The 103,689-nt window shown below is 38.3% G+C and overlaps 5 protein-coding genes, 1 long non-coding RNA gene and 8 other non-coding genes across 16 annotated transcripts; 12 read left to right on the top strand and 2 right to left on the bottom strand.

Annotated features, from left to right (window-relative positions):
• The first annotated feature begins 8,692 nt into the window (after window positions 1–8,692).
• Window positions 8,693–26,584, top strand: sun2 (Sad1 and UNC84 domain containing 2). 3 transcript variants are annotated; one of them, XM_053335319.1, is made up of 17 exons: window positions 8,693–8,990; window positions 19,944–20,078; window positions 20,263–20,371; window positions 20,493–20,596; window positions 21,250–21,633; window positions 21,759–21,818; window positions 22,013–22,087; window positions 22,274–22,413; window positions 23,192–23,242; window positions 23,436–23,474; window positions 24,245–24,439; window positions 24,604–24,732; window positions 24,914–25,007; window positions 25,256–25,371; window positions 25,740–25,913; window positions 26,085–26,177; window positions 26,445–26,584. In XM_053335319.1, the coding sequence occupies exons 2-17, from the start codon at window positions 20,018–20,020 to the stop codon at window positions 26,559–26,561; spliced, it is 1,941 nt and encodes a 646-aa protein (XP_053191294.1). In that variant the 5' UTR covers window positions 8,693–8,990; window positions 19,944–20,017; the 3' UTR covers window positions 26,562–26,584. The 3 variants fall into 3 exon arrangements, with proteins under 3 accessions (XP_053191294.1, XP_053191310.1, XP_053191302.1); XM_053335335.1 differs by lacking the exon at window positions 19,944–20,078; XM_053335327.1 differs by lacking the exon at window positions 8,693–8,990 and having other exon boundaries at window positions 19,843–20,078.
• Window positions 26,585–31,118: 4,534 nt separating this feature from the next.
• On the top strand, window positions 31,119–37,813 carry LOC128365102 (G-protein coupled receptor 4). Its single transcript, XM_053325740.1, has 2 exons — window positions 31,119–31,499; window positions 37,283–37,813. Exons 1-2 carry the CDS (start codon window positions 31,119–31,121, stop codon window positions 37,811–37,813), a joined length of 912 nt encoding a protein of 303 aa, XP_053181715.1.
• trnac-gca (transfer RNA cysteine (anticodon GCA)) lies at window positions 33,949–34,020 on the top strand. The gene has a single exon. It is a non-coding gene; the product is annotated as a tRNA-Cys (tRNA).
• On the top strand, window positions 34,452–34,523 carry trnac-gca (transfer RNA cysteine (anticodon GCA)). Its single transcript has one exon. It is a non-coding gene; the product is annotated as a tRNA-Cys (tRNA).
• On the top strand, window positions 34,854–34,925 carry trnac-gca (transfer RNA cysteine (anticodon GCA)). The gene has a single exon. It is a non-coding gene; the product is annotated as a tRNA-Cys (tRNA).
• trnac-gca (transfer RNA cysteine (anticodon GCA)) lies at window positions 35,301–35,372 on the top strand. Its single transcript has one exon. It is a non-coding gene; the product is annotated as a tRNA-Cys (tRNA).
• On the top strand, window positions 35,728–35,799 carry trnac-gca (transfer RNA cysteine (anticodon GCA)). Its single transcript has one exon. It is a non-coding gene; the product is annotated as a tRNA-Cys (tRNA).
• Window positions 36,251–36,322, top strand: trnac-gca (transfer RNA cysteine (anticodon GCA)). Its single transcript has one exon. It is a non-coding gene; the product is annotated as a tRNA-Cys (tRNA).
• On the top strand, window positions 36,668–36,739 carry trnac-gca (transfer RNA cysteine (anticodon GCA)). The gene has a single exon. It is a non-coding gene; the product is annotated as a tRNA-Cys (tRNA).
• trnac-gca (transfer RNA cysteine (anticodon GCA)) lies at window positions 36,995–37,066 on the top strand. The gene has a single exon. It is a non-coding gene; the product is annotated as a tRNA-Cys (tRNA).
• Window positions 37,814–39,648: 1,835 nt separating the features above from the next.
• LOC128375141 (uncharacterized) lies at window positions 39,649–43,523 on the bottom strand. Its single transcript, XM_053335418.1, has 3 exons — window positions 43,498–43,523; window positions 41,681–41,945; window positions 39,649–40,769 (listed from the first exon to the last, which is right to left on the bottom strand). The coding sequence occupies exons 2-3, from the start codon at window positions 41,942–41,944 to the stop codon at window positions 40,107–40,109; spliced, it is 927 nt and encodes a 308-aa protein (XP_053191393.1). The 5' UTR covers window position 41,945; window positions 43,498–43,523; the 3' UTR covers window positions 39,649–40,106.
• Window positions 43,524–48,607: 5,084 nt separating this feature from the next.
• LOC128375225 (uncharacterized) lies at window positions 48,608–49,590 on the top strand. The gene is made up of 4 exons (XR_008323074.1): window positions 48,608–48,680; window positions 48,774–48,828; window positions 49,153–49,322; window positions 49,579–49,590. It is a non-coding gene; the product is annotated as an uncharacterized LOC128375225 (long non-coding RNA).
• A 6,634-nt stretch (window positions 49,591–56,224) lies between these two features.
• Window positions 56,225–79,665, top strand: LOC128365093 (sialoadhesin-like). The gene is made up of 4 exons (XM_053325728.1): window positions 56,225–56,538; window positions 78,734–79,121; window positions 79,215–79,272; window positions 79,471–79,665. The coding sequence occupies exons 1-4, from the start codon at window positions 56,391–56,393 to the stop codon at window positions 79,663–79,665; spliced, it is 789 nt and encodes a 262-aa protein (XP_053181703.1). The 5' UTR covers window positions 56,225–56,390.
• A 12,048-nt stretch (window positions 79,666–91,713) lies between these two features.
• atf4a (activating transcription factor 4a) lies at window positions 91,714–97,156 on the bottom strand. Its single transcript, XM_053335381.1, has 4 exons — window positions 97,018–97,156; window positions 94,952–95,137; window positions 94,548–94,862; window positions 91,714–93,683 (listed from the first exon to the last, which is right to left on the bottom strand). Exons 2-4 carry the CDS (start codon window positions 94,998–95,000, stop codon window positions 92,635–92,637), a joined length of 1,413 nt encoding a protein of 470 aa, XP_053191356.1. The 5' UTR covers window positions 95,001–95,137; window positions 97,018–97,156; the 3' UTR covers window positions 91,714–92,634.
• Between the last annotated feature and the right edge of the window lie 6,533 nt (window positions 97,157–103,689).

The following is a 103,689-nucleotide window of genomic DNA, read 5'->3' as shown; positions in this document are numbered from 1 at the left end:
CTTTTAATGTTTACAAGGAAGTGATTTGAGTGCCCAAACATAACCTTAGAAAGGTTTGTCATGCACTAATTGCTGCAGGGTTATAAAGAAGACACAATGTCAGATTGAGATAATAATCCAGCCCTCCAAAAAGCCATATCTGTCTGTAAATAATGACCTACTGGAGTTGCATGTCACCTCAGTTTAAAAATAAGAAAATCAGGAAGCTCCACAGTTCAAATCAGATTAAAAATTTTGGTGAGTTAAATGTCAGGTTTGCAGTTTTCCAGGTCTGTCCTAGAACAATAAGCAGGTGCCCAAACAAACATTGACAAATCTAATCACTTGTTCTGTTTATACTCACAAGATCCCCACATAATGCACTTTCAATGTAAGTAACAGGAGACAAAGTCCACAGTCCTCCTGCTGTACAAAAATGCTTGTCAAAGTTTATTTAAAGCTAATATGAGACTTCAGAAGACTAAATTATTCAAATCAATTCAATAGCTTACAAAGTTACTTTTTAGTCTTTTTAGTGTCAAATTCCCTCTTTCCTCAACAGGAAAACACTGACCGTTAAAACACAAAGAGGAATTTTGTTAGTAAAAAGAATGTATATCTATGGAGGGGATCATCTAATGGTCAGTAAGAACAGGAGGAATGATTACTGTGATCAAAAACGTATGATTGTATTACTATTACTATGTTTGGTAAAACTTGACATTGACACTGATGCTAAAATGAATGTAATGATTAAGCTGTTCTATTCCTGACAGTGTAGACTGAGGATGTGGTGGCCGCTAAAAGAAGACTAAGACTTGACACCCACTCACTTGATTGAAGAATAACACTCATGCATATGTGGTTAATTACTCTCACAGTCAATGGCTGTGGAATAACAATGCAATAACCTGCCCTAGACTACCGGCCAACTCATCCTCAAGACAATCTAAGGAAGTGGAGATGATGTTGTTTGACGGTGGTGGACCGAAACGAAAAACAACACAGCTCTCCTTTTAAGGAGTCTTTCCGCTGGCTGCCTGAAACTGTCTGTGGACCACCTGTGATGTCACTGATAAAGAATTCGCCACAGGCGAGACTGCAGGGAAGCTTTGGTTAATAAGTGACAATATGTGACAGCAACTTACTGGCCTTACTGCAGCACACATACAAACGCACATACACACACTGTCTCCTTTTGTATATCAGTCTGTCTGTGAGACATAAAACCACATAACTATGTGTAATGTCTGATATTTTATGTCAGAATCTGTCTGTACCTCTGCCCACACATACGCTCACTTAGGAGAATGTTAAATACACTTAAATGTATTCCCTGCAGCCTTACACTTACCTAATCTTAAACAATAAAGCTAGTGATATCCTAGATTTTTTTCTTGCTAATGAATCTCACATAACAGTAATGTGTTATTCTATCTCTCAGTGCTTTCTGACTTTCCCACCTTAAATGTGGCTACAAGCCTGAAGCCAGGTGGTTCCTACTGAAGATACAAATCTTTAAAAACAGACCACAGACGTAGAGTTTCATTTTTAAGAAATAGTTAATGATTTCCTATAACTGGTGTGTATTATAGTTTTGGGCAATGTGCTTTTTGACTATTTTCAGGACTTGTTGCACTAGCAAGTAATTGCCACAGCAGGATGGTGTATGATTGATTTGAAGTAAACTATAGTGCCCGTGATCATGGTAATGAAAGAACATGTAAGTGTGAGTCACTGATGTGTTTTTCAGTAGTTTAGACAACAATAGAGGTTCATGACACAGTGGAATCATTTATAAGAGGCTTTGGTTCCACAGAAAATAGCCGTCATTATTAGTCATAGTTGCTTTTGGTCTTTGGTGACCATTTAAACCTAATAGTTGGTGAGTCCCTCAACGAATTTATGTTTCCACAGGAAGACAACAAAGGTATGCGGCTCCGTGGCAATGCAGCTTGCCACAGGTGCACGTCTCCTTCGAACCGCAGCCCTCACTCTTACAGACATCTGTGACTCACCTTGATGACATCACTGCAATGAGCTCAGTGTCCTGCTGGACTGAGAGAGGATTAAACCTGTGGTATGCTGCTGTCACACTGGTCTCAGGGTAGCTTAAGATTGACCCCACGGGGCCACACTGTGTGGCTCAACAGATTAAAATGTGTGCTGTGCTGTTGGTGATGTCATAAAGTTGAGTTGTACTTGTGACCTATATTGTGCATCATCTTACTTTCTTTGCTTTTCACCTACATTTTCTTCTCAGTAAACTATACATCTTTGATATGAATAGATTTGGGATGAAGAGAGGGTTGTAAAAAATGAAAAATCGCTCTTTTATACAATTACAGCAACGTCCCAATCTAGAAATAATGAACCAAATGTTGCCAACACTTTTAATGGGGACTATCTCTTTATTCGAGAGTAAAAGCAGGGACATAAATAGTCATTAAATGTAGTGAGAAAATGATTTATTTTATGTAATTTAGGCGACCCAACCTTTTAAGTACACTGTCTTGTATAAATGCGTGTTGGCTGCTACGGAGGAAAATCCATCCTGTTTATGCACATTCCAAAAACTACAAAGGTCATACGTTGTCATCTTCCTCTCAGGAAAACAGATTTGAGGCTGGAAATGCCCTTAAAGCTTTCTCATGAAAGTCTGGACAGTTCTTTAGAAAATAAAACAAAGACACCGGTTACCATGGCAACTTTATCAACAATTAATTGTCAGTTTCTTCATTGCCTTCATTAGGGGAACTCCAATGACGCTTTACAGTCAGTTTAAAATCATAAAAGCTCTCATCATAGGAAATGTATGTTGTTTTTTTTAAGAGGCACAAGGTGAACAGGAAAGAAAATACTGCTATGATATCAGTTTATCGTCTTTTTCTGTTTTTGTTCCCATAGATTTATATTTCTTGTCAAAGTACTGACTTATCTTCAACCTCTTGACGTTCTCTGATAATAACCAAATAAGGGAAAATGATTGTTAGGCACGACTTTGCATGTGGAGCCTCTGATGGGGGTTAGTGTTGGCCTCTTAATGTGACAAAAAGTTAAAAAAAAAAAAAAGTTGACTAATTCTCAACTCTCATTCTTATCTCCTGGTAGATTCATCATAAAGTGAGAGTGGGCTCAGTTGTGGCTTCTTGCTCACAAACATTTCAGCAGGACAGCATGATTGTTACACCATAAACACTCAGGTGGTAACCGTAGATGTCTGGACCCCATCCCAGATTTAACCAGCTAAATTTAAGCTTCTCACCAGACTTGCACCATAAAATATTTAGTGAATGTGACCTAGAATAAATGAAGCGAAGCCAGATCAGGCAGACAGTGAGGTTGAGTGCTTCACTTACACGACATACTCTATGCAGTGCAACATATCCAACGCACACCTTTGCAATAAGTCTGTCTAAGAGGTCACTGCTTTGCTCTTTTGTGCTACTACACTACTGCAAATATTTACAGCTACCACTGCCGGTGCTCATAAAGCATTTTTAAAGTCCCACTTCCTCCTTTCAATCACCTTTAGGTTATGTTCCTGTTTCAATACATTCCTTACTACACACAGGTTTTGGACAAGCGGTTTTTAAAGTGAGTTACATTCCAATGAGGTGACTCAAAAAGTTAGCACTAAAGTTCATTTGAGTATGCTGCTTTCCCACACTGTAATGTATAAAGGAAATAGAGGAGCTTCCTGCAAAAACATTAATTCAAAATAGATCCAAGAAAGTCATGTGAAGCCAAAAAAACAAGTGTTCAATCTTCTGGAAACACTTTTTGGTTTCTCTTTGTGAGGTTTAATTGGCAAGAAAGGATTACATTGACGCACACATTGCATCACTTCCCAGTAGTACTAAGTGGGTAAACTGGTTTAAGCTATAAATGCTGAATGTGGCATTATTTGATGCTTTGATGTCTCTGTACAAATCAGCATGAAATAAATGTTAAATATTTCTTGTATACTTAATAATAATATAGTTTCACAATGAGTATATACTGTACATACTATTAGTGTGTAGTATGGAAAAGGGAAAGGCCTTCAGTTCCCCTCAAGGTAAACTATATTTTATCATTTATCATCATAGATAGATAGATAGATAGATAGATAGATAGATAGATAGATAGATAGATAGATAGATAGAGAAAGAGAGAGAGAGAGAGAGAGAGAGAGAGATAGATAGATAGATAGATAGATACAGAGAGAGAGAAAGAGAGCGATCGATAGATACATAGATAGAGAGAGGGAGAAAGAGAGAGAGAGAGATAGAGAGAGAGAGAAAGAGAGAGAGAGATCGATAAATAGATAGATAGATAGATAGATAGATAGATAGATAGATAGATAGATAGATAGATAGATAGATAGATAGATAAAAAGTGCTTATAAAAGATAGTATAACTATATATGTAGTTGAGTGACACACACATGAGCTGGCTGAATGAATGTCCCTGTTCAGCAACAAAACCTATAAATCCAGGTATCAGACTTTTAAAAAGAAAAAACAAAGTTGTGTAAATAATTGAACATTGCATAATGTGAAGTGTATGTACACACCTGCAGTACAGTGAATGCATACAGTGGCTGGTTTAGAGCTGTCTACTAGGCTTTGATAATAGCTGGTGACTAAGAGAGAGTGTGTTTATGTGTACGTCTGTGAGTGTGGACAGTGTGTGTCACCGTCTGTGGGTATAACCATGTCTGTTTAAAGAGTTCACTCTCTCTTGCCCTCCTTCTCCCTCCATTCTCCCTCCTTTTTTCTGTGTGTTACTCTCCTCGACTGAATAACAAACAGCCCCCCACGTACACACACATTTCACTCTCACTCTATTTTTGATCACATTCCAACTCGGTGACTTCAGGCCAGAAATGGGAAAGCCTTTGTGTGTGTGTGTATGTGTGTGTGTGTGTGTGTGTGTGTGTGCGCGTGCCCATGACGTCAGCTGTTTGTTTGTGTACTGTGGTTGTGTCTGGGGCACCAGCTTGGTAGATAAGCAGGGTGGGAGTCTGTGTGTGTGTGTGTGTGTCAGTGTGTGTGTTGCGGGTGTTAAACTGAAAAACTGAAGAGAGGAGGGAAATGCCAGACATGAAAGAGTGCAAAAAAAAATTCTGTTGAAAGTCATGGAATTGGCCTCAGGAGTGATGCGCTTGTCAACTTTATAGACTCCTCATTGTTGAGCAACTGATGATTGAGTGTATTCCTATTTCTCTGTCCCCTTCTCCCTCACCCCAACCGGAGGAAACTGCTGCATAATGATAACAGACTCGGAGACAATGGGTTCAACAGGCGTAAATACACACACATACATGCACAATACATACACACACATTATGCCGGTGAGGCTCGGAGGTCAGGGGTTCTGCCTGTGCTGCTGATAGTCTCCAGACCTTCTGAAATTATTTATCAAATATGGAAGAATCCGGACATACCAGCTGCATTTCTGAGCTCTTTTTTTTCCCCTAAAATGACCCATTGGAAAAAAAAGAATTATCCGTCTCCCTCCCTCCCCCCCTTGCCTGGACCTTGTCTGCCCAGTGATAAGGTCAGATTGGGTTTATTTTGGGCTGCTTGCAATCCCACAAAGAGTAAGTCTTGAGGGTTTCTTTTAAAAGCATTTTGTTGTGTTTTGGGGGGGTTGATCCCTCACATGTGGTGAACAGACTGAGACAACACTTCTAAAACCTGCCTTCTTTGTATGAGAGCTTTACCTGTATATATATATATGTGTGTGTGTGTGTGTGTGTGTGTGTGTGTGTGTGTGTGTGTACATATACATATACGTATGTATAAACAAACCTGTACTTTTCCTCGTAGTTACTTTGCAATTAGTATTACTCATCAACTTGTGGACCTCTACCAACCTATATATTTCAACTATATAAATGACATGGCTAATTTTCCAGATTTTCTTCCACAGATTTTCCAGAAGTCATACATCCAGCAGACACACAGCAAACCTTACAGCTACTTGCTAGACGCTGATATATGCTTATGAGTCGTAACCATATATCAGCGTGGTTATGGAGTTATGTTAAGCTATAGCTATAATCATAAGTCATGATCATAGCTATACAGTAGATGTCAGACAAGACAGGTAAATAATGTGCACTGATGCAAGGATATAAGGTTTAATATGAAAGGCAGTCATGGATCATGATGAATAAGCAGTACGGAGGTTTTCATCCCAAAAAGTCGCATGTCCATTTTCTCCTCATGCTCATCTGCCATTTTAAACATAATCTAAAAGGTCAAATCAATAACTGAGGCAGTAAGTTATTTATTATCATTGTATTATTCCTGTTCTCATTGTTATTTATAATGATTTGTTATTGAAGTGAATGAAGGGTCTGGGCACAATACATACAACCTTTCAACATAGTTATCATTCCATCTAGAAATTAAATTATATGAATTGAATCTTGCTTAAATTGCCCATCCACAAAGTTATGTACAATCACATTCAGTTGTTATCACAGATATTACATTATCCTCCTCACCCAACAAACACTTTATACAGGCTCCTCAACTCTTAGATACAGACACACACACACACACACACACAAACACACGCACACACGCAAACACAGACACTCCAAAGCAGACATTTTATCTGGCATGAAATTATGAGATGAGATATTTCACATGCTCAATACAAAAATATGAAAGAGCTTAGTACACAAAGTTAATATCACCACATCACTGCTATATTAATATTGTTTGTATCCATTCTTCATCGACCTTTATCTGTGTTTGTGTCCATATTTGTTTTGTTTGTTTGTTTTTTGGTAGAAGCCCAATTTCTCTGACCTCCAGGCATCACCATCATTTAATGGCTTGGAGGGTTTTTCTCTCTGAAATGAACCAATTCTGTGATGTCCAAGAGTTTTTATGACTCTGGATATAATAAAAACCCTGCTGAATCTTTGGAGAGCAACATCATTTTAAAAAAAAATCCTGGGTGTCTGAGCAGCTTTAGCGTTGCAGGCAATCCTGCAGGATTTGCTAACTTGGTTGAGAGTTTTGGGTTAAGCGTGTCATCCATTTATTCACCTCTCATCCTGTAATTTGGATAATAATAGAATTTCAAGTTATGATTTTACTTTGGCCTTAGAAGTTAAATTGCCAATTAAAAGGTGCTTTAGGATCTTTAAACTGTGTGATAGGCCTTTTCAGCTGTTCAGTTTGTTATTCATGTTCAGGTGGCTCCACCTAGTGTCAGCAGGCAGGAACAGCAGCTGAGGGGAATAACTCTAAATGTTCACCACTTGGGGCGCACCGTGTTTCACCGTGGAACGAAACCGGAAACAGTTTAAAAGTGTCCAACATCACATCTGTGATCGTGTACAAAAAACAACTATTTCCTGGTTTTAAAAAAATGTTCATCCTAAAAAAAATAATATTTAAAAAAATTAAACTAGAGAGGCATACTACTACTACGTCTACATTGTCTTCCTGTTGTAATAATAGGCTAATAATAATAATAATAATAACAATAATTTAGATGTATGTGCACCTATTGTGTACTTTATGTATGATTGAATTGAAGAGAGAGAGTGTGTGGGTCAGTGTGTTAATCATTGTGTGTAGCCTATGCAATTTTGTATGTGTGTTGTAAACTAATAATATTCTCAAAATGTTATTGTTTGGGATTATAAAAAAAAATACTCATCATAATCATCAATGAATGAGAACAACATTAATAAAAAGAGTCAGAATGAATAAGAATAAGATACCACCTAAACCAGTAAAAACAATTAATAAGAAAAAAGGGGGGAAAACTACTTTCTGTCCAACAGCAACACTTGCTGGTGTTACGCCGTATTTTGTGACCCATCAGAATGTGTGACCTGCAATGCTGAAAGAAGTGTCAGTACCATAATGTAAAAATACCTCATTACAAGTAAAAAAGGGTAAAAATTGCATTTACAATCATACTTAAGTAAAGTATTACCAGCTAAAATGACTTAAAGAGCTACAGTAGGTTATAAGTAGCCTACTAATTGTGCAGAAAATCAGGCTGTATCTGCTTATGTGTTGACTCATCAGTAGGCCTATTAATGATGTACTTTAATTTTATTTAAACTATCAGATGACTTTTACTTAAATAAAGGATGTGGCTACTTCCAACACTGCAGATCACAGAATCTCCATATATAGGCCTAGTAACACCGGCATTGGTACTAAACTAAGTTCGGCATTGCTGTTGGGCAGGACGTAGTTTTTATTATTATTTATTGTTTTTTTTTAAATTGTATATAGGGTATCTATCTCTAGTAGCTATCTTATTTTTTTCATACTCCTTCAAAGACTGGGGGAACTAGACCCCACCCAACCTAACCCCTCATTTTTCAAAATCCCATTTGTGTCCCCCTACTGTTTTTTCATCTATTCTTGAGTGGTCTAAAGTCATCTACATATGAAAAAAAAACAAAAAACAAAACTGTGAAATCTGCCTTTATTTAATTTTTACAAATAGAATAAAGCTCTTTTGTCACAATTCTGAAACTTTGACCCCTTGTTTTTTGTTGTAACACCCTTTGATGTAGGGAGTAGCCTTATCTTATTCTCCTTCCAACGATGCAGGTCACAGAATCTAACGGATCACCAAATGTACCGTAACACCGGAAGTCCTCACCACGTATGTGACGCTAGCTTGACGTTGCTACTGCTGTCAGCGTCTCTGTAACGACGGAGCTGTCACAACCAAGCGTCGCTCTGTCTCGCTTCCTCAGCTCCACACAGCGATGCCTCCCACCACCAGCACCAGCTGCTGCATACTTTTTACTTAAGGTGGAAACACATAAATTGTTTTTTTTAGTCGTTGTGAACCGGTGAGAGTTTTTGAAAGAGCTGAACATAGCGTGGAGATGTTTGTTTAAAGTGTGTAGGAGGAGGATCTGCTATCATTGACGGAGTTTGACAGATAACCCTCCCCGGCTGCAGCTCGGTCGGACCGCTGTGTTGTTTTGTTTTTGCTCGGTGTCGAAAGACCTCACACTAAATACCGAGGTAAGTGGAAAGACTCATGAATGCACCTTTTTTATGTGCTTTTTGGTAACTTTTAGCCGCTGTTTTGTGTGTGTTTGTGTCGCCACCGTTAACTATTTGCTTAAAGTAACGTTATCTTACATTTTAAAACAGTGCACACATGCTGAAGTTAGTATAAGCTGCTAAAATAAAGCATATTAGACTGCTTTTACTAACTTAATATAGGCTTTAGTGTATTTTAGTATTTTGTTAAGCTGCTACTTTATACATATTGTATTACCTATGTGTTTAAAGTAACATTATCTTACATTTTAAAACAGTACACACATAGTTAAGTTAGTAGGCTGCTAAAATAAAGCATGTTACACTGCTTATATAACCTTAATATATGCTTTAACATGAGAGTATTGAGTGCATTTTACTATATGTTTGCAAAGCTGCTTTAGCTGCAGCTACTTTATACATATTTTATTAAAGTATCCCTAAAGTTGTTAAGGAACAAAGATGCAGGTATTGACTATTAGGATCAGTATTCAACAAGTTTATGGTGGAATATGTTTTATTTTTGCTGTATTTTAACGCTAATGCTAACTCAACATGCTGTGTCATTATGCTTCACTATCAGGTGTGACTGCCTCTTAGCCAACTGTTTCATGCTATCACTTCTTTAAAAATAGGTTAAACCGAACAAAGGACAGTTTTCTGTGCACATTTTGATAATCTAGGTCATTTAGGGGAGCATTATGTGACAACCAAGGACCACCTGTGGGTTATTGAGGGGCCTCTCTGATAAAAGAAGTGAAGCTAAAGATGAGGTTAACTATTTCAATTTTCAGGCTCCCCACTGTTGCATTGACATGTTGTTGTAAGTTATTTCACAACAGTAGTGTTTATGCTTGCCTTGTCAGATGTAATGGGTGTTGGTGGCATGGAGATTGTTATTCATAAGGCTTTGTGATGATGTAGTGTTGTTTATTGTGTTTTTAATATTGAGCCATATCATAATGAGAGGAGTTGATCTGAGTTGACTTTACTGGTGAGTTTATAGTGGAACTGGACAACAGTCAATACAGCACACACTAATAAAAACTACCATATGAATTACACAGTAAAATATACAAAATCATTTTAACAAATACTCAAACAACTTATAAAGTTAGGGAGGCCATAAGCTAACAAGACTGAGTCTACAGCCATGCTAACAGCTAGGGCTGGGCAATAAATCAACATTATATCAATACTGTGATATTTTATAGATACCGTCTTAGATTTTGAATATTGTTCTATAGTGATTTGAGATAAGTGTCTTTTCCTGCTTTTAAAGGCTGAACTACAGTCAAAATATAATTTTCTAAGCTCAACAGACTGTTCTATTATCTGCTTTTATCCACTTAGTCATTATATCCACATTACTGATTATTATTTATCAAAAATCACATTGTGTTAATATTTTGTAAAAGCTACGATAGTCAACCCTACAATATGGTCAAAATATCGATATTGAGGTATTTGGTCAAAAGTATTGTGATATTTGATTCTGCCCATATCGCCCAGCTGATGTGCAGTGATGATTAGAGCTAATTGCTAAGTTCAGCGTGCTAATATACTCAAAATGACAATGCTAATATGGCAAATGTAATGTTTACCATGTTGACTATCTTAGTGTAGCATGTTAATAGAGCTGCAACATTTAGACTGTGTGCAAAATTGCGCCGTTATTCACTCGTTCACTCCTTCCTTACTTATAGTTCTCTCAATGGTGAGCAGCAAGTCAAGATTTCAGACAATCGTCATTTTGTGTCGTCACCATCAGCTGTAGAGTCACATGACGGTCTTTTAAAATGTGGAGGCATGGTGGGATTGTTAGCAGAAAGTAGTAAACATGACATGGATGGACGCTACTTTTATAGTTTTATTGTGGAACATGTGAGAGCTCTAATGTTATGTAGTGGACATATTAACACACTCAACATTCAGACACTCAATCAAAATGTCAGAGGGTGAATGTAGAAGCACTATAAAGTAGGCAGGGAGTGATTTCGGACACAGAATCAGTTCATGTATCGATTAGTTGACTCAGAAAATGAATTGACAGCTACTTTGATTTTTTATGAAACGTGCCAAAATGCTCTGGTTTCAGATTCTTAAATGTGAATATTTCATGGTGCATTTAGTCCTCTATAGGGCTGGGTATCATTTACAAAACACAGATACTAGTACCAATCCAAGTACCCTTGAAATGATACTGATGCCAACTGAGTGCTTCATTGGATACCCATCATGCCACCACTCCTCCACATCTAAATGATTAGGTTTCTACACAAATGCATTTTGAAAGTCTTCAGATTATTAATATTTATTAATTGAAGAACGCTTGTGTTGATTGGCTGTGAGCAAGTTCTGTACAAATAGTCATATTTTCTAGCTCTGGGTGCAAAAAGGATCAATTACAGGTATTGTTTGACGGGAGCCGTTTCGATACTACTTGGTACGAATACCTTAAAAATACCCAACCCTAAATGCTAGCAGTGTTATCTGCCACTGTTACCACATGTGTTGTTACCTCAGGTATTGTATCACCTACTGCTGCTGCTACTGTTAAGATAACGTAAGATATTCCTTTATTAGTCCCACGATGGGGAAATTTACAGTGTTACAGCAGCAAGTGGATAAAAATAGAAAAAGCATCAATAAAAGGAGTAAAGAACTATAAATAGTAAGTAAATACACAAGCAATAAAACAATAGTGGTAAAAAATAATGAATGTCTGATATTAATGATAGTAAAAGTTGCAGCCTTACATGTTAGGATACTAAAATGTTTTACGAAAGTTGATTAGAATATGATGAACCTGATTATAGTGCTAGATAGGGCTGGGTAACGATACCAAGTAGTATCACAACGTCTCCCGTCCAACAATACCTGCAATCGATCCTTTTTGCACCCAGAGCTAGAAAATATGACTATTCATATGGACTTACTCACAATCAATCAATGCCTGTTACACCGGATAAAAGCAAGTGCACAAAATGTGTAATGGGTATTGAATTAAGTGCTCAAATGGTATTGGTATCACTTTAAGGGTACTTGGATTGGTACTGGTATCATAATGTTTTAATGTTACCCAGCCCTAGTGCTAGAAGTCAGTAGGATTCATACAGTGGAAACAATAAATCACTGTAGGAAATGTCATGTCAATCTACACTGCCATCTCTAGAGCCACACCAAAAGCAACATGATTTAACCCTTACATAATGTTCATGTTCTGACTCATAATTAGCCCCATACATCAATTCATACTCATAAATTCCCCCTCAGTCATTCATAAATGTCTGATTAATCCTTAATGAAGCTGTAAGAGAGCAAACACAGTGTTTATCTATGGAAAGAAGACACTCACTATCACTGGTATATTGTCCAGGAGAACATTTTATAGAATATGAAGAATACAACGTGTTTGAATGGTGATGCAAACAGGTTAAATGAGGACATTCACATATACAGAAATTTGAATCAGCTGCACAAAAATAAAAATGTGATCCTTTTTTTGGTATATTCAGGGTCAAATTAGGAAAAGTCCCCCCTAAAAGAAATGTATTAGGGTGTTTTTACAGCTCTCAAATATAAAAATGGGTTATATTTGACCCTGAACAGTATGTAATGGTTAAGACGACGGCTATAAAAGAGGGCAGTGACTCAGAGTTTTTGTTAGCCTGAGGCCTCGTAGCTGTGGAGCTCTTTGCCCGAGGATATGCCGACATCTGCAGCTGTACTGTACATCAATCAGACAGAGAAAGAGGAAGAAAGAGAGAGTGAAAGCATCTGGTTCACATTGGTATAAACAGGCCTTATTAGGTAGCTAAATGTCTGTATAGTAACTGTTTCATCCTCTACTTTATAAGAGCTCGAGGGTTATTTGTTTTAAACTAATCCAACCACTCATGATTCATCCGCTCTGTATGCCTGAGTCACATTTCACCCTCCTAAAGTTAGCCACAGCGCCATACTTTTTGGTTTGATGGAGACTAATTTTCTGCATTCCTCTTCTTTGCCCACTCTTGTTTTATTTCCTCTCTCCCTCTCTCTGCTCTGATCATTCCTGCACTTTTCTTTTTTTCTCGCTTTTCCACACATTTAGAAACCGAAACTTAAATTCCCTCGTTTTGCTTTTAGAGAAAACACACACATTCCCCCCCTCCCTGTATCATCTGTCGTCCTCTCTTTTGTCCGTCCTCTCTTTTGTACACCGTTCTTTCTTTCATCCTTTCACCTTTTCTCTCTACCCTTCCACTGCTTTTGTCCCAATCTGCTCTAGCCCTTTCTCCCCTTTTTTCTTTCACACATTACCTCACTGCTCTTATGCTTTGTCTTTGTCCTGTTAGAGTCAGTGGTCACCGTACTGGACTAGTAGCAGCAGTCGCCCCCTCCCCACCCCTCCCCGCCCCTCCCTGCCCCTCCCTGCCCCACTATGGGTAAACACCAACATCACATCCAGATCTCTGCTCGCTCTTATCCAAATTATCCAAATATCACCACAGTGGCTCCATCCTACTTTAAACAGTACTTCACTTTAAACATTCACTTGGATTTGTTTATGCGTTCATTTTTTACCGCCCCCAAAAAAATCCTGTAAGGCAGGGGTGTGAAACATATGGCTCGTGGGCTCAGAACCGGCCCGCTAGATAACTTTGCAAAGTGTGAAAATTACCTTTACCATGAATACATTTATCTGGAGAGAAAACAACAATGAATACATGTTGTGGTCACATTTAAAACATCATATATTGAACATCAATCAAAATAATCTGGAAAAAATAACAAAAACAAAAATCCAGAGACGTAATATAGTTGAAATTGCGCTCATTTTTCTTATGACATCTAAGGCTGTTATAGTTATTATACATATATCAGTGTTTCCCACAGAGACTATGGTGGTTGGACCTCAGTCTGACCCTCTAGGGGCGGATCTGGCCCCCCTGGAAGTACATTTTATATATTTTTAAGTCCATTGCATCATTCTGGTGCACTCTGAATTAAGAGGTTAGATAATTCTGTAAAAATTAAATAGATAAAAAAAAATTGTGCTCTAAACAATTTAGAGTTTAAGTCATTTAAATGCTGGTTGTATAGGTATGAATGGCCACGACCCACCGACAAAACATGGGGAAGAATTTTTAATGATTAATTCAAGTTCAGCCAGTTCATTATTGACGAACAAATAAAAACCTGTTAGATTTTGACATTTTACAGTAAATATCATTTTCTACGTTGAAGAGGAACATGTAAAAAAACTCCCAAACTGTTAGATCTTTGTCTACGTTGTTCCATGTTCCCGTTGTGTTTCCTCAAATAACTAAACTAAAAATTAGCAGCAAAAATTAGACTATTGTTGGCCGCCACAATCTATATAATTAATGGGAAATGCTGTATTATGTTACCTGAGATCAAATAGGGCCCTTGAACTAAAATGAGTTTGAATCTCCTGCTGTAAGGATGTGAAATACATGACTGAGATGAGTCACAGCTGTTCAGGAGACAGTTTCACTCAAGTATTGCTTCTTATTCCACTTCCTGTTGGGCAAAACGGTGACAATACCTGACACGCACAGTAGATATTCTTAAATCAGTCCTTTTTTAGTCAGATAAAGGTTGCTAAGATATGTGTATTTCTGTAGCTGTACTGTCACATGGTTTAAATGTGATTTTTAAAAGGATCAGTGCACCTTTTGTCTCCTGCTGCACATGATTCCCACAGGAATATTTAAAGTTAGGTTTTCCCTCTTTATACTGGGAGGAGAGGGGGATGTTCCTGTCTTGCTCTGATTAGCTTAGTCATGACTTTACAGATGACACACGTGGAGGTTTCATAGCTGAAGGACATTTAAGGTAAAGCACAAAGGAGCGATGTAAAACAGGCTTTCTATACAGCCCCTTAGTGTTAAAATAAGGCTCTTAAATCTTGCACAACATTTAAAAATCTGGACTAAATTCTGCTAAATGAAAGAGCGATTGTGTGATGTAATTTGGCTTCAGAGCGAGTGAATAGGATGAGTAGGAAGAGACAAAAGAGGAAGTGGGATGCATATAAACATTTCTACAGTATTTCAGTGGGATTAATTGACCAGGAAAGAAAAAAAAGGATGAGGAATAGCTTTGTGCAGGGGGTGCCCTCAGCTCCAATAAGGAGGGGGTTGGTATGTTCGCTGAGGAGGAAGAGGGGGTGAAAAAAAAGAGCTGAGCTAGGCTGAACCAAGGCGGCATTTAAAGTATGAAGGGAGGATTTGAGGGAATTATTGTGCAAACTGCTCCCTTCTCTGTGCTCTCGGCTAAAGCCTCCGGATACATGACAAAGACAAAAATAAATAATTAAATAAAGGCTAATTGTGTGAAAGAGCGACAGCTACAGATGGAGGAGGCCGGCGTTGCTATGGTGTCAAAATATTTGTGACCCTTTGCTTGTTTTTGTGTTTATGATAGGAACAGAAAAATGGGGTTTTTTTTAAAGCTTGTTGTAATTTTAGAAAAAACACATTTTTGTTCAGAGGTTTTAAAAAGCTAAATTTGAGATGTGAGGTTTAATGAAAAAATAATAATAATAAATAATACATTTTATTTCTAACACACTTGACATTTTAAACAAATCTCAAAGTGCTACAAGGTAAAAGCATCAATATTATGTCCTTTATTTATTCAGGGGAAATCCACTGAGAGCAATGCTCACTTTTCCAGGATCGCCCTGATCACATTCACACCTGGAAGCTGCCCAGTACAACCAGTAAAACCCAGATCCACTGGAGCAGGTGGGGGTTAAGGGCCTTTCTCAAGGGCAACTCAGTGGTGGTAATGGGGGAGGGAGAAGTGCTGCCTCTTCACTTTTCCCGGGGGTCAAAAGCTTGCTTCTCTAATCTTAACACCACCACTGCCCCTAAATATATAATATAAAAGACACATTCAAAGAAATTTAACCTAAAACATCATAAAAATAAGAGCATAAAAGCAGCAACCAGCGAGATTCATCGTCTTCTTTGTCTCTGATAGAAGTTTTAAATATGTTATTCGCCACATTCCTGCAGCCTCGTCTTATTTTAAGCTTTATTTAATCAAACAAACTAAGAAATCAAATTTTAAAAAGTGAATTAGTTAAATGTGTAGTGAATTAACTCTTCAATGTTAGCTTTTAGCAATGCTACTGATTGAGTCATTTGAGCTAATGCTATCACTTCCTGTATTAAAAACCTCACTGGAGTTTCAGAGGATGATATACAAAAAGAAAAAAGACAAGATCTAATTTACATAAAACAGACACAAGGCTTTACATAAATACACGTTCACACATCACTGTATGTTTTTTTCTTCCTTATTTACAGTAAACAGATCAGGCCTGTCTCCGTGGTAACCATAGCAACGTGCTGCTATTAGGCGTAGTCATGTGTGATGCTGTTTTTGCCTGTTTACCGTCCCCACCGACACAGCTCGGTGATATTTTATTTAATCTTGTTTTCTCATTTTAGTCCATCAACTAAACAAAATCTCCTCACTTAGTTTATTCAGTTATGTTTCACATGTTTACCGATGAAGGCCTGAACGCCACTTATTACATTAATGCAGTTTTTAAAAGACTCAACGCCCTTTTCTGAGGTCTGGACGTCTCTCTCTCTCTCTCTCTCTCTCTCTCTGTGTGTGTGTCTGTGTTCTTTCAAACTGACTTCCTGTCTCTATCTTTTCGGTACGCGCGGCCGCAGCTTCCTATTCTGTCACCTTTCTGCTGCGACTTCAGACGACGCTACAAGCTAGTTCCTGCTCCTCTGATCACCCTACTGTTAGATATCAGAGGGCGTATTCTGACATTTACAAGGTTATTTCCCTGCAAAACTGAACACAGTAGTTTGCAGAAGCTACTTTTAAAAGCTTGAAACCTGGATACCGGAGCAGAATCTAAAGGTTGGTGGATTTTCTGATGATGACGATGAGTAGAGACTAAAGCAGAGGTGGTAAAACACACCCAGTACAACAGACAGACTTATGATGTTGGCTTTTAATAGTTTATTCTAACTCTTCCAATGAGTGATGAGTTTATGCATTGTGGATCAAACTGCTATAAAAGCAAAAAGCACAATGGACCAAAAGTTGAAATAGCTTAAACAACAAGTGCAACACATTTCACCGCATAGAGTAAAGAAACAGCTGTTGACTGTCAGTTTTACCACAGAGTCGGAAAGTGTCTGGCTCACTTTGACATAAACTAGAAAAGCAGTTTCAGTGTGACCGTCCAGTAAAATCATTCAGGAGTTGACTTGTAATAGTTTAAGATGTTAATGTGACGTTAAGGAAAATGAGTCTAATCAGTGGCATTCAACAGGAAGGAAACCCTCGGATCCTCTGCTTACAGCTCTGTTGGTACAGTAATATGGATATAGGGATAAAATATGGATGTGTAGTTTTATTTTCCATTATAAGAATATATGATGTTGACTTTTAATAGTTTAACATGTTAAAAGTGTTTCTAACTCTTCCATTGAGTGATGAGTTCAGGTGTTTTCCCTGATTTCACAACTTTCCAGCCAAAACGTTAAGCTCAAGTGCATCAAACTACTATTAAAAAATCAGCTGTTTCCTTCACATGGAGGTCAGATATAAAGGAAAACTACAGAGCTGCATCTCTGGAGCAGTCATATGTTCTGATTAGTGGCATTTAAGGGAGAAAGTACAGTAGACAGACTATTTTGCAAAAGGTGAAACCTGCATGTTCTTCAGACTCGTTGATGTGGTGAAAGCAGCTCACACACTCAGACACCACAGCATGCAGTAAAAGCCTGCGAGCTGCGGTTTATGCTAATCATCTGCACTGTTAAGATCACATTCGTTGACCAATTAGACGCACAGCTCAAGCCTAGTTACATAATCGTTGTCATGGAAGTGGCTTGGCGGGTACTTTCTAACAAAACTAGTACTACTTAGATGTAGCACGCCTCTCTGGTCTCGACTTTTTCATCGCTTACTGTTAAAATGTGATGCTCGATTTAATATTTTTCTTCAATTTAAGTGTGCTGGGTGAGTTCAGGTATGTGTCATATATGTGTTTTTAGTCATTCGTAGTATACTTACTGTATATGCTATGAATGTGCTGCTCTGCTCTGCTCTTTAAGCTTCTTTAGTTTAAATATATTTGCTTGTGTTTCTTCAGTTTCTTTAACACATGACCTGTTAAATGTGTGTAGTGTTTCAGCAGCAGGACGGACAGATTAGCCGGATTATAGACGGCCAAGATTAACCGTGAGAGCATCTGTCAAGAGATTTACAGCTCGTAAATTATCACCACCTTCACTACATCAGCTCCCACCACCGCCGCCGCAGCTATTACTGCTAATTTACTGGTTTTCTACATTACAAGTGCTGCTGCATCTGCTGCTACTGCTGTGACAACTGTGACCTACTACAACTATTACAACTGCTGCTATTAATAAATACTACAGCAGTAACTTCTTCATCTGTTACTGCAGCTGCTACTTTAACTATTTGGGATATTAAAGGTGCAGCTTTGACTAAACTTTTAGTCGTAAGTGCTGCTAGTAACGTTATCTACCACTTTTACTACATGTATTGTGACCTCATTACCTACTGCTGCTGCTACTAAGATGAGATAAGATAAGATAATCCTTTATGAGTCTCACAATGGGGAAATTTGAATTGTTACAGCAGCAAGTGGATAAAAATAGAAAGAACATCAATAAAAAGAGATGAGATGAGATGCATCTTTATTGATCCCCCCCCTTGGAGAAATTCAAATTGAAACAGCAGTACAGTAGAAGAAAAAGAGCAGCAGCACAAGAGTGAAAGTGCACTAAAATGGAATCAACAATAAATAAGACAAAAATAGGATAAAAAAAATAAATACTTTATACAGTAAACTGGATCTTTGTATAAATAAATCTGCAATATATAAATGTGCAATGTGCAGAAGATTTACAGAGTAAGTTAAGTAAATACACTCATACTCTACTGTACATAAGTAAAGAACAATAAATGGTAAGTAAGTACACAAGTGGTAAAAACAATAGTGGTAAAAATTTTACACACCTATGGGTTATTTAGAGCAACCAGTTAACCTAAGCTGCATGTTTTTGGTCATTACAGTACATTAAAGAGTGCGGTTTGTCGGTCCAAATCAGGACTGTGTGAGATTAACTTGGATTACTATAATTTTCAATCTGTTGATTATTTTCTCGGTCAAATTATCAATTAGTTTGTCCATAAAATGTCAGACAATGGTGAAAAATACCCTCAAATGTTTTGTTTTGTCCGTCAATATTCCCAAATCCCCAAATATGTACAGTATATATCATCGTGTGTGACACAAAGAGCGTATTTCAGAAGCTGCAACTGACAAGTTTTTGGCTTTTTTTTTTTTTGTTATTAAAATTTTCCAATATTCGATTATCAAAATCGCCTAATCGTTGTAGTTCTAATTATTACTTTAACTATACACTATAACTTACTATAACTGCTGCTAACGTAAGCTGCTAAATGCTGTGCTACTATTACAAGCGCTGTGTTGAAATCTGCTGCTCTATAATTATATTAAGTAAGAAAAGTTGAGGTTATAGCATAAAGTATAAGATATTAACAATAAGTGTGTGTATGAGTAGGGAAAGAAACCTGAATATACAACTATTAAACTTTAAGTATGGTTTAAAGGACCAGTATGTAATATATTTACTGTACTAACTCATAAAATGACCATGATATGTTATCAGATTTTAAGGAAACGTGCTAAGTATAGCTTCTGCGGCTATTAGTCATACTGTATGAATTACTTTGAAATTTCCACTGAACGTTTTTTTGTGTGGTTTTGCTTCCGCTGCCCATTCGATTTGATCATGATGCTGGCGCTTAATTTTAACACATTACGTTCCACCATCCCTGCGTAATGTGATATTAAGAGGTTGTGGTCATTTCACGTATTTCTGAGATCAGGTTGACGCCCATTTTCACATCCTGGGTTGCCAGATATGAAACTTTGACACTCAAACACAGAGCGTGCTGCAGCCATGGAAGCAAACAAACAAACTGGATCCACTGAGACAGATTTCGTCCGACCTAAAAACCCGCGTGAGTTTTGAGTGTGTGGGACGAGGGGACGGGGGGGAGAGACAAAGTGTCAGTTTGACTTGTACTGTACACTTGGGGCCGTACTGACCACCTCTGGCTGTCACGTACTGGTCCGAGGGATTATTTTACGTCTTTACTTTGAGTATTGATGAACACAGTCTCAGTAATTGTCTCTGTCTCTCAGCCATGTCTCGTCGGAGTTCTCGCCTGGTTTCCGGTGGCTACTACAACTCAGACGAAGAATCGGACTCCAGTAGCGTGACCAACATATCGTACCGCGAAAACCCCGTCAAGTACGTAACTCTGTGTGTGTGTCTGTGTCTCATTGACTTGAAAAATCAGTAACTTTTCTGTATCCTTCGCCTTTTTTATCACCCTGTTTTATCTCTTTCTCTTGTTTTTGTTTTTCTTTAGGGTTTTCAAGAAGAAGGCAGGAACCCGAAAGTCCGGCTCCCGTACCTCCAGTAGAGCCAACAGTAATGACAGCTCACCCAGCACGGAGTCGCCTGTCACTGCAGGTCAGCATGATGCTAAAAAAATAAAATACAACATCCTGTCAGGAGGTTATAATAATAGCACCAATGAAACAATGTTAGCCGAAGCTGCTGGCGGCTCCACCCGTCAACAGATGCTTCAGCTGGGTTTAAAAGGAGCGCTAACATTTCAGGCTCGCCCAAAAAACTCCTAAAAAAGAGTTTAACGCTGTAATTCCACAAATGATTAGTAAATATTTCTTTTCATGTGTTTTTTTTTTTTTATATTTGAAAAAAAAAATCTAATTTTCCTGAACTTGGACTTCATTGCTTAGTTGATAGATCATTAATTTTTTATCAGGGCCTTGATGAAGCAAAACAGCCTTTCCCACCTTCTCAGATATAAGAACCTGCAGTATTTTATGTTATTTATTGTTGTAAATGGAATAGATATGGGTTTTAGTCTTTTGGTTAAAGAAAACAAACTATTTGAAGGTGTTGCCTTCGGCTACAGGAAATTGTGACGGCCATTTCAACAATCAATTGGAAAGAGATATTAAGGGTTTCATTGGTAATACAAATAATCCACAGGTGTAAAACTATTTCAGCCTCTTGATTGGGATCAGGAATTTTGAGTTCACAAAAATGAATTAAAGTAAATGTAAATTGGATCTGCTCTTCACGTTTCTACCTCTCAGCTCCGGGTCCTTCTCCCTTGGCCACCCAGACGCAGTCGACCCCGCGGACCGTATCCTACGTCTCTCCAGTGGTCACCCCTCGCCCCGCCGTGACCCCATCATCATCCCGGAGTCAGACACCCACTCACTGCCCGTCGGTACCTCCAGAGAAGAGCCACTACGCTGGGCTCTGCAGCTCCTCCAGCAGGCACGGATTACACCTCAGACCCAACCACAAGGAGCTGAATCAGAACAGCATAGACAGCTCGGGGTACTCGTCCTCTGAGGGCAATTACAAGAAGCCCACCACCCCCACCAGTACTGCCACTAAGATCAGCAGTAACAGTGCAGCTCCCAGTGATGGATACAAAACCAGAATCAGAAGTGCCTTCCTTAGTCTGATGGGTGAGTGCTGAACTGTGTGTGTGTGTGTGTGTGTGTGTGTGTGTGTGTGTGTGTGTGTGTGTGTGTGTGTGTGTGTGTGTGTGTGTGACTTTACATGAATCTAATGTTTCCTATGTTTTATGCAGACTCAACCTCACTGATGGTCGCTGCAGCACAGTCAAAAATAACAAATCTGACAGCTTCAGGTATGAACATTTGCACTTAAATGAACTCGCCTGTGCTTGTTTTACTAGCATTGTTAAGTATATGTCCACATTTCCACGTGTGCTTGTACGGCTCTCACATACCAGTAGATTTGTGTTCTCACGGTCGTTGCATGTGATTCGGCTTCAGCTTACCAAAATCCCTGCAAATTAACTTTTCTTCTCTTTTCCTGCAGCTAATAATCCGTCGTTCAGCAAGCACGTGAAGAAGGCTTGTGGCCTTTTACTCCTCCTCCTCCTCATAATTCTCTGTAAGTGACACAAACATTTCGTTAACTGAAGTTTGCACGTCCCCTGACAAATGTTTCAGACACATTTTAGAGACACCTTATCATTTCATGGTCAGGCTACACTTTAAGTGGTTGTTTTCCCAAATGTCAGTGTCACTATAATCAAAGTGTTTTTCTAAAAGCACCATTCCTCCTCTTCTCCTCCAGGTGTTTGGTTCCTCCTTCCATTGTTGACCTCTTTCATCTCCCGCATGGCTGTCACAAAGAGCCAATCACAGACAAAACCTGTTGCCCCTGCCATTGTCCCTCCTCCTCGACCCAACATCGTACCTCCTACACCTGTGCTGGTAGGGCTCAACTACACACAATCTGCATCGCACTAGCTGTTTACCTGCAGGATGTAGTTTTCATGATCTAATTCACATTTGGGACTTCAATGCAGACTTTAAAAAATGATCTCTCACACTGAAAACACCGCAGAATAAGTAACAAACAGAACTAAATTAAATCAAACTAAAAGTAGAAAGTGTTCATCCACTTATTTTGGAATAGGTTTCAGTCCAAGTGGACACTCCTGTAGCAGGTCATGTGAAGGATTTTAGAGAGCCACAAATACATATCAAATGTAATAACGTCCCTCATAATTAGGCATGGGGCGGTATGAGATTTTGGCGGTATGATAACCATAAGCAAAAATATCACGGTTTCACGGTATTGCGGTATTGCGGTGTTACGATTTAACCTGAATCTGTAATGACAGTGTGTGGGGTCGTGATACTCTACGCTGCAGCTGCACCACCTGAGGGATTTCTGACCAGCACTTTCCGTCTTTGACCAGACAAAAAACAGCTCATACCTTAGGAACGGTATGACTGAAAATTTGGCGGTTTCGGTTATCGTGACTTTTCATATCGTGGTATACCTTGAACACGGTTATCATCCCATGCCTACTCATAATATTCTGAGGCTTTCTCAGTACACATACTGTAAGCATCATGACAGATTGTAAATGAGAGACTACAATAGGTGATATAGAAATAAAACAGAAGCACTCCCTTAAGTCTAATACCAATTTACTTTGAGGTTTGCTGACATTAACATTTTGGGTCTTATTTGTCCCTCCAGGATCCAGCTGTTGTGTCTGCTACTGTGGAAGCAAAGATGCAGCATATTCTGGTAAGAGGCAAATTAGTTTATCTGCAATTTAGTAGAAAATATGAGAAAATCCTGTGATCTGTTGTTTTAGCTCGATCACTTTACTGACAAAAATAAGCAAGCAAGGAAGTGATGAAAGTAACTGGCTTGAATAGCACAAGTTGATCTACATTAACATATTTAACTATAACTACAGTGTGTGTGTTTTTTGTAGGAGGAGCTGCAGCTGAAGCAGGAACGCCTTCTCTCCCAGGTGAGAAACTATCTGTATTTTTCTTTATATGATGTTATTTTTGTCTCCTCTCGTTGCTTTCCATTCCTAATTAACAAATGATCTCTGTGGGTGGTAAGAGCATAGAGTATAGTGAGATCAGGATGGATAGAGTGGAAGATGGCTGAAAGATAAAAGCTGCCCTATAGTAACACCTAGTGGTGGAAATGGGGAACTGCAATAAAACAAAGGATGATATTTTGATTCTTTATTATTTTGTTCTGTGTAACTTTTTAATTTGCCAATGATGAAATACAGAAGCAGGTTTAACTAGGAGTATGTAGGAAGTGTAAATCATTGCCAACTTGTTGTCACAGCCAAAGGCACTTTAACCTTAATGATTTTCACGGTCTTGTTAATCATTGGATTTTTTCTGGAACATCACCAAAATATTACAATAGGTCCTTGGTTCATGATAAAACTGTTCTTGTAATTCAATAGGAATCCATATATAGGATTTTTTTTCAGATTGACACACCAATATTAGACCTACTTTTATTTCTTGTGCACTTACTTATTATTTATTGGTCTTTATTCTTTTTATTGATGCTCTTTCTATTTTTGATATCCACTTTCTGTTGTAACACTAAATTTCCCCACTGTGGGACTAATAAAAGAATATCATATCTTGAGTTCTTGATGATAAAATGGCAGTGTAACGTCAAGGGAGGAATAACTTCTTTTTTTTTGTCAAATATTTGTTCAAAACTATTCCCTCTAACTTTTAACCTCACCATTTCTTCCTTTCTCAGATGAAGCAGGGCATAGAGGTGGACATGCAGGGTATGAAAGCCAAGCTCGAGGCCGTGGGTTCGGACAGTCGGCTGCGTCTGAACGAGGAGGTTGCTGGGCTACAGAGGCAGATAGCTGCTTACCAGACAGAAAGCCACTCCTCTGCCAGCAGTCTCAGGCTCAAGATCCAAGCTTTAGAGGCCCAAAACGCCAAGGTAAGAGTTAACACAGATATACCCAACTGACGGATTCAAGATTTTTTTAAACTACATTTTAATGCAAGACAGAGACAATCGTTAATCCTGTGTCTTAACTTCCAACCAGAGCTTTTTTCTAGAGATTGTATGATTTTTAACATGCCCTACCTATTTTTTTGTAGCTGTCTCAGGAGTTATCATCCATCCAGCTGGTGCCTCCTCCTGCCCCCTGTCCTGAACCCAGCACAGCCCCCGTCCTCACCCCAGAGCTCCAACTGGCCATGGAGAAGTGGCTCACTGACTATATCAAGGTAGGTGGAGACATATATACTACAGATAGCCTCTAAAACCCCAAATCATAGTACAGTAGTATCCATTAGTTGTGGATTAGACACCTGGAAAATGTGGTTAATGATCTAATTTTATTGTTGACACATTACTTGGTGCATGCATCAGTTCTCACCATTTGTCCTGTATGTGAATATGAATCAGGAACAAGATGCAATCAGGCTCGGTGCAAGTGGCTGCACAGACTGCGGACGCCCCATGGCCGACAAAATGCCCGACTTCGCCCTGGAGACTCAAGGTTGGTAACATCTGTCACTGTTACTCTGCTTTAGTTTTACCAGGATTTGGAGTATGGGTTTAATTCTCACTGGGGTAACCCTTGCCAAAAAAAAAAAAAGTATCGTTCAGGTTTTACTTTAAATATATGGACATTTTTTTGTGGCTGTGAAAAAACTATTTGTCCGTTGTTTATCTTGTTTCAAGATGGATGAAAGGCCATTGACACTATTTTACATTGTGTGTGTGTGTGTGTGTGTGTGTGTGCAGGTGCGAGTGTGATCAGCACCAGGTGTTCTGAGACGTATCGTATTCGTTCAGCGTGTGTGACCCTGTTTGGATTCCCTCTGTGGTACCCGTCTGAAAGCCCACGCACTGTCATTCAGGTACAATGAACCACTCTCTCTCTCTGTATTTTCTGCCTATCTTCTCTCTAAAGCCATCTGTCTTTTCTATAAATGGTCTATACTGATACTTTTCTAGTCTTTCGACCATTCAAACCACTTTTAGACTATATGCCACATTCACCCACTGATGGGTGCCAACTGCAGAAGGAAAATAACATTCACAGGAGCAATTTTGGATAGATTGACAGAGGGGAGTTGAACCGCTGATCTTCCGATTAGTGGACGAATGCTCTACCTCCTGAGCCACAGCCGTCCCTGTCCCTCTATCTCTTTCTTCTCCTCAGAGTTTTCAAATCATAATCAACTTTGTAATTGAACCACAACTACTTCCCCTCCCTCCCCTCCAGGGTTACCCGGTGATGCTTCCAGGGAAATGTTGGGCGTTTCATGGGGTCCAGGGGACTCTTGTCATCTCCCTGTCTCACCCCATCCGGATAAGTCATGTGACTCTGGATCACCTGCCGCGCTATAACTCCCCAACCGGCCGCATCGACTCCGCACCCAAAGACTTTGAGGTCTATGTAAGTGGTCCCAAACTACAGCACATTGCTTTCAAATATATTGCTGTCAAAGCTGTCATGATGATTCTGGCTTGAAATTGCAGATCTTCCAGTTTTATTGGTTATAAGATTAAAACCTCAGAGAAAAAACTGATGTTCATCTAACTGATATAACTGTAATCTCTTTCTCAGGGGATGAAAAAAGAAGACGAAGAAGAAGGAGCACTGCTGGGGACGTTCACTTACAACGAGCATGGAGAGTCAACCCAGACATTTAAGCTTCTTGTAAGTTGAAACTGACGACTATGAATAGATGTTTACAGTATTAAATGACAGGATGTGACCTATTACTCTCTGTCCTATATAAAAAGTGTGAGGTTAATGTCAGATCTGGTCTTTATCTTGAATGTTATGATGCACACAGTCGGACATCTGTTTATTCACTTCTTTCTTTCTCTCTCTCTCTCTCTCTCTCTCTCTCACTCTCACTCTCACTCTCACTCTCTCCCTCTCCCTCCCCTTCCTTCCCTCCCTTCTCCTTCCTCCTTGCAGAACCCCAGTGACGAGGTGTATCGATTTGTGGAGCTGCGTGTCCTCTCTAATTGGGGTCATGTCGAATATACGTGCGTTTACCGCTTCCGTGTGCATGGAGCGATCGCCTCCACATGAGACTCACCGACAGCGACGTGACAGCTCATTCCCACATATCATAAAGTGCATTTGCATTGTGTATATATGTATTTTTTTTTAAAGTAAAATGCAGTTTGATAGTCTGAGGTGAGTTCAGACTACTAATGCTACTGAAAGAAAATGACAAAGACAAACGTTACAACTGTGTGTCAGCTTTTTATGGGATCAATTTCATGGTTTTGCTGTGTTTTTCAAGTGCTCGTTGTTGAAGTGACAAAACTAATGAGTGGTATTTGTGCACAATTTAAAGTGCACACAGAATGAAGTGTTGAATTTGTTTCTAAAAAAACCAAAAAACTACCTAGTAAAACCATCTGAGAGCGTAAGGTTCTGGAAACTATATGCTCTCATAAATGTGCCACAAAATAGTGTTTAACTTTTGTTAATTATTATTAATATTTATTAGATGTTTCCTGCTTCATGTTTTCACAGCGTACAATCCCAGTATAACAACATATCGTTACATTTTGCCTCTGGGCAGCTGCAGTGGAGGAGTTAGACGTTAGGTACCTTACTCGAGGGTACTTTAACCCTCCTGTCGTCCTCCCGAGTTGTTCCTTCCTTCCTTCCTTCCTTCCTTCCTTCCTTCAATTTTTCCTTCATTCTTCCCTTCCTTCCATACTTCTTTCCTCACTTCCTTCCTTCCTTTCTTGCTTCTTTCCTTCCTTCCTTCCTTCCTCCCTCCTTTCCTTCCTCCCTCCCTCCTTACTCCTTTCCTTCCTTCCGTCCTTCCTTCCTCCTTTCCTTCCTTCCTTCCTCCTTACTCCTTTCCTGCCTTCCTTCCTTCCTTCCTTTCTCCCTCCCTCCTTCCTCCTTACTTCTTTCCTTCCTTCCTTCCTCTCTCCCTTCTCTCCTTCCTTCCTTCCTTCCTCCCTCCCTCCTTACTCCTTTCCTTCCTTACTTCCTTCCCTGCTTCCTTCCTTGACCTGAGGACAACAGGAGGGTTAATATGTTACCACTTTTTGGGTGGTAACAATTGCTTACAAACTTGTATGTGTAATCAAAATCTAGAGGTTATAAAGTGTCATTAATAAAATTCAAAAGCTTAGTCTGACATGTTGTTAGCAAGTCTGACATGCTAACATTTATTTTTGGTGAAAAAGCTCCAGCAACACTTTTAATATAGAAGAATTAACTTAATTATTAGACCAACATGTTTAAACTTTCAAAACGTGTTGGTCTATTAGTAAAGTTCCCGTCTCCATGCATCTTTGGAAGTAGGTGAAGTTGTGTCAGAAACCTTCAATCTGTTTCTACAACATCCATTTTTGGGCAATAAAATCAAAACATTCCAGTATTTCATCTTTAAAATAAAGATTTTATTCGCCAATCAGGACAGGACACTGAGAGGATTTATTCAGAGGGCAGCAGTGAATGTTCTTAAATCGGTATCATTTACTAAATTTGATTTGATATTCTTTACAAAAAGAAAAAATATATGCAGCTTTGTATTATGTATTATGTTTCTTCTTTTAGAGAGTCGTCAGTTTTGAGTTTATGAGTTTATGACCGCTACTTGAATACTTGAAACTTTTTTTTTTTTTGTTCAAAGCTGTTTTTTTGAAAGCGTCGTGTTGATTTCATGACGTTTGTGTTTCTACTTCTTTGTACATAACACTTCAATTTTTGTACGAATTACAAAGTCAGGAAAGAAAATATGTTATTTATTTGGTAAAAATGAGAATATTAATGTAGTGATTTAATGTGTTATGTGTCAATGTTGTAGGATTGTTTTGTTCATATTTGTTTGATTACTTTTCCAAAATGTTAAGACACATGCAAAATTATTCAAAGTTTACCATTTACTCTCTCTAAAATGTTGATTACCTCTTCTATTTGAGTGTCACTACACGACTAAAGTAACTAAATATCCTCGGAAAATTGTTTTTTTTTTCAAAAGTTCCCTAAAAAATAACTCCTGTCTTTTACTTTTAAGAGGAGATCAGAACTTTGAAAGTGTCAAAAATGTACTTTTTATTCTTTGTTTGTTGTTCAGTACATTTTGTTCTCATTATTATAAAGTGCACTAAAGGCAAATGCAGGTAAAATCAATCGTTTGTTGCTGATTTCCTTTATTAAATATTGTATTCTAGTCTTAAAGAAGAGGCAAATGATATAAAGAAGGATTTATTTGTTCTAGATCATGAACAAAAGGTCAATAGCAGCCAAAAATCTGCAACTATATTTGTGTTTGGTTTGTGAGAAATGAAAGTGGATGTTTGAGTCTCTGCCACTTTCTTTCTTTTGGGTGATCACAGTTTCATTTACATGCATTTTTTAAAATGAGTGTTGCCAAATTAAAGATAATTTTGGGAAACATTTGTATTTATTTTCTGTTTTATAAAACATACATTAGTAAGAATGAAATCCTTCTTTTTAGTTTTTCTTTTTTTTTCCAAAAGTGGAAGAACTTTGTCTAATTTGTGCAGGTTGCATGAATTCATTAGTGCATTTAATTTTTTTTTTAAATTTAAGCTAATGATTATAGTTTATACAATGATGCTGGTACAGTCCTACCATTTTTAATTTATAATATTATTCATAAAACATCTTTGTTATGTTGTATTACCGTTTCTTTTGATTTGCAGCTTTTACGTAAATGCATTGAATAAAAACTGGCTTTTGAGATGAGATTGTGTATTATTATACGCAGCACAGTGTATCTCCATCTCATCCACTTAATAAATGTAGAGGGTAAATGCTGTTGGGGCAATGTAAAAGTATCACATGTCAGATTGCCCAAGACGTTCTCAAGAGTATTTGACTGTCAATGTCTGATTAAATAAAGGAAGAAATTGAGACATTGTGTGTTTTTGTGTCTAATGTGCTAATATATTGGCCACAACTTTATTACAGAGCATATTCACATTCATGAGGATGATATACAGGAAGTCGAACTACATTTTTAGCCCTACTGTTGTCCTCAGGGGTCAACATGGACCCAAAGACAATAGACCTTAACTCAAAAATAAGGTATACTTTCATTTAAATGAGGCGTATTGACCATCATTTCCAAAATGATGTATGAAACCTGTGATAATAAGTTGGCTTGAAGTTGGCGAGATGGATGGATGGATGGATGGATAGATGGATAGATAGATAGATAGATAGATAGATAGATAGATAGATAGATAGATAGATAGATAGATAGATACCTTATGCTTTATAAACAATCAAACCAAACTGGGTACATTTTGACCCAGGAGGAAAAACGTTTCATGGTCGATGGGAAAACAACAGGAGGGTTAAGTAAAATTCCAGGTGCGTTTTTTTGGGGCCCAGCTGTGTTTAAGTGTCATGTTTTATATAAAAGCTACTTGTTAGATCATCAGTGTTATTTAACAGCTTTTTTTTAAATGTCTGAACTTTTAAAATCAGCTGCACACATATAACACATATCACACATCCAGTTGCTTTTGTTGTTCATGCATGTGCTCATTATGTAACAATATTAGAAACACATCATGCAACCACATCAACCTCTACATTAAACTGACTTGTGAGTGATGTAAAATGTTACGAAACACTCGGCATCATTTATGTAAGTGGATGTTTGTCATTACTTTGTGAGCTTGTATTCCCAGCAGGGATTTACTAAACACTTTACTCAGTCTGGGCACGTTAGTAACACCTTGCATTAGATTTCTCATTTATGCATACCTTGCATCACCTGTTTACTGAACATTGTACAGTTGCATCAGTTAGATAAAAAAGACGCCAAGGCACAAACCTGAGATCTGCTTACTGTTTATTCCCTAATTTAAAGCCATAAATGAGAAAAATTAAAAAGTTACAGCAGGGGAGCAGCTTGGGGGGAAAAATAAAATAAAAAGTGATAAATGGGAACTTTAATTTGACCCGCACTACATTTATGCTATTTTCTTCAGACAGGTGTAAATCTGTACATGTCTCTAACTCTACATCTAAAACACGATCCCATTGCCAACCACATCCATCTCACACTTAACACGCCCCCTTTACACGTACCCAAACTGTCCAATTGCTGAAGACCTCTCTGAAGGTCTATTTTGCATCGATGATACTACGTTGAGCTTGAATTGCCATCGTCCCACAAACTAGCCCAATCCTAAAATTGCATTAGTCCCTGTAGAGGAGTAGGGGTGGGGAAGGGGGCGTTTGGGGGTATTTAAGATGCCCCTGGACACAATGATCTGCAGCTACATGCAAGAAAGTTTGGGTTTCTGCAGTTAGTGGAGACAGCCGAGGACCACAGGACGCTCTGTTAAGGTAAGATGGCTTGATGTGATGTCTGGTTCTACTGCATAAGGTGTATTTTATGAAACTTTTATGTATGATTAAATTAAATATATATATATAGTTTGGGCTTTAAACTTGAGAAATTATTTTTAGATCAGGCATAAAAGCATACACATTGCTATGATGGATTTTTACAACCTTTTGGCTGGTGACAAGCACTTTTTAGGGGGTCAAAATGAGCAAAAATGAATTGTGAATAATCAGAATTAACCTTTCATGCCTCCTTTCTTCATCCAGTATCGACACTTCTTCCCCAAAATGTTCAACACCACTCTGAGTCCATCCACCACCCTCTACATGAACTCTACCACCCCCAGTGACCCCAGTGGACCTCCACCATGGTACCAGTTCGCAGTGTGTGCCGTGGCCCCTTATGGCTTCATTTTCTACTTTGGGGTCAAGGTGTTCAACCTGGCCGTGGGGACGCCCTGTAACGTCCTGGTCATCTGGCAGATCGCCAGCAATAAGAGTGACGCAGCAACGTCGGACATCTTCATCTTCAGTCTAGCCATCCTGGACGCCTACTTCTGCCTGATGACGCCCATAGAGATGGTCAACCGGTTGCTGCTGGGTGACAGTCGCATCTGGTACTTCCAAAGGTTCGCATATGGCCTCAAGGATGTAGCACCACTCTTCTTGGTGAGTTTTTGTATTTTATATTTAACGCCAGAGTAAAAAACAATGTGACTTTAATTCATAATAAACTGATTAAAGTGATACAGTGATAGCTCTCTACCTCCTTAAAGAAAGAACAAAGTCTTTGCCACGGTGTTTTTGATGTTGAGGACTTCTTTGAACCTTTGACTGAGTGGAAATGACAAACAGACTTTTCTTAATCGATAACCTGTGGAAATGTCATGAAGGTTTGAATGTGAATGCGGAACAGTCAGAGATGAAGTTCAACTTTTGTAGCTCTACTTTGGGTGTAATAATGCTCATACTTCTGTCAGAAATACATTAGATTAACTGGCAACTATTTTGATAATCAATTATTTCAGTCTCTTTTCAAACAAAAGTGCCAAAAGTTTGCAGGTATCAGCTTTTTAAATGTACTGTTGGTTAGTGAACAGTTTAACCACTTAACGCACGCTGTTCCGTCTACGGAACGGGACGGATGTTAGGAGGTAGCCACACGTTCTTCTGGATGTTTTAAACACCAACCCTTAAACATGTATATTCATGCCGTACATCGTTGGAAAGCTTAGATTGTCCTGATTCATTCAAGACCACTCACGACTTATATGGTTGCTCACAGCCGTAATAGTATTAGCGATTAGCTCGGCTAGCCCCTGAGCTAAGTAAAAACAGCTATAATGCTACATACCTTCAAAGTCTTCCCTTTATCCACAACGATCATCTTATGACTCAGGACTTTCTGTACAGCTCGCCAAGTATCCATTCTTGTGAAATATGAAATCCGTTTCCATAAAACCGAAATACTTTCCTCAATATGTCAACATGTATTTAGTCCAACACGTAACGTAATAACACAAATAACAAACCATATACGGCCGTTTACGTCATTTCCTGACCTGCGCGTCCATCTCAGAGTACACGTGACTAGATGTTTACGACCGTGAGCCTCCTCTGCTTCTGACGACACCACACACAAGCCAATCGGTGTTTAGGATTAGGCAGTACATGTCTCCAAAGCCAATGAGGACATGTGACCGACAACAATGACGACATGGCTTTGATTGACTGCTGTTCTAACCTATGGAAATATTAGGTGAAATGAAGTTGATAACCTTGTAGCCAATAGTCAGAGGTTTCCACAACGGTGTATGACACTAAGCTATTAAGTTTGGCTGTCCATAAACAAACTGCAAGCGTAACCGGCGTGCGCCCTGTGCGTAAAAGAGTTGAACCATATATCATTACGCACTCGGCATTTTGGTACACGGTTGGTTCTTCTTCGACTTAACATATGACTTATACCAAAATAAACAGATAGATAGATAGATAGATAGATAGATATGGCCAAACAAAAAATTATGGTTATATGTAATAATAATGATAATAATAATATTATTAATAATAATAATATGGCGTCAGCTTTTATTAGAGACCAAGATTTTGATTGTAGGCAAAGGGGTTGTGAAGTTATAGGTGTTTGATTGCGGTTATACAGCTTTGGTAACCAAGTGTCCATTTGGAGTCTCCAAAAAGGACCTGAGGAAAACGCATGGACATACCTGTTGAAAAATAATTCTGAAAAATTCATCTTTTGGTCTTTTGACTCCAAATTTGGACTGCATGAAGCCAAGACATGTGGCTGTGGCCTCATTGTGTCTATATCCTGCTGAGAGGTCCCTGAATGTCTGTACACATGTCATTGTAAAGGCAAACCTATGGGCGAGTAAACAACCCCATCATTGTAACCTCTGCCACTCTTTGTCAGTAAGTCACAGAATCACACAGACACTTTTACAAGAATCCTGAGAGTGTTTCCTTTCCAATGATACCAGACACATCTCTGAGTCTCAAACTATGTGGGATCTGTGCTGCTCACAACTTGGGCATGTCGTTTAGGCTAACAACATAAAAAACAGGGGCGTGTGTTAAGTGGTTAAATGTGTCACTTTAACCTCTAGGAAACTGTGATGGGCATTTTTTGTACTATTTTTTTGACATTTTACAGATAAAATGAGTAGTGGAATTGTAGTAGTTGTCTTAATCATATTTTAGACTCAGTGAAATCCCATGAAGACATTATAACAACTTCCTGCTGCGTTCAAACATATTGTCACTAACGCTGCCAGTGAGGGAGTTTATCTCCATGTGTTGCTCAGTTGAAGAGGAAAACAGTCAAGCTTAGTTCATTTCAGATTTAGATTTTCTTATATAAAAGACATATAAAACAGGTCAGAGGGCTTATCTTTATTTTATATATTTGTGTGGTATATGTGAGGGTTCATCTTTAATCAAATTGTGGCCATCTCTCCATGAACTGCATTTTCACTAAACATCAATGAACAGAGTAATCATTAATGTGAGAATTAAAACTTACTTACATTCTGTAACGGTTGTTTTGATGTTCAATAACACTTTGTTGTGCATTAATGGCCATTATGACCACCTTGATTGAGGGGGTATAGCTCAGTGGTAGAGCATTTGACTGCAGATCAAGAGGTCCCCAGTTCAAATCTGGGTGCCCCCTTCAGTTGGTGATGTTTTACAAGCAACAGTGTCTCGACATGTGCGTGTGTGTTGACTGTAAAGGGAAAATGGTAATTGTCACATGCTGATGCTTTTATGAGAGCCATTATTGAGCCTTTCACTTCAGATCAAAAGCCCCCCTGTTCAAATCTGGGTGCCTCTTAAATATGTCAGTGAAATGTCTCTCCTTATTTGAAATTGTCATGAATTCAACCTGCCAACAACTTCTGTCAAGCTACAGATGTGTGTTTGAACAACAGATGGCATTTATTGTACAAACATACTCAACTGAGAGCCAAGATAAGACCAATGCTTGTCATTTGCGGATGCGTTTGACAGAAAAGAGGCACGCTTTGATATATTAATTCCTAGTAAAATGGGTAATGAAGCATTTTGCCAGCATGATTGATCAATTCAATACAGCTACACACAGGGGGTATAGCTCAGTGGTAGAGCATTTGACTGCAGATCAAGAGGTCCCCAGTTCAACTCTGGGTGCCCCCTCAACTGTTGGTGTGTCAGGTAACAAGTTACTTTAACAAGATAATATAGCTGCTTCTAGTACATGTGAAATTGTCATGAATGCCACCTGCCAAAACTACAAACACAGCCACCTGAATCCTGACACCTATAGGTCAGTTTTTCACCTCAGATCATGAGATCCTCTGTTCAAATCTTAGTGTCCCTTGGCCTTGAAAGGTAGCTTGATTTACACATAGAGAACAGGGAACACCTTTATGTTATTGTGTTAACCATCACTCAAAAACATGAACGACACATCCTGTAACTGATGTTTTGATGTTCAATAATGACCATTATGGTGTACTTGTTATAGGGGGTATAGCTCAGTGGTAGAGCATTTGACTGCAGATCAAGAGGTCCCCAGTTCAACTCTGGGTGCCCCCTCAACTGGTGGTGTGTCTGGTAACACAGTTACTTTAACAAGTTGGTATAGCTACTTCTAGCACATATGGAGTGTCAGTGAAATTGTCATGAATGCAACCTGCCAAACTACAAACACAGACACCGGAATCACATATGATTAGGGACCATAATTGTGGGTTGACTTAACTGCCATCTATGTATCATGTCCGTTAATTAGTGTTATGCTGATCAGTAAATGTTCAGACAATCTGAAAAGAGAGGATATAGGTCAGTGGTCGAGAGACTAGGGAACACCTTTATATTATTGTGTTAACCATCACTCAAAGACATGAACGACACATCCCTGTAACTGATCTTTGAATGTTCAATAAAGGGCATTATGGTGCACTTGTTATAGGGGGTATAGCTCAGTGGTAGAGCATTTGACTGCAGATCAAGAGGTCCCCAGTTCAACTCTGGGTGCCCCCTCTGTTGGTGTTGTCCTGTAAGCAACAGTGTTTCTACAAGTGTGTGTCTGTTGTCTGTAAAGGGAAAATAGTAACTGTCATGTGTTCATGCTTTTATGAGAGGCATTACTGAGCCTTTCATTTCAGATCAAGAGGCCTTCTGTTCAAATCTGTCTCTTAAATGTGTCAGTGAAATTTTTCTCCTTATTTGAAATTGTCATGAATTCAACCTGCCAACAACTTCTGTCAAACTACAAATGCAGCCACATTGCAGTCCTGAATCAGATTTTAAAAGGGTCCTAAATTATGGGTTAAATTAACAGCCATCTATTTATTATTCAGTCCTTTTGTTAGTGATCAATACTCATACAGCTACAGGGGGTATAGCTCAGTGGTAGAGCATTTGACTGCAGATCAAGAGGTCCCCAGTTCAACTCTGGGTGCCCCCTCAACTGGTGATGGTTTGGTAACACAGTCACTTTAACAAGTTGTTATACCTCCTTCTAGCACATATGAAGTGCCAATGAAATTGTTATGAATGCAATCTGCCAAAACTACAAACACAGACATCTGAATCATAACTTGACTGTCATCTATGTATCATTCAGTGCTTTCATTAGTGTTATGCTCATTAGTAATTGTTCAGACAATCTGAAAAGAGGGTCTATAGGTCAGTGGTCGAGTGTCATTGAGTGTTTCACCTCAGATCACGAGACCATCTGTTCAAATCTTTCAAATCTTTCAAATCCCTTGGCCTTGAAAGGTACTTTGATTTACCCACATAGAGAACAGGGAACACCTTTATGTTATTGTGTTAACCATCACTCAAAAACATGAACGACACATCCTGTAACTGATATTTGAATGTTCAATAATGGCCATTATGGTGCACTTGTTATAGGGGGTATAGCTCAGTGGTAGAGCATTTGACTGCAGATCAAGAGGTCCCCAGTTCAACTCTGGGTGCCCCCTTACGAGTTGTTGTACAAGAACAGGATTTCAACAACAGAGTTTGAATTGGCTCTTCATGTTTCTCAAATAATGCAGTACTTATAATGATTTAACCAGATGTGATATGGTTGACACTCTCATATGATACAGTACAGAGCATTACACTTCACATCACAACTCCCCTCCATTCAAATCTGGATGCCTCTTAAATATGTGATGTGTTGGTATACTTTTTCCCCTCATTTGAAATTGTCACGAATGCATCCTGCCCACAACTTCTGTTAAAACTACAAATGCAGACCTGAAGCAGACATGAAAAGCAACCTTTGTTATGGGTCAAAATTGAACACTTCAGCCTCAGCAACAGGGGGTATAGCTCAGTGGTAGAGCATTTGACTGCAGATCAAGAGGTCCCCAGTTCAAATCTGGGTGCCCCCTTCAATTTCCCTGGTGCCATAACAAATCACATGGTTGTTGTTAAAGGAAAGCATCAGTTCTGAGTGTTTCACTTCAGAGCAAGGGTTATCTTAAATATGTGATGTGGATTTGTAACCTGTCAAACTACAAATGCAGCCACTTTCCACACTTCAATCAGATTTAGAAAGAACCTTTAAATTAACAGCCACCCATTTATCATTCAGTCCAATCATTAGTGTTATGGTGATCAGTAGTTGTGATAATAGACTAAACAGAGGGGGTGTAGCTCAGTGGTAGAGCATTTGACTGCAGATCAAGAGGTCCCCAGTTCAATTCTGGGTGCCCCCTTCAACCAGTCAATCAGCTGGTTCAGTGTCTGAAGGAAGTTTAATCAAAGCCACAGCCTTTGAATTGATAAAAGGTCTCACCAGGACTTTTTCAGTCAAGTTCATTTCCAAACTTTTAGTCAACGTGATTCAATTTGTTAAGACATTCAAATAGATTTTCTACCACTAAAATAATTAAAGCAAACTCTAACCTGATCTTCTCTCCCTGCTGCTGCAGGTGTGCATCTGCCTTGACCGGTACGTAGCCGTGGTTCACCCCATACTGTTCACCGGTATCCGAGACAACAAGATCCGCATCGGTATCTCTGTGGTGGTCTGGGGGCTCATCCTGGCTTACGGCCTCACCAAGAGCATCCTGGGAGTCATGAGTGTCAACGAGGTCTTCAGCGGCGTCATCCTCTTTTCCTTCGCAGTCATGGTCTTCTGCAACATCTCCATCATCTGGGTGCTCCGTCGCTCCGTGGTGGGAAAGGAGGAGATGCACCCGGTGAAGAAAAAGGCCTTCAAGATGGTGCTGATCATCCTGGCCATCATCGTGGCGAACTACCTGCCCCCCGTTGCGCTCATGCCCTTCGTGCCATACTACACGTTTGTGCAGTTCCGCTGCCAGATCAGCATCAGCGTCTTCTCCATCATGGACCTGAGCTGCAGCATCGAGCCTCTCCTCTACATCACCAAGATGGAGCGCGTGGACGGCAAGTGCTGCGGACGGAGCTTTGCTAAGAAGGCAGAAGACGTCAAGGTGTGATGACGAGGGAGAAACCTGCATGAACCACATTCTGTTGTTTCATGTAATGTTTTTAAGGATGTTTACATTTTGACAACAGATAACAAGACAAATGGACAAAATCTGACATTAAATCAAGAGAATTCAGTGAAACTACCTGAACAGAATCTCTAAAGATCAGGTTTTAGTACCGTCTATCAAAATCAGAGGTATAAGAGCTTCTTTGTCAACTCACTATTTCACATCTTTATGTCAGAAATCAAAAGAAAAGGCTGAAAATGTTTTAAAGTTCATCTCCAAAAGTAGCTTCGGTACATCAGAATTGAAGTTGAGTCAGAGAACAACTCACTTTTTTCTTGTCCTCTAAATTCTCTCTCCTGCTTTCACCTCACCACAGTTTCTACTCCATCTTTCTAACACCTGTAACCAGTGTCTTAAATCAAGCAGGTTTGTGGAAGCTTCTTGGAGGCGTTGTGGGAAACAGAAAACCATTGACAACAACAGAAGTCGATGAGGCAGAAGTAAAACTTTTCATCCACTCTAATGACCGCCTGGAGCGATGCCTGGTTTACACATAACCGCTGAAGCACTTAACCAGTCATTAATTAACCCTCCTAATCAGAAACACACTGTGGGACCAATTAGCAGCAGTGTAATGAGTAAGCACACAGATTATGTAAGTGGTTACCAAACAAAATGAAACCAACTAATTAATTATTAACAAACACCAATATAAAGAGTTATGACTGTAAAAATGTTATTTAAACTCTCAAAACGATAAATGACAACAGCCAGAAACCATTTATATCAGAAAATATCTAATTTAACTGATGTATGAGGTTGAATCTGTTTAAAAAAATATCTCTCAAAGACATTTTCTTTCTAACAAATCTAACATTTTAAATCTCAATATCTGAAATGTAAATACCATGTGAGGAATGAAATGTTTATTTTGATCAAAAATTTATAAATTAACAGTATGTGTGAAAGGATTTGCATAATGAAAACTGAATTTTGCAGATTTATTTTACATTTATATTAAATTTAAAGGAACATGTATAATGTGTACACAATAATTTATTTGTGATGATATTGACGATTGATTATAATAATGTTATCTTGTATTCTGAGCTAGAGAACATGCTAATCTATCTTTTTCCTAATAAAACATCAGCTGTAAATAACACATCACCAATTAATTCCAGTTTCAACATGTATTTTATTCTGTGTCCTTCTTAATTGATGAGACAAATTAGAAAGTATGAGTCATTAATTGATTTCTTAATCAGATCTCCGACCATAGCGGAAACAAAGCACTTGGCATCACTTTACTCACCAGGTTAAACACTAGAGCTGGTACTAAATCACATCTTTGCCCTGCGATGATTAACCAACGATGAGACAGGTTTACAAAAATGATTCTGTATTGGAAAGAAAAAAGTATAGGCAACAATCTTAGAGGAATGTGAATTAATGGAACATTTTTGAGTTTTGTTAACATTGTGTCAATCTTTGAATCACATACAACTAGGCATGGGATGATAACCGTGTTCAAGGTATACCGCGATTTGAAAAGCCACGATAACCGAAACCACCAAATTTTCTGTCATACTGTTCCTAAGTTATGAGCTGTTTTTAGTCTGGTCAAAGACAGAAAGTGCTGGTCAGAAATCCCTCACACTGTCATTACAGTGAATATTCAGGTTAAATGAACATGTCTGTCTTTATTTTTCTTCCTTTTAGCAACATTTCAGAGCTGTAATCTGCAATACCGCCATACCGTGAAACCCTGATATTTTTGCTTATGGTTATCATACCGCCAGAATCTCATACCGGCCCATGCCTACATACAGCGTATTAATAAAGACAAATAATTGCAAAACACAATATTGGCAACAAAAATGCCAATTTCTACCTAATCAATATTGTATTAAGTGACAAAAACCTCATTTGGAAAAATCATATAACATTTGTTTTCAACAAGAAAGCTAAAAATATTGGAATCATCAGATTATGAGTTTTATTGGCTCCTCCTGCACATTTCTCTTTTGGTAGTTATCGTTTTATTTTGCTAATCTAAAAAATGCTGCATGGATTTTGTTCTTGTATAATTATTTTTTTCTTTTATGTGCAATCATTTATATTATTTTAAAGTGCTCTCCCTGAACGATGACTCTTCCCATTTGCATCAGGCCTTTATTATTTCTCACACCGTTATTAGTCATGAAAGTCTGAGAGGGACTCAAACTGTCAGTGGTCATGCTGAGACTTTAGAGAGTTTAACACATGAGTAGGAACTCAATCAGTAACAGCTTTAAGTCATTTTGGCGTGTATCTCCTTCAGACTTTCCGGGCTGGCTTCAAAACCGTCTTCTGAGGTCACATATCCAGGATAAGTGGGGTAGAACTGAGGTGGTGATTTAGTTTTATCGTCTCCTTCCCCTGAAGATGAGGGTGAGAGCAGCGGTATCAACTTGGCGTGAGCGTAGTCAATCTCAAAACCCTCAAAAATAAGCCCCACCCCCCAGGCGTTCAACGCCTCCTCGAGAAGCCTCGACACCTTCCGGGTCGCCAGCACCAGCTGCTCATAATCATCCTTTTGTAGTCTGAATATATCTGAGGTCAAAGGTCGGCGTGGTACCAGCACGGTAAATCCAGGGGAATTTGGGAAAGGAGTGAGAAAGGCCACGTGACCCTCGTCGTCCCACACCCGCCACTGCTGCTCCTCCCCACGAACGATGCGCGAGAACAGACCGGGGTGAGCCGGATCGTCCCCGAGGAACGTCAGATTGTGCGGGGCATCGGGGACCGGCAGCTTGGCACGAATCTTGGTCTGGATATCACTCAGGCTGGAGTCACTCCATCGGGGAGCGGTCCTGGAGGTGCAGTATCCCGGGTCGTGGGCGTTGTGCTCCTCGTCTCCCGCCAGGTGAGGGCGCCACTCTGCATCCAGGCCGTGCAGTGGGAGGACTCGGATCTGTGATCACCAGGATCAGAGTCAATTTATGCACAGTAGGGCTGAGTAATAGATCAATATCATATCGATATAATGAAATGAGACCAGATGTCGTCTTAGAGTTTGGATATTAGAATATTGTGATATGTCTTCTTCTGCTTTTAAAGGCTGCATTACAGTAAATTGATATAAACTTTATTAATTTAACACACTGTTAAAGTTCTATTATCTGCCTTCATCCATTTACTCATTATATCCACATTACTGATGATTATTGATCAAAAATCTCATTGTGTAATTATTTTGTGAAAGCACCAAAAGTTATCCCTACAATATCGATATCGTGGCATATCGTCAAAATATTGATTTTGTCCACACGACCAGCTCTTTAATTTATAGTAACAAAAAGCTGATCAGTTATAGCCTACTGGTACCTTTAAGAATTTAACACTCAACTTCATGTCTAATTACATTTTTGACTTCTCTTAAAAAATGGTAAACATTTAAAAAACAGGTTCAATTTACTGTTGCTGATTTATTATTTTATGTAAAAGAAAGTCAGAAAATTAAGCATTACATTGATATCTATCCATCTGCTATCTCCTTTTTATTCCTAAATTCCTCTTCAATTAAATTATTATTAATGGTCAAATCTTCTATAACAAATAGTTGATCAGTCTACAAACACAGAATTAATCTGCAACTTGAGAAAAACCTCCATATGTTGTTTCAGAGGTTTTTCCATGACAGGAGTATAATTTTAAGCTAAGGTTTTATCACTCAACGTCAAAAACATATAACATAACATTTAGCCGGCAAAGCTGAATTGTCAAGAAATAGCTTTAATCCCAAAATATCACTTCCCACCTTCAATTTACCTCCTCTGGCTGCACTGTACAGTAAACCAGTCTACTAATCATAGAAATCCTCACCTGGGCGGGTCTGTCTCGGTGGGGTCTGGACACCAAAGCACACCTGCGAACCCCGAGCCTGTCGCACAGCAGCTCTGAGACGGTTCTCGCTCCTAACAGCCAGGATAAGTATTCGGGCTCCTCCAGGTGGAAGATGCTGCCTCCCAGCCTGCCAGGAGTGCTGCGCTCCAGGATAACAGAGCCTGGGGTCCAGGGCCGGGGATGAAGGTAGGCCACCAGCCCCTCTGACTCCCAGATGACGTGACGGGGAAGGCTGGAGGACATTCTGCAGAGACAAGAGGGACGAGGGCAGGATGGAGGATGTGGAAGAGACAAAAGATTTATTTATTTTCATTAAGATCCACTGAGAAGACTTTGAAAGACTTTCTGGTCTTGATTTTGTTGTATTTGATATGAAACTATGTTGTAGTGTTAAAATATGCATTTAAATTTACACTTAAGTGCATATCCAGTCTTTTATTTTCAAAAATAGCTGCAGTTCATCTGGAAAAAAGGGAGATAATATGTTCTTTGGTATCTTTGTAACAGTGTTTTTTGCAAAAAGCCAAAAAAGAATGAAACTACAAAAACATTATTGAGTTATTTGACTTTTTAAAGATGATTGGGATTGCCAAAAAAGCAAAAACACTATTTTAAGTTTTAATGTTTATTTTTACAACTAATGTTTATTTTTACACTTCCTGACTATTAGGTTTAATCAATGTTAACAAAACCATCTGTAAGTACATTTATTGAGGTCATAGCAGGTAGTGGTGGTGTATTGGTGTACATTTTATTGACTGGTGTTCTTAATATTTTGGCTACTTCAAGTATAACAGACAGAGTGGACAAAATATTAGGAATACCCTTCATTAAAATGCACTCCAGTTCACCACTACACACACGCACAATAATCACCTTTATGATAATGTCAACAAAAACTGTATAAATTTCATAAATATAGAATTTATGGCAGAGCTGTTGTATTGGATTGAGTTAGATAACACAGGTGTACCTAATGAAGAGACGAGTGAATATATATTTTACAAAACAAATCACCCACGTGATGTTTGTGGCTGAGGTTTATGGTGAGAACAAAATGCAAAATGAAATTTAATATTTGTTATACTGTACTCTAAAACATGAAGGTTCACTTTTTTTTTCCACTTTCAATGAATGACAAATGGTTTCTTTTTGTTAATCTTAAACCAACAAAGTCCAACATTTGTTTGTTTCATCTATTAATTCTTGTAAATAACATCTTGGATGATCGCATCATTAAAAAAAAAAAAAAGACACAGAAAGGGTGAAGTCTTATGTTTACACACATTTTTTACATTTTTTACATTTTTGGTTTAAAAAAAAGAGTTAGTGAAATAATGCCTGGATAGAAAGAGGAACCACTGAGTCAGGGTCATAAGATAGGTTTATAATTAAATTAATTTCATGTTAACGATGCATGTTGATGGTTAATGTTTTTAAAGATTAAAAAAATTAAATAAAAATTGCATCATCTTGCACTTCTACACCAGACCATCAGCTCAGATTAATCTGTGGAAAACGAAACCGAAAGTAGCCTAATGCTTGATGTTCACTAATATTAGGCCTACTTAATTCTTTACTTAATACAAACAACTACATGCCGATTAAAAATATGGATGCAGCTGATTCACAGAAAGGTTTGAGTGACTCTGTAGCTTCAAGTTTTACACTTAAAAAGTATTTCTGGTATAAACATGTACTTTTTTAATGGAGTTCATTATAACAGCTTGGCCACGTGAGCACGGTTTCTCTTAATGATACCATTAATTAATATAAACGCGACTGTCCTATCTTACCTTCTGATTAAACACCTCGTAAACAGCATTAAAGTAGAAAGTTGGACTCAAACCGACCTGTCTTCTTTTCCTTTGTCTTCGTGGAGAAAAGTGAAATAATAATGAGCACAAACAGCGATACACACGGTGATAAATGCTCCGCTTCGCCACATAAAAGCAGCGCTAAATGAACAGAAACTGATGTAACATTGCATTAAATCAACCACTGGCTCTAAACTCTGTCAACTCCAGCATTTCTCCTGTGGATTCAAAACCAGCTCAAAAATGATTTACCACCACCTGCTGGGCTGGAGTGTGAGTGTAGATTACTTTCTATCTTTTTAATTTATATTTTTTGCTGTTTTGCTTTATTTCATTTGATTTTATGTATGTAATATTAATTAGGTTAAGTTAATTATATTCATGTTTATTTTGTGTTATTGTGTTTTATCTCTAATAGAAGAGGTTTTAAGATAATCCCATAATGAGTTACCTCTACCTCACCTGCACGTGTTTTACTTTTATTTTATTATTATTATTTTTCTCTAAATTGTATTTTACAAATGTTCAAATAAGCCGTTGAACCGATATGCATCTTGTATTATATTATTATATATTATACCGAGCACGTCGCCCTGGGCAAAGCAAAGTCATACACCCACAATGTCACCTGCAATGTCCCTTAGGGCTCGGTGCTCTGGGCCCCACCCTTTTCACCCTCTACCTGTTCCCCCTGGGCAAAGTTATTAGCATGCATGGGATATCCTACCCATCCACCATCACCAGTATCACCTTCTCTGGCCAAAACATCCCCCTTTCCTTACTCCCTGGCACTCCCTCGGCCATTAAAACATTTAGGACAATTAAGAACAACTAAATTTCACCACAAGATGGAGATATAGTCTTGTGCACTGCTGATGTAACAGAGTTTCTGTTGTTTGTTGATTCCACTTGCCTCCAATCACATTTTAGTTTGTACCTGTATTATGAATTCCCATTTGGTTTGCAGGCCTCTCCTCAGTCCATACATTCTGGCTGTGATGTCGGCACAGTGCCAGTATGAGAGGGTTGAGCTCATGAGCTGTGCCTTAACATTGCTGTGCCGTGACTGACCAGTGGATTTTCATGCTGTATTCAGGCAATAAATGGTCAAAAGTCGAAGAGTGTCGGTCCATACTTCACACAACACAACGCAGACTGAAGGAGACTGAACAACAGTTACACTGAGATAACTGTTAACAATGTATGTGTCTCACATCTTTCTGCTCTTCACTTGCAATGAAAATATAAAGTAGTTAAACACTACGATGTCCTGCATGAAGATCCAATACACAATAAAAGCAGAAATTAGCAACAATAATTGTGGTGAGACAAAGAGTAAGAAAACATGATGACACCCTCAAGCTAAACTCAAAGATTTCCTGTTATATAACGTCATATAACTACCATTAGATTCTGTATTTGAAGTTTCGTTGGGTTCAAATCAGGAAGGAAGTGAATTTGACAGAGCTGCATGCTTGGCGTCTGCCACCGCTCTCACAGTGACCAACAGTCTATTCTGTCGTCTTAAGCCTTTACTCGGTAAGAGGACTGCTGTTGATTTTGACTACTTATTTATGATTTTAATATTTCCTTAGCTTTCATACATATAGCACGAGGTAAGGCCATTAAAATCTATTTAATCAACTTTCTGTTAAGAAGTGGAGAGACTACAGCAGCCATGTTGTTGGCAGAAGCTGGCTGTGTGTTTATGGGTTTCATTCTGTGGATCTCAGGTATGAATTATTGTTTATTCTCTTCTTGTTTAATGACTGTGAAAATTATTTATATGAGATTATTAATTGTAATCTGTGAAAAATAGTGTTTTACTTGATTATAGGAGTTAGCAACTGTCCGTAATTTACAATTAATGTACGATTTACATTTTTCAATATTCAGTTATTATTAGTAGAAGAATATTAAGATTATGAATTGATCCAGATGTTTGTTTCTGTTAAAGTGGTTCAGGGACAAACAAACAGCATCTGTGCCTTTAAAGGTTCATCAGTGGATCTGCCCTGCTCAGCTCAACATCACACTTCAACCATGAAATGGTTCATTGTTCACTGGGATGGATCCAATCATGTTCTCAAAGAGCTCTCTGCAGATGGAAATCATGTAAAGTACAACATGTCTGAAGAGACTCATCCAACTCTAACAATCAAAGATCTGACAGAGAGTGATGCAAAGGTTTACTGCTGTTCCGAGAGTGCAGCATACACACACAATTGCTGGAAAAGTGAAGTCGTTCTCCATGTTGCAGGTACAGTGTTTGTCACTAATGTGTTACTTTAAGAATGAAATCAGTCTATGAACTCTCACGTTATTCACCATCATCTCAGACCTGCAGGTGAAGGTGATTCCTGCCACAGAGGGACAGACAGTATCACTGATTTGCAACACCAGCTGTCCTCTGACTGAAAACCCTGCAGCCTACATCTGGTACAAGAACAGAGCGTTTCTCTATCAGGACTGGTCTCCCTGGTACCAACAGCTGGTCAGCAGTGAGGAAGCAGTCAGATACTCCTGTGCTGTCAAAGGCTACGAGCATCTCAGAGCTCCTGAAGTCTCAGTGGGTGAGTGACAACATTTGGCTCCTCATCATGTTACAAAACCTTTAGTTAAACACTATTTTAACATTTTTACTATAAGCTTTGATTTACATTATGAAGTCTATGAAATATAACTAAGTGTTCACCAAATTATTAAATACCATGTTTTTGTTCAGATTCTGTCACATCAACCTGCTTTACTGTGACCTACACTAAAGGAAGAATGTGCTCTGAAAAGCAGACATCAGTGGATGAGTCCTGCTTCATCACATATCCCAGAGGTTCACTTTCTCTAAACATACACAAACATTTACACAAATGACACTAATTGACCAATCATTTATTTCCTTATCAATATTTTCATGTCTGATCTTTGTTTTCTCATCATTATTATTATTATTATTATTATTATGTTGCATTCATGCATAATGCAGTTTTATACAATCTTCTTTTCTGCACTAACAACACTTACATAACGTTGTAATAAATATGTTATTTTTATTTAATTCAACATAGCATGAATAACTGTTTATAACGTGTTTAATTTTATTTGTACTCTCCCAACAGAAGTAGGCCTTCAAATGACTCCTGCAGATGTGTACTATGTCAGACTGACCTGTAACACCAGCTGTCCACTGGCTGACAACCAAACTGCCTACAGGTGGTACAGTACCAGATACTCCATGACGAATGAGAAGAAACAACAGCTTTTAGTGTCCCTCCCCTCTCTTGATATCTTCTCCTGTGCTGTCAGAGATCAGGAGGATCTGCACTCTGCTGAAGTCTGTGAGTATAAACCAACTTACAGTCTGTTATAACTTACACTAACATGACAGTTTACATGATTAATGGGCAATATGAAATATGATGACTTTAATAATGTCTGAACATCAAACACCAAAATAACAGAAACCTAATTTTCATTTTTAGGCTGTACTTTATAGTGTTAATAATCTATTATCTCAATCATGATTTAGTCAGTGATGGAGGTGATCAGCTGGTAACCAGTGAGCCTTATTAAAGGTGACACAAGCTGCTGAAACAAATTAATTAATTGATATGACTGTGAAGCTGTAAATCACAGTCTGTATTAATAGTAACAATAATTACAAATTAATTGCACACTGACATTTTAAAAATACTTAACAATGATTTCAATTTTAGAGATTTTTCCATGAAGTAAACATGAATTCAGCTTTCAGTATAAATCCAAACAATGATTAACATGTTTTGCCTAGAGTCATATAAAGTATTTAAACAGCTGTTTTCACACTGATATTTCCTGATGAAGAATTTGCAGAAAACGTGATTTATAGTAAAAAGAAAAAAACCCTGACGTTCTGTTATAGATTTATTTAAGTATTAGAGAAGACTACTTTAGCAGTTATTTAGGGAGACCCTACTTTATGTATTTAATCTATATTTCAGGTATTAATGATGAGAGCTGCTGGAGTGTAAATTATATCAGAAGGAGAATCTGCGCCCTGGAAGGCTCTTCAGTGGACATTTCAACTCAATATTTGTATCCTGACAACAAGAAGCCCAGCTCTAAAGTTTGGTATAAAATAAAGAGAAGTGGTAAAGAGGAAGCTGTCAAGCCGACTGAGGATGCAGGCCGCGTGCAGTATGTTGACAACATGAACAACCAGCACATCCTGAGAATCAACAACCTGAAGAAGAATGACTCAGCAGAATACACATTTGGATTCAAAATAGATGATAAAGGATGGACAAGTAATCGACTTGGAGTGACTCTGATTGTCTCAGGTAATTTCTGTCTGTGTACTTTTCAATAGAGACTTTTCAACAGCTGCAAAAGACTAGACAGTCAGAATAATGTAACTGTAGTTTAATTAAGGACACACAATAATCTGTATGCAGGATCAGGCAACAGTGATTTCTTAGATGTTACACAATAAATCATGCACAGGGAAAATCTTGATTCCATGTCCAATTATTATCCATTAAAAGAACTTAAACAGATACATCTTTATCTTTTCTTCTCATGGTCTAATTACAACATCATCAAGTGTCAGAGAGCTGAGCACGATGCAACTTTTAAAAAAAGTACTCTAGTTTTAGTTGGCTAAACATCTGTGTACCTTAAACATATGAGATTGTACCTGATCAGTCATCTGGGTTGATTGAGTCTGTCCTTTCAGTATGAGGACTTTTGAGATGATTTGTCTCTTTTACATTTACTGTCCAATCTAATCATCTTTCAGGTTTGGAGGTTACGTTTCATCCTGCTGTGGTGACAGAGGGCCAGAGAGTCACACTGACCTGCAGTACCAGCTGTCCTCTGACTGACAACACAAACTACATTTGGTACCTGAACAGTCGACGTCTGACGGAGCCAGAGAGCCAAAACAAACACCTGCTTCTAGACCCAGTCACCATTCAACATGCAGGAAGCTACTCCTGTGCTGTCAAAACCCACCAAAACATCATCTCTGGTGAAAAGACTCTAACTGTCCAAACCCCCAAAAACATCATCTCTGGTGAAAAGACTCTAACTGTCCAAAGTGTTACAGGAACATCAGCAGCAGCAGCTGCAGGAGTTGTTGCTGCTCTCCTGGTTATAATGCCACTCGCTGTCTTCTTCTGGATTAGGTGAGAAACACTGAGCTTTGTTTCAGAGTCATGATATTTACACACTAACCTGACATCATCTATTTGTTTTTATATTTTCATTTCACTAAACAGGAGAAAGAGGTCCTCCAGACATTCTCCTAGACCTGAAACATCAGACAATATGGAGGTAAATAAAATACTTTAAACAATTCTGCTACATTACATAACATCATTGCACACAACTCTTAAAATGCTTTTCTCACAGGTTATTTCTTTGCTAAACCATTTTACTATTGTTATTATCGTAACTATATTCATCAATTTATTACTATTTTCAGTGTTGATAATTCTATTGGAGGAACTTTGAATGTGGAAAAGTATTTTTATTGTTATTAATTTACTCTATAATGAAACTGGAATGTATACCAAATATCTATTGTTACACTCACTTAATATAACTTTAAATACAACATATTGTATACTGATATTATTTATTTTGTTTCTTTATCAGCTAAACCCTGGTTCTGTGTATGAAAACATCTCAACTCAAGGCACAGAGCAGACTGATCATCACTATGGCAGACTTGACTTCTCTAACACCCAGAAAGATCTCTACTCCACCATCAGCCCCGAGAACAGGAGCAAGACCCCCGTTCTGCTGTCAACTTAAGATCCAACACAGTAAGCATCTCTTCATTATTATATTTGAATGAAATAAGAGTTATGTAGCTTAATGAAGCATTGCGTTTTGATTGAATCACCTCATCAGTCACACACCAATCACAGCCATTCTCACAACAAGGCGGCTCTTTAAAATATGAATCCCACCTACACTGATCTTACTCCACCTTTGCTGGTTCAAGGTATGACAGCTAAAAACTTCTACTGTGTTATTTCATTGCTTACCATCTCTGCGCTCGTCATGTCACTTCTTGAGCTGGATGATGGATCTTTGAAACCCAAAGATGAGAAGGACCCTTGCTGTCCATCGCAGCTCCCGTCTAGCAAGAGAAATCCCTCCTTTGATTTAAAACAGGTGGCGTAATGTAATGTCTCTGCTCCTTTGATGGGCTGCTATGAAGAGCTTTTTCAATTTTCGTTGTAAACCTCCAGGACCAGTATGCTCTTCCTGCTACTTCCTACATTCCCAAAAAACTGCACTTAAAAGAAGAAGAACTGCCCTCACACTACTGTAAATATTAGGGTAGGGCAAATACACCTGCCTCCACTCCTGCTAGAGTTATTATCACCCGGCTAAAAGGACGAGACTCAGACCAAACACAGATCATCAGATGAGACTCTGCTCTGCATCCAGTCCTCCCTACATGAGGTGGATGTCCACCTCCAAGTTCAAAAATCCCGCTCCAGCTGTCTTCAACTTCAGCTCGACCGCTGGATCCAGCTGCGACCACTGACATCAGCGCGCTCCCGATTGACGTCACGCCGCACAGAACCCTGGGAACTGTAGTCCACTGCAGCCTTAATGTGTAGCAACTTCATGCTAGCATCTTTTCCCTCCAAAACTGGCTTGCATTCAGGAAGCAATACAGGCGTGTTAGACGCAGTATCTATTACTAAATGTGACTTGATTTGATTGTGCTTCTAAAGTAAATTTCTTAGTTTTAGAGAAAAACAAAGAATCCCTTTTTACTTTTAAATGTAAACCATAAACTTAATTTCACATCTAATAACTTTATAAAAAAGTATCTCAACACATATTAACTCTTTTCTCCATGTGTATCTCAGTGACAGTCGAGTCTCTCCGCATGTCTGTTTTTTTATACAGTCTAAGGTCTGAACGGATTTGAGGAGATTGGCTGATTAGCGTCAGGTGAGAAGATTGGCTATATGCCATATCTTCTATGAGTGAGTTTCTGAGGGCAGCTCCACTTTTACCATAATAGCTGGAGAAGCTACACCCGTTAAAATAGAAGTAAATATAAGTGACCTCTGCTTTAGATGAAAGCCGTAAATCTAATCTACAGCATATCTTTTCCATAACACCATGTAGAAATGTCTCACTCTTACAAAGTTTACAGATGCGGCTCCTTCCAGTGGTTTTTGGGGTTCAACAATGATCTATGGTTTGCTGATGTTTGGCCTATAATTTGAGTTTTTATTGTGCTGCTGCTTCAAATCCCATGAAATGCAACCCTCTTCCATCAAAACATTGTAGCAGAAATGTTCAGTTTCATTTAAGATGTGCAGATCCTTCAGCACGTAGCCTGCTTGGAAATCCTCATTACCTCTAGTACACAAACTGGTGTCGGTGTTTTGGTTCTTGTGTAGATTTTATTTAAAGCATTTTTCTCACTGCATTTTATGGTTTCCTCAGGTGTGACGAATATACAATGAGCTATGTCAAGGTCTCTCCATCTCCTCTGCAAACAATGTGGCCTCCCCTCTGAACTGAATACCTCTCACTCCTTCCGCATTGGTGCAACTATCTCTGCAGTTGCCTGGGTTCCCGCATCCACTCTTAAATCCAGGGGCCGCTGGTCTTCAGGCACCTAGGAACATTAAGTTGCCTGGGAGTAAATGAAATCACTGAAGCTCAACAGGCAAAGACTGATTTTAAATTCTGCATTTAAAATGGTTGGCTGGAGTTAATAGCTAATATGACCTCTCCTGGGTTGCATGCTTGCATCCCTCTCACTTCGTGCAGCTGAAGTCTGCAGCATGCTTACTGCTACACACTGATAATTAACACAACAGTTGGAGGACATCTTCAGGACGCATGTTGTGTCCTAATTCGTCAATGAATTTCGGAGGCCTGCAGTAGCTTGCTGCTACCCTTTGTTGCCAATTAGCAGTAATTAGCATTAGAGTTCATATTTTGTTCTTCAGTTTTTTGTTGTTGTGCTTTTTCTAAATGTATTTTTTAGTTAAGGGCAGTTAAAGCTATACATTTTTTGGACCTAAATTGAATTGAATTGAAATGATCACATTGACTGAATAGTAATGTTAGTGTCTTAGGATGTTTTTTTCTGGAGGCAAAATTGTAATGTAAGAAATGTATCAGAAAAAAAGGGTTAGTTTCTGATACAACTTGCCATGTTTTCAGTAAGGTACCATTGTATGTAGGTACATCTGTATGAAAAGGACATTGGACTAACAATGAAATGGTTAATAATAATTAATAATTACAGGTTTAATTTACAACATTTTGTTTTACTTTATTTTTTCTGTACAAAGCTTTAAAGTATATTTAAAACTTTTAAGTGGTTTCTGTCTGTAATCATTTTCTTAAACAGCCTTTTTTGCATTGTGGTGGATTGTACCTTAAAAGTCCTTTTACAAAAAAGGGATGTTAAAGTTTTATCACAACTAATTTGAAACTTGTCACGCAACACTATTGCTCTAACACGTTAGAGATAATAGACCAACTATTAATACTATGTATGCCCACTTGACAAACACAAACACAAGCAAAGTAGATTGATATACATATCAGGCTGTAACAATGTGGCTCACTAGTTGAGCTTAAACCTTGCATGCATGTGTTATACTATCTATGATGTTATAGAGCTGCAGTAATGTCCAGTTTAAGCCAGGAACACTTCTGCTTTCAGATGTCAGTAACATAAAAAGCTGACGTGCAGCAGCGTCACGGTCAGCTGACCTGTGGTAGATGGTGTCGATCATTTCACACCAGGATCTCGTTCTGTCAACTGCACAGCCATCAGAATCTGTACACTGTCCAGTCAGAGAGAGAAGAAATGTCAGAAATAGAGACACTTCCTGTTATTTTATGTCTGGTTATCATGTCCAAATAAACAGGAATATTAAAAGGTGGATGAATTAATGTACAAAAACATATAGTTTCAGCTATGGATGATGAGCATCTAGCATCATTGATATAACCAAGGAACAAAGTCAGTTTACAAGCACTGTACTCACACAGTCCACCAGCATCTTGCCCAACTCTTTGGCTCCTACAAAGCTCTTGGCCAGCTCCAGAGGAGACACACAGGGGCACAGATACTGTACAGCTGGAGGAGCAGCAGGAGTTTCTAAATGTACTTATTGACAATTAGCTGTGTAAATGTGTATTGTCTAGCAAGGTACAAACACAGTAGGCCATGAAATGTTGAGCAGACTTTTACAAAAGGTCAAATAAAAATACTTCAATACGCAGAAAAAAACCTTCAACAAAGTACAGTAAAACATAATCAGAGGTGATAAGGCCACAGATTTATGTTCATCATTAACTGTTTCACTGCTGAATCAGAGTGTTTGAAAGCTCCAGTAGAGGCAGATGAAGCAGCATCTCAAGTGATGACTGAACAGACTGATCTAACTGTACACCATTCTTATATGTCTCAAGTAGATTGAGCAGTGACATTGTCAGAACACAATGCAATGTGAAGTAAACCTATTGAAGCACTTTGTCTTTTTTTCTGGAAATTACTTTCTGGTTGATTTGCAGCTGTAACTGTAAAAAAAAGCTTTTGTAAAACTTGTTTTCAGAAACATGTTCGACTCTGCATGTTCTTCAGTGTTTGATATACTTCCTCTTCACAAGTTGTTTATTTGTTTTTCTCACTGTGAACCACAGCAACTTTATCACCTTTTTGATGCAGTTTAACTCTGCTGCATGTTGCATGATAAGCCAATGTGTGCGTAAAATGAGAAACAATGACACCTTAAAGTAAATATAAAGGTTTTCTATGTTAAAATATGACATGAAATAACTAAACAACTGCTGCACTACATCAATTGTTTATCTGTGGTTTCATTTTACTGAGAATTATAATAAGGAAGGTTCATTTTAGTATCAGAACTACATGCAGCATGTCTGCCAGCCGTCCTCACACTGACCAACAGTTCATTCTGGCTTCGGTCATTTTGTACAAATTGTACATTTCCAGTTTTTGTTGACACTGTCAGAGAAGTTATAATTCTCACTTTATGTTCATTATTGAGGTTGAAGTGGGTAGTGGTGGTGTAGCCTACTGTGAAACTGTGACATCAAATAACTACTGATAGATTCTGTATTTGAAGTTTCGTTGGGTGACAATCAGGAAGGAAGTGAATTTGTCAGAGCCGCATGATGTTTGTCCGCCCACCATCCTCACCAACAGTCTATTCTGTCCTCTTATGCCTTTACTCTGTGAGAGGACTGCTGTTTATTTTGACTACTTATTTATTGTTAATATTTTAGCAGCTTTCATAGCAGGTGTGGTAAGGCCATTAAAATCTATTTCATCAACTTTCTGTTTCAAAGTGGAGAGACTACAGCAGCCATGTTGTTGGCAGAAGCTGGCTGTGTGTTTATGGGTTTCATTCTGTGGATCTCAGGTAAGAATTATTGTTTTTCTCTTCTTATTTAATGACTGTAAAAATGATTTATATGAGATTATCAACTGTAATCTGTGGAAAATAGTGTTTTACTTGATTATAGGAGTTAGCAACTGTCCATAATTTACAATTAATATACAATTTACATTATATCAATATTCAGTTATTATTAGTAGAAGAATATTATGATTATGAATCGATCCAGATGTTTGTTTCTGTTAAAGGAGTTCAGGGACAAGCAAAAAGCATCTGTGCCTTAAAAGGTTCATCAGTGGATCTGCCCTGCTCAGCTCAACATCACACTTCAAGCATGAAATGGTTCACTAAGTACTGGGATGGCTACAAGACTGTTTTCAATCAGCTCTCTGCAGATGGAAATCATGTTAAGTTCAACATGTCTGAAGAGACTCATCCAACTCTAACAATCAAAGATCTGACAGACAGTGATGCAAAGGTTTACTGCTGTTCCGAGAGTGCATCATACACACACAATTGCTGGAAAAGTGAAGTCACCCTTCATATTGCAGGTACAGTGTTTGTCACTAATGTGTTACTTTAACAATGAAATCAGTCTATGAACTCTCACGTTATTCACCATCATCTCAGACCTGCAGGTGAAGGTGACTCCTGCCACAGAGGGACAGACAGTATCACTGATTTGTAGCTCCAGCTGTACTCTGACTGAAAACCCTGCAGCCTACATCTGGTACAAGAACAGAGAGTTTCTCTATCAGGACTGGTCTCCCTGGTACCAACAGCTGGTCAGCAGTGAGGAAGCAGTCAGATACTCCTGTGCTGTCAAAGGCTACGAGCATCTCAGAGTTCCTGAAGTCTCAGTGGGTGAGTGACAACATTTGGCTCCTCATCATGTTACAAAATCTCTAGTTGAAATACTATAACTAAGTGTTCATCAGTTAAATTATGAAATACCATTTGTTTTTATTCAGATTCTGTCACATCGACCTGCTTTACTGTGACCTACGCTAAAGGAAGAACGTGCTCTGAAAAGCAGACATCAGTGGATGAGTCCTGCTCCATCACATATCCCAGAGGTTAACTTTCTCTAAATATCCACAAACATTTACACAAATACCACTCCCACCACCCACAATTATAATACCTTTAAAATAATATTTTAATTACAGACATCTAATTGATCTTTTTTTTCATATCAATAAACACATTCTTCTTTTCTGCACTAACAACACTTACATAACTTTGTAATAAATATGTTATTTTTTATTTAATTCAACATAGCATGAATAACTGTTTATAATGTGTTTAATTTTATTTGTATTCTCCCAACAGAAGTAGGCCTTCAAAGGACTCCTGCATATGTGAACTACGTTACACTGACCTGTAACACCAGCTGTCCACTGACTGACAGACAAACTGCCTACAGGTGGTACAAGAACAGAGACTTAATGATGGATGAGAAGAAACAGCAGCTTTCAGTTTACCGCTCCTCTCCTCATACCTTCTCCTGTGCTGTCAAAGATCATGAGGATCTGCACTCTGCTGAAGTCTGTGAGTATAAACCAACTTACAGTCTGTTATAACTTACACTAACATGACAGTTTACATGATTAATGGGCAATATGAAATATGATGACTTGAATAATGTCTGAACATCAAACACCAAAGTAACAGAAATTCATTATAAAATTACACATTTTTCCTTTTGTTTTAAGTAATAAACATCAGCATTGGAAGTCTTTGATGTTTACTTTTCTTTATACTGTCAGAGGTTTTGATTTAACCTAATTTTCATTTTTAGGCTGTACTTTATAGTGTTAATAATCTATTATCTCAATCATGATTTAGTCAGTGATGGAGGTGATCAGCTGGTAACCAATGTGTCTTATTAAAGGTGACACAAGCTGCTGAAACAAATTAATTAATTGATATGACTGTGAAGCTGTAAATCACAGTCTGTATTAATAGTAACAATAATTACAAATTAATTGCACACTGACATTTTAAAAATACTTAACAATGATTTCAATTTTAGAGATTTTTCCATGAAGTAAACATGAATTCAGCTTTCAGTATAAATCCAAACAATGATTAACATGTTTTGCCTAGAGTCATATAAAGTATTTAAACAGCTGTTTTCATAAATTTCCTGATGAAGAATTTGAAGAAAATTTGATTTATATTATTTAAGTTCTGTTATAGATTCATTTAAGTATTAGAGAAGATTACTTTAGTAGTTATTTAGGGAGACCCTACTTTATGTGTTTAATTTATATTTCAGGTATTAATGATAAGAGCTGCTGGAGTGTAAATTATATCAGAAGGAGAATCTGCGCCCTGGAAGGCTCTTCAGTGGACATTTCAAGTCAATATTTGTATCCTGACAACAAGAAGCCCAGATCTAAATTTTGGTATAAAATAAAGAGAAGTGGTAAAGAGGAAGCTGTCAAGCCGTCTAAGGATGAAGGCCGCATGCAGTATATTGACAACACGAACAACCAGCACATCCTGAGAATCAACAACCTGAAGAAGACTGACTCAGCAGAATACACATTCAGACTCCAAAAAGATGATGGAGGATGGAAGAGTAATCGACTTGGAGTGACTCTGAGTGTCTCAGGTAATTTCTGTCTGTGTACTTTTCAATAGAGACTTTGCTGCTTCCTCACCATGTACTAACAGCAGTCAGCAGACTTTACTCATTAATGACAAGAGATCAAAGGCTGGTTCATGTTTAATATGATAACAGCTGCAAAAGAGTAGACAGTCAGAATAATGTAACTGTAGTTTAATTAAGGACACACAATAAACTGTATGCAGGACCATGCAACACCTGAAATGCATAACAATACAGTGTAAAAATGTATCTGTGTTTTGTCAAAATCAGACCAGTGATTTCTTAAATGTCTCACAATAAATCATGGATGGTGGAATTTCACAAATGTGTCTAAATTCGGAGCGTCCATTCTTTCCGTGGTCTAAATAAAACATGATGCATACTTAAAATATGTCAAATAATTGTGGTCGTCGTATCTCTGATAACATGTGAGCAAAGAGAGCTCAACATAGTGCAACTTAAAAAAAACTTCTAAGTGTACAAAAAAACAAGAAAATGAAGAAAACATGCTCACCACTCTGACACACAGCATAAAGAAATGTACTTTCTTTATGTCAGATAAGTGATGCAGATCTTCATCTGTTTGTGTTTTCATAACTTGCATTGAGCTCTCTCAGCCACCATAGTTAGAGAGGAGGTCAGAATGGATGGATGGACGTACAAAGGCTGTGACTCTGACTCAGGAGTCTGTAGTTCATGTCCCATCTTCTAAAAAAACACTGTTTTAGCATGAATTTTAAGCAGTAGTTTAAACCTGTCTGTACATTTAACACTCATATGAATCTTCTTAACCTTTAGCAGTCATCTGAGTTGTGACAAACCCAGTCATTTCAGTATGAGGACTTTTGAGATAATCTCTTTGCATTTACTGTCCAATCTAATCATCTTTCAGGTTTGGAGGTTACGTTTCATCCTGCTGTGGTGACAGAGGGCCAGAGAGTCACACTGACCTGCAGTACCAGCTGTCCTCTGACTGACAACACAAACTACATTTGGTACCTGAACAGTCGACGTCTGACGGAGCCAGAGAGCCAAAACAAACACCTGGTTCTAGACCCAGTCACCATTCAACATGCAGGAAACTACTCCTGTGCTGTCAAAACCCACCAAAACATCATCTCTGGTGAAAAGACTCTAACTGTCCAAACCCATCAAAACATCAGCTCTGGTGAAAAGACTCTAACTGTCCAAAGTATTACAGGAACATCAACAGCAGCAGCTGCAGGAGTTGTTGCTGCTCTCCTGGTTATAATGCCACTCGCTGTCTTCTTCTGGATTAGGTGAGAAACACTGAACTTTGTTTCAGAGTTATGATATTTACACACTAACCTGACATCACCTACTCTAAACACTGGTGTGTAAGACGCGGTCTATTTGGGGGGGGGGGGGGGCTTGTCATGCTGGGAAAAATGCTTTCTTACTAAAGACTGGTTTATTTGAATGCATTAGTAGCTAACACATTACTTACTTTTATTTGAAATGCTTACTTTATTTTAAACAGTAGCCTATATTATCTCATACCAGGTTTGGGTTAGGCTACGAGATTCAATTAAACCTTTTAAAAGAACACAGTAACTTTACATAGCCTATTTGATACAGTGTGAGCTGTATGCTTACTCCAGTCACAAAAACTCTTCATCAGAGCTATCACTGTGCGGAAATATTGTGCCAGAGTCGCTGTTAGTCTCACCAAGCTCACTGTCGTCAGACTCTGCGTCTGTCCCAGAGTCAAACAAAGAGTCATCCTCTGATCCATCTAGTGGAAAAACAAGTTAGGCTTTCAGGCTTCAGATCTGCACTCATACTGTGTGTCTCTGTCACAGCTCAATAAAACCTGCTCATCTGTGCGACTTTGCATATCGGCCTTCAACATCTAGGCTACTGCTGTTTTGAACTAGCGTCCCAAAAAACTTCTGATCAACAGACTGAATCAATCAGCACCCGCCTGTTTTATTTTTTATTTTTCTGTACAACATACAACAGTAACAGGTCTATTAGGTCTATTTTCATTAGCTGCAACACAGCTGGAGTGCGCAGCGCGTGCTTGTCACCGCTACTTATAGGACATTAGTTCGTAAGTGTGGACGCTAACATCATTATGTTTAAAGTTATAGTAGTGCCGATAGTGTGGATGGCCTTTTACATACCTATGATCATATCCAGATCCATCAACTCTCTGTATTTTACTGGTGTATAGGACACACCGGTGTATAAGACACTCCCCACTATTAAATGAAAAAAAACACGTTAAATGTGCTTCTTATACACCGGTTTTTACGGTATTTGTTTTTATATTCTCATTTCACTAAACAGGAGAAAGAGGTCCTCCAGACATTCTCCTAGACCTGAAACATCAGACAATATGGAGCAGGTAAATAAAATAATTTAAATGATTACATAACAGTATTACACATAATGCTTTTAAATGCTTTTCTTTTACTTTATCTTGAAACTGGAATGTAAAGATACCAAATATCTGCCGTACTCACTTAATATAACTTCAAAAACTATTGTGTTCTATCTTGAATCATTTCATATTGCTTTTCTTTGGAGCATCAAAAATCAAAAATACAACATATTATAAATTAATATTTATTCTTCATCAGCTAAACCCTGGTCCTGTGTATGAAGACATCTCAGCTCAAGTAACAGAGCAGGATGACATTCACTAAAGCAGAGTTCTCTAAGAACCAGACAGATCCTCTCTACTCCACCGTCGAGCCACATCAGCCTGGAGAACAGCAGCATGTCCTCTATTCTGTTGTCAATTTAAGATCCAGTACAACTCCTGAGTAAGTATCTCTTCATTACAATTACTTATATGTGATGGAAATAAGAACCATGTAGCTTATTACACGTTGGGCTATATGATATCTCAGAACTTAATTGATAATCATTGAACACACCACTGATTAGATTTCTGTGAAACTTGCTTACAAGGTTACCAGAGTGTAGTTAAAGATTGTGAGCTGTATGATGAAACTGCAACACTGCTTCTCTCCACATTATACTCATACATCACATTCTTTACTTTTTTCAGGTATAATGGCCAGGTGGTTGATCCCTAAAGTTCAAACAACACAGCAAACAGAGGCTAGAAGAGAGTGATAGTAACCTTCCTTTGATGAACACAGGAATATGTTTCTGTTTTTTAGCCCTTGCATTTACACTTAGGTGATTCAGTTGATAACCTTGGCCCAATCCCAAACCAGTCATTATCCCCTAATCCCTATCCACTCCCCCTTCATATGCACATTCTTGAAAGGGTCACCATATTAAGGGCCGTCCCAATCAAATTAGCGCAGAGAGTAAAGTGGATTAAATTAAATAGACATCTCATTCTCACACATCTCATTCTCATGGTTTTAGATGTTATGTGTTAGAGGGGATCGTGGAAAAGACAAGGTACCTCATAAGGCTCCGTAAAGTGTGAAATAATATAACAGCTGTGAAGCATGGCGTCTGTCCGTCGCCATGGCGATGGCTGCCACCTTGTAGAGCACCAAGGTCAGCCCATAATTTGACTATCCATTCCTTCATTAGAAGTGCTTTCCACAGCTGTGAGTGTTACTTGATTTGGAGGGACACTTGGTGGTTAAGTGGTAGTGTGTAGGGACTGGTTTGGGATTGGGCCCTTCTCTACAGCTCCTTACTGTGAATGAGGGAGCACTTCGAGCCACATTGGCAGTGGTGGACATCCACTGTCTGCTTTGAGAAGAGAAACAAGGACCTTTTATATCTATCCTGTCTAATTCATAGAGCAGCCCATAATGTTAAACCATTTAACTGTACACAATACTTATATGTCTCAAGTAAACTGAGCAGTGACATCGTCAGACCACAATACAATGCCAAGTAAGCTTATTGAAGAATTTAGTATTTTTGTTCTTTTTTCTGGTGAGCTTCATGTTGTATTACTTTCTGGTTGATTTGCAGCTGTAACTGTAAAAAAGCTTTTAAAAACTTTGCTCTCAGAAACATGTTCCACTCTGCATATGATTATAAAAACTATGTGTGCAACTTCCTCTTCACAAGTGCTTTATTGATTCCTCACTGTGACGCACACCCAGCCTTACATCTCTCTGTCCTACGCTAGCAACTTTATCACATTTTTATGTAGTTTACCTCTGCTGCATGTTGCATGATAAGCCAATGCATTAGAAACAATGACACCTTAAAGTAAATATAAAGGTTTTCTATGTTAAAATATGACATCAAATAAGTAAACAACTGCTGCACTACATTGATTGTTTATCTGTGGTTTCATTTTACTGAGAATTATAATGAGGAAGGAGGTTCATTTTTGGTATCAGAGCTACATGCAGCATATCTGCCAGCCACCAAAAAGGCTCTCAAGATTTTTACTTCATCTGCCTGAATGAGCTCTTCAGATGTTTATTAAGTTACCATAAACCTCTCAAGTTTCAAACACGGCTTCACACCTCTTTATTCACACCTAAGCCACTCATACAACGTTTGTGAGGGCGTATGAGTGCTGGGTATATAAATATGGTGTCTGTTTCCTGTTTTGTACACTGGCATAGTATGACTCAGTTACTGTATCTGGTGAACTGGTATTAGTCACCTTTTTTACTTTGTTCTTTATTTTCCCTTTCTCGTTGATGATTATGTTGTTGTCAATTGCTTTTCTATGCTTTGTAACTCCAGCATAATTTTGTTATATAATTTCTTAATATGTAAATAAAGAAAAACAAAATCAATACGTTTTTTAAATTACCTTTTGACTGATCCCTTTGACTCTCCAACAAGAAACAATAATGTGACTTCAAACTGAGACTCTGGCTTGGTGTCCCCCTGATTCCTTAATATGAGTCACACAATAATTGTCTGTATTTATTTATTCATTTATTTATCTGTTTTTTAAAAAAAATATAGAAAGTCACTGGTTATGGAAAATAAATATTTGTTTGCGGTATGAAGTCAGGACACCAGAGGGCACCCGTGAGCTGCAGACAATGGACAATGGGAGTGAATTGCACACCTGTAGGTTAAACGTGACTCTGCCATGAATTCTACATTTAAGAAAGTTGTACATTTTCAGTTTTTGTTGACATTGTCAGAGAAGTTATAATTCTTACTTTATGTTTATTATTGAGGTTGAAGTGGGTGGTGGTGGTGTAGCCTACTAGAGATCACAGTGTTACATCATTCCTACTGAAACTCTGGTGTGCAGCTTTTTGTGTTAGCCGTAAAAAGATAGAAACCTGCACGTGTGAAGCAGGGGGGTCTGACGAAACATACAGCTGCAGTTTAGGCTTTGGTGTTGCTGATTTGGAGTAAGATCAATAATAAACCAACCATGCTTGTTCCAGCTCCTCTTGAGAGATCCAGAGGTATTATTCCCAGTCGAGATTGAATATAATATCTCTCCAGTGTGTAACTCCCTGACTCTGTTTACTGAGACATTGTCCCGGATATTCGCCCACATCACTCCGGGATGCGAGTGTTACAACAGTATGGTGTGGAATAAATTAACTTTTTTATTGGTCACGGTAAGACTGGCAAAACCTAAAGGACAAGCTGTTGATGCTCCGTCTAACAATTAAAAAAACATCCTCTTCTGCTGCTGCTACATAGCTGGCAGTACTCTATCACAGACAGTTTCACACTGCCCCCTGCTGTCGGGTACAATTATAGACTTACCAAAAATAACTGAATATTACTGGTAACACTGAACAAAATGTGAATATATTTTTCTATCAATTATCAATGTACTATAAAATAAAATATCTTCTCAGGTGCTATAGTAGTATCTCTTCATGCTATTAGTGCTAAACTATACTTTCATTGAAACATTGTAAAAGGTGCTTAACAGTGAACAGAGAGATATGAAACTGTGTGTGGATGGTTTTTGTGGTGGAAACAGCAGACGTTTATGATCACTTAAGAAACTGTAGAATATTAAGAATATAACTAATAATAGCCTAATATGTTGTAGATGAAGGAAATCTGAGGAGCTCATTCAGGCAGATGAAGGAAAATCTTGAGAGCCTTTTTAAAAAATCTAACCTGTTTTCTATTTACTTTAATTTCTTAGGGCCCAATTTATTTATTTATTACCATTACAATTTATATCATACCTGAGATGTACAGGGTGAAACCAATAAACACACATCCAACTTCTAATAACACAGTTGAAGTCCGTAACTTTTAATCAGTGGACCTTTTCCACAGCAGATATTTTTGTGAGGAGAATGACTTTAAAACAAGAACACACCCCACATATTTGTTTATTGTATAGTCTAAGATTTAAATGTTTGTATCATTCAGGTTAACATTTACCGCTGATGTTTGATTTATAAGCAGTTATTGTTCTCCAACTAGATTACACAGGCATTGTACATTGTTGATGTAGTAACTAAGTTTCGCCACAAGATGGAGGTATATTATTGTGCAGTGCTGAGATGAAACATGAACAGAAATATGTTGCTGCGGTCACAGTGGATAAGGAAAAGTTGACCATTTCTTCAAGTGTGGGCTATATTTTGACTTGTTAAAGCAGTAAATGTACATGTGTAAATAATAACATTAATGTTGGCATCCATACTGAATGTACTGGGTCTATAAGTTTTTAGATTTTACATTGATAATCACTGAACACACAAATAATCAGATTTCCATAAAACTTGTCAAAAGGATACTTTAATGTAGTTAAAGATTTCAAGCCGTATAATCAAACTTCACCAACTGAAAAAAATAGCTTGTTATGTTTTTTTTTTAAATATTGTACTTGACTGAAACACATTGAACCCACATTATACATATACAACACATTATTTTCTTTTTTCCCAGTTATAACGGCCAGATGATCCCTGAAGTTCAGACAACACAGCAAACAAAAACTTAAAGAGAGTGATAGTAACCTTCCTTTGAGAAAGTGGTTTCTGGTTATTACTCCTTGCATTTACATTTAGTGAATCCAGTTGATAACCTTCTCTACAACACCTTACTCTGAATGAGTGAGCACCTCAGGAGCCACATTGGTCTGCTTTGGGAAGAGAAACAAGGACCTTTTATAATCCCTCCTGTCTTAACTCATGGAGCAGACCATCAAATCACAGAAATCAACCCTTCAACACAGTCCAGTAAAACATAATCAGAGGTGGTAAGGCCACAGATTTATCTTCATCATTAACTGTTTCACTGCTGAATCAGAGTGTTTGAAAGCTCCAGTAGAGGCAGATGAAGCAGCATCTCAAGTGATGACTGAACAGACTGATCTAACTGTACACAATCCTTATATGTCTCAAGTAGATTGAGCAGTGACATTGTCAGACCATACTAAATATCAAGTATTTAGTATTTTTGTTTTGTAAATTTCTGGTGAGCTCCATGTTGTATTACTTTCTGGTTGGTTTGCAGCTGTAACTGTAAAAAAGCTTTTAAAAACTGATTTTGCTCTCAGAAACATGTTCCACTCTGCATGATGTGATTATAAAAAACTATGTGTGCAACTTCCTCTTCACAAGTGCTTTATTTATTTCTAACTGTGAAGCACACCCAGCCTTACATCTCTCTGCTCTACGCTAGCAACCTTAACCCCTTTTTATGTAGTTTAACTCTGCTGCATGTTGCATGATAAGCCAATACATTAGAAACAATGACACCTTAAAGCTTTTGTAAAACTGATTTTGCTCTCAGAAACATGTTCTGCAGTGTTTGATATGATTATAAATACTATAAGAGCAACTTCCCCTTGACAAGTGTTCGTTTAGTTTTTTTCACTGTGAACCACAAATAGCCTCACATCTTTCTGCTCTACACTTGCAGTGAAAATATAAAGTAGTTCAACACTACGATGTCTGACATGAAGCAATAATAATTGTGATGAGACACAGAGTAAGCAACATGATGACACCCTCAAGTTAAACTCAAAGATTTCCTGTCATATAACGTCATATAACTATTATTAGATTCTGTATTTGAAGTTTCGTTGGGTTAAAATCAGGAAGGAAGTGAATTTGACAGAGCTGCATGCTTGGTGTCTGCCCACCACTCTCACAATGACCAACAGTCTATTCTGTCGTCTTAAGCCTTTACTCTGTAAGAGGTCTGCTGTTGATTTTGACCGTTTATTTATGATTTTAATATTTTATTAGCTTTCATACATATAGCAGGTGTGGTAAGGCCATTAAAATCTATTTCATCAACTTTCTGTTTTGAAGCGGAGAGACTACAGCAGCCATGTTGTTAACAGAAGCTGGCTGTGTGTTTATGGGTTTCATTCTGTGGATCTCAGGTATGAATTATTGTTTATTCTCTTCTTATTTAATGACTGTAAAAATGATTTACATGAGATTATTAATTGTAATCTGTGAAAAATAATGTTTTACTGGATTATAGTAATTAGCAACTGTCCTTAATTTACAATTAATGTACAATTTACATTATATCAATATTCAATTATTATTAGAGTATTATGATTATGAAATGATCTGCTTTTCTTTCTGTTAAAGGGGTTCAGGTACGAGCAAACAGCATCTGTGCCTTTAAAGGTTCATCAGTGGATCTGCCCTGCTCAACTCAACATCACACTTCAAGCATGAAATGGTTCACTGAACACTGGAATGGCTACAAGACTGTTCTCAAAGAGCTCTCTGCAGATGGAAATCATGTAAAGTTCAACATGTCTGAAGAGACTCATCCAACTCTAACAATCAATGATCTGACAGAGAGTGATACAAAGTTTTACTGCTGTAGACAGAGTGCAAAAAAAACACAAGACTGCTGGAAAAGTGAAGTCACCCTCCATGTTACAGGTACAGTGTTTGTCACTAATGTGTTACTTTAAGAATGAAATCAGTCTGTGAAGTCTCACGTTATTCACCATCATCTCAGACCTGCAGGTGAAGGTGATTCCTGCCACAGAGGGACAGACAGTATCACTGATTTGTAGCTCCAACTGTACTCTGACTGAAAACCCTTCAGCCTACATCTGGTACAAGAACAGAGAGTTTCTCTATCAGGACTGGTCTCCCTGGTACCAACAGCTGGTCAGCAGTGAGGAAGCAGTCAGATACTCCTGTGCTGTCAAAGGATACGAGCATCTCAGAGCTCCTGAAGTCTCAGTGGGTCAGTGACAACATTTGGCTCCTTATTATGTTACAAAACCTCTAGTTTAACACTATTAAGAACATTTTTACTATTAATCTTTGATTTACAGTATGAAGTCTATTAAATACTGTAATTAAGTGTTCACCAGTTAAATTACTAAATACCATTTGTTTTTGTTCAGATTCTGTCACATCGACCTGCTTTACTGTGACCTACGCTAAAGGAAGAATGTGCTCTGAAAAGCAGACATCAGTGGATGAGTCCTGCTCCATCACATATCCCAGAGGTTAACTTTCTCTAAACATCCACAAACATTTACACAAACACCACTCCCACCATCCACAATTATAATACCTTTAAAATAATAGTTTAATTACAGACATCTAATTGATCAATCATTTATTTTCATGTCTGATCTTTGTTTTCTTTCTTTTCTCATTTCTCTGCACTAACCACATATACATAACTTTGTAATACTTTAAATGTATTTAACATCTCCCAACAGAAGTAGGCCTTCAAAGGACTCCTGCAGATGGGAACGTTAGACTGACCTGTAACACCAGCTGTCCACTGGCTGATAACCAAACTGCCTACAGGTGGTATAATACCAGATACTTCATGATTTATGACAAACAACAGCTTTCAGTTCTTCGCCACTCTCCTGATACCTTCTCCTGTGCTGTCAAAGATCACGAGGATCTGCACTCTGCTGAAGTCTGTGAGTATAAACCAACTTACAGTCTGTTATAACTTACACAAACATGACAGTTTACATGATTAATGGGCAATATGAAATATGATGACTTTAATAATGTCTGAACATCAAACACCAAATTAATTACAAAATAATGAACATTCAGAGGTTTTGATCATTAGGTTAATGATCAATTATCTGAATTATGATTTAGTCAGTGATGGAGGTGATCAGCTAGTAACCAGTGTGTCTTATTAAAGGTGACATTAAATGCTGATTGGTGTTTGAGTTGATATGACTCACTTGTGATGCTGTAAATCACAGTCTATATTAATAGCAAAAATAATAACACAAAAATTACACATTAGAATTATAAAATAACTATTTAAGTTTAGAGATTTTTTGCCATGAGGAACAGTTAAAATCAAACTTCAGTATTTAAACTGCTGTTTTCACATTGTGTGATATTTCCTGATGAAAAATTTGCAGAAAACATTTATTTAAAAAAATGCCTAAACTCCTACCACAGATCAATTTAAGTATTAGACAAGACTTCCACCACAGATTTATTTAAGGCTACTTTAGCAGTTATTTAGGGTGACCCTACTTTAAGTTTTTAATCTATATTTCAGGTATTAATGATGAGAGCTGCAGGAGTGTAAATTATATCAGAAGGAGAATCTGCGCCCTGGAAGGCTCTTCAGTGGACATTTCAACTCAATATTTGTATCCTGACAACAAGAAGCCCAGCTCTAAAGTTTGGTCTAAAATAAAGAGAAGTGGTAAAGAGGAAGCTGTCGAGCCGACTGAGGATGCAGACCGCGTGCAGTATGTTGACAACATGAACAACCAGCACATCCTGAGAATCAACAACCTGAAGAAGAATGACTCAGCAGAATACACATTCAGACTCCTAAAAGATGATGGAGGACGTGGAGTGACTCTGATTGTCTCAGGTAATTTCTGTCTGTGTACTTTTCAATAGAGACTTTGCTGCTTCCTCACCATGTACTGACAGCAGTCAGCAGACTTTACTCATTAATGACAAGAGATCAAAGGCTGGTTCATGTTTAATATGATAACAGCTGCAAAAGACTAGACAGTCTGAATAATGTAACTGTAGTTTAATTAAGGACACACAATAAGATGTATGCAGGATCATGCAACACCTGAAATTCATAACAATACAGTGTAAAGATGTATCTGTGTTTTGTCAAAATGTGATCAGTGAATTCTTCGATGTCACACAATAAACATCATGCTTAAAATATGTCAAATCGCTGTAGTAGTTGTATCTGCGCTAACAAAGCATACAGAGAGCTCAACACACTGCAATTTGAAAAAACCCAAACAAACAAAAAAAAAGTGCATGAACAAACATGCTTCAAATACAGTCAAAACAAGCAAATACAGAAACATTTCAAATCATAGAGAACAAAACTGAAGTTACAAAAAAAAGTGTTTGGGGAAAACTTGCTTTCCGGTGTCAAAAAAGGGAAAATTTGTATTTGCATAATATCATTACAGCAACTCTTACCTTTCTTGCATTTCACACAGCAGTTTGAAAAAACTTGAACAGCAACAACCACTCCTCCCTTCTATATCCCACCCACACACTCCCCCTCCACGAACACGCACTACAATAAAATGTTTTGATATAGTTTTCTTTTTCCCCGTGGGAGCAGCTGGAGGTGGAAGCTGTGGCCCGCTTTTGTCGGGCATTGTCAGTCACTACTGTCTGTTTATGGCTATCTCCGTGGATCATGGATGTATTATAATGCCGTGGACCCACAACAGATTATCGTCTGGGTGGATGCGCGCGCAATTACGAAATGCGGAAGGGGAAAAAAGGCAGGTTGCTGGGCCAATCATATCATTCGGACCAAATGATGTGATTGGTTGGAGTTTTCACAGAATATTATGAGAATGGAATAATAATGAGTTTCTGTGCCTGGTGGATCTGTCTAACATTTTAGAGTGCCATTACCTTATTAATAGCATTTTAACCTAAACAAAAAAATGTGTAAAAATTAGGGCTGTCAAACGATTAATTTTTAAAATTGTGATTAATCGCAGAATTTCCATAGTTAATTGCAATTAATCGCGTTTTGAATTGCATGTTTAAAATCCTGTTATTTTACATTTCAAGGCAGTTTTAAGCCCATAATGTAAAGCATTTCTTACCAGAGTGTCTTAACTGGGAATCGATTACGGCTCTGCTGCTACGCCCACACTCCAAAATGGTACTTTGGTGGAGCTGAGGCTCGCTTGGCTGCACCTGGGTGTTTAGCATGGAGGTGTTAACTCAAACTTGACGTACTCCGGTGGTAATTAAACTCTGTTTGACACAGGTTGCATTTTACTTTTGAGTTGTCAACTTTTAAAGTTAAACAAGCCGTTCAAAAGTCCAGTAGCTCTCTTACTTTCCATCAGCGCGGTAGGTTTACTGCAGGAGGCCACTTCAAAGCATAGCGCTACAGCTAGAGGAGCCGTCTACGGGTGAGAAGAAGGGACAAAAAGGCTTGCAAAATTAAAATGCGATTAAAAAAAATTAACGCGTTATGGATTGCATTAATCTAATCGCGATTAACGTGTTAACGCTGACAGCCCTAGTAAAAATTTAACAAAGGTAAGGGTAGCTTTGACAATGATAATAATAATAATAACAATAATAATAATAATAATTATTATTATAATAATCTGTGTGTTCATAACTTGCATTGAGCTCTCTCAGCCACCATAGTTAGAGAGGAGGTCAGAATGGATGGATGGACGTAAAAAAGCTGTGACTCTGACTCAGGAGTCTGTGGTTCATGTCCCATCTTCTACAAAGTGCTACAAAAGTGCTTTTTAAAGCAGGAATTTTAAACAGTCGTTTTAGTTTTAGCAATGTCTGTTTTTTAAGCATGATGGTGACTTTACTGTATTTTTAGATGCCTAAACCTTTCAGTACATGAAACACATATATGAATCTTTTTAACCTTGAACAGTCATTGGGGTTGTTTTTAAAGGCAGTGACGAACCTAGTTTATACTTTCAGTATGAGGACTTTTAGGATTATATGTCTCTTTTACATTTACTGTCCAATCTAATCATCTTTCAGGTTTGGAGGTTAAGTTGCATCCTGCTGTGGTGACAGAGGGCCAGAGAGTCACACTGACCTGCAGTACCAGCTGTCCTCTGACTGACAACACAATCTACATTTGGTACCTGAACAGTCGACGTCTGACGGAGCCAGAGAGCCAAAACAAACACCTGGTTCTAGACCCAGTCACCATTCAACATGCAGGAAACTACTCCTGTGCTGTCAAAACCCACCAAAACATCATCTCTGGTGAAAAGACTCTAACTGTGCATACCCCCAAAAACATCAGCTCTGATGAAAAGACTCTAACTGTCCAAAGTATTACAGGAACATTAATAGCAGCAGCTGCCGGAGTTGTTGCTGCTCTCCTGGTTATAATGCCACTCGCTATCTTCTTCTGGATTAGGTGAGAAACACTGAGCTTTGTTTCAGAGTCATGATATTTACACACTAACCTGACATCACCTACTCTAAAAAACGATGTGTAAGTCGCACCGGTGTAAAAGACGCCATCTATTTGGGGGGGGTGTCATGCTGGGAAAAATGCTTTCTTATTAGAGACTGGTTTATTTGAATGCACTAGTAGCTAACACATACATACAACTCTTTCACTTACTTTTATTTGAAACTCTAACTTTATTTTAAACCAGGTTTGGGTTAGGCTATGAGTTTCAATTAAACCTTTTAAAAGAACACAGTAACTTTACATAGTCTATTTGATACAGTGTGAGCTGTATGCTTACTCCAGTCACAAAAACTCTTCATCAGAGCTATCACTGCGGAAATATTGTACACGAGTCGCTGTTAGTCTCACCAAGCTCACTGTCATTGGACTCTGTGTCAGTCCCTGAGTCAAACAAAGCATCATCCTCTGATCCATCCAGTGGAAAAACAACAAAGTTAGTGAATCTTTTAGGCTTCAGATCTGTTCTCATACTGTGCGCTTTTGCATACAACATCATCCCAAAATACTTCTGATCAACAGACTGAATCAATCAGCACCCGCCAGTTTTATTTCTTATTTTTCTGAATAACATACAACAATAACAGGTCTATTAGGTCTATTTTCATTAGCTCCTAAGTGTGGACAATCACATCATTATGTTTAAAGTTATAGTTGTGCTGATAGTTATCATTCTTAGTGTGGATGGCCTTTTACATACCTATGATCATATCCAGATCCATCAACTCTCTGTATTTTACTGGTGAATAGGACACAGGTGTATAAGACGCTCCCCACTATTAAATGAAAAAAATTATGTTAAAGGTGCATCTCATACACCGTTTTTTACTGTATTTGTTTTTATATTCTCATTTCTCATTTCACTAAACAGGAGAAAGAGGTCCTCCAGACATTCTCTTAGACCTGAAACATCAGACAACATGGAGCAGGTTAATAAAATATTTGGCATGATTACATAACACTATTACACATAATGCTTTTAAAAGCTTTTCTTTTACTTGTTATATCTTGAAACTGGAATGTAAAGATACCAAATATCTGCTGTACTCACTTAATATAACTTCCAAAAACTATTGTGTTCTCCTTCAAATTGTTTCCTATTGCTTTTCTTTGGAGCATCAGCAAAAACTTCAAATACAACATATTGTAAAGTAATATTTATTCTTCATCAGCTAAACCCTGGTCCTGTGTATGAAGAGATCCCAGCTCAAGCAACAGAGCAGGATGACCTTCACCATAGCTTCTTCATGGACCAGACAGATCCTCTCTACTCCACCGTCGAGCCTCATCAGCCTGGAGAACAGCAGCTTGACCCGTATTCTGTTGTCAACTTAAGATCCAACACAACTCCTGAGTAAGCATCTCTTCATTACAACTCATTATATCTGAGTAAAATAAGACTCATGTAGCTTATTACAGGTTTGGCTATATGATATCTCAGATCTTAATTAATAATAATTGAACACACCACTGATCAGATTCCTGTGAAACTTGTTTACAAGGTTACCAGAATGTAGTTAAAGATTGTGAGCTGTATGATGAAACTGCAAAACTGCTTCTCTCCACATTATACTCATACAGCACATTCTTTACTTTTTTCAGGTATATATATATATATATATATATCCTGTCTAACTCATAGAGCAGCCCATTCTGTTAAACCATTTAACTGTACACAATACTTATATGTCTTTATCAGTAAACTGAGCAGTGACATTGTCAGACCACAATACAATGCCAAGTAATCTTATTGAAGAATTTAGTATTTTTGTTCTTTTTTCTGGTGAGCTTCATGTTGTATTACTTTCTGGTTGGTTCACAGCTATAACTGTAAAAAAGATCTTGTGAAAACTGCTTTGCTCTCAGAAACATGTTCCACTCTGCATATGATTATAAAAGCTATGTGTGCAACTTCCTCTTCACAAGTGCTTTATTTTTTTCTCACTGTGAAGCACACGCAGCCTTACATCTCTCTGTCCTATGCTAGCAACTTTATCACATTTGTATGTAGTTTAACTCTGCTGCATGTTGCATGATAAGCCAATGCATTAGAAACAATGACACCTTAAAGTAAATATAAAGGTTTTCTATGTTAAAATATGACATCAAATAAGTAAACAACTGCTGCACTACATCGACTGTTTATCTGTGGTTTCATTTTACTGAGAATTATAATCAGGAAGGAAGTTTATAAGGAGGATTTCTACATGATACATGCAGCATATCTGCCAGCCACCAAAAAGGCTCTCAAGATTTTTAATTCATCTGCCTGAATGAGCTCTTCAGATGTTTATTAAGTTACCATGAACTTCTCAAGTTTAAAACACGGTTTCATATCTCTTTATTCACACTTAAGCCACTTTTACAACATTTATGAGGGCATATGAGTGTTTGGTATATATATATGGTGTCTGTTTCCTGTTTTGTACACTGGCATAGTATGACTCAGTTACTATATCTGGTGAACTGGTATTAGTCACCTTTTTTACTTTGTTCTTTATTTTCCCTTTCTCATTGATGATTATGTTGTTGTCAATTGCTTTTCTACGCTATGTAACTCCAGCATAATTTGGTCATATCATTTCTTAAAATGTAAATAAAGAAAAACAAAATCAATCAGTTTTTCAGATGACCTTTTGACTGATCCCTTTGACTCTCCAACAAAAAATAATAATGTGACTTCCAACTGAGACTCTGGCTTGGTGTCCCCCTGATTCCTTAATATGAGTCACACAATAATTGTCTGTATTTTTGTTTATTTATCTGGGTTTTTTTTAAATAATCCATAGAAAGTCACTGGTTATGGAAAAGAAATATTTGATTACAGTATGAAGTCACGACACCAGAGGGCACCCGTGAGCTGCAGACAATAGACAATGGGAGTTAATTGCACACCTGTAGGTTAAACGTGCCATGAATTCTACATTTATGAAAGTTGTACATTTTCAGTTTTTGTTGACATTGTCAGAGAAGTGATAATTCTTACTTTATGTTCATTATTGAGGTTGAAGTGGGTGGTGGTGTAGCCTACTAGAGATCACAGTAACATCATTCCTACTGAAACTCTGGTGTGCAGCTTTTTGTGTTAGCCGTAAAAAGATAGAAACCTGCACGTGTGAAGCAGGCGGGTCTGACGAAACATACAGCTGCAGTTTAGGCTTTGGTGTTGCTGATTTGGAGTAAGATAAATAATAAACCAACCATGCTTGTTCCAGCTCCTCTTGAGAGATCCAGAGGTATTATTCCCAGTCTAGATTGAATATAATATCTCTCCAGTGTGTAACTCCCTGAATCTGTTCACTGACACATTGTCCCGGATATTCGCCCACATCACTCCGGGATGCGAGTGTTACACCACTCAATGTACAACAGTATGGTGTGGAATAAGTTCACTTTTTTATTGCTCATGGTAAGACTGGCAAAACCTAAAGGACAAGCTGTTGATGCTCCGTTTAACAATTAAAAAAAAAAAAAAAAAAAAAACTTCTTTTGCTGCTGCTACATAGCTGCCAGTACTTTATCACAGACAGTTTCACACTGCCCCCTGCTGTCAGGTACAATTATACACTTTCCAAAAATAACTGAATGTTACTGGTAACACTGAACAAAATGTGAATATATTATACTATCAATTATCAATGTGCTATAAAATAAAATATCTTCTCAGATGCTATAGTAGCATCTCTTCATGCTACATATATTAGTGCTAAACTATACTTTCATTGAAACATTGTAAAAGGTGTTTAACAGTGAACAGAGAGATATGAAGCTGTGTGTGGATGGTTTTTGTAGTGGAAACAGCAGAAGTTTATGATCACTTAAGAAACTGTAGAATATTAAGAATATAACTAATAATAGCCTAATATGTTGTAGATGAAGGAAATCTGAGGAGCTCATTCAGGCAGATGAAGGAAAATCTTGAGAGCTTTTTTAAAAATCTACCTTTTCTGTTTTTCTCCAATTTATTTATTTATTTCCATTAACATTTATATCATACCTGAGATGTACAGGGTGAAACCAATAAACACACATCCAGCTTCTGCCACTAACACAGTAGTAGTCCGTAACTTTTAATCAGTGGACCTTTTTCACAGCAGATATTTGTGTGAGGAGAATGGTTTTAAAACAAGGACACATCCCACATATTTGTTTATTGTATAGTCTAAGATTCAAATGTTTGTATCATTCAGGTTAACATTTAGCATTGATGTTTGATTCATAAGAAGTTATTGTGCTCCAACTAGATTACACAGGCATGGTACATTGTTGATGTAGTAACTAAGTTTCGCCACAAGATGGCGGTATATTATTGTGCAGTGCTGAGATGAAACATGGACAGAAATATGTTGCTGGGGTCACAGTGGATAAGGCAAAGTTGACCGTTTCTTCAAGTGTGGGCTACATTTTGACTTGTTAAAGCAGTAAATGTACATGTGTAAATAATAATATTAATGTTGGCATCCATACTGAATCTACTGGGTCTATAAGTTTTTAGAATTTACATTGATAATCACTGAACACACAAATAATCAGATTTCCATAAAACTTGACAAAAGGATACTTTAATGTAGTTAAAGATTTCAAGACGTATAATCAAACTTCACCAACTGAAAAAAATAGCTTGTTATGTTTTTTAAATATTGTACTTTGAAACACAATGAACCCACATTATACATGAACAACACATTATTTTCTTTTTTTACCAAGTTATAACGGCCAGGTGATGGATCCATATAATTAAAACAACACAGCTAACAAACACTTTAAGAGAGTGATAGTAACCTTTCTTTGTGATGTACAGAGAAATGTGTTTCTAATTATTACTACTTGCATTTACATTTAGGAAATCCAGTTGATAACCTTCTCTACAGCACCTTACTGTGAATGAATGAACACCTCAGGAGCCACATTGGCAGTGATGGACATCCACTGTCTGCTTTGGGAAGAGAAACAAGGACCTTACAATCCATCCTGTCTTAACTCATGGAGCAGACCATCAAATCACAGAAATCAAGCCTTCAACACAGCCCAGTAAAACATAATCAGAGGTGATAAGGCCACAGATTCATGTTCATCATTAACTGTTTCACTGCTGAATCAGAGTGTTTGAAAGCTCCAGTAGAGGCAGACGAAGCAGCATCTCAATTGATGACTGAACAGACTGATCTAACTGTACACAATACTTATATGTCTCAAGTAGATTGAGCAGTGACATTGTCAGACCACAATGCAATGCAAAGTAAGCCTATTGAAGTATTTTGTATTTTTGTTTAGTTTTTTTCTGGTGAGCTGTTGTATTATTTTTTGGTTGATTTTCAGTTGTAACTGTAAAAAAACTTTTGTGAAAATTGATTTTGCTCTCAGAAACATGTTCCACTCTGCATGTTCTGTAATGGATGATGTGATTATAAAATATATATCTGCAACTTCCTCTTCACAAGTGTTTGTTGTTTTGGTTTTTGCACTGTGAACCACACTCAGACAGTCGCACACCTCTCTGGTCCTTATGATCAAAATTTGATAATTTAAATTTGCTACATTTTGCATAAAAAACCAATACATTACACACAAATGGGAAATGATTACCTTAAAGTAAGTATTAAGGTTTTCTATGTTAAAATATGACATAATTTTACTGAGAATTATAATCAGGAAGTAGGTTCATTTCTGGTATCAGAGCTACATGCAGCATGCCTGACAGCCACCAAAAAGTCTCTCAGGATTTTCACTTCATCTGCCTGAATGAACTCTTCAGATATTTATTAGGTTACCATGAACTACCTTAAATCTTTTGTAAAACTGATTTTGCTCTGCAGTGTTTGATATGATTATAAATACTATATGAGCAACTTTCCCTTCACAAGTGTTTGTTTTGTTTTTTCACTGTGAACCACAAATAGCCTCACATCTTTCTGCTCTACACTTGCAGTGAAAATATAAAGTAGTTAAACACTACGACGTCTGGCATCGATCCAATACACGATAAAATCAGAAATTAGAAACAATAATTGTAATGAGACAGAGTAAGCAACATGATGACACCCTCGAGTTAAACTCAAAGATTTCCTGTCATATAACGTCATATAACTACTATTAGATTCTGTATCAGTTTCATTGGGTTCAAATCAGGAAGGAAGTGAATTTGACAGAGTTGCATGATTTTTGTCTGCCAACCGCTCTCGCATTGACCAACAGTCTATTCTGTCGTCTTAAGCCTTTACTCTGTAAGAGGACTGCTGTTGATTTTGACCATTTATTTATGATTGTAATATTTCCATAGCTTTCATACATATAGCACATGAGGTAAGGCCATTAAAATACTTACAATTTAATCAACTTTCTTTTAAGAAGCGGAGAGACTACAGCAGCCATGTTGTTGACAGAAGCTGGCTGTGTGTTTATGGGTTTCATTCTGTGGATCTCAGGTATGAATTATTGTTTTTCTCTTCTTATTTAATGACTGTAAACATGATTTATATGAGATTATTAACTGTAATATGTGAAAAATAATGTTTTACTGGATTATAAGAGTTAGCAACTGTTGTTAATTTACAATTTATGTTATATCAATATTCAGTTATTATTAGAAGAAGAGTATTATGACTATGAAATGATCTGCATTTATGTCTGTTAAAGTTGTTCAGGTACGAGCAAACATCATCTGTGGCTTAAAAGGTTCATCAGTGGATCTGCCCTGCTCAGCTCAACATCACACTTCAAGCATGAAATGGTTCACTAGACACTGGAATGGATCCAAGTATGTTCACAATGAGCTCTCTGCAGATGGAAAGTACAGCATTTCCAAAGATACTCATCCAACTCTAACAATCAAAGATCTGACAGAGAGTGATAAAAAGTTTTACTGCTGTCCGGAGAGTGCAAACTACACACAAGACTGCTGGCAAAGTGGATTCTACCTCCGTGTTGCAGGTACAGTGTTTGTTACTAATGTGTTACTTTAAGAATGAAATCAGTCTATGAACTCTCACGTTATTCACCATCATCTCAGACCTGCAGGTGAAGGTGATTCCTGCCACAGAGGGACAGACAGTATCACTGATTTGTAGCTCCAGCTGTCCTCTGACTGAAAACCCTGCAGCCTACATCTGGTACAAGAACAGAGAGTTTCTCTATCAGGACTGGTCTCCCTGGTACCAACAGCTGGTCAGCAGTGAGGAAGCAGTCAGATACTCCTGTGCTGTCAAAGGCTACGAGCATCTCAGAGCTCCTGAAGTCTCAGTGGGTGAGTGACAACATTTGGCTCCTTATTATGTAAAAAAACCTCTAGTTGAACACTATCAAGAACATTTTTACTATATAAGTTTTGATTTAATTATAAGGTCTATTAAATACTATAACTAAGTGTTCACCAGTTAAATTATTAAATACTATTTTTTATTGTTCAGATTCTGTCACATCGACCTGCTTTACTGTGACCTACGCTAAAGGAAGAATGTGCTCTGAAAAGCAGACATCAGTGGATGAGTCCTGCTCTATCACATATCCCAGAGGTTAACTTTCTCTAAATATCCACAAACATTTACACAAATGACACTAATTGACCAATCATTTATTTCCATATCAATATTTTCATGTCTGATCTTTGTTTTCTTTCTTTTCTCATTATTAATATTATTATATTCTCCCAACAGAAGTAGGCCTTCAGAGGACTCCTGCAGATGTGAACGTTACACTGACCTGTAACACCAGCTGTCCACTGGCTGACAGCCAAACTGCCTACAGGTGGTACAAGAACAGAAACTTAAGGATTTTTGAAAAGAAACAACAGTTTTTAGTTCCCCACTCCTCTCCTGGTATCTTCTCCTGTGCTGTCAAAGATCACGAGGATCTGCACTCTGCTGAAGTCTGTGAGTATAAACCAACTTACAGTCTGTTATAACTTACACAAACATGACAGTTTACATGATTAATGGGCAATATGAAATATGATGACTTTAATAATGTCTAAACATCAAACACCAAAGTAACAGAAATTCATTATAAAATTACACATTTTTCGTTTTGTTTTAAGTAATAAACATCAGCATTGGAAGTCTTTGATGTTTACTTTTCTTTATACTGTCAGAGGTTTTGATTTAACCTAATTTTCATTTTTAGGCTGTACTTTACAGTGTTAATAATCTATTATCTCAATCATGATTTAGTCAGTGATGGAGGTGATCAGCTGGTAACCAGTGAGCCTTTTCACAATTTGCAGAAAACGTGATTTATAGAAGAAGAAAAAACAACCTGAACTTCTGTTATAGATTTATTTAAGTATTAGAGAAGACTACTTTAGCAGTTATTTAGGGAGACCCTACTTTATGTATTTAATCTATATTTCAGGTATTAATGATAAGAGCTGCAGGAGTGTAAATTATATCAGAAGGAGAATCTGCGCCCTGGAAGGCTCTTCAGTGGACATTTCAAGTAAATATTTGTATCCTGACAACAAGAAGCCCAGATCTAAAGTTTGGTATAAAATAAAGAGACGTGGTGAGGAGGAAGCTGTCAAGCTGACTGAGGATGCAGGCCGCGTGCAGTATGATGACAACATGAACAACCAGCACATCCTGAGAATCAACAACCTGAAGAAGAATGACTCAGCAGAATACACATTTAGACTCAAAGATGATGGAGGATGTGGAGTGACTCTGATTGTCTCAGGTAATTTCTGTATGTGTATTTTTGATGTTGATTTTACTGTATTTTTAACTGCAAAAACCTGTCTGTATGTTAAACACTTAAATTAATCTTTTTATTCATGGATAGTTGTTTGAGTTGTTTTCCAAGACAGTGAAAAACCTAATTTATACTTTCAGTGTGAGGACTTTTAGGATAATCTCTTTTACATTTAATGTCCAATCTAATCATCTTTCAGGTTTGGAGGTTAAGTTTCATCCTGCTGTGGTGACAGAGGGCCAGAGAGTCACACTGACCTGCAGTACCAGCTGTCCTCTGACTGACAACACAAACTACATTTGGTACCTGAACAGTCGACGTCTAACGGAGCCAGAGAGCCAAAACAAACACCTGGTTCTAGACCCAGTCACCATTCAACATGCAGGAAACTACTCCTGTGCTGTCATAACCCACCAAAACATCATCTCTGGTGAAAAGACTCTAACTGTCAAAACCCACCAAAACATCAGTTCTGGTGAAAAGACTCTAACTGTCCAAAGTATTACAAGAACATTAACAGCAGCAGCTGCAGGAGTTGTTGCTGCTCTCCTGGTTATAATGCCACTCGCTGTCTTCTTCTGGATTAGGTGAGAAACACTGAGCTTTGTTTCAGAGTCATGATATTTACACACTAACCTGACATCATCTATTTGTTTTTATATTCTCATTTCTCTAAGCAGGAGAAAGAGGTCCTCCAGACATTCTCCTAGACCTGAAACATCAGACAATATGGAGCAGGTAAATGCTTAAATGCATTAAATGCTTTCCTCATAGGTTTATCATTATTTTCAATATTGATAATTATCTTGGAGAAACCCTGAATGGGGAAAATTATTTGTTCAACTTTGAATCGTTAACTATTGCTTTGCTTTGGAGCATCAACCAAAACTTTAAATTCAACATTGTAGAGTCATATTTATTTTGTTTCTCTACCAGCTAAACCCTGGTCCTGTGTATGAAGACATCTCAGCTCAAGCAACAGAGCAGGATGACCTTTACTATAGCAGTATTAACTTCTCCAAGGACCAGACAGATCCTCTCTACTCCACCGTGCAGCCACATCAGCCTGGAGAACAGCAGCTTGACCCGTATTCTGTTGTCAACTTAAGATCCAACACATCCTCTGAGTAAGCATCTCTTCATTACAACTCATTATATGTGATGGAAATAATAATTATAGAGCTTATTAAGTTAAGTTAATTATACAATTAAGTTCATCTATACAAAATTTCTGGTACTAGTTTGGTACTATTTTGATATTTTGAACTTGGATTAGCTTCTCTCACTGTAATGTTTACATTGATAGCATTTAACACCACTGTTCAGATTTCTGTGACACTTGCTTACAAGTTACCAGAATGTAGTTAAAGATTGTGAGCTGTATGATGAAACTGCGACTGAGAAAATCTGCTTTTCTTATATTTCTGAATAGCCCACTGTGAAATATAATAAACCCACACTATACTCATAGAGTACATTTCTTTTTTTCAGGTATAACGGCCAGGTGGTTGATCCCTAAAGTTCAGGCAACACAGCAAACAGAGGCTTAAAGAGAGTGACAGTAACCTTCCTTTGAGGAACAGAGGAATATGTTTCTGGTTATTACCTTCCTTGCATTTACATGTAGGTGATTCAGTTGATAACCTTGGTCCAATCTCAAACCAGCCCGTATCCCCTAACCCTATGCACTCCCCCTTTTATTTGTGTATTCATGTCAAGTGACAATTGGATTGACAAATTAAGGGCCAGAGAGTAAGTGGGACCATTAAATAGTGAGTCTGAATCAGTGCAGGCTTACGATCATCCTAACAGGAAGTGCATGTGCAACAGGAGAACGGAGGAAACAACGTAAGAGTTCTGTGTTTCAACATTGTTTTCATCACGCTAACTTCAGTCTCACAATGTGTCCCTAACTTTGTCCCTAAAGTCACATGAGTTGTACCAAAATCATAAATGCCTGTATGCTGCACAGCTGACTGTAAATATGTCAAATTTACCTCACATCTCATTCTCATGGTTTTAGATGTTATGTGTTCACATGGAAAGTGGAAAAGACAAGGCAGCTCATAAGGCTGCGTAAGGTGTGAAATAACATAGCAACTGTGAAGCATAGTGTCTGTCCATCGCCATGGTGATGGCTTTGTCCTAGTAGAGAAGCAAGGGCATCCCATAATTTGGCTATCCATTCATAGACTGCATTAGAAGTGCCTTCCACAGCTGTGAGTGTTACTTGATTTGGAGGGACACTTGGTGGTCAAAACTTGCCTGATGTAGGTGATCTACACACCATGGTGAAATGAGTGGTAACCACTGGTGCACGACATCACTGTAAATTATCTGGTTTGTTTTTTAAAAATATATTATTTTGTAAAAAGTGGACTATAATGTGCAAAACCTGAAAAGTTTAACTGACCTGTAGGGACCTGCTCTGAAAGAATCAACATGACTCGGTCCGTCCAACTCCTGATTCAGGGTCATGTTGACATGTGTGAGCACAGCTTGTGGTCATATGACTATATCTGCTGATACCGGTCTTCCAAAATGTGCCACGACATTTTGAAACAAGGTCATGACATCAATCAGTAAAAATCAATATGTTTTTATATGTTCTGTTTGTAAGGGTGTATGATTGCTTGCTTTTATATATGGTGTCTGTTTCCTGTTTGTTAAATGGCATGATATATCCTGTCACCTTAAAGAACTAGTCTACTGAACGATTAATCTACTTCATTATTATTTTTATATTATACCTGATGAACTAGTATTAGTCACCAAATTAGTTTTTTTCATCCTGTTTTTGCTTTGTTCTTTTGTTTTCTTTCTCATTATTGATGTTGTTGTTGTCAATTGCTTTTCTATGCTATCTAAATCCAGCATACTGTTGTCATCTAATGTCTTAAAATGTAAATAAATGAATAAAATAAAATAAAATCAATGTATTTTTCAGATGGACTTTTGACTGATCCCTTTGACTCTCCAACAAGAAATAATAATATGATATCTGAGACTCTGGCTTGGGGTCTCCCTGTTTCCTTAATATGAGTCAAACAATAATTGTCTGTATACTTATTTATTTACGAAGTCTGTGTTATTTTAAAAAACAATCTATCGAAAGTCACTAGTTATGGAAGATAAATATTTGGTTGCAGTATGAAGTCATGACACCAGATGGCACTTGTGAGCTGCAGACAATGGGAGATGCATGCCTGTAGGTTAAAAAAAAAGACTCGGAAACAAATGAAGCACAAGCGCCGCAATAAAACCTTTTTATAACTGTCCGACACATCATTGTGTGTGAGACATCCGTACCATTTTATCAGACATGTGTGCCAAGAGGGGGTGAATTCCTCTTATTTGGTTTATTCTCAGAAATATTCTCACTTCCTGTTTCTGCAGAATGTCAACATGAAACCCCCACAGAGCACATTTGTGAACATGCTTCCCTGTCGCCTCCGCCCATTTCTGAAGTTAGAAAAAAACTCACTACACACTCATATACTTGTTCTTCTACACTTGTTATGACCCACAGTGACAAAATTTTATTAATGAGCCCCCTGAACTTGCCTTTCCTTAATCGTCACGACTACTACAAACCTTATCCTCGACATAATTCAAACCTTTTTTTTCCCCTAAAACCCTCAAGCACACCTTTGAAGAAATGAGGACAGAAAACAGTTCAAGGTTCAAGGTCTAAAACTCGAGTCCTTGAAAAGACACTATCACACACACCCACACACATTAATACTACAACCTGTGCCAAGCTGCCAAACACCTTTCACTTCCCTTGTGTGCTTGAACTTGTCCAGATGAAGTTATTTGGGTAGGTTTGAGGTCAATAAAAAGAAGAGCAAAAAAGAAACATGTGGCACTTATGCAATACAGTTACTGTACATCTCTTTGTTCATTTGAATCAGATATGTGTCATACTTTGCAGGAACTGCTGATTAGCCACATATATTCTGTATAGTCACCGTGTATACAGCATAAAGAGGAATGTGATGCATGGTCGCAGCATTTAGTGAAACATTATTACAGAAATTACTTCAGCATATACTGTAAAAGGAGAAGGACAGGTGAAGATATGTAGTGTTTCCTTAGTATATTCCAATATTTGTGAATTAACTGGTAATTCACAAGGTCTGAATGAAAGTGGTCTAACATGAAACACAGTAAGGTACAGTGAACAAATGTGTCGTCCCACTTTCTGGGAGTAAATCTGTCCTCCTAATCTGCAGCCCATGACCTCAGTAATGAGCTCAGCTGCTCAGAGATCCTCCGTGGAGGATATCAGCTGAAGACCAGCACGATGATTCACTCAGACAGAGGGGGCAGGGGGTCACGCTGGGTGAAATTCAGGAGAGGAGGACCAAACAGACCAAAATATCTCTCTTTCAGCACTCTTTTAAAGTTGTACTGAAGCACAAGTCAGGTTTCTTGTATTAAAAATATGCATGAGTCACAAGTAACTAATTTAAATCGCAACAAATGGTTGAAAGACGTCTGACTGCATTTACTTTTATGTTCACAACGTTAAGCTGAGAAAAAAAAACAGGAGTCAGAAAACTATGATGATGGGTAGATTTCAAACTGCTTTATAAAGATTTAAGGATGAAATATAATACAATTATGTTTATGCTGCAACATGTCCAGAGTTGGTCGATTTTAAGGATTCATGAATGAGAGAAAGCAGAACACTTTCACAAATGTTCAAAATGAAGCCCAATTACAAATTTTTAAAAAAGCTACCTTGAAACAATTACATAAATATTACAGCATTTCTAGTTTTGGAATATTTTACTGGGGAAGAACAGAAGTGGTGGAAACTCACTAGTGATAAAATCTTTACTGACACAGGGTGTGATGCACTAATCCAGCCCAGAATGTTTAAAGAAAGATAAAGCAACCCACAAAACAGAAGTAGGAGTCTTTAAGATGAGTCAAACTGAAACTAGACACTTAAATCGCAGTCATGCAAGGGTCAAAGATTGTTGAGGAACTGGCCTTTTTTCTTTCCCTTTTTCAGTTTGACTATCACTCTTTACTTGTTATGTAACATGCACATATTCCTTATTTAATGTATTCACCAGATGTAGTTTATGAGTGGGTCTGGCTCTTGTGGGACTTGTTGACAAATGGCAGGAGCCGCTGTCGTAAAGAGTCATGTGGACAGGCCCGTTGACGTGGCTCGGTTTTTTCCTCCACCCGCTCTTCATCACAAACAGCACAAACAGGATGTGATGGAGCTTTCCCACACACTGTTTCTATATCCCTCCCTGAACTCTGTAACTTATGATGACATTTAATTTCACCACATGCAAAAAGTTTAGTTAAATCTTAATATACTTGTTGGCCGATGCGGATTAATGGAGGATGATACCGATAGTAATGCTGATATTTTGTATGATAGTTTTCTTGCAATATCCCTTTAAATCTGATCATTTTCTTGGGGGGGGGTGGGGGGGGGTACATGACCTCAGTGGTTTCTCCAAGATTATTACTGAGGTTTGAAAGCCTCTGAATCATCACTTTCATCATCAACTTTACAGTAAAGGAGGTAAAAAAGAACATTTATTGACCCTCCCAGACACAAAAAATTAAAATTGTAAACCTCAGTTATTGTTTGTATGATAGTTTTATTGCAATATCCCTTTATCCGATCATTTTCTGTGGGGGGCGGGGGGGGGATTCATGACCTCAGTGGTTTCTCCAAGATTATTACTGAGGTTTGAAAGCCTCTGAATCATCACTTTCATCATCAACTTTACAGTAAAAAGAAAGGAGCTAAAAAAAAAAAAACGTTTATTGACCCTCCCAGAACCTCAGTTATTATTTGTATGTTTCTACCATCAGCTTTGATTCGGATTTAATTTATTCACCTTATTTACTTATTTCATTCTGATCCATTGTGACTCTTAGCTAAACCATTCATGAGTTATTGGTTCAAATGTAAACAGTACAACTATATAATGGATAATGGTGTGTAAACAGCTGGATTTGCTGTTTTAGTCTTGAATATGTTATATGGCCAGTCATCTACATGAGAGGCTTCACCAGAAAGGACTTTATTTACTTTGAATTATAATGATGATAAATTAGGTTTTACATTTTTTGGGGCAGGTCAAATCCAGGTTAAAACTGACCAGCTGTTTCATTTCATTCTTGTGAAAATATAACACAATATAAACAATGACCATTAATGGTTAAAATATCCACGACTGTCTTGTGCTGCTGTGATGAGTAGTATCATTAAAAGTAAACTTCCTTAAGGTTAAACAAACTTGCAACCAGAAGCGAGATAAATCCTGCAGTCCATGTTGTCCGTGGTTTACTTTTCATTCACAATTTAAAACACTTTTAAACAAAATCATAACCGCATAGCTCTTTTTTCCCAATTTGACACTGTCAACAGGTGCAGTTCATACGAGGATCCATCCATCACGTGGCGTACACGTGTTACTATCAGCCAGGAATAGATGTGAGAACAGCCTGAAGCGCATTTGAATATTATAGCATGTTGCTCGGCTATCGCTGACTTACAGTAGACAAACTATGAATAGCCGTACAGCCATACCAGGTTTCACAACTTTGCTCCACCAAATGCCATCAAGTCATGTAATGTTGTTTGAAATAAAGATGAGGAATGTGTCGGCAGTCTGCACTTAGTAAACTTATGAGACCGGTTTCAGAGGGTAGCTCCAGGCAACAAGTCTTAACTGATGATTTATGGATTGGTATATATAAAAACCCGACTTGTTCTTCTACAAACAAACTAAAAGCTAATACTAGTTACTACCAGTGAGTTTATGGAGTCAGTGGATACATGGTGGCTAGCTGAGAGATAATTTGGCTCAAAAGTTTTAGTTTTGTATGGATTTACAAAAGAGCTGTAACATGTTAAAGGAAAGGTGCACAGTTTTTTCTGTCTGAGAACAACAGTCAGGAGCTAAAATGAGCATGCTGTAATCATTCCTCCTGTTCATACTGACAATTAGAAGATCCCTACATAATGTACAGTCCTCCTTCTGTGCAAAATAATGTATTTAAAGTTTATCTGAAGCTAATATGAAGCTTCAGTTGTCAAAATGAGTCAAATCAAGCAGATATCTTTTGGCATTGTTACAGTCTTTTAAGTGTCAAGGTCCTTCTTTTTGTTACTACCACCACACCACAAAGAGGAGATTTGATGCTAGAAAGACTGTAAATGTGTCAGATATCCACCTGATATAAGTAAGTCAGACTGTTGAAGCCTCATATAAGCTTCAGAACATCTTTTAAATGCTTTTTTGCACAAAATAACCTGCCTAGCACTTCTGGTGAGCAGATTGCTGCTCCTGGAGGTACCGAAGTCAAAGCGGAAGCTCAGAGGGCCTAAATTATGGAACGAGCTTCCTTTAAATATTCGACAAGCCTCCTCACTGTCCATTTTTAAAACTCGTCTTAAAACCCATTTTTATTCCTTGGCTTTCAACCATGCATGAGACTCTGCTCCTGTTTGAGTGTTTTATGGCTTGTTATTTTAGTATTTATGTTCCTGTGTTGTTTTATCTATGTATGTACAGCACTTTGTTTCAGCTGTGGTTGTTTTAATGTGCTTTATAAATAAAGTTGAGTTGAGATTGTGTTCGTCTTTATGCTAAAATAAGCTAACCCGCTGCTGGTTGTAGCTTCATATTTACCCTGTCAATATCAGAGTGGTAATGAACTGTTCATCTAACTCGACAATAAAAAAAAAAGAAGCCATTTAAGTTTCCTGACAACAAAGCTGCCTGTTGTGTGTTTTGTATGAAACAAGGCTTCAGTTCAAACCAACTCAGTCATGAAAGCATCATGAGCTAAGACACATGATTGCACACAAACACATGGATGCACAGTTTCTGACCCGACACCGTCTTTGTCTAATTGTCGCTGTGTCGTGAATAAGCGACTGAATGAAAGTGCCGTGATCCTGATTATAATCGACCACAGAGGAATGTGACGAGACGAGAATAATCTGCTCGGAGCTACCACGCCTGCCGCCTGCAAACTGCTCATGTGGTACAGAAAGAAAAATGTTCCTCTTTCTTAAGTACAAAACACTTTTTACCAGATTCTACTGTATGTGCCTCAGAAACGTTTCAATTACTGTTTTATACTTTACAATTTCACTTCAGACTCTGTAAGTCTTAAATGTGAAGCATGTGCGGGGTTTTTCTTACAGTAACCAAACTCCACGTGCATGTTAGCAGCTTTAGTCTTTAGTCAGCTTTACTCTGGACTCTTAAGGTCATGTCTAAAGCATCTTCTCCTTACATGCTAGAAACACAAATCACACACACTTATGACAGTTTGGATATATTTGGCCAAGCAGGTAAAGGAATCTGTTTTAAGAGTCAGTAAGTTCATACTTTAAGACAATATTTTATGCTACGCTGTGATATTTTAACTATGTTCACAGATGGAGGGAGTGTCATATCATGATAGTATGAAAATAAATCAATATACTGTTTTGCTAAATGGAGGAAAAAGCTGCTTGAGTTCACTTTTTACAGCTAAAGGAAAATATTTAAAGATGTTGTCACAAGTTGCAAAGCATTTTGATCTTTGACCTTTTTCACGGTCAAAGATCAAATGTCATAATAAGAGAAGCACAGATGTAAACAATAACATTAATCATCCCATTTTAACTCTCTGCTCATGTGCACAGATAGGCACTAGCTGGGTCCTGGTCTCATGCTACACACTGACTGAGCAGGTTTGAAGGAGTCTGTAGCATGTTTACACTGGAAAAGCAACTAAATAAAGTACACTTTCTCCTCCCCTCCCCCCACTGAATGCACAAATATGCAGAAACTTAAGTAAATAACTGCTAAATTGTCAGAAAGACATTTGGTGATCCTCCAAAGTCACAGTTTGATTTACGTTTAATTTCCAGTTAGTATAAAACAGTTTGCAGACTTTTGTGTGTTAACTGCTAAAATAGTATACTATGACATTATTATGTAGTAATCTATACATAAAAAATCAGTGTGTAGTATGGATTGAGGACACAGACACAGACTAAAAATGAAGCCATTGTTAATTGTATTAGTTACTAGACTCATCCTGCAAAGGGGAAATAATCTGCTGTGGAATAACTCAGGTAATGAAAATAATGAAGTTTGTATTGACTGTTGATAAAGACACTTATCCAAACATATGTGTGGCATCCTGCTCCTGAAACTAAACAGAGAACTGTGGCATGGTGCGTTTGATGATTCAATGTTTGCCTTTAATATATATATATATATATATATATATATATGTAGCTAATATGACTTGATATTTAGTATGTTGTAGCACAACAGCAGTTTTGTGATGTCTAGCTTTTCATATCTTTTAATTAGAGGATGAGAACCGATGTGATGAGGATGTACTTTACTATTAATTAACCCTTCTGTTGTCCTGTGGTCAAAACTGACCCGAGACGACAAAAATGACGTATAAGTTTCTTTAACCCTCCTGTTGTCTTCGAGTCAAGGAAGGAAGGGAGGAAGAAGGAAAGAAAGGAGGAAGGAAAGAAATAAGGAAAGGAGGGAGGATGAAGGAAGGAAAGAAGGAAGGAAAGGAGGGAGGAAGGAAGGAAGGAAGGAAGGAAGGAAGGAAGAAGGAAGGAAAGGAGGGAGGAAGGGAATGAAGGACAGAGGAAGGTAGGAGGGAGGGAGGGAGAAAGGAAAAGAGAAAGGGAGGAAGAAAGGAAAGAAGGACAGAGGAAAGAAGGAAGGGGGAATGTAGGGTAGAGGAAAGAAGGAAAGGAAGGAAGGAGGGAGGGAAAGAAGGAAGAAAGGGGGATAAAGGAAGGGAAGAAAGAGAGAGGAAGGAAAGAAAGAGAGAGGAAGGAGGGAGGAAGGAACAGTCAAAACAGACGGGGTCAATTTGACCTGAGAGGACGACACGAAGGTTGAATGGGGCCTTTTGACCAACACAGAGTTTAGTGATAATGTATACCTCATGCTTTATAAACAGACCTGGTAGGACAAACGTTGGATGGTCGATGGTAAAACTACATGAGAATTAAAACTATTTCTGCTATTAATCACAAATTATTATTTAATCATATGAACGACTTCTCTGTTTCCAACATAGTAAACATCAGAGTGAAGCAGCTCTCTCTCTGTCTGCTTACAACCTCACCCGTTTGTCTTATCTGTGTCTTCTCAGGAAGGCAAGGCCTCACTACTGAGGAATCTGTCAGGGAGGAGTACATCTCCGTGTGTGTGTGTGTGTGTGTGTGTGTGTGTGTGTGTGTGTGTGTGAGTGTGTGTGTGTGCCTAAGGGGTTTTACTGCCAAGACTAAATTTACACAGCTGCTTGTCTGAAGTCAGCACATTGAGTCGATTCTATACCACACACACACACACACACACACACACACACACACACACACACACACACACACGTCAGAATCACCTTGTCGGAGACTGTTTATCATAATAAATACTCAAATAAACATTATTACTGTTAGAAGCTGCTTTATTCACTAACTAAACCTAATAAGAGAAACTTATGTCCGAAATATGTCTCTAAAGCTTTCCAACATGACACACACACACACACACACACACACACACACACACACACACATACACACACAGGCACACACACACAAACGTACGCCAGCATCACCGCCTGGGAGACGGTTAATCATAATAAATACTTAAATAAACATTATTACGGTGAATAAATTGCACATTAAATCAAATTGGAGACACTTTTGGTTTCACTGAGACACGTCATCTTAACAAATAAATGTTTTAATGTCCGAAATATGTCTTTAACCTTCGTATCATCCTCCCGGGTCAAACTGACCCCGACTGTTTTGACTGTTCCTCCCTTTCTACCTTCCTTCTGTCTGTCCTTCCTCCCTCCTTGTCGCTTTCTTTCCCCCCCTACCTTCCTCCCTTCCTTCTTTACTCTGTCCTTCCTTCCTTCCTCCCTCCTTTCCTTCCTTCCTTCCCTCCTCCCTCCTTTCCTTTCCTTCCTTCCTCCCTCCCTTCCTTCTGTGATTCGAGGACAACAGGAGGGTTAAATCTGTCCTATATGACACCACACACACACACACACACACACACACACACACACACACACACACACACACACACACACACACACACACACACACACACACACACACACACACACACGGAGAGAGACGGAGAGGGTCAGGGTGGTTTCTTATAAACATCTGTGTCACTCATGATCCAGACTGTACTCATGACCCCCCCCTCCCCCTCCCCCTCCTCCTCCTCCTTTTAACACCCACCTGTGAAACACACACAGCTGAACTGAAGTGTAGTCTGGTTTCTGAATTACAAGGTCCTTCCCACAAAGCCTTCTTCGCCCAGCTGTTTCTCGCTTTCTTCTTCCTCGTCTCTCACTTCCTGATAAGACTCGTTGCTCTTTTACCTTCGGGCTTAAAGTTAAATGACATTTACTTTTAACTTTATTCTTAGCTGAAAGTTGACAAACAGGTTTTTCTTTTTTTTTTTTGCCGTGCTTATTAAGACATGAAGATTATTAAACATTAGAAATATGCACAGTGGCCTTTAAAGATCCTCATGACTCATTTGCATATACTGACGGCTTCTGCCTGACATGTTTATCCTGTTACTTCACAAATACTACTTTAGTTTTTTCTTCTTATGTAATCCTTTCCGTGCGGTCATGAAACTATATTTAATTAATTACTACGAAAGACCAAAATATCACTTAAAGAAGACAGAAACTTAATGACTCACACGTGGAAACTTGTTAAAATATTAGTAAGGTACGTATGGAAACAGTAAAGTGTGATTTCCCCACTTTTTTTAGCTCCGTCAGCGTGTTTTGTTTAAAGGTACAATCCGTAAATGAGTCATCAAGTTTTTGTGTTTTATTTTTGTGTTTGAGCTACTGTCATAGAGGAATTTCTGTTACTATGCAACAGATAATAAAAGTTTCATGAATCCTGAATTATATTTCACAATAAAAGCCTGGTTTCTCCTCATCACATGAACTTGCCAGTATTAACAAATATGGTTGCTAATGTACAAATATGACGTAGAAAGACATTTAATTTTTCCTTTTTTTTAGAAGCAGATACATTTACTTGTAATATTAGGAGATTATTAATCTGGAACTTTTGAGATAATGAATTGTATTAGTGATTTGCAGCTTTTCTTTTGGTTTGTATGGTTGTGAATTTGAATATATTTGGGGTTTGCAAATTTAAATCCACCTTTAAAATATAAAAAAGTAAGAAAAGAGCTGATGTTTCATTACCCTTTAACAAATGCTGCTCGTGTACAAATATTGAGAAGACATTTATTTTCTTTTACTATTTTATTACAGGAAGAATATTCATCTACAACTGTTATAATTTGTTTTCATCCCAGTATTAACAAATGTGGCTGCTCATATACACATATGACAGAAGTCAATTTGGAACTTTTGAGATAATGGATTGTATTAGTGATTTTTCCAAGCTTGCTGTGTTTAAATGTGAGGATTTGCAGCTTTTGAATATATTTGGGGTTTCCATTTTAAATCCACCTTTGATTGAAAACATGAAAAAGTAAGAAAAGAGCTGATATTTCACTTTTACTGTTTCAGTACAGGAAGAATAATTATCTGCAACGGTTTTAATAATTATTTATTTTACTGATTTTTCCAAGCTGCAGTCTTTAAGGCGATCTGTTTAAATGTGAGGATTTACAGCTTTTCTCTGGGGAGCTGACACAATTACTTTCAATGTGAGGAGGAAGAATATTTATCTGCAACTATTTTGATAACTATGATGAGATATTCTTTAATTAGTCCCATGGTGAGGAATATCATCACAGCAGTAAGTGGATAATAAAATAGAGCATCAATAATAAACAATAAATAAGTAGAAAAGCAATAAAATAGTAAGGAATAGTTTTCTTTGGTTTGTATTGTTGTAATCGTTAATACTTTAATATATTTGCAACTTTCAGGGGCTTTCCACCTTTAGAAAAAAAGGTTTATCACTTTTCAGAAAGGAAGGAAAGAGCAGGTGTTTATACTGAGAGAGGAAGCAGCTTAAAAGGAATACATTTACATCCCTGCTTTTCCTACTAGCAATTACAATACATGTATAATATGACTTTAACTTCAGCTCTAATAACTCCCATTAAAATTAGAAAAAAGTACATGACACACACGTCTTAAAGAGTACTGACATTTATTAGAAAAAAGAGACGCAAAGCATTTTTACAGGCAAAAAGAAAAAAAACCCAGCTGCGCTAAAGATACTCTGATCTAGTCAAGACATGGTCAGGTTTAGTTTTTTTTGTTGTTTTTTTTAAAATCCAGCATTAAATAAAAGCCACAAATCTGCAAGCAAAAAAAAGGACAAACTATATACACACACGAAAAGGAAAAAAAAAAAGAAAAAAAAAGAAACATGTTGACAGTGTGACATCCAGGAATTCATAAATATATTTGAGGCCCCTTTCTGGACTTGAAGCTGTTTAGAGAGAAGGTCGGAAATGGGTTAAAAAAAAAAAGAAGAAAAAAAAGTGGGTAATAACAAGAAGGTAAGAATCTCACGCACAGGAGCTGGTGGGTGTGGGGGGAGCGGAGAGGGGGTCAGAGGGGGGGGGTTTGGATACTGACTGATGCTGGAGTGTGGTCATTCTCTGAGGAGGAACATCTCATCGTTGGTTAAAGTCTACATCACTACCGGGAGCTATGGTGACTCATGGTTTTCATGCCTACTCTACAAAAAAAAAAAAAAGGATCAATATGCACCCCTGCCCGTAATCTATTACTGAGGGCAGGGGCTACACATTTGGGGAGGGGTAGTTAAGGGGGGTCTAACAGGGGACTGAGAGACAAGCATGTACAGATGCTTCACCTGACTACCTCCCAGCCCCGCTGCTCTAACGCTATAATCTCATCAACTTTCAGGACTTTTCTACTTTTGCATCCAGCCATTCCCTGTTTTCTGTTCAGTGGGTGAGCGTTTCATACGTCCATCGTCACACGCCGCCTTTAATCTCTTCAAAAAAAGAAAAATACCCAAACTATTTTTTTTTTTTAAATTTCTCTGCAGCGATGGCGTTGTGTAAGCGTTGGACCTTTCTACGCCACTGAGCCGGTCTTGCTTCGGCGGTGCTTACGAACTTCCTCCATCAGATCTTTCAGGTACTGGATCTCTCTGCTTATGGACTCGGCCTTTTCCGCCAACTCGTTGTTCCTCTTCTCCAGCTCGGTGCACTCGTCGTTCAGCTGATCCTGCTCCACCCTCTTCTTCTGACGGTAGCGGGTGGCCGCCGTCTTGTTCTGCTCCATCTTCTTCAGTTTCTTCTCCACCACCTTGGGAGCGCCGGACACCGATTTGACTTTGGGGGTCTTGGCCGACGGGGAGGAGGAGGGAGTAGAGGGCTCCTGTTTGGAGTACGGTTTGGTCCTGGAGGAACCAGCTGCAGGAGAGGGGGTGGGAGGAGGAGAGGAGAGGTGAGCCGGCGAATCGGGAACGGAATCGATGCCCGAGTCGCTGTCGCAGTCGCTGGATGGAGGAGAGGTTTTGATGGTCTGGTCGGAGAGAGATACAACAGAGGACTCATCTTTATTGGTGAGGACCACCAGTAAATGGCCGGTGGTGGGGAGGGAGAGCACGATGGGGCTGCTGGTCTGAACGCTTCCACTGGGGTCTGGGAAGATGGTGGCGGTGGCGGTGATGGAAGTGACGGTTTTCTCAGCATCCAGCACATCCACTTCACTCCCCAGCTCCAATGTGTAAGCTGGAGAAGGCGGAGACTGAGGAGGAGTAGGAGGAGCTGGGGATGGAGGCTCGGATTTCATGCCAAGCTCCAGATCGGGAATCACCTCCGCCGCCACCGACGCCGTCGCCGTCTTGGCCTCAGCTACACCGGGGAGAGGGAACTCCACGGGGAGGAAGGGGATGCTGGGCAGCGACAGACCGAGCTCCCCGAGGCTGTCGTGAGGGGCGGGGACGGCCGTGTCGAAGGTGTCGAGATCCAGATCCATGTGGGTGTCGAGGGAGGCCAGGAGATCCTCGGGGGAGCTGGGAGACTCATCGGACGAGCAGGAGCCAATGAGGGAATCCAGGTCAAATTCACTCAGGTCGATTTTCTCTGACATCCAGTCCATGCCCGCAAAAGCATCATCTGCAGACAGGGGAGTTATTTAAAAAAAAAAAATTCAATATAAATGTTGACAGAATAAAAACTAAAATACAACTTTAATGATATTTAATTAATAGAAAAGCAAAAAAAAACCACTCTATGATGACCTCGAGCTCTTAATGACACATATTAACACCTCAGTCTGTGTATCCAGGGCAGAAGAAACTTTAACACCTCTTCTAAAATGATACCAAGAGTACAATGTGCCTGATATCAGTGAATGAGGAAACCAGAAACAAAGGGGGGATCTGCGTCATAGTGAAATAAACACATCTGAAAACTGGTTTGAGCCGGTTTCAGCCACACCTGCCGGCTGCCAACCAATGAATGTTAACCACTGCTCACGACACCTACACATTACACATCCATGCCTTTAATTTTGGGTGTACTGTGTCATGCTAAAGCACATTTTTCCCCATTTTAATGATTTAGCAGCTTGAAGTTAACTTATATATTTTGGTCATGTTAAGACTGTAGGACTCACATTGATGTGTCTTTGAGGGGCGCTCTAACGATGACCTAATTTTAACATCTAGGACACGCAGCCTGCAGCGCTATCTCAAGTTCCTTTGACCAATAAAACCACCCACGTAAAAACTGAACAACAAGCCTGCAAGTAATTAACATTCCCAACTTTAAAGTCACATCTAATAGCGCTGGAAACATTTTCAGCTGTTTGTTTAGTTCAATGTGACATTCGACTAGAGAAACTGCTCAAGCCTGTTATTTTATAGTGCACGTGATCTCAATTTGAGCTCCTTTTAACCTTTCTCATGGACGCTTTAAACTTCTAATCTCTTGTTTTAAAAATGTTTAGTGGGAACTTTAAAAAAATAAATAAATCACCTTTGCCATCTTCTACTCCAACGTGGGCTTCGAGCAGGTCGTTGGCACCCAGCCAGGGGAGGGACAGCGAGTTCACTCCAGCCTTGGTTCCCAGGAACGAGGAGGGATCGGTGGGGGGAGAGGGAGGCAAGGAGGTAGGGGAGGACGACATGGTCTGATAGGGAGACAGAGAGGATGCATAGGAGGAAGAGGAGGAGAAAGAGAGGGGGGGCGAAGCTGGCGCCTTCCCCTCTAGAGAGGAGGAGGGAGAAAGAGCTTCTTCTTCATCTTGGTCCAGAAGGGGCCCCATCGGGTCAGCCATCAGAAACGAGGGCCCTGTGAACAAAGACGTTCTCAGTCAGTATCAAAGTATACTTTCTAACACCCTCACTATCCAAATACTGCAGGTCTCTCATAATACCAACCTAAGTACAGGTCCCCCACGTCCTCCAAGGCAAGCTGGGAGAGTGTCATCACTGCTGCTGCTGCTGGTCAGTGGTAGCCGCAAACGGGTGAAGAGAAACAAAGGCGAATCCGGTGACGTTATCAAGTCGAGGGGTTCGGTACTGCTGTCGACGGCAGCAAAGCTGAGGGTGGTTGCCGAGAGAGACCTGAGAGAAAGAGACACGGCCGTGAGTTAAGAAATGTTTAGGAAGCGGTCAGTGAGTTAAGTACTAAATAATAAACATGAATATGAGCTGGAGTATAGTGTAGTTGTATTCCCAGTTGCACTATTTATCTATTTTATATTTGACTTAATGTATTATTGCATATATTTAGCCATTAAGAGTACGCTTCAAAGCTAAAAACTCTTTAATTAGCCTTTCTATTAGACACTACTGCACTTCTTTACTTGATTTCCATCTCTTGTTATATTACATTAATGTTTTTATTCCTTTCCTCTCTTATTTAAAACATTGCTTTATGCTCTTTTTTATATGAAGCACTTTCTGTATATCATTTATTTTGTTTTAAAGTACTTTAAGTTGCATTTATTGTATGAAAAGAGTAATAAAAATGAAATTATACTACACTAATTTGCCTCTAAATGAGATTATTTAACACTATACCTGTTGAAAGACCTTATCTCAGACCCTGTTTTAATGAATTCACTGCAAATGTTTTTAAATTCACCATAATCTGTTGTGTTTAGTTGTAATTTATTCTTCTCTCTATTGTTTTGCATGTTATTATTTCTCAACACCATTGTAAGTGAGGATTCCTACTCAATGGTCCTAATGAAAAATATAAGGTTACTACTACCACTACTATGAGTTAGTATTGTTTCTTTTAGCTACCTCATTGTCATTTCCCTTGAGGATTAGTAAAGGATTAATAAAGTACTCTCCCAATCCATCTGTTACAGTATTAAGCCACGTGGCTGACAATTATTGGGCGAACCCTGTCTCTAATATCTAGAAAAACTACCCACACAGTGTCTGAACTTCATGGTAACAACACCTCCACACATTTCCTGGTCAAAACAACCTCGATGAAAGCGTTACAACTTCTCGTATTGGTTTGCACTTTGGTCGTTAAAACAGCCACTGCCTGCCTGTCTCCACTGAAGGGGGGAGGGGAAGCTAATTTTGTCTAATCCGTGCCATTGAAGTGTCAAAGCGGCGTTGATGGGTAAACACCCCGCCCTCCACCGGGGGATAACATTTCCTAATTTGGTCATGCTTTGGCCGGTAGCCCCGCCTCCACTCTCTCCCCCCCTCCGCCCCTCCTCCTGTGAGTCACCGCGCCCGTTGAGGCGAGAGAGGAGGACGGCCGCCATTTTCACAACAGAGCCATCTGTGAGACGGCAGAGTGGAAAAAGAAAAAAAAAAAAGCAAAAGGGGGAGAGGAGATACTGCGCGCCATTTTGGACACGCCACGTTGTCAGTCTCAAACATACACAAACACAGCAGACGTTGGAGAAGACTTTAAAAACTGCTTTAAAATGAATAAGATATTTTAACATCGGGTTTAATACGTCCTTAGCAACCTTTAACACGCCTCAAAACACCACAAGCTGTCAATGGTGTTTCGGAATAATTGGTGACCGTGTCAACTGGTGACTCTCACATTACTATAGCACGATTTAACTTTATAAAAATATTAGCGTGACTTAGATATAGAAAACATATGACTGTTTAAAAAATGATAAAACTACAATTAAAATGCTTCTTAAAAAAGGAGAACACTTCCGTGAAAGTCACAGGTTAACACGGTCGCCAGTTAAACCATAACACCAGCAGCTGGGAACTAAATTACTCCCCACTGACAGGCTGTAATTTGACACTGACAACTTCCAACCAGGAAATAAGCATACATCAGTCAATTTTACTCGCTTCCTTTATCATAATAAACACTTTTCACGATGTTTAGCCAACTCAACAGGTCTGTTAACTTTATCAAACACCTACAATAGTGTTGTCTTCAAGCTAGAAACACTCAAGAAGGCTGAAAAATATCCTCAAAAAATATGTTTAAAAAAAATACTTACGCCATTTTGCCAGAAATAGCCAGTGCACTTAGCCTTTGCACTGCCGTGTTGTTGCCGCTGCAGGTTAGCACGCCTTCACACTGCCATTTTTTAGCGCGGGAGAGCTTTCACCGAGACGCTGATACTTTGCTATGTTGTTGAGAAGACGAAGGACGGGAAGTGAAGCGTCACGTCAGTATTTATAGAGCCGACGCACTGCCGCCTGTGCTCCTCTGCCGTATCACTCCGCGCGCGTCTTTTTTTCTTGTGATTGGTTAGACGTTGGACACACACACGTCTATACAGTTGGACAAAATAGGTCCATAGGAAAACTTACTACGAGCGCCTCCCCTCGTCAAATGTAGGTCAAATACAAAATGTAAACACTAAAACCAAGGCGTTTGTGGGTCTTTTACAAACGTCAACTAATGATAAAGTAACGTAGGCTACAACATAGATTACGTAATATATCTCTCAAGATGTTTTGTCATTAGATTGGGGCCGTATTTTATTAAATTAGTTTTCGTGCATATATGTCTAATTAAATATGATCAGAAACAATTAAGCGTTATCGTTACACTTTAACGATAATTATCTTGCATGCAGTGTCCCGTTTTAAATTATTTTTATAACTATGTATCTCTTAAACATGTTGATGATAGTCCGATTATATTTAACTCATCATTTTCAGTCGTTTTTTACAGCATTATGGACTAATTAACTCCGTTTTACACTTGGCACGATTACTTTCCGAACCAATTCACTTTAATAGGAGGAATAAAACGATCCGATTTGTGTATTCTAGTGTTTTCGAGATATATTTCCATCCTTTGACTTTTTTTTTTTTTTTTTTGCTGGGCTGTCACTGCACCATATATTGTATTCCTGTATTAATCGGTGAGCTCTGCAGTCTGAGAATTCATTGCAGCTGGGGGTTAAACCTGGTGAACCCGATTTTAGTTCACAGGGTTTAAGGATTGTACTGCCCCCTAATGGTTAGCTTCACCCCTTAAAAACTATACTTCATATATTTACAGTACAAGTTTACCAGGCAATTAATTGAATAATAGCAGCTATGATAAATAGAGTGTGTATGATGGATGTGTTAGTGTGTGTATGGATTTATTCAGGTTAATAATCACCTCAGCAATGGCTCAAAAGGAACAAAGGACACCAAATATTTAAAGGCGGAGAGGTAAGGTGAGGCAAGGTTTATTGATATTCATACATAATCATACACAAAGACATAGGTGCTTTATATAGTGATATATAGTAAAAAACTCAAAAGATTGAAGGATATGTGATCACAAAACACCCCAAATTATACACAGTATGTAACATACAGTATTATATACAGGCCCCTTCAACTTCAGGTGCCTTAACCCTCGTATTTCAACCTTGATTGATCAGTGTATGTATGTATGCATTTCCCTTAAATCACTTTAATAAGGAAAAACATTGTTAGACAGAAAAGTCTGTGTTGCTGTTGTGACTGTGAAGTTATAAATATGATGCTTGGTGTGATTCGTTTAAGTTTGTTCCCTATTTACTTTTATTTAACTTAGAAATATTAAGCATCATGCCACAACCTACTACAGAAATATATAAGAAAAATGTGTAAATATAAAATATGTAGTAAAAATCAGGCAGGAGAAGGACCACCACATGAAGACCTTTCACTCCTCTGAATTAAACTCATCTAACGAGTCCTTGACCTCTATGAGCTCGTCCAATTCTTTGTCAAGCTCCTCCACTAGTGTGCGGATTTTGGCCGCTAACTTTGACTCAAGGCCCTTCTTCACCTTTAGCCCATGCTTTCCTTTAGTGAAGAACATTTCCATGCCAAGGTTGAAGCCTTGTATCAGCCTCAAAGCCTTACTGCTCACCTCTGTGGTCATGATACGATCCCCTTTTTTAGTGAGCAGCTCTCTCACAACCCTCACAGACTCTAACCTGGTTTCACCCAGACTGGACAGATCATGCCACTTTAGCTGCAGCATACCCTCCTTGATGAATTTCAAGCAGTCATACATTTCTTCCATAAGTTCGATGTAGTCCGTGAGGATCTTTTCCAATTTCTTTTTGTCCTGTGTGACACTCACCTGAAAGAACAGATTTCATTGGCGGTTGTTAAAAAACTTTAAAGAATACAGAATTAAAGGCACTTTGTGCCTTTTATTTTTTTTATATGACTATTGCATCTATTTAATGTTCCTGATGTCATTCCACAATTATTATGTAAATTGGTGCAGTATATGTGTAGCTTTGAGCCTGTTCAGCCTATGTATTGTTGTTTGCTACCACAAGGGGTGCCAAAGATAAAAAAATGTAACTTTTCATGAATGAGGGCTTGAGATATATTTTTCTGAAATATTTACCATTTGAAAACTTTTAAAGAGAAAGATATCCAAGCATAAGAAAACTGAAAAGAAAACAATCCAAATTCCTGCATCCACACACAAAGCAAAAACAGACACTTCCATCAATAACGTTTGTTTCATGTCTGGTCACCTTGTTGGCGATGGCTGCTGATGCACCGGTGACGCCGCCCGCAGCAGCGACACCCACCCCAACAACAGTCAGGGCCAGTGAGGCGCCCAGTGTGATCGGAGACAGTATGACTCCAGCAGCTGCTGCCACTCCTCCTGCTACAGTTGTAGCTCCTCCTGTGATGCCAGCGATCTTTGTTCCCTTAGAAACCTTAAAAAGGTTGAAGGGAATTGATATGATGATGGTTATGATGATGACAGAGTTTAGATGTCTTAAGCATCCAAAACACACAATCTGAGTGTAATAATTTGGCCAAATCCATCTGTAAAAGTCTTACATTTGGATTTAAAGTATTATGATTAAATGTAATGTTTTTACTTGGCCTTGAGTGGTCTTCTTACCTTGTCTAAGTTGTCAGCGATGCCAAGAAGCTCAGCATTGTACTGCGTCAGGGTGCGACCATGATCAGACACCAGGATGATGTAAAGCTTGACGGCATTATAGAGATGCTGAGATTTCAGCCTGGTGATCCTAGAATGTACCGTTTTATATACATTGATTCAGGTGCAGGTACATTGATGCAGGTTTTGATTTCTGAAGGATGATTAAACTCATCCTTCAGAAAAGACAGTTATGAGATGCATCGTCCACAAGCTTTCAACCATATCATTATTGGTTGAGGAGTGGTAGTGAAATGGCCTTCCAGGTCAAAAAGTTTGACATTAAAACCAAATATCTGTCTAATGATTTAATACTAGCAGAGATTTGATGGAAATAAACTCTTATTGGAGAATTTTGTTAAATTATCAATGTAGAAAATATGTACTATTCTCTTACTTTGGTTCTCTCTCCCCTCTCAGACTGAGCTCCTTGCTGAGATCATCCCAGGCTGTAAATCAATAAAACTATAGTTCAACAAACACATTAAGAACCTCAAACAGAAATCTTTTCAAGCTTTTCTTTTCTCACTCACGCGTCACGTTCTTCCACCAGTCCTTTAGTGCATTGTCATCCTGATGGAAAAAGAAAGGTCATTTACAGTTGAGCTAAAACATGATGATTGCCTCCTTTGATTTTTTGAAGTGAAATACTTTTCATGGTTGTGATTACCAGGATTGCTTCCTTTTCGTCGTGAGCCTTTTTCTGTAGAAGCTTGAGAGGTGGAGGTGGTGCTTTACGGGTGAAACGATCATTTCGCTCGGCCAACACCTGAGAGAATAAGTAACATTTTATTCAATGAATGTTTTAATTTATCCATAACCCTAATAAGTTAGATCTGAGTGATCAGTTTTACAATCTCACATGGCAGTCTGAGGGTTTATTTTCATTCTGTCAGTTCTCCGCTTCATCCTCTGACACAGTATTCAGGGTTTTTAGACATATTTGACAAATGTATATGATGTTGTTCAATCAAAAGTAAGAAGCAGGTTTCCCTGTGCAGTGATGTTGTTCTACATTGTCTTTGGTTGTGATTACCATGATGTATTCATTTTTGCCGTCAGTCCATTCCCTTGGTGTCCTGGGAGATGGTGGCGGAGGTTGTGCATCACAGGTATCATTATGTGATCGCTCTGCAAACATCTGAGAAAATAAGTCACATTTCATTCAGTGAATGTACAAATAATCAATCAGTCTCAATCAATCAATCAATCTTTATGTATATAGCACCAAATCACAACAAAAGTAATCTCAAGGAACTTCACACATAGAGCAGGTCTAAACCGAACTCTTCAGGTTTTAACTTTAAAGAGACCCAACATTCCCACATGAGCAACAGTGGCAAGAAAAAACTCCCTTTTAACAGGAAGAAACCTCAGAACCAGACTCAGAGTGGGAGAACATCTGCCTCGACCCTTTGGGGTTGAGAGGAGAGAAAGGAAGGATAGAGGAGAGAGGAGGAAGGATAGAGGAGAGAAGCACATTGAAAATCAACACTGAAGCTAGTAGGTCCAGGACTGAAATCTGTCATCCCGATGTCTACAGACCCGGATTTTTAACAAATATATAAGATCTTCTTCAATCAAACATGTAAGAAATCAGTTGGCAGTGATATTTCTCTTTATAGTTTTCATTTGTATAGTTTAACAGTAACATTTGGTTCTTCTTCGTCTTCTTCTTCTACTTCTTCTTCTTCTTCTTGAAGTATTGGATTGACTTTATGAGTAGCTTTTGTCCCTCATCATCACCTTGTCTAATTCCTGCGTGATCTTTTCAGTGTCGCTTCCTGGAATCCTTTTAACCGTCCACTTCTTTGGCAAAACCGGCGGCGGAGTCAAACTGACCAGACCTCCCTGAGTTGGAATGAAAAACAAAATACACAATCAGCATCTGTATCTGACAGTGTCGCCGTGTGAAACCGACAAATGGATTCACAAGAGATACGGGTTTAAAAAAAACATCTAATTATGTCTTTCATGTTACTGTTGAGATGTCTGTCTGTGGTTCAAAGATGTTTTTTGTTTCCTTGTTGTTTAGTCAAATTTAAAGGGGTTAAAATGTGAAAATGAAAGTATGAATAACTTGCACACATTATTGTTTTTTGTGGACCCAGCATCAAATTTCTGCTTTTAATACAATTTGAGAGGATATATTAGAGGATTATGGTAAAAAATGTCTAAGTGGTGTAACCATAAAAACTTTGTACCAAATAATTAAACTTGCTTAAAACCTCTAAAATTCTCAATCAAACACCATATCAACTAGTTTGGCATGATCTTACATTATAACCTTTTATATTAAATAAAGGTAATGGAATACAATTGTTCTAAATATTAAATGTAGTCTGGGGAATCATGTAAATCAGGAACCATTTACCTTTTTTAAATGAAGTAATTATTAGTATAAGTCCACTTAAAAACACTGTAAGTGGATAAAATATTTAATTTTTTATCATTCTTTGTGGTTACACCATTTGACATTTTCAAGAGCCTTCAATCTTAATTTTGGTTAAAAATGGTGTCATTTCAAATTATATGAAACCAACAAAAATACAAAATGTACATTTTAACAAACCTGATGCTGCTTTTAAGACACATTTTAAAGACATTTTTGAATTGCTCATCTCACCAACCCTTATTAGCCACTGTAACTTTAATGTATTTTTTAATGGGAGTTAGACAGGATTCTACTTTTTGGATGTTATAAATGTTAAAAATACATAAAATGTAGCAGCACATCCCCTCCACAAATATACATCAATAAACAATTAATTTCACCATATATAGTACTGTATGTATGTTGAACCCTGGATTTAAGACTGTAGTCACACATGACAGCTTGAGTCGACATGCAGGTTTGATCTCATTACAGAATAAAGCAGCGCTGCGATAGATTAGTGACACCGACACCAACCTCGGATCGTGTGGGAGACAGAGGCTCAACATCCTCAGTTTGCTCTGGAAGTGAAATCTGCTTCCTTGGCTGACGAACTGGAGGGTTTGCCTACATAAAGAGAGGAAGTGTAGCCTCAGTCAACCACTTGTATACATTTAAATGATTAAGCTGCTTTGATGGTCTGATGAAACATCCTGTAATAATATATTGTAAAAAACAGTTTAGCAAATCACAGGAATGAATTAGAAAAGTAGAGGAGAGAATTTATATCCAATATTTTTGTGAGAATCTGAATTTTCTGAATTAACCCTCCTGTTGTCCTCTGTCTGTTTTGACTGTTCCTTCTTTCCTTCCTTCCTCCCTTTTTCTTTATTTTTTCCTTCCTTCCTCCCTTCCTTCCTTCTCTCCTTACTTCCTTCCTCTTTTCCTTCATTCTCTCCTTCCTTCCTTCCTTCCTTCCTTCCTTCCTACCTTCCTTCCTTCCTCTTTTCCTCCTTACTCCTTCCCTTCCTCCCTTCCTCTCTCCCTCCCTCCCTCCCTCCCTCCCTCCCTTTCTTCCTTCCTTCCTTCCTTCCTTCCTTCCTTCCTTCCTCTTTTCCTCCTTCCTCCCTCCCTCCCTTCATTCCTCCCTCCCTCCTTCCTCTCTTTCTCCTTTCCTTCCTTCTTCCTTCCTTCCTTCCGTCCTTTCTTCCTTCCTTCCTTCCTTCCTTGACTCCAGGACAACAGGAGGGTTAAATCTTAAAAATGAGGGTCACCCCTCAATGCAACCCAGACAAAATAGCTTGCTGATGATGATGAAATGACCTTCATCCAATCATAAAGATGTATTATGCAACATAACCACAAATAAATGAATCACTCATCGTTTCT

This window comes from Scomber japonicus, chromosome 2 (assembly GCF_027409825.1).
Source record: "Scomber japonicus isolate fScoJap1 chromosome 2, fScoJap1.pri, whole genome shotgun sequence".
Lineage (NCBI taxonomy): Eukaryota > Metazoa > Chordata > Actinopteri > Scombriformes > Scombridae > Scomber > Scomber japonicus.
This window is presented reverse-complemented; position numbering and strand designations above follow the sequence as displayed.

Bases quoted from the DNA above. Each gene is read 5' to 3' on its own strand.
- sun2 (XM_053335319.1), top strand. From the start codon at position 20,018: ATGGAAGCAAACAAACAAACTGGATCCACTGAGACAGATTTCGTCCGA. The intron at 20,372-20,492 runs GTACGTAACTCT...GTTTTTCTTTAG, and splicing joins TACCGCGAAAACCCCGTCAA to GGTTTTCAAGAAGAAGGCAG. The intron at 25,372-25,739 runs GTACAATGAACC...CCTCCCCTCCAG, and splicing joins GCCCACGCACTGTCATTCAG to GGTTACCCGGTGATGCTTCC.
- LOC128365102 (XM_053325740.1), top strand. From the start codon at position 31,119: ATGTTCAACACCACTCTGAGTCCATCCACCACCCTCTACATGAACTCT. The intron at 31,500-37,282 runs GTGAGTTTTTGT...CTGCTGCTGCAG, and splicing joins ATGTAGCACCACTCTTCTTG to GTGTGCATCTGCCTTGACCG.
- LOC128375141 (XM_053335418.1), bottom strand. From the start codon at position 41,944: ATGTCCTCCAGCCTTCCCCGTCACGTCATCTGGGAGTCAGAGGGGCTG. The intron at 40,770-41,680 runs GTGAGGATTTCT...TGGTGATCACAG, and splicing joins ACCGAGACAGACCCGCCCAG to ATCCGAGTCCTCCCACTGCA.
- LOC128365093 (XM_053325728.1), top strand. From the start codon at position 56,391: ATGCAGTATATTGACAACACGAACAACCAGCACATCCTGAGAATCAAC. The intron at 79,122-79,214 runs GTGAGAAACACT...TTCTCTAAGCAG, and splicing joins GCTGTCTTCTTCTGGATTAG to GAGAAAGAGGTCCTCCAGAC. The intron at 79,273-79,470 runs GTAAATGCTTAA...TTTCTCTACCAG, and splicing joins CATCAGACAATATGGAGCAG to CTAAACCCTGGTCCTGTGTA.
- atf4a (XM_053335381.1), bottom strand. From the start codon at position 95,000: ATGACACTCTCCCAGCTTGCCTTGGAGGACGTGGGGGACCTGTACTTA. The intron at 94,863-94,951 runs GTTGGTATTATG...CTTTGTTCACAG, and splicing joins CGTGGGGGACCTGTACTTAG to GGCCCTCGTTTCTGATGGCT. The intron at 93,684-94,547 runs GTGATTTATTTA...CCCTGTCTGCAG, and splicing joins TGGAGTAGAAGATGGCAAAG to ATGATGCTTTTGCGGGCATG.